General features: G+C 43.4%; 7 protein-coding genes and 2 long non-coding RNA genes across 17 annotated transcripts; 5 read left to right on the top strand and 4 right to left on the bottom strand.

The window, feature by feature from the left end:
- The first annotated feature begins 2,463 nt into the window (after positions 1–2,463).
- Positions 2,464–28,692, top strand: col7a1l (collagen type VII alpha 1-like). 2 transcript variants are annotated; one of them, XM_049761071.2, is made up of 103 exons: positions 2,464–2,743; positions 4,365–4,552; positions 5,814–5,994; positions 6,058–6,217; positions 7,330–7,423; positions 8,234–8,407; positions 8,493–8,650; positions 8,708–8,840; positions 8,913–9,029; positions 9,105–9,260; positions 9,443–9,559; positions 9,628–9,774; positions 9,851–9,970; positions 10,029–10,187; positions 10,277–10,390; positions 10,472–10,621; positions 10,707–10,844; positions 11,238–11,384; positions 11,469–11,588; positions 11,696–11,842; positions 11,919–12,122; positions 12,187–12,326; positions 12,412–12,535; positions 12,604–12,747; positions 12,817–12,998; positions 13,063–13,131; positions 13,201–13,218; positions 13,292–13,315; positions 13,397–13,462; positions 13,602–13,682; positions 13,758–13,784; positions 13,849–13,893; positions 13,961–14,035; positions 14,115–14,201; positions 14,275–14,301; positions 14,370–14,423; positions 14,499–14,570; positions 14,647–14,706; positions 14,877–14,912; positions 14,973–15,017; positions 15,161–15,196; positions 15,314–15,358; positions 15,809–15,880; positions 15,969–16,001; positions 16,249–16,320; positions 16,395–16,454; positions 16,519–16,554; positions 16,622–16,702; positions 16,835–16,870; positions 16,943–16,987; positions 17,075–17,146; positions 17,257–17,292; positions 17,500–17,526; positions 17,673–17,708; positions 17,796–17,849; positions 17,942–17,980; positions 18,057–18,110; positions 18,185–18,217; positions 18,619–18,684; positions 18,777–18,821; positions 18,901–18,936; positions 19,031–19,057; positions 19,123–19,194; positions 19,254–19,316; positions 19,396–19,413; positions 19,477–19,512; positions 19,587–19,625; positions 19,697–19,732; positions 19,817–19,936; positions 20,004–20,078; positions 20,152–20,271; positions 20,332–20,439; positions 20,514–20,558; positions 20,643–20,702; positions 21,129–21,179; positions 21,793–21,834; positions 21,914–22,192; positions 22,281–22,316; positions 22,986–23,012; positions 23,083–23,142; positions 23,427–23,552; positions 23,618–23,689; positions 23,849–23,884; positions 23,950–24,009; positions 24,105–24,149; positions 24,225–24,260; positions 24,330–24,365; positions 24,450–24,506; positions 24,580–24,651; positions 24,715–24,786; positions 24,848–24,883; positions 24,958–25,038; positions 25,125–25,232; positions 25,297–25,359; positions 25,632–25,694; positions 25,774–25,890; positions 26,156–26,233; positions 26,329–26,382; positions 26,454–26,502; positions 26,830–26,964; positions 27,349–27,405; positions 27,642–27,836; positions 27,907–28,692. In XM_049761071.2, exons 2-102 carry the CDS (start codon positions 4,477–4,479, stop codon positions 27,833–27,835), a joined length of 8,163 nt encoding a protein of 2,720 aa, XP_049617028.1. In that variant the 5' UTR covers positions 2,464–2,743; positions 4,365–4,476; the 3' UTR covers position 27,836; positions 27,907–28,692. The 2 variants fall into 2 exon arrangements, with proteins under 2 accessions (XP_049617028.1, XP_049617027.1); XM_049761070.2 differs by having other exon boundaries at positions 2,464–2,739; positions 4,360–4,552.
- Positions 28,693–28,838: 146 nt separating this feature from the next.
- Positions 28,839–30,919, top strand: ucn3l (urocortin 3, like). Its single transcript, XM_049761072.2, has 2 exons — positions 28,839–29,810; positions 30,001–30,919. The coding sequence occupies exons 1-2, from the start codon at positions 29,717–29,719 to the stop codon at positions 30,462–30,464; spliced, it is 558 nt and encodes a 185-aa protein (XP_049617029.1). The 5' UTR covers positions 28,839–29,716; the 3' UTR covers positions 30,465–30,919.
- Positions 30,920–32,928: 2,009 nt separating this feature from the next.
- copg2 (COPI coat complex subunit gamma 2) lies at positions 32,929–37,734 on the top strand. Its single transcript, XM_049761634.1, has 23 exons — positions 32,929–33,095; positions 33,499–33,551; positions 33,616–33,696; positions 33,759–33,830; positions 33,896–33,975; positions 34,053–34,128; positions 34,204–34,296; positions 34,364–34,450; positions 34,523–34,680; positions 34,753–34,886; positions 34,955–35,022; positions 35,106–35,390; positions 35,472–35,715; positions 35,786–35,861; positions 35,925–36,028; positions 36,208–36,333; positions 36,398–36,466; positions 36,527–36,708; positions 36,780–36,909; positions 36,983–37,080; positions 37,144–37,282; positions 37,348–37,446; positions 37,533–37,734. The coding sequence occupies exons 1-23, from the start codon at positions 33,059–33,061 to the stop codon at positions 37,661–37,663; spliced, it is 2,622 nt and encodes an 873-aa protein (XP_049617591.1). The 5' UTR covers positions 32,929–33,058; the 3' UTR covers positions 37,664–37,734.
- Positions 37,735–37,736: 2 nt separating this feature from the next.
- Positions 37,737–40,091, bottom strand: mest (mesoderm specific transcript). 4 transcript variants are annotated; one of them, XM_049761635.2, is made up of 12 exons: positions 39,956–40,091; positions 39,601–39,763; positions 39,402–39,481; positions 39,228–39,305; positions 39,010–39,146; positions 38,863–38,921; positions 38,756–38,796; positions 38,606–38,676; positions 38,436–38,537; positions 38,107–38,183; positions 37,976–38,039; positions 37,737–37,907 (listed from the first exon to the last, which is right to left on the bottom strand). In XM_049761635.2, exons 1-12 carry the CDS (start codon positions 39,974–39,976, stop codon positions 37,790–37,792), a joined length of 1,011 nt encoding a protein of 336 aa, XP_049617592.1. In that variant the 5' UTR covers positions 39,977–40,091; the 3' UTR covers positions 37,737–37,789. The 4 variants fall into 4 exon arrangements, with proteins under 4 accessions (XP_049617592.1, XP_068505766.1, XP_068505765.1 ...); XM_068649665.1 differs by having other exon boundaries at positions 39,601–39,760; positions 39,931–40,087; XM_068649664.1 differs by having other exon boundaries at positions 39,931–40,085.
- A 771-nt stretch (positions 40,092–40,862) lies between these two features.
- On the bottom strand, positions 40,863–63,919 carry atp2b1a (ATPase plasma membrane Ca2+ transporting 1a). 3 transcript variants are annotated; one of them, XM_049761631.1, is made up of 22 exons: positions 63,773–63,919; positions 58,195–58,632; positions 53,840–54,037; positions 53,451–53,708; positions 52,062–52,187; positions 51,641–51,808; positions 51,517–51,555; positions 50,105–50,260; positions 49,616–49,830; positions 49,252–49,494; positions 48,935–49,176; positions 48,414–48,651; positions 47,784–47,963; positions 47,613–47,700; positions 47,441–47,547; positions 47,181–47,372; positions 46,363–46,576; positions 46,086–46,297; positions 45,892–45,999; positions 45,512–45,700; positions 44,883–44,972; positions 40,863–43,276 (listed from the first exon to the last, which is right to left on the bottom strand). In XM_049761631.1, the coding sequence occupies exons 2-22, from the start codon at positions 58,385–58,387 to the stop codon at positions 42,887–42,889; spliced, it is 3,846 nt and encodes a 1,281-aa protein (XP_049617588.1). In that variant the 5' UTR covers positions 58,388–58,632; positions 63,773–63,919; the 3' UTR covers positions 40,863–42,886. The 3 variants fall into 3 exon arrangements, with proteins under 3 accessions (XP_049617588.1, XP_049617586.1, XP_049617587.1); XM_049761630.2 differs by having other exon boundaries at positions 43,120–43,276; positions 44,743–44,972; XM_049761629.1 differs by lacking the exon at positions 44,883–44,972.
- Positions 63,920–67,427: 3,508 nt separating this feature from the next.
- On the bottom strand, positions 67,428–108,993 carry LOC125992521 (uncharacterized). 2 transcript variants are annotated; one of them, XR_007489659.2, is made up of 6 exons: positions 108,467–108,993; positions 108,279–108,371; positions 106,620–108,162; positions 99,630–99,698; positions 70,335–70,411; positions 67,428–67,442 (listed from the first exon to the last, which is right to left on the bottom strand). It is a non-coding gene; the product is annotated as an uncharacterized lncRNA (long non-coding RNA). The 2 variants fall into 2 exon arrangements; XR_011086192.1 differs by lacking the exons at positions 67,428–67,442; positions 70,335–70,411 and having other exon boundaries at positions 95,435–99,698; positions 108,467–108,992.
- Positions 80,498–84,480, top strand: LOC125992522 (uncharacterized). The gene is made up of 3 exons (XR_007489660.2): positions 80,498–81,885; positions 82,996–83,145; positions 83,623–84,480. It is a non-coding gene; the product is annotated as an uncharacterized lncRNA (long non-coding RNA).
- A 1,619-nt stretch (positions 108,994–110,612) lies between the features above and the next one.
- On the top strand, positions 110,613–124,971 carry LOC125992517 (C-type mannose receptor 2-like). 2 transcript variants are annotated; one of them, XM_049761627.2, is made up of 36 exons: positions 110,613–110,790; positions 115,011–115,231; positions 115,298–115,386; positions 115,445–115,566; positions 115,631–115,693; positions 115,771–115,926; positions 116,000–116,088; positions 116,922–117,036; positions 117,104–117,154; positions 117,225–117,392; positions 117,984–118,085; positions 118,162–118,263; positions 118,640–118,848; positions 118,920–119,032; positions 119,091–119,212; positions 119,277–119,339; positions 119,419–119,574; positions 119,681–119,772; positions 120,229–120,349; positions 120,423–120,458; positions 120,519–120,680; positions 121,188–121,310; positions 121,378–121,488; positions 121,559–121,591; positions 121,661–121,804; positions 122,024–122,167; positions 122,593–122,727; positions 122,786–122,940; positions 123,008–123,131; positions 123,207–123,264; positions 123,339–123,405; positions 123,470–123,603; positions 123,670–123,713; positions 123,781–123,954; positions 124,044–124,195; positions 124,260–124,971. In XM_049761627.2, exons 1-36 carry the CDS (start codon positions 110,697–110,699, stop codon positions 124,362–124,364), a joined length of 4,149 nt encoding a protein of 1,382 aa, XP_049617584.1. In that variant the 5' UTR covers positions 110,613–110,696; the 3' UTR covers positions 124,365–124,971. The 2 variants fall into 2 exon arrangements, with proteins under 2 accessions (XP_049617584.1, XP_049617585.1); XM_049761628.2 differs by lacking the exon at positions 110,613–110,790 and adding an exon at positions 113,575–113,874.
- A 5,843-nt stretch (positions 124,972–130,814) lies between these two features.
- st8sia1 (ST8 alpha-N-acetyl-neuraminide alpha-2,8-sialyltransferase 1) lies at positions 130,815–139,572 on the bottom strand. Its single transcript, XM_049761073.1, has 5 exons — positions 138,971–139,572; positions 135,801–135,945; positions 133,932–134,041; positions 133,365–133,457; positions 130,815–133,076 (listed from the first exon to the last, which is right to left on the bottom strand). The coding sequence occupies exons 1-5, from the start codon at positions 139,150–139,152 to the stop codon at positions 132,614–132,616; spliced, it is 993 nt and encodes a 330-aa protein (XP_049617030.1). The 5' UTR covers positions 139,153–139,572; the 3' UTR covers positions 130,815–132,613.
- Between the last annotated feature and the right edge of the window lie 161 nt (positions 139,573–139,733).

Below are 139,733 nucleotides of genomic sequence, written 5' to 3' on the forward strand. Positions count from 1 at the left end.
CTGTCGTAGCAAAACAGCTAATAGCCCTATTCACCTCCGCGTGTAGGCTGCCATGTTCCACTGGTTGAACACTTGTATAATAAACAGCAAGCGGCCTATATCAGCACTTCACCCAGCCTTCCTGCAGCCATTTTCCTTTCTAGTGAGCTCTGCCACAAAAAATTGCAATGACCCGCTTGCAGCAGACTTGTCTCTGCTTGTGTATGTGTGTGTAAGTGCGTGTGTCATCCCCTCAACCGTGACCGACGTGCGGTTTTATACAACACAAGAAGACACATTCCACTGAGCTCCCTCTGACAGGTGGAGTTAAAAAAAATAATATTTGCATTGCATCGGTGTTAAAAAGAAAAACTGAATTTTGGGCGTCATTTGGTGGAAAATCTCGTGAGAATTTAGCAGCCAAGTTCTACAAGCATTTTTTTACTTTTTTAGTACCGATATTGTGTAAGTACAATCAGCAGTTAAAGACTCTGTAAAGTGAATTTATTTTATTTGAAAATAATTGCTAAACACGCGCAAAGATATAAGTGGCATTTTTAGTCAATGGGGTGTTTGCGCCATTGAGGGTGGAACAGACTAGCTGAGTTTAAATTTTGTAAATCATTCAAATTCACTACGTCTGTTTTCATTTTACAAGAACTTCAAGTGTTTTGTTGCAGGATGGCTCTTTTGCAATCTTCCAGTAAGTTTTCCCGGAAAATTAAGCAGTACACATTTTTTCATGCGCCCTTGCCTTCTGTTTTCTCAGTGTTGATGGGATTTACTGAGCCAATGCGCTTTTGTTCGTTATTTGTCGAGATTCTCTTGTCGGCTCCAGAGTGGTAATTGGACACACGCTCATGACTAATTCTCTCGGCCGCGTCTCAATCCGCCATTCGGGTCCGAGACGCGGAGCCTCGCCGCGCAACCTCTCTGTTTTGTCTCCCGTTGCCATGACAGCTCGCGTCACAGTCGCAGACGGCTAATTAAGTGAATTTATCACGGCAGAACCGAGAGTGGAAAAAAAAAATGTTCTGCACAGCCAGGCTGTACAGTTTACACATGTTTGGCTTGCACATTTTGAAACATAGGAAAGATACTCTAATCCAAAATGCAATTACACACTCTTTGAAATCAAGCCAGTGGACGTGAAGATTTGAGAAGCACATTATGTCATCGCTTCTTGAGATGCTGCCACGGGGCAGAAAGCCAAAGTGACCAGTGTGCATCCAAAAAGAATTGTAATTGGTCTTTGAAACCATGAGACACATCTGTACTGACGCAACAGCGAAATGTGTAATGGCTCTGTCCCAATACTTTTGTCCATTTATTTGCATGAAAGAGAGTTGTAGTGTTTACTGTATTTCTTCTGTAACCAGTGACAATCATCTGTTGCCTGCCATGTGTATTCCCAGCACACCGCCCACTCTTAAGCCTCCAAACTCTCACACCCTTCATCCTCAACTCCCTGCGGCTTTCCAGATTTATTGCACATTTTGTTTTTTCTTGCTTGTTTTCTTTCTCCTTTGTCTTTTTGTTTGCCTTGCCTCCCAATCCACACGATTCATGTTAGCCCGCGGCGTGAATTTGTCGCCAACGGAGTGAGCGGGAGGAAGCGGGGGGGCTTTTAGATGCCCACCTGCGAGGAACAGTTTCATGCCAAAACGTGACAAAGGTTTATGTGCTCTTGTGTGTTGGAAAAAAGTTTTTAAGGGCATACTCAAAGTCATGTTGGTTGTTTGTATTGTGCCTTATGGCAGAGGGGAATTTATAAAATATGAAAAAAAGTCTTACAATTAACTTGGTAAGCTGTAGGAATAGTTGTTTTTTTTGCAGAGGATAAAGAATATGACACATCAGGGTTGGCAATTGATCATGAAACCTTTTAGCCAATGTGGCTAAAACTTCTTAGCCACGATATGTGGGTCTTCAGCCTGGTTGTTTTTACTGACCTACATTGCAAGCTCTTGTAAAAACAAAAGGCCCAAAAAGTGTTTGGAAACGTCCGTCGTGTCACGCTCGCTTTACTTTGCGACTCCTAGGGAGAAGAACACTAACACGCCTGGAGACAAACTCCAGCACCGTGATTTCCTCTTTGACGCTCCAGTGAAAGCGAGCCTGGATGCCTTGAACCTCTCGTTTGATGTGTGAGAGGTCAGCTGCAGGGCGGCACGCAGCCCATTGTCGCACATGCTTACTTAGCCATAAGAAACATTAAGCTTAGCGTACTGCGTTTATTTTGAAAGTAAACTAAAGAAGGTGTCAATATATGACGACACGCTTCTGGCTGGAACGGACAACGTTTTTTTTAGTCCAAGCGTGTTAGAGCTCACAGCTGGCCGAAGCCCGTTAAACTGCTCGCCGCATTCCTTCAAAGGTGACCTGGTGTCCAATTCCAACAAACAAACCAAAAGGGGTCGCTTGTAAAACGTGATTTAACCTGACTCCTCAAGTCCGCTTTGGTGGTGTTCAGGGCAGGGTCAAAGCGGCACTTCTTCTTTCAAGGCAGCAGGTTGCAGCATCCCCCACCCCTCTTCGCAAACTTTTTATGCGTATTAGCCAAGCCCCCACTAAAAAAAAAAAAAAAAAAAAGAAAATCCAAGTGTCATTCATTCATTCGCACACACCTACCTCCTCCATTCAGACACACAGATTCAACGACTGCTTCACTTGTATTGAACCTTCTTTTTGTCTTTTAGGGGATTTTTCCACCCTTGTCTGGATGTCACCCAGATAATTCTGATGAACTTGAGGAGAGAGGTAAGTAAAAGGCCCTTAAAAATTTCCACTGCACTTTAATGTGCTGATTTACCAAGTGTTAATCTTTTAAACCAGCACAGAATTTAAGCTCATTATATTCTGTTTTTTGTCATTTTTGTATGGGTAAGATGCACTTACACGTCTTGCACGCCTGCACTAATGCACTTTTTTAATTTATTTTTTATTTCTACGTTGCTCGACTGCACCTGCAAACTTTCCGCTTTGGCTTTGAAAATCTGAATTAGCGACGACGTCTCGCGTGCCTTTTTTTTCGTCTCGCGGGGATAATCCATTCCGGGAGGTGGCGAGGTGGAAAATGCCATTATGTAGAAAGAGCTGACGCACGGCTACACTCGCAGGGCCCGCCGCCGGTGAGAGAGAAAGAGCGAGCGAGTAACAAGCAGATAACGCCGAGTGAGTCAGTGAAGTCCGTTTTGTAATATTGTTTAATCTTCTCGGGTGCTGTGATGTGTTGTGCCGCTGTGTTGTTAATATAAGACACTGCAGTGTTTTGGATTGCCCGCAAAAAAAAAATTGCAGCATATTGCGGCATATTTCAGCGTGTCAACTGTCATTCATAAAATCCTCCACACCTGACTGGCTCCTTTTCTGCGCTAATAAGATACATGCAGAGACATATCTGCATCGGTATGCGAGGAGGAGGTTGTTGCATGGGGCCCTGCCAGCCGGCTCTGGCCCGCGCAGATTGTAAATATCATCTAGCCTTCAGCCAGGTGGTCAAACCACAACGTGGAATTTCCCCCAAAATGTCTCCCCATTGAGCCCGATTACTTTTTATGGTACTTTTATGCTCATGTTAATCGGACAAGGCGGACTGACATAAAGGTGACGAAAGTGTTGGGACAGGCCCCCCATGCATCTTAATTGTTGAGCTTGGCAGGACATTTTTGGACGGTTGTGTCATTGATGCAGTTATTGCAAGTCAGGGTTATGCCACCAAATATTAAATGTTGAAGTTAATCCGTTCCAATACTTTTGCTCACTTGAAAAGTAGGTGGCTTCAATCATAAGTTCTGAGTTGTTTAATACATCCAGATATTGTTCCAATACTTTTGACTCCATATTATCACAGAACAAAATATTCTGTAGGTCTTGAAAGATCACTATCGATTTAAATACTATGTACAACATCCCAAAGGAGGCATTATCATAATCAAACATCCTCATCAGCAAATGTGAAACATCATATCTGAATACCGGGGGGAGGGGGGTCAGCTCAGTTGAGCCCACCTCTGCAATACTGGACGGCACCTTTTCGATTATCGGGGTCATAAATTCCAAACGGCATGTTTGTTTAGACACCCGCGGTAATTGCCTCTGATGGCTTGCTGTAGTATTAGACAATTTAAAAAAAAGTGCTGTGTGAGACTTTTCCACCTTTTTGCCACTATTGGAACGTGCTGTTAAACTGTCTGCAAGGTAGAAACTTTTTACTATCCTCCTTCTCGCCTTTATTAGGACAATATGCAATAAATACATCATAAATAGTGAGTGATTTGCATGCGACTCAGCCATATGCGTCTCCAGCAAGTTAAACACGACATTAAAAAAAAAAATGGTTGCTCACGTTTTATCTCTCTTTGACTTTCCCTGTCTCAGATAAGTGGGAAGAAGCGCGGGAATTGATGATCCCCGAGCGCCCGTCCTGGAAGGGGATTTGTGAGGCGAGGCGGGAGGAGGAGGAGGAGCGCCTGATCAGAACGGGAGGACGAGAGTATGGGCCGCTTTTGCGTTTGCACGATTCTCGTGTTGCTTTGCCTCTCGTGGCGGAGCGTCACGGCACAAGCCGAAGGTATGACATCACTCTTCCCGCCTCGATGGAATGTAAATCACAAATTTGTTCTGATGAAGACAACTTGCCTACGAGATACAATTCAATGATCCAATAAATAAAACAATGACTGAGCCATTCAAGAGGTCAAATTTGACATAAATTAGGTTACTTACGTGTCATAAACATCAATCATTGCTTTCCAAACTAAAAGTTTTTTTTTATATTCAACGCAAAGATAATCAGTCAACTTCAGGAATTTGATCCAATTTTGAAATTTCAATTATTTGGACAATTTTGAATTAAAGATGGCCAAATGATTAATTGATGAACAAAAATATTTCGTTTTTTAATTATTTTTAAAATTATTAGTTATTGATTAATTTGATGCTCGATTAATTGTCGATTGCTCGATTAATCGCTACACTGATTCATTCTACATTCTTAACGGCATAGGCTTAGTCAAATGTTTCTAATTTGTATTTATCTAAAAAAAATCCCAACTTTCAATCTTGAAGCGATTTATGTACAAACACACATTCTCTTGTCCTTCAGCCGATAATCCAAAATGCCATTCACCAATGAAACAATGTCTTATTTATCTCTTCTACTTATTCCACTTAGATTGCACATCTCATTCCAGAATACAGATTTGTATGCGAGCGCCGTTTAAAGGCGCCTGTTAGCTCAGGCAGGCGTGAGGAGGCAGGCCGACCACAGCCTATGTTTGCCTTAATATTCTAAGCGTTCCTCATTGCTGCGCTAAAGTTTTATTGCCGGAGTGCTCGGAATGCCGATGCTCTTTTTGGGCCGACTTGTGTGTCATTAAGCATTCGTGGGAGTTTGCGGAGCTTGCTGCAGATGTGAGCAGGCAAGCGTGATGAGGCAAGGCTGCCATCTAGTGACAGCACGAGTAAGAAGTTGTTGGCGTATTCAGCAGATTTACCTTTTTGTATTAACCCTTAAGACGCCTTAGGACATTTTGTGGTAATCAGTTTGAAGGCATGTTGTCATTCTGATCATACTTTTATGATTTTTTTAAAATATAAAATAACTGTTAAGTCATATAGCATAAAACTCAATTTCATTCAGAGGATTTTTTATTACATGAAGTAATAAACTACTTTGTCAATATATCAATTTGGACAATTAGCATTTTCCCAAATTCAAAATGTCAGTTTCAAACCTGCTGTTTTTTTGGGAAGGTGGCTTTTTTTTTTTTAGGCATAAGGGAGAATAGCTGTGGTTAGCCGTTCCTTGCTGATTACAGAATCTATGGTAGCCTGCAGGACGGTGGTCCAGGCAGACATCGTTTTCCTGGTGGATGAGTCGTGGACTGTTGAAGCCGCTAGCTTCTCTGCGATGAAAGACTTCATCTCGGCGATGCTCGCCTCCTTCAACGACAGCCACGTAGGAGCCAAAGGCATCCGTTTCGGAGTCATTGTCTTCGGGACCGTCCCCAAGTAAAAAAAAAAAAGTCAACACGCATCGGTTTTGTATCGTTTCTCACTTTCCTGTCCTTCCAGGACTCTTATCGCCTTGACGGACTACAACTCCTTGGAAGAGGTACTCGGGGCTGTTAGAATGCTGCCCTATGAGGGCGGATTCAGGAATATTGGCGCCGCCCTCTGGTTTCTTGTAAACCAGGTTTTCCACGCCGACATCCGTCGCGACCCTGCACCCAAGGTACTTAATTCATTCATTGCCAACCCAACAAAACATGACGTTTGACGTCTATTCCCGTCAATGGCAGTGAACGAGTTGAGCAATAGAAGTCAATTTTTTTTAAGTCTGCAAAAATCATTCCTGATAAAAGAAGCTTGTGATCGACCTGTTTTCCAATAGGGCAGAATAAAAAATAAAATATAAAAAAAAAAACAGTATTAAAGTCTGAGCCGCCTGCTCCAGACTGCAACTAAACTTGTCAAGTGATAAAATGTGAAGTATTTTCCTTCTCTATCAGCAGTGGGGAGACTCGGAGTAACGCTGCCGGTTAGCATTCCCATCAGCCCGCTATCTTCTGAGTGTGCGTGTGAATAATTTTGCACTTGACGTGGGAAGGCAGCGGGGAGAGGATTAGGCTGATATATTGAATTTGTACTGGCGGGGCGCATGCGAGCAGCAGCTACAATCTCATTGAGTCAGTCCTCTTCTTCTTCTGCTTTCTTGAACTTCCCATGAACTTTGCTTAATTTTTATGAAGAGCAAATTGGTAGTCTCAGTCGCATCCTGCTTGTTCTTTTTTGCTTGATTTATTCAATTATGAATTCAATTATAAACTAAGCCATGAAACAAATCTGTAGGGGGCTTTAACGAGTCTGATGTTTTTAAATGAGTCCCCCCCGTCCGACCCAAATATTGGTGTATTAATTATTAAGCTCTGTAACTGTGCAAATGTTTAAACTGTAGAATGGATTCGAACAGCAAAGCAAACATTGTTGCTAAATCTTGATGGAACTTTTCTTTTCTTTGTCTAATTGTGTATTTCCTGAAAATGCAACAATGAGAATTAGACATTTTGTATCATCTGAAGTAAGACATTGCTTGACGTGAGTTAGTCTGTTTAGCTTAATGCTAACAAAGAATACAAAATGCCAAAGATGGGCTAGCAAAAAGCTTCAGTGTCACAATGTCAAACGACAGAATTGAACAGTGTGACAATACTCACAGGCATATATTTTTTGTCCTCTGCGAAGAGCAACTAATATTACTGATGAGTGACTATCTGTAAATCCAAACGTCTGCATTATATACTCCAACAAATGAAACTTTTTACCCCACCTCTGCTTTCTCCCTAGGTGGCCATTTTGATCACAAACGGACCCTCGTACGACGATTTTTTCGACGCGGCCAAAGCAGTGGCCGACAACGGCATTTCGCTCTACGCTGTCGGTGAGTCCGCATTATGAATTCCTTCAACATCGTCCCCCCAGATCTTATCTGGACGGCCTCCGTCTCACCCGCTGTTAGAAATTCATGTACTGTACAGTTGCGATGCATTGGGTTTCTCCCCGGAATCTTGTGCGAGATTCATATTTTAGAGTGGACTCACACAGATAGTATATGCGATTCATATAGAGAACACTCTCACGCGTCACAATATTAGGTACACCATGGAAAAAATGGAGACCGCCTCCATCCCCCAAGTCCACTTACACTACTTCCCTCACACACATTGCGCATACATCTTGCTCCCTTTTCCGCGAGAGCTGCAATAATTACCGCTCATTAACCAATCGCTCTCTAATTGCGCCCATTATTCACCGGACGATTCAGCGACACCTCTGACACAGAGTACCGCTCGTCTTATTCATCAACGCCGCAGGGAAGCAAACCTGCAGCTGCTTGCTTGTCAACAATCATATAAAAAAAAGAATAAAAAAAAAAAAAGGCAAACGTGTGGCATCAGATTACAAATGTAACGCACATGTGGCTTCATGAGTCAGCGCTTCAGGGCAAATTGGTTAAAGCCTCATCATGCCAGAATCAATTGAAAGACGTCTTTGAACATCCATGTGCATAATTTATCTAAATACCAATTGAAAGCATATGCCCGAGTCAGCTTAGTCGAAAATATGCTGCTTCGTTGTTATTTATTTGATGACCAAATGCGGATGTGCAGACAACATTAAAGCAATGCCACAGCTCCTCCCAGTGGACAAAACCAGAAAGTGATAAATTGATCAACGTGCTTATATTCAGGCGTGGGAAACGCTAAGGAGGACGAGCTGAGGAGCATGGTGTCGAAGCCGTACGAGGAGCACCTGTTGATGAGTGTTAACTTCCCCATGCTGGAGAACGTCCTACCCAAATTATCCCGCCGGGTATGTTTCACCGTCTCTGAGCCGCAGCTACCAGTCAAATGGCCCCAACCTGGTAAGGGAATCTCACCACCGAAGTGACGATTTTTATTTTTCCCTTTTTTGAATCTATTTAACTGTTCTTTTTTATCCAATCAAAGAGCTCATTTTGGGTCCCAGAGATCTGCGGGTTAGCCAGCTGGCCTACAGCTCCCTCAGACTGACGTGGACAGCGGCCACGGGGGATGTCACGGGCTATCGACTGATAGTCGTCCCTCTCAGCTCTGGAGGACAACCCGTCGACACGCAGCAGGGACAGGTAAGGGGAGGTGTGAAAGGTCTAATCCAGATGTTTATTCTGGAACTCTGCTCCCAGGAGATTGATCTTAAATCAGACGTGACAACAGTTGTGGTGACAGAGCTCAACCCGATGACATCATACTCTCTGACTGTGTACGCCTGGTATACCAGTCTCGTCGGCGGGTATGCAACCATTATTGCCCAGACCAGTAAGTGCAACGCTAAAATCAAACAAACCAAATGTTGGTTCTACTTCAAGAGCCACAAGTCTTGTCTTCCAGCACCATTACCTCAAGTATTAAACTTCCGAGTTATCGAGGAGAGTCTTTTCTCGCTACGTCTGGGCTGGACGTCTCCTCTCAAGAAGCTCAACGGATTCAGGATTCTCATCCCGAGATGTATGAAGAGAGTGTGCAAAATTATCGACACTTGTTATTTTGAGTCAGATTTATTGTCCGCTTTCTCAAATGCAGCCGACCGACCGGGATATGCGTATGAGCAGCTGCTCCCGGGAGATGCCTCCTCGCACGTGATTGACAGCCTGGAAGAGGACAAAAAGTACACAATCAGTATCTTCGCGGTTTACCCGCAGGGGCTGAGTGAACCGGTTTCCATCGTGGGAAAAACACGTAACTATTATTACATCTGCGTTTGATGACAATGATTGACACTTGCTAAAAAAAAAAAAAAAAAAAAAAAAAAACATGGCCAAAAACCACAAAGTAATGTAAACCACAACTTTGTTGTCATACTGCAATGTATCCACAAGAGAGCGGTGTTGTTCCATGTCAGATGTGTTTGTGTATTATAGAGAAGCTGGTAGCAATTCAAGAACTTCTGGTCCAGAATGCAACCACTGACACTGTCCAGGCAAAGTGGACGTCAGTTAAAGGCGCTACAGGATATCGTCTCACATGGGCGTCGTCTGGTAATGCCACCGCTGACTCACACCGATTCAAATATTTCATATTCCACTTATTTGTGCTGCGCTTTCAGACGGCCACATAGAGAGCATCAACCTGAGGAACACCTTTGACTTCTACATGATCCAGGGCCTCCACGCGGGCGCCGAGTACACCATCACAATGAACCCTATTTTCGGAGACATCGAAGGGCCCGTCACATCCGCCAAAGTCAAGACATGTAACTAACTACTGCACTACTAGAAAGAGTCCAGGAGTGATGGAGTATATGATATTTTCAATGCCCCCCTCATCAGTGGAAAACAGTGTGGTGCAGACCCTGAAGGTGTCAGCAGTGAGCACCAGCAGTGCTGTCATCTCGTGGAACAGCGTGTTGGGAGCCACCGGGTACCGACTGGCCTGGGGACCCACGATAGGTGTGTTGAATGATATCATCCCAGCAGGAGCTTCCTTTCATATATCGTTGTTTCTCAGAGTTTGCGGGTCGGGACCGTCCCAGGCAGTTAGCTCTGAATGGCAGCACCACTGAGTACCAGCTGAAGAATGTGGCCCATGACACCGAGTACGCCCTGACTCTCTACGTGCTCTTTGGATCGGTGGTCGGGCCTGGTTTCACCGCCACCTTCAGAACATGTCAGTACCTGAATTTGCCTGAACTCATTCACTACCATCGGCGACTATAGACGTCAACCATTTAGTTTAACCGATACATTCGTTTTCAGCTCCTCTCGGGTACGTGTCCAGCTTTGAGGTCACCGCCTACACCAGCACCACCATTGAAGTACAGTGGAGCCCAATAGTGGGTGCTACTGAGTACAAACTCTCCTGGAACACTGGTAAATGTTCTTGTCCATGGCGTGCACATTCACCCTCACATGCCTGATTTTTGTCACATATTTTCACATCTATGTTTGCAGATGACAGCAGCCCCCAGTCACGCTACTTGGACCACAGCATTCTCTTCTATCGCATCGTTGACCTGACCCCACAAACCACCTACATGATCACAGTCCGTGCGATATACGGCAACACGGAGGGACCAGAAATTTCCTTAACTCAAGTCACAGGTAGCGAACAATTGGATCTTCCTCATGTTTGCTGTAGAGATTTAGGAAAATATAACCTGCCTTGAATGCATGTTTAAATCTTCAGCGGCTGCCTTGGACTCCGGACCGCCCCAGCTGGTGAAGGACGTCAAAGTGGTGGACACTGGTGTTAACTCTGTCACCCTTTCCTGGAAACAATCACCCGGTGCAACAGGCTACAAAGTTTCCTGGGTCCAATTCGTGGGTGAGATTCTTCAGTGGTATCACTGTGGTTCGTTTGCAACACCATGTGGCCTTAAGGTTAGTGTTCTAAAGTGACTCGGATCCGATTTGGCAGGCAGTACCTGTATCTGTTAGCCTTGGTTTCTCTAAATTCCACTCTGCCCCACTGGTGTTCCACATGGTTCAATTTTGGGGCCCATGCTGTTTTCATTGTATTGGCAAAATTAGACAATCATTTTAAAAGTGGACGCCAAACTGGTGCTGTTGCTCGCCTCTTAACTGGAGCTCGTAGGGGCAAGCATAAAACACCAGTTCTGACTTTCCTTTTGTTTTGTTTTTTAAATCTTTGCCTTTTGATTCAGTGCTTTATAAATAAATTCAGTTGCCATACCAGTTTTACTGCATCCTTCACCAGGGGGAGAAGAAAAGTCCCATATGGTACCAGCTGGTGTTACAACCTTCACTATAAAGAACCTACGAGAGGGCTCGGCCTACAAGATTCAAGTGTCCTCCATGGCGGGCAGCCAGGAGGGAAGCTCTGTGCTGGTCACAGCACGGACATGTGAGTTGGTCTAGTCAAATACTCTGAACATGGAGACCAGGATGAATATACCCTTTGACTTTTCTTTCTTGAACTGGACTTTAGTGGACCTTCCAAAAGTGACCGGCTTCACGGCAATGAACACCACCGACAGCAGCACTGTTCTAAGATGGAATCCAGTGGCGGGTGTCTCCAGGTATCATCTAAGCTGGAGACACATCTCAGGTCTGAGCCAATGACGTAGCTGATTTGAATAGCATGATGTCTTATTACAACGAGTGTATTAAAATTGCAGCGTATACACGCAAGTGAAATAATGTGTTTTGTTTCAGTGTTTGAGACTAAAAATGAGACACTGGGTTCGAGTTTCACCTCCTTCAAAGTTGGTGATCTCCTCTATCGCAGAACCTACATTTTCTCCATTCGGCCTTTGTATGGGCATGTGGAGGGACCAGTCACCACCGTTTACCAGAGGATTGGTAAGGAAGACTCACAATATTCACCCACCTTTAGTTTTACGTTATACTTCTAATATTTTGCTTATGCTCATCTCAGTGGGACAGCGTCCGCCGACGTCCCAGCCAGCAACAGTAGCCTCTTATGTCAAAGCCAACACCATAACCCCTCAGACAGCCACTAGAAGCACCAAAAATCCTTTTAGGTTGCCGATTACTACCGATAAAACCTCAATTCATCCAACAGTGACCCCTCCTCTGTTGACAACACCAAGCGCAGTGACTCCCGTGCAATCAAAACCAGGTATTTTATTTTTTTCTCGTTGGAATGCTACTGTTGCTGACTCAGCCATTTGGTTTTCGTCCAGATTGCAGCCGTAGCAAAGTGGACATTGTGTTCCTGGTGGATGAATCGTCTAGCATTGGCGCCAACAACTTTGACAAGATGAAGGACTTCATATTCCGGGTGGTCACCTACTTCCCGGTCATCGGCCCTGAAGGCGCACAAGTTGGTGTCTGCCAAATTAACCGCACGTCATCCAGCCCAACAGCTGGGAATTGAGACATAATGAAGTTGAAATTCTCACTTTCAGATAGCCGTGGTTCATTTTAGCGATGAGCCTCGGATTGAATTCCGACTTAACGATCACAAAGACCGGAACTCTGTGCGCAGGGGACTCATGGCGTTACGCTATGGAGGAGGCAACACCAAGACAGGTTTGTGCTGCCAACCAAACAGCAGGAAAAATCTCATTTCTTCAACTTGTGTGCCTTTCTTAACACAGGAAAGGGAATCAGCTATGTCCTGCAAGAAATGTTTCAAGAGTCTCTGGGCATGAGGCAGGATGTTGCCCATGTTCTGGTGCTGATAACAGACGGCAGGGCCCATGACGACGTGGAGTCTCCCTCCAGGATCGCTCGTGCTCTGGGTCAGTCAAAAAGTCCGCTTACAAGCTTAGTTCTCCCTCAATTTCTAATCTTTGTTACGTTTTGAGTAGGCGTCAGCATTCTGGCGGTAGGGGTCACCAATGCCGACCTGCGGGAGTTGAGTAAAATCGCTGCCCCCGGCCGATACAAGAACGTCTTCTACTCGCCGACCTTCGATGACTTTCCTTCCGTGGAGAGAGAATTCGTTGGGAGCGTCTGCAGCGAGGAGCTCCTCTCCGAGTTCAAGCCAGAGGTAAAAGGAGAAAGTGCAATTTTTATGACAAAGTATCACTTCATTACTCCCTCTTTATTTTTAGTTGAGTCAGCTGGACACGCCCACTGATGACCCAAAGCTGCCTCAAGCCCCCACCTGCCAATGTGTCAAGGTAGATTGATCTGGTGCAATTTATTTAAAATTTTAAATGCATTCAAATTGTTCTCCTGTCTTTTCCCAGGGCCAGAAAGGAGAACGGGTGAGTTTAATTGAGCCAACATTGTGTGCAAAAACAATAAATATGTGTAGTAACATCCACAATGGACTTTCAGGGGGATGGTATGGGAGGAGGTTTGGTGAGTTTCACTCAAAATATTTCTCACATTACAAATCTTTTCTTTTACCGACATTACCTGCCGTGTTTGTTATTTTTGTAGCGATTCAGGCAAACTCCAGGACAGTTTGATCCTTTTACCTCTACCAAGGGAGAGAAGGGTGAAAAGGTAAGATGCACACACGCACTGACAAATTTCATTTGGATTGTTTTACTGAGCGCAAGTCACTTAAATGTGTTGCAGCTTCATGTTGTTGTTTTTATTTTTATTATATTTTCGCCTCGGCCGTATTGCTTTATTTTGACAGGGACCTCCTGGAACAGATGGCGTTCCTGGGCTGCCTGGACGCCCAGGAAGAACTGGACCCCCGGGTTCCGCTGGCCAACGGGTAAGTTAATTAAGGGAACAAATTCATTGTGTTTGTTGTTTTAACACGTGTAATGTATCTTTTCTCCTTTTTTAGGGCACACCAGGTGTACCAGGCGATATGGTAAAACTTAAAACACTGAAAACATGCGCTTAAATGAATTGTGACTATTCTTGCGTTTCAACAGGGTCCTCATGGTCTCCCTGGTCCCAAAGGCCAGAGAGGAGAGAGAGTAAGTTTTAGGATATTTGAATGTATATGTGGAGCAATCATCATACGCGTTTTGTTTCTCTTCACAGGGAGAGCCGGGTTATGTGATAGCAGCCCCAGATGCAAACTTCATCCCCGGCCAAAAAGGAGAACCAGGATCCTCAGTGAGTCTACCTCTGATGAATTTTAGTTTTTTTTTTTCAAGAATAGGTTTTGATATAAAAGAAAAAAAATATATGATAGGGTGCCCAGGGACCTCCTGGAATTCCCGGAGTCATCGGAGTCCCGGGTATGCCTGGTCCAGCAGGACCGCCAGGAATATCTATCAAGGTAAGAAAAGCATCAGAGTTTAACTTTTACATATACAGCCACTTATTCACTGTGATGTACTTTATTTTTGAAGGGGGACCCTGGAGAGCCAGGAGAAAAGGTACCCGACAATCCTGCGACTCATTTTGATTGGACTTTAAATAACGTCATTATATGTTCACTTGAAAGGGTTTACGTGGGAAGCCGGGCACAAAGGGCGACACGGGAGAAGCTGGAAGCAACGTAAGTGCGGATAGGATCAGCATTAAAATACACGTTACAAAAAAAAAAAAAATTCTGTTTGCCACCACCGTCAAGGGTGTCGCAGGGTTGCCCGGTCCAATCGGCATCAACGGGACACCGGGCTCACCGGGTCCAAAAGGAGACAAGGCAAGTGTTAACAAACATTGATCTTGCTCTCAAAATGCCGGTGGTGTCTAGTTTCTCTAAATGTGAATTTTTGCAGGGTGAATGCGAATATAGCCTGCAAGGTTCTCAGGGGTCCCGTGGAGAGCCGGGAGAGAAGGTATTATGCACAAAAATACTATGTTTTATCCTTTATGCCATCTCCTGAGCATATTGAATGTAATAGCCATCTTTGTTTTCCTCTGTTCATTCATGTTATACTTGTAAATATTTTTTTTTTGTCTAACTGCCATCCTATCACCAAATTTCAATCATGTTTATATTTTGCAGGGAAATGCGGGCGTAACGGGACCAGTCGGCCCCAAGGTACTCAACACGTGATTTTACTTCCTTTTAGTTCATTTCATTTGGGATGTATATGTCCAGGGTGAACTTGGAGAACAAGGCATCCAAGGAGCCATTGGACCTCGGGTGCGTATTGAGCCACGCCCATTCATATTTTATCCAGAATGCTAATTAACGCTCACAAGATAAACACGCTAACTGCTGCTTAATGATTTTTGAGTAATTGGCCATGAAATAATGAATCACTGGTAGTTTTATTTTGTCCGCAGGGGAAAAAGGGATTCAAAGGGGAGCAAGGAGACAAAGTGAGTCCACATCCAAACACACTCCCGATCAATTTTATCATGGGAGTGACTCATCAGCTGGACTAAAATATGCCGTCTGAAAGTGAGTCTTAAATGAAGAAATGCATTTCTTTTTAGGGTGAACGAGGCGAGACGGGACCGAGTGGACCAGAAGGACCAACAGTGAGTGTTATTAGTGATGATGACAAAATGCACTTCAGATTTGACTGAATAGGCCGAGGCATTATGTTTCAAATTGGACCAGAATATATAAACGGACATTGTCATTGCATCTCTTAAATTAGCCTCGATGAGAGAAGCCGGTGATTACACAAGAGGCAAATCGTCAAAGCTTCAATGATTATCTCTCACACATTTTGTACCGCGTCACTGATTTTAATTTGAGGCGGCCCCCTCACCTCACTTCCCCTCCCGGCGAGATTGTCACCAAGATGCTGTCACCCTATTTGCTTTAATGCCCTTTTTGTTGATCGAAAATGTCGACAAGATAAGCGCTAAATGCGTCAGACAATTATTTCCATGGGGGGGCACGTCAAGCATATTTTCGGGGGGGGGGTGGCAGTGCCCCCACCTCTCGCTCCGTCAGTGTTGAATGCATACTATTTCTCCCAGGGGCCGACAGGACCGATCGGTCTTAAGGGGGACGAAGGCCCAAGAGGAGCCCCTGGAGACACTGCCAACGGTGTAAGACCACGTTTTGTAATTTTTCTTTTTTTGATAATTATGTAATCAAATTTCAGCACTGAATATTCTCGTGGTTGTGTCATGACAGAATATTGGCCCAACTGGCAAAAAAGGCGTCCGGGTGAGTACTTCATGCTGTTTATGAAGATGAATCCACCATGTATGTAAGGAAGGGGTAGTGCTTATCGTTTTGGAACCCGTCACTGTGGTGTGTTCTCCTCTGGGCCTGCCAATCAAACACAATTAAGACCTTCTCTCATTAGCTTTGTACAATTGGACTGAATGACTCAGTGAGCGCAACCCCTTCAGAGACGCTAGTCTACTTTTCAAAAGTCGCTGACTGATGTGTCACATTTCCCGTCCTACAGGGAGACATCGGTCCAATCGGTCCCGCGGGCCCTCTGGGACCAAAAGGGGAACCCGGAGACAAAGGAGAAAAGGTTGGATCGTTAAAAAGTGTGAAATGTGAAAAATGGGAATGTGCAGCTCTGGTTTAATTAATGTGTACTTGCAGGGTAGTCCAGGTTTTGGGATTCCAGGACAAGAGGGGCCAAAGGGAGAAAACGGGGAACGGGTGAGTCCCTGAATAACTCATCCGCCATTTTTTTTTTTTTCTTTAATATTGCTCTCATTCACAGGGAAATGTTGGTTTATCTGGAAAACCAGGAGCAAAGGTAATACAAACAAAAAATGTCAAGCTGTGTATCAAAATCATAGTATTCCAAATAATATCTTGAACAGGGACAGGATGGCTCCAAAGGTGACAAAGGGGATTTGGGCCCACCTGGAAATCCTGGAGAAACAGGATTAATAGGTAAAGATGTAAGTAAATCACATGAGGTTGTCACAGACATGAAACAAGTTTAGCGCATTTCTTAACAGCTTAATTTTTTTTTCTCTGTTCCTTGTATAATTCCTAGAATGACATTTTCTTAAATGTTTTTGTATGTGTAGGGGGAAGCTGGAATTAAAGGAGAACAAGGGATGAAGGTGCCATACCAGTCCAATTATTTTTTTTTAAATTAAATTGTTAAATTATTCAACTCATTTTGTCTTTTAAAGGGCGAGCAAGGACCACAAGGAGCATCCGGCGACCCAGGAATAAGGGTATTTTATCTTTTGCGGTTCTACAAAATTACTAAAATATAAATTATCAAGTCGCCTATTGTTTCTGTTTCATTAATTTTCTATCAGGGCCCTCAAGGGCTAGCAGGGCAACCGGGAATGCGAGGAGAGAAAGGAGATATTGGAAACGCTGGCCAGCCGGTGAGATCTCCTCACAATTAAAATAATAAAACATTTCCCAGTGTAATTGTCACTTGTCAATGCTAACGTTTCATGATTACCTGTAATGAAATTTCTTTGTCTTCCTCTAGGGGCTTGACGCCGAAAAAGGCGACAAAGGCGAACCGGTGCGTACGTGCGCTCCGATCCGCCGCTTTGCTTTGTCATCGCGATTGCAGTTTCGATATCTTTGTTTTGGCCTTTATTGTGTTCATCATGCTTCGGCGCATATTCTATTTCCTGCAAATTTTTCACATGATGTCCTATCGATGTGATTTTTAACAGTTTGGTTTTTTCTCTGTGTGCGCGCACGCGTGTCTGCTGTCGTCACAAAGGGAAAACCTGGACCTCCCGGAACGCAAGTAAATAAACCTTTTATAGTCGCGTGTGACAGCTTCCCATCAGTCCAGTCATGTTCAACAGGCCCGTTTGTTGCGGTCGCGCTCGTAAAATCGAGACAATAAGGCAGCAAACAAGAAATACTCTCTTTTTTTTTTTTTTTCGACAGACGCTACGAGACAATATCTTCGCCCGGGTGATCAAGGTGTCTTTATCAATATCATATTGGTTTCATTCTCCCAAGGCAATTTCATCTGCCTCGCTAAAAAACGTCTTATCCGGTTTCTGTCAGGGTGAGCCCGGCGAGCCGGGTTCAAGAGGAGAAATTGGCCTACCTGGACCAAGAGTGAGCGTCCCATTTCCCGTTCTCGTAGGAGTCATTGTAAGTTTGTGTGAGAACAAATACCTTTAAACTTCATATCTTCTGCTTGTTCGCAGGGTCCTGAGGGTAAACCTGGACTTCCAGGATCCTCTTTGGTTGGTGTCCAAATTTCTTAAAACATCTATATTGTCACAATCGTTGACACTCATGCGTATACGTGACTGTGGGCAGGGTGGTTCCGGAAAGGACGGGCTTAATGGTACACCCGGAAAACCAGGCGAAAAGGTTACATAGATATTTTATTTTCCCGTACGTCTACTTTTATAACCGCTTAACATCATTAGGTTTTTTTTTTGCAGGGGGAGCAGGGACTAAAAGGAGAGCCTGGCTCAGTAAGTGTTCGGGTGATTCTCAGAATGCATGGTCCAACGTGATGGTCACATGACCCACTTTCAAAGTCCATATTTTCTACCCTTTAGAACCGATCATCAAATTTCACTGCTTGGAATACTGCTGACATTATTTGGCTGACATTTGTGGCTATTGTGTGGGAATTTATTTGGAGTGGTGCAAAATAGCCATCGTGACCACTTCCTGTTCGTGACATGCTCTTTACAAAAGTTTCTGTTCGTTTCCTTGTGTGTCCACAAGGTGTCACCAACTATTTACAACTGTTTTGTTTTTTTCTCATGTCAAACTTCTAGACCATACTTTCTGAGAACCACTCATTAAAAAAAAGCAATGAACAAAACATTTAAAAATGCACAATTTGATTGCTTCCTGTTTTCCGTAGAAAGGCGAGCGAGGCGAACAGGGTCGGATTGGGATTGCCGGAATGCCAGGATTACCAGGAACTCCGGTGAAGCTATTATAAGAATCATCAATTATTCCTCGAAAATCATTTTTCCACATGGGTTGTTCATTGAGTCTTCTGTTTTGTTTACTTTCCAGGGACGAGCCGGCATTGACGGCAAGCGAGGACTCCCGGGGAACGATGTGAGGAGAATTTTGACAGAAGAACTCTGGCTTGTTTTGCTAGCGTGATTTCAATTTTAGCATGCATTTCTTTTTGCAGGGAGAGGGAGGACAAAAAGGGGAAGAAGGCAAAAAGGTCCCCACGAGTATCCCTGACAGAACAACAAAATTAGTTTTAGGGATTTTTCTTTTTTTTTTGGGTGGCAATTGACACTTTTCTCTCATTCCAGGGGGAGAAAGGAGACACGGGAGCAAACGTGAGTAGTTTTAAGTTTAAATAAAACAGCCAAAGGAACAAAACCTGAGTCTTGTTGAATTACAGGGCAAAGATGGTGGTAAAGGAGAACCGGGATCTCCAGGTTTGCCCGGTAAACAGGTCCTCGTGACCGCAGAGGTAAGAAAATGATCCCCAGGTGTCTTTTGCATTGAATTCAACTGACAAGCCATTCACAGGGCGCCACCATTGACGAAATCCGCCAAGCCTTTCCCATCCCCATGGGTCCTCCGGGAGCTACTGTAAGTATCTCGCGCTGCTGTGTGCCAGTAACTGCCTAAACCAATATCGTCTTCCTCTTTGTCTCTTTTGTGTGTTCAGGGCTCGCCAGGAATAAAGGTAGTACGCAGTTTGGTTTTAAAGTGCAAATACAGTTTCTGATTTTCTAGTTTGTCTTTGCAGGGAGATAAAGGAGACACAGGCATGAGAGGAGAAAAGGTACAGTCACGGCCAAGTGGAAGTTGAAATAGAAGTACAGTATGTTAGTCATTGACTATTGTTTCTTTCAATAGGGTGATGCCGGCGCCTCTGGGAAATCACTGGAAATGAAGGTTGTGTTCCTGCTCAAGTGTTTGAAGTGAAAAAGTACCTCAGCGGCATGATTTGCTCTTTTCTTCTCCAGGACATTGAAGCCATGTTAGAAACATATGGCATCAAGGTGGGTCGGCGGTTTCTACCTGCAGATTTTTCTTGGGTCTTTCTTGTTCTCTATGGAGCTACATTGTGTTTGCTTTTGTCCCAGCTTCCTTTGCTGAAGGTTTTGATCGACAGGCTGCTGCAGGACGGCATAGAGGAGCTACTTCACAAGATAACCGAGCGGAAAGAAGATACGCAAACCTCCAACGTCATAACGGAATACACCGTACGTGGTGTGAATTCACAGATTATGAGTGAAGGCCTCTTAAGATCTGCTTCCATTGTTTCAACAGAGCTCTCTAAAGATTGACTCATTGGCACAAGTGGACAGTATTGAGGAATTTGAGTTGGACCAACCTACGCAGCCTGTGAGTAACGCTCTAGCAAACTATCACGAAATGTACACAACAGTTACTCTTTTTCTTTGTCCCCCACGTAAAGGACTCCTGGAACGAAACTACGGAGGATCCAACGTTATGGACGCCGCACATGAATGGAACATCTTCAACCGAAACAAATCTGATTCAAGTCGATTCTACTTTAAATGAAACTTCAAATCAGGTTAGTTATTCAGTTACCAAGTTGGTCTCCTCACATTTATGCATTCATGTGTTCTGGCAGACGCTTTCCGCCCAAGCCGGAAGTGTCGTCCAGGCGGCCCCGCTCGCCCGAGCGCACACGGGAAAGAAAAGCGCAGGACACAAGAGACAGAACAGAGAACGAGGGAAGGTAAATAACACGCGGTCATATGTGGAGGAACATCTGGCCCTTCTTAAAAATTGCTCTTCCCGCCTGCTACCCAGGGCAAAGGAAATAAAGGACGACGTTCCAGGCCGACGCGTCCCCCGGTAAATGAGACGGAGCATGCTCATGTCACACTCGTGCTGCCGTTGACTCGCTAACATATCATCAACACTCTCATCTCCTCCCAGACGAGCGAGCAGTCGGAGGAGGAGCATCACGTCGCCCGCCGTGAGCTCGAGCAGGACGGGGTAGGCGGTGGCCTCGTTTGAAACTCAGTGATGTCGGATGACGTACGGGCGGGCGCTTTCTCGTTAACGGGCCTGTCAGACGCCCTTTTAATCACAACATCATCTCTGGGAAGGAGACGATTAATTGCACACCTACTTCCGATAATATTAATTAGCGCCCCATGCAGTCGTCCTCGCTGCCCACATCGTTCAATTAACTTTTAGGTGATATTTAAATTAACTTTTAGGCGTTAGGAACTTGCAAAGCAGAGTTCATGATTTTTAGCGCGACCTTCTCGGAAGTCACAGCAGATTCGTTTTGTTCTATCGCGTCATCCGACGCATAAAAACAAGCTAATTTATCCAACACCGGATGAAAAGGTTAGTGACTGTTGAGCTAAACATTATGACCTGTGTGAACTTTTTTTTTTTTTTTGCCGGAAACAGGATGAGCCGTCGCTGCCATCTCCTCCCATCACCACGCAGGAGTCAGACAAGGTGGATTCCTCATTGGCTTAACAGACACACACACATACACACACACACACACACACGCACACACAACTTGCATGCACATCACAGCATGTCTTGAAATGCAAGGCTTGAAAATTTTCACCAGTAGCAACAGTCCCCGTCGTTTTAAAGCATGAAAGCCGCAGCATGATTTTAAAGCTTGGCTGAATGGGAATGAGCACACTTTTATAATACGACAATCGTAACAGTACTTTTTTTTTTATCTTTTAAACAGGATGTCTCTTAATTACAGAATGCGACCATAGAGTTGTAATGCTTCTTAAGGGAACACAACAACAAAGGAAAATGCAAATAAAGTGGAGACAAGCGCCTTGGATGTCACAACCGACAACTTATTACAAGTTATTTATAAAGACTCGTATCACATTAAGACAACCTGACACTCCTTTATGCATATTTTTGGTGTACTTTTTATTTATTTAAAGAAGATGTTATGTAAACTACTCCTTGAGTGTCACTGGTGAAAATTTTCAATATAAAACAAAGTTATTTAACTTCATCTCTGGCTTGTTTTTTTTCCACACACAAAGTCACAATTCTGTATTTGAATATTTTGCTGACAAGCATCACTTGACAGGTGCTGTCAATCAGGGTCAAGAGAAACTGGTCTGACTCAAAGGTAAGTGTCTGAAGCAGCCAGGTGGTGGCGCTAGCATGTACAAAACAAAAGTCATTAGTCATTAATGACGACTTTGTAGAGAAGGAACTCGGACGACGGACAACGAAGCCAGCGACAAGTTGAGACCGATCCATTCACACAAAGTGCAGGGGAAGGGCCCGGCCCGGATGATGAGGATTGGAGTGGCGACTGGGAGACACAGGAGGAAGATGTGGATCGGGAGGAGGAAGAGGAGGGCGAGCTGGAGAGGCAACGGGGGAGGCAGGAGTGGGAGAGGAGGAGGGCTGAGATGGAGAGGACGGGCAGGGAAGAAGGCGGGCAGCCTTACCCGTACCATCCTGACTATTTTTATCTCAAGGTAATGGCCAGCAAACATTAATCAGGGTACTACTGTGTATTCAAAGTAAGTCATTTATTGATACATGGACATGTCTTGCATTATAAAGGGACAACCGGGTGAGGATGGAATCCAAGGTCCCAAGGTAAATAAACACAATTTTAATGTCAAATCGTAAAAATGTTGGATTCGCTCATGGATGGCGGTGGTATCAGTACTCGCGTATCAGTGACTATGCAAGAATTGAGAACTCAGTCTGGGAAAAAAAAGTGGTATGGAACGTCTCTATTAAGCACCATGCATAAGCTCACGTTTACATTACAGCACAATTAGGATCAGATCTTGATTAAATTTAGCACTGGGTTTTTATATGACATCATCAATGTTTCAATTTTTGGCAGCATTCTTTGAAGAATGCATATCAACGCTTTCAGTTCGAAACTGCATATGTCCAAATATGGTCAATTTGACATGTTTTTCAAAATCTGAATGTTTTGGGGTTTTTTTCGGCCCAAACTGATATGTTTTTCTAACAGTATCACTCATGGAACTTTAAAATAAAGTTTGGGAAGATGCAGACAAAAAAATCGTCCTTTTAAACGAAAGCGTGCGGTCGTCACCCACGCTTTCGGTGTTGCATCAGAGCTGGGGGAGTCCGGCCTTCCTGCTCTTTTGATGCCGGCTCGATTAATGAAGCACGCGCATGAATAATTCCCCTTGTTAAGCAACGCCATTTCTTTCCCTCACGTCTCCCGCTTTTAACAACGTCAAGGTGCTGTCTGACTTTCCTGCGTGTTCTTCTTGATGTTTGCAGGGGGGCGTTGGCGAGAAAGGACAAAAGGTACTCTGTATACGCTTGTATGTATATCATTTATTATTCAACAAGATTATCATTGAAGTCGTGTGTTCAGGGAGAGCCGGGGAGCGGCCACCGAGGGCCCGAAGGGCAAGCCGGTCGGCCCGGCAACAAGGTGACACATCTTCTTTAAAAAATACAATTAATTACAGCACAATCACTTTAACTTTGATTAACTTTGCGTCTGGCTGCTATTTTAATTTCCGACCATTTAATTTTCTGAGTGAGTATTGTGTGTGATTTCAACACATAATTGCAAGGCAATTATTTCAAAGCATTTGCCAGCTGAAGTTTTTGTTTACGTTCCAAATGTTTTCACGCTTGTTCGAAGAATAGTAATCAAACTCTGTTTGTTTTGAAAGCAATTAAAATCAGAACAATTCTGACTCATCAACTCAGGGCGAACCAGGAGAGCCGGGGCCACCGGGGGCTCAGGGAATCCAAGGCATCCGCGGGAGCGCAGGCATCCAGGGGTATCCGGGCATCAAAGGACCCCCGGGAGCCCCCGGAGAGCCCGGTCAAGAGGTACGGCGCTATGTCACCGCTGCACTTTGAAAGTGATGCAATGTTTGCTGTGTGCACTGACGCAGGGTGAGCGAGGGAAACGGGGGAAAAATGGAGCGCTGGGAGGCACGGGACCTCCTGGAGCACCAGGACCTGATGTAAGCACGCTACCGTCTTTATGTTTTTTGATGTATAGTTGGACTTTTGAAACAAATGGGAAGTTTCACACAAAAAACTAAAATGACATTTTACAGTTTTGTGAAAGAAGCGAAAGATTTCCTGTTAAATTCTTATGACATCATTCTTTTCCGATACAGGGATCTCCCGGTGTACCTGGAGTAAAAGGAGAAAAGGTGAATATTTTGAAATAAATAATAAAGGAAATAATGGTAACAATTGAAAAATGAAATCGCCCTAGGGGGAAAGAATTCCAGGAGAGCCGGGGCCTCGGGGTTTCACTGGCTTCCCTGGAAAAAGGGTGAGATTTATTTTGTATTGTTGTTTTTTTTTCAATTCAATAAAATGCTTTTATGAGGTACAGGTTGATGAAAAATCTCATGGCTTCTATTTCAGGGCGACCAAGGAGCCCCGGGCGTGAAAGGAGGGCCAGGACTTATCGTGAGGACTTTGTTCCATTTGAATTGCTAAATTGCCAATGATGCCAACTTTAGACTCGACTTTGTTTTTCTTTAGGGCTCCAAAGGTTTACGTGGTTTCAAAGGTGTCAAGGTAACGCTTCTTTTCCATAAATGTAAAGTTGTCCTTGGCATCATGGTGTTTTTTATGTGTAACTGCCAGGGTGAACGTGGGTTGCAAGGCATCAGAGGAGAACGGGTATGTTTTTTTTTTTCTCAAATTGGGAAGCTATCAACGTTTTCATTGATAAATAGCTGATTATTGATTTATTCTACACCATAGGGGAGTGCGCTTCAAATGCATGGACCTCGTGGCTTGAAAGGCAACAAAGGCGACCCGGTGAGCGGCGTCTACTCTTTGCGGGGTTCTCGAGAACATGCTTGACACATTCTCTCTATTGTGTTTGTTGCAGGGTGAGCGAGGCTACCCGGGATTTGATGGCGATAAAGGCGAGAAGGGCGAGGACGGTCCACCTGGAGTTAAGGTATGAAGGAAATCTTATCTTCCTACAACTTAAGATTGGAATCTCCATTTTTTTTTTTTTCAGGGCCTGAAGGGTGATGCGGGCACAAAAGGCGCTTTGGGACGTTTTGGCGCTCGAGGACCGGGTGGTCAGAAGGTTTGTAAAGCCTCCTGTGGTGTCACAAAGTTTTGAAAGTGATTTGAAATTTTGGATGCAGGGAGATCCTGGAGAGCCGGGTGACCTCGGAGTCATGGTAAAAGTCATCAAACGTATTCCGTATACAAGCCAGATTCGGTGTCAGAGGTTTTATGTGATGGCTTCGTTAAGGGTCGCCCCGGAAGTGATGGCGTGAATGGCACCAAAGGAGAGAAGGGAGACCCGGGACTGCAAGGCCAGAAGGGTAATCAGGTAGAGTACAACAAATCGCGTTTCATTAGACTCTCCCGGAATCTTGACGACTTTGACGTCCTGTTTATTTATTTTGCTTCTTCCAGGGGGATGCAGGCGAAACGGGCTCAGCGGGAGATAACGGAGCCAAGGGAGAGAAGGGCTTCCGAGGCATCCCAGGACGTTTCGGGAGTCCGGGTCTCAACGGTGAAAAGGTTTGTTTTTGAGTTCGCCAGTCAACGATGCTCTGAGACCAATTTTTGAATTGCTTCTTAACAGGGGGACGCAGGCTCACCCGGCACCCCCGGCATTCCTGGCCTGAATGGACTCACTGGACGAAAGGTCAAATTGACAAGTTAGCTTAATGCTAACAAACAATGCAGAGAACTCCATATATGGGCTAACAGATAGCGTCAGTGTTGCCGTGTTATAACATGCAGATATTCTTCATCAACTGTGAAGAACCAACGTGACTGTCTTCATGCATGTTTATATTATGCTACCCCCTGCTGGTTAAAGAAGCAGCAGGACAATGTTCATTAAGATGAAGCAAAAACAAGAGGCACAAAAAGTATCTTTACATTCTATTTTATGATAATATTGTGCTCCATCAGGGCGACAAAGGCAACGCCGGAATCAATGGCATCGACGGTGACTCGGGAGAAAAAGGGGAGAAGGTTAACAACGCAAATTTGACAAAATGCCAAAAAAAAAAAAAAAACGTGAGTTAATGCATTTGTGTTTTCTGGCTTGTAGGGCGCGGCTGGTTTCTCAGGCTTCCCGGGATTTAAGGGCTCGGTGGGAAGACCGGGAAAGAATGGAAACCCAGGACCACCAGGGGGCCCGGGACCCCGTGGGGACCCTGGAGCCAAGGTTTGTTATTATTGCATCGTTAGTGAACACATATAAAAACCCATCCGATTAACCATAGCTGAAGTAAAGTTTGAGTGTCAAAAGAGGAGGATAAAAGCCGTCCATCTCCTTATCAATTAGCGACTTGCAGCAACAATTAGGAGGCCCGCAGCGCAGACTGTCAGCACTCTTCTAATAAGGATATTGCCAGGACGGGCTGTAATTGGGTGCGCGTCACGCTGTGCGCAGAGACGTGTTTGATGTGTGTGCGCTTTTTCAAAATCAGGGCGTGAGAGGCCGCAGAGGAAAAACACAGCCGTGTCAACGAGGGGCGCCAGGGGGTCCCGGACTGAGAGGCCAGAGTGTGAGTGTGTATTACAAACTTGTCACAATACAACACACCAACATGGTTTTTATAAGTGTTTTTTTTTTTTTTTTTTTTTTTTTATTTATTTGTAGGGTGTGCTTGGAATCGAAGGGGTGAAAGGCGAAAAGGGGGAGCCCGGCCTCTCGGTATGCGCACACGCACATCGCTGTCATACATTTGTCCAAGATACACACTGACTATCTTCATCTTTGCAAAGGATCTTGAAGTGAAGAAGCTCGTCACCCAGGAGGTGATGGACAAGTGTGGTAAGTATGTGTGTGTGCGGACGGCAGGAGCGAGAGCGTGTGCAATGGTGTCATTAGTACACGATGAACTCTTCCTTATTTGTGAGTGAGCCAAAACGTGACCATGTGTTTGTGTGTCTACAAGAGCTCCCGTGGCATCAACGTGGCACCCGTGTGTGTGGGACCATCTGTTGTTCTGTCAGAAAAACACGCGCACACCACGGTGTCATTGTCAACATAAATACATATACACACAAAACATGTTCGGACTAATTGGGGACATATAATAATTAAATGTCAGAAATGTTGTATTATGTCAAGGTTGACTGTGTGTGCGTTTGAGTCCAGGCTTAGAGTACAAGTTGATGGTGAAGTCGGTAGACCCCGACGGGAGTTCCTCGCCCTCCGTCGCCGACGAAGACGACGGTGACGACATGCAAGAACAAATGAAGATGAAGAAAGGATTTCTGCTGAATGGCACCGGTGAGCGCTACTGCCTTGGGGGGGTGGAGGGGGGGGACACGACGAGGCACGACGAGGGTCAACGTGACGCAAGAAGTGTCGACACATTTCAGCCTGCTCATTAGCGATCGCATGGCCCCTCGGAACCCCCCTCGCTCCCTCCCCAACGGCGCAAGATCAATCTACAGCCCAATTTAGTGCCATCAAAAGGCTGCCCCACTCAATGACACCTCGCAGTTAGATGATTTTTCAAAATTCTGCTTCTCCAACAACTATCTCACGAAGTGTGTATTTCCGTGTGTGTCGTTTACTAAATGTATTTTTTCCCATTGTTTTGTAACAATCGCTTGAGGATTCTTGCAAACAATAATAACTGGAGCAAATATCCTCCATTTTTTGTTTTAGATGCCTCAGAGACACTCCAGAGGGAAAAAAGACGACTTTTTGGAGCGAGATCCTCTGGTGTGTTTTGCTTTTGTTTTCTTCTACTTCCTGTTTATTATTATTTCCGCCTTGTCATTTATGAGTAATGACTTGTTTTGAAATTAACCAAAAAACGGAATCCATAAATGTTTGACGGGCCCGTGTGCTAGTTTTGGCTGCACTGACGTAACAGTTCACCAAAGAGTATTGAGTTGAGATGTTCCTAATATTTTAACTCACATGAAGTTAAAAAGTAAAAATGTTTTGTCACCCAGGGTTCGAGGAGCGCTGCCTAGAGCCCATGTTGGAGGGCTCGTGCTCCGACTACTCCCTCTTGTGGTACTTCCATGCCGGGGCGGGCGAGTGCCGGCCCTTCGTGTACGGCGGCTGCGGCGGCAACCGCAACCGTTTCCCCTCGTTACACGAGTGCCGCAGTCGCTGCGCAGTGGCAGCGAAACGCGGCCAATGAGGTAAGATGCTGTGAGACAAATTTAAAAATCACAACTGCTGGCTTTTATGAACGTGTCTGTGTTTTCGCAGACGCCGGCGGGGCCTGAACATGAGCAGAAAGCACCTGTTTGCACTGTATAGGATTTTTATTTATATCGTGCTTAAAAAAGTTTTTGAATTTTTATTATTATAGTTTGATTTCATTTCATTTTGACTTGTTCAAACACTTTGAATATTTGTTGAATGTTATCAATTTTTATTTTTTAAAACACGCTTTGTTCTGTTTTGTTTTTATTGGTTTTAGGATTAGTTTTTTTAAGACATATTTCTTGGAGTTTTTATTGTAGTTTATGTTTATCTTCATGTTTTAATTTCACTTGGATTTCATTAATTTTTGAAATTCTATCAATTTTTGTTTTTTTAACATGTTTTGTTCTAGTTTTGTTTTTGTTTGTTTTAGAATTAGATATTTTTTCAATACAGAATATTTCTTTGATTTTTCATTTTAGTTCATTTTGATTTGACTTTTATGTTTTAATTTCACTCAGATTTTATTCATTTTTGAGCATGTAAGTTTTTTATTGTAGTTTCATTTTAATTAATTTTAACATTTGCATTTGTTTCAGCAGTTATTGTTCTTTTAAAACACAATTTTTTTATTTTATTTCATTTGTAGTTTAATTTGTTCATTCTACTTAGCTAATTGTTTTGAGCCCCTCACGCTTGTGCATCGTCACGCTAAATCAGTGGCGTGGCGACACTTGGGCAATGCCTCCTCCGTGTCTTTAGAGATATAGAGAAGCGCGAGGCTTCCCTGGAGGAGGTAATGACGGCTTCACTTTTTAAATAAACCCACATCACTTAGTTGCCCGACTCCGCACGAGTACGTGATGTCACAGGGAGCCCGAACAGAACGGCAAAATGTCCCCCGCCATTATAGTTGAAGAGGCATAAGTCACACGGTGAGCATGAGGTCACCGCCTCGCCGTGGTTATTAATCCCGCCGGGCTTGTTACATCTTGACCCCCATGATTGCAGCCTGTAAAAACTTGCTAATGTGTTGAAATTACGTTGAGTCAACTGTATGCCTTTCGGCTGGAGAAGGTGACATGGGGATGGAACCCCCGCCCCGATCCGTACGAGACAACCTCGTAAAGAAAAAATACCCGTTTGGTAAGTACATTTGACATTTACATTAGTGTGGACTACAGATGGCGGCAAATCACAACCTTTGTCTAAGAGAAGCTCCTCAATTCATTTCCCCATATTTTTTTCCCACTAGGATGTCTGAGATGGTGACAAAGCACACCTTTTGTCTAAGTGAAGCCCTTCAGTAGTTCTTTGGCATCACTATGCAACAAGATGGTGGCAAAGCACAGCTTTTGTTTGAGTGAAGCTCCTCATTTACTTCAACATAGTTCCTAGGCACCAAGATGGCAGCAAATCACAAGTTTATTCTTAAGTGAAGCTCCTCAAATCACTTCAACATACAGTAGTTCCTAGAAACCAAGATGACAGCAAACTTTTGTCTTAGTGAACTCGGTTTACTTCAGCATAGTTCCTTGGCACCAAGACAATAAAATACAAATGTACTTAAAAGTAAAAAAAAAAAAAAATTCTGGCAGATCAAATGTTCTGGACTTAAATTTTAAATAAAACTGACCTGTATTTTCTATGCAATTCACTTCTTAATAGGACTAGTTTTTTTTTTTTTTAGCCAACTGTTTTTATTAGCGTAGTGGAGCTGTCCGTGGTACTGAAACACGAATGTCTCTTCAAATCATTCTAACACTAATGACTTGAACTTTACCAATGGTTGGTGTTTATTGATGGGGGCGTGGCAGCCGTTTGCGTCACGCGGATGACGTCACAGTTGCTACTAAATGGAAGGCGGCGGTAAATGAAAGTGCAAAGTGCGGCTCACCCTTCTCGCAATCGGGATTGTTTCGTTTATTTTGGAAAGACTACCGTGTTGGTTTGCTTTGATACGTGTGGTAAGTTTCAAATATTTCATATTTTCATACTTGACACTGACATTTAAACAGCTATTTACATCCAAAAGTGAGTATCGGGACAATTTGTACACTTTTTCTGCCTTCACAAATATATTCATGGTTGTTTTTTAACTCAATATTTAAAGTGGTTGTGCAGATGTACCTAATAAAGTAATCTTGAAACTTATAGAGGACCTCCCCCCACACGCGATGCTGTCGTCCCTTAAGACCCTGCTGCTGCTTTTGGTCCTGTGCCCGCCCTCCTCCAGCCTGTGCCTCCGTTTGGCCCGCGGCCGTTCGGACCTCATATGCGACCACCAGATGGCCGGCGGCGGTTTCTCCTCCGAGGACGCCTGGGGCTCTCTGCTCCGCTCATCCGCCGAGTACCTGCTCGCCTCTGCGCCCGAGGAGTCGGCGAGCCGGGAGAAAAGGACATACAACCCGGGAAAGACGCGCTTCCAGAGCCGGGCTAAGATCCGCGGCTCCCTGCTGCGGAACGGCGGCAAGGAGGAGCGCAGGAGCCAGCTGACTTTGTCCCTGGATTTGCCCACTAACATCATGAACGTGCTCTTCGACGTGGCCAAAGCCCAAAACCTGCGGTCGAAGGCAGCCGATAACGCGCGTCTGCTGGCGCGCATCGGCCGAAGAAAGTGACCACTCCGAACGCCTTCGCTTTGTATTTCAAAAGGATTTTGGTTTTCTTCATTTGCGGTCGCATTGTGTTATTGTTGGGGATGAGTGACTTCCATACTGACGCCTTACTGACAAATGGCCGCATAATAACTTTATTTGTTGTAAAGGTGAGACCAACAAATTACAGGCTTCACAGCGTTGCCTATTATCAATCAAATTGAGTATACGAAAAATATTTTAATTGATTCTGTATGAATGTTTTCAAGGACCAAAGCCGACTCATGTAAATCATTTTTTTCCGTTTCCTAGCGGCTTCTATTTTGATTCATTCAAGCGCTGTTGTTCAAAGTTTCTGTCCACAGTGCACAAAAGGTGTCAGTTGAAAAATGCATGGGAATATGTGTGAATGCGTGCGCCTCAAATGTGTTATTTTTATACTCAAAATTATTTTCCCCAAATAAAGCAGACGCAACAAACGTGGTTGATAATGTATGATCAAAACAATGAGTCGCAATGACAGGTTTGAGATATGCTGCTGTCATGTGGCGAATCACAGCAACTACAACCAGCTGGCAGAACTTAACTTACTTAACATAGCTTGGATCGTCCACATAGGAATGTTGGGGTCCTTTTTTGATTATATGGCGAGACACAAACACTCATACAAATATGACATCGTGTTTTAATTTGTTTCAGCACAAGATGAGCTACAAAGATGAGCCTGATCGGCTCCTGAGGTTTGTGACATCACTCAGGCACTCGATGAGTTACACCACTCAGGCACTCGATGAGTTACACCACCTTTATGAGGAAAAATAATAAATATAAAATAAAACATGCATGTGGTAAAAAAATAAAAGGTAAAACATCCACGAGGCAAAAATAATTTAATTAATTAATACAGGAATTAGGAAATAAATAATACATCCATGAGGTGTACCTAATAACAGGCCACTTCATTAGGGAAAAATCATGGTCAAAGCTTAACTGAAAGTGAAAAAGTGCCCCACCCGCCCTCACCCCCACCTCCTGATTGGCTGGTTGCTCTGTGACGTCACTCAGACACTCCATGAGGCACACACCACTTTCAGGTGTACCTAATAAGAGGCCACTTCATTAGGGAATAATCATGGTCAAAGCTTAACTGAAAGTGAAAAGTGCCCCACCCGCCTTCACCCCCACCTCCTGATTGGCTGTTTGATATGTGACGTCACTCGGACACTCCATTAGGTACACCAGCACTTTCAGGTGTACCTAATAACAGGCCACTTCATTAGGGAAAAATCAGGATCAAAAGTTAACTGAAAGTGAAAAGTGCCCCACCCGCCCTCACCCCCACCTCCTGATTGGCTGTTTGATCTGTGACGTCACTCAGACACTCCATTAGGTACACCACCACTTTTAGGTGTACCTAATAACAGGCGACTTCATTAGAATAATCATGGTCAAAGCTTAGCTGAAAGTGAAAAGAGTCCCACCCGCCCTCACCCCCACCTCCTGATTGTCTGTTTGTTATGTGACGTCACTGAGACACTCCATTATGCAAAACGACCCCTCCCCTTACCCCCACTTCCTGATTGGCTGTTTCGTTTGTGACATCACTCATGGACATTCCAATAGGTACACCACAACCATGAAAGAAAATAAAAAACTAATACAAAATAAAGCATCTATGAGGTTAAATAAATAAATAAATAAATAAATAAATAAATAAATAATTGGGATTTAAAAAAGGGAAAGATCTATGAGATAAAAATAAATAAATAAAGCCCCAGGAGGAGAAGGAAAACCGCACAAAAACCCTACTGGGGATACATGAGAAACCTTGATAAAGGACAATTTAGCAATTAATCAGTGCAGTTTGGGAATCGAATGCAAGTCTCCAGAACGCAAGGTAAAAGCTTTAATATCAAGACTAAGGCTTAACCAGTGGTCCGCGGCTTCCTAGTGGTCTGTGGCAGTATTGCAGGGGGTCCGTGAAATTGGAAATGGAAAATATTTTCACAAATAAATTCGATTTATTTTTTTAGACTATTTATTTTCCAGTTAATCTGAGGAATCATTTACCCATCAAAATTAGGTCAAATGTAGCTGAGAGTCCCAAAATAGACATACAGATGCAAATAAATAGCCTGTATGTCTATCCTCCTTTGGTGCAAAATAAAATATTCCGCCAAAGCAGTGGTCCCTGAGTTGCTTCTTGGTTATAATGGTGCCTAACCCTTGGACAAAACCAGTTCAGGCGAACTCATTAGAATACAGTTGCCTGTCTGTTTCCTAATTATTTTTTAAAAATCACATTATCAATTATAAATGACATTCTTACGGTTAAGCAAATCTTGTATTTTAGAACTGATACCATTATCCTTCAATATTTACATTGTAACGCTGTAATAATGCTTTGTTACACTTTATTTTTTCAATAAAGTTTAAGCAAAGGGTGAAAAAAGTATGACGTTTTAACCGGAAGTAAAATATTTTTTACGTGTGTGCGTGCGTGTGAGCGTGCGCGTGTGTGCCTGTCACCGGAAGACAATTTAATTTGTGACTACGTGGAAGATTCTGCTAGCATCCCGTCGTCGAACGTCTGCTGCGCGTCAGCCAACTTCGAAACGATGATTAAAAAGTTTGACAAAAAAGACGAAGAGTCTGGTGAGTGTTGATTGATCTTTGTAGTTGTGAGTATGATCGGTAAGTTTTATACACGGAGGCTAGCGAATGGCATGCTAACCTATTGCTGGTATAGTCGTTTACGATCAACAATCGGGGTGAAATAACGTTACGATGTGAGTAAAAATGACATTTGAGTGTCTTTATTTGATGCATATGTGATAAATAAATACACGGGTTACTTAATGTATTCTATAATATACAAATAAGTGATTGTTAAATGGTAAGACTGGCTAAAAGTGTAGCTTCGGGGCTAGGATTGCATGTATGTATCAACAATTTAATACCACAAACTCTTATGTATTGCTTTATTAAATCAGTATTGCTTTTTGAAAGCAGTCCGCTATGTTAGCAATGCCCGTCGGTGACGTTTGTTTTCTTTCAGGAAGTGGCTCAAACCCATTCCAGCATCTGGAGAAGAGCTCCGTGTTGCAAGAGGTACGTTTCCAAATTTGCGTTTATTCGTCATTTAATAATAGAATGATTTTCGTTTCGTCCTCAGGCCCGCATCTTTAACGAGACACCTATCAACCCGCGAAGATGCCTGCACATTCTCACCAAGATTATTTACCTGCTCAACCAGGTAGCATAGAATAGCGCATGTCTTTTTAACTGCAGGAATATTCACCCCCTCTATTTGTTTAGGGGGAACATTTCGGGACCACCGAAGCCACCGAGGCGTTCTTCGCCATGACCAGGCTCTTTCAGTCCAATGACGTAAGCTCAAATAATCAATTTTCAAGTGTTAACTCAAAGTGTGAAAATCTTTTTTGTCCCATTAGCAAACCCTGAGGAGGATGTGCTACTTGACCATCAAGGAGATGGCCAACATCTCTGAGGACGTTATTATTGTCACCAGCAGGTTCATAGAGTTGAACTATTACAGTAAATGACTGTTGAGTTATGTGTTTAGTAAATAACATTGTTGTCATTGTGCAGCCTGACCAAAGACATGACTGGCAAGGATGACGTGTACAGAGGACCGGCGATCAGAGCCCTCTGCAGGATCACTGACGTAAGCTAACCTGAATCTTGGGACAGAATTAAATGAAATAAAATGCTGACCAACCATGTCCCCTGCATCTCTCAGACTACCATGCTGCAAGCCATCGAAAGATACATGAAGCAGGCCATCGTCGACAAGGTGCCGAGCGTTTCCAGCTCAGCTTTGGTCTCGTCACTGGTGAGACGCCGCTTGTCAAAATGTGCAATTGCAACGTTATGATTTTAACGGTAAGAATTTGCTTCAGCACATGGTGAAGATGAGCTACGATGTGGTGAAACGTTGGGTAAACGAAGCCCAGGAGGCAGCTTCGAGTGATAACATCATGGTTCAGGTGGGAACATGCTATAGTATCTACCAACTCTTGGTGAACGGTGGTGTGCTTACGTTATACGTTGCGTTGCAGTACCATGCTCTGGGCCTCTTGTACCACCTGAGGAAAAATGACCGGCTGGCCGTCACCAAGATGCTCAACAAGTTCACAAAGTCGGGCCTCAAGTCACCGTTCGCCTACTGTATGCTCATCCGCATCGCCAGCAAACTCCTGGATGAGACGGAAGGAGGGTAAGATGACAGAGGGACACTCACAGCAGCTTTCTGTTGTCACTGCTGATGTCTGTTGATTTTTTTGTGCAGTCACGACAGCCCTTTGTTTGACTTCATTGAGAGCTGCCTGAGGAACAAGAACGAGATGGTTGTGTACGAGGCCGCCTCGGCCATTGTGCACATGCCCAATTGCACAGCCAGGGAGCTGGCCCCAGCCGTGTCTGGTAGGTTACAGCAAACAATATAAAATAGCTGAGGAGTGAATTTGATTTTTTTTTTTTTCTTTCTAAAGTGCTGCAGCTCTTCTGCAGTTCTCCCAAAGCTGCACTGAGATACGCAGCAGTCAGGACCCTTAACAAGGTACTCCCACCTTCCTATATGCTTCCAACTCGACATGTTGAATGAAGTAACATTTGGGGTAACATTATCCTCCTGTCCACCAGGTGGCGATGAAGCACCCTTCAGCCGTGACAGCGTGCAACTTGGACCTGGAGAACCTTATTACTGATTCCAACCGGAGCATTGCCACGCTGGCCATCACCACGCTGCTGAAGACCGGCAGCGAGAGCAGCGTGGACCGTCTCATGAAGCAGATCTCATCTTTCGTTTCGGAGATCTCGGACGAGTTCAAGGTGGTGGTGGTGCAAGCCATCAGTGCTCTGTGTCAGAAGTACCCCAGAAAGCACAGTGTCATGATGAACTTCTTGTCCAACATGCTGAGAGATGACGTAAGCAGCAAACAGACTTTTTAATTATAAAAAAAAAAAAAAAAATCACTAGCTTTAAAAAGCACTCATCTTTATTTGAAGGGCGGCTTTGAGTACAAGCGTGCCATTGTGGACTGTATCATCAGCATCATTGAGGAGAAACCAGAGAGCAAAGAGACAGGCCTGGCACATCTGTGCGAGTTCATCGAGGACTGCGAGCACACGGTGCTGGCCACCAAGATCTTGCACCTGCTGGGCAAAGAGGGCCCACGCACCCCGCAGCCGTCCAAGTACATCCGCTTCATCTTCAACAGGGTGGTGCTGGAGAGTGAAGCAGTGAGAGCCGGTCAGTCACGTTTTTCAATGTCCATGTTGAACCACATTTTGTTTTTAAAACCTTTTTTCCATCCCATCAGCTGCGGTTAGCGCTTTGGCCAAATTCGGAGCTCAGAATGACGATTTGCTGCCAAGTGTCCTGGTTCTAATGCAGAGGTACTTAAGTTTTTTTTTTTTTTTTTGGTCACCAGATGTAATTTAAATGTCATGTCTGTGCAGGTGCATGATGGACAGCGATGACGAAGTCCGCGACAGGGCCACATTCTACATGAACGTGCTGCAGCAGAAGCAGAAGGCACTTAACGCTGCCTACATTTTCAATGGTGAGATCAGCTCAAATGCTATTGAGCATCAAATATAATCATTTAGCATTTTCAGTTAGGCATGCTTTTGTTAATTTTTTTTATTTTGGTAAAAATTGGCGTCATTAAAAACATTTATTGAATGAATTTATTGATAGCCACCTTAAGTCCCCCCAGCATTCATCTCATGTTGCGTTCAGGCTTGTCAGTTTCTATTCCCGGTCTGGAGAAGTCGCTGCACCAATACACGCTGGATCCTTCGGAGAAGCCGTTCGACATGAAGACGGTTCCTCTAGCTACCACACCTATCACAGAACAGAAAACAGGTCAGTCAGAATTTGAAAGTTCCTGGGTTGGATTAGCGCTTTTAAATGTGTCCTTCCCATTCAGAAATCACTCCAGTGTCGACCAGCAAGCTACCGGAGAAGTTGGCTCCGTCACGCCAGGATATTTATCAAGGTAAGCATTTTTCTTCAGGAAGCTTTTTTTTGGTACTACTGGAAATTTCTCCACTTTCAGAACAACTGGCAGCCATCCCAGAGTTCCAGGGTCTCGGCCCGCTTTTCAAGTCAGCCGAGCCGGTGCAATTGACTGAAGCAGAGACGGAATATGTGGTGCGCTGCATCAAACACACCTTCTCCAAGCACATGGTCTTTCAGTTCGACTGCACCAACACGCTAAACGACCAACTTCTGCAGAAGGTTCCGGACTACGCAGTTAAGCACAACCCACTTCACCGGCTATCAACTAATAGCGCCAACCGGCATTTCAGGTTCTTGTGCAAATGGAGCCTTCAGAGTCCTACGAGGTGCTTCACTACGTTCCCGCCGCCAGCCTCGCGTACAGCCAGCCAGGCTCCTGCTACACGCTAGTACGCCTGCCCGATGACGACCCGACAGCAGGTAAGATTAACGTCGACGTCAGATTGGCCCGTTCCTGACATTGAGGCATTCAGACAACCACACCCCTTTGCAGTTTCGTGTACGTTCAGCTGCACAATGAAGTACCTGGTCCGAGACTGCGACCCCAACACGGGAGAGCCCGACGACGATGGCTACGATGACGAGTATGTGGTAAGTAGCAGCGTGCCGTCATAGTTTGTCCGCCACTTGTTTCATTCCTCTCGCCGGCCGCAGCTGGAGGACCTGGAAGTGACCGTGGCGGACCACATCCAGAAGGTGCTAAAGCCAAACTTCGGAGCAGCCTGGGAAGAAGTGGGAGACGAGTTTGAGAAGGAGGAGACGTTCGCTCTGGCGTCCGTGCGCACGCTCGACGGTAAGCTTGTGAAAACTCGTCGCAATCTTCGAGATGTAGTCTTTAAATTCCATGTGTTCTTACAGAGGCGGTGAAGAACATTGTCAACTTCCTGGGCATGCAGCCATGCGAGCGCTCGGACAAAGTACCGGAAAACAAAAATTCGCACATCCTCTTCCTTGCTGGCAAGTTTCCACTCCCCCCCCTCAAAAAAAATTCCATTCAATTTGTCAAAAGATTAAGACTCACTTTTTTCCTTCTGATTTCACAGGTGTTTTCCGGGGCGGTCACGACACGCTTGTCCGTGCTCGCCTTGCACTGGCAGACGGCGTCACCATGCAGGTGACTGTCCGCAGCGACGAAGAAACAGTCGTTGACGTCATCCTGGCGTCTGTGGGCTGAAGTGCAATCTTTCATCGTTAAATGTAAAATCTGCTACTTAATCTGGAGAAATAAACTGCATCTACGACAAAGCTTCTTTTGTACAAAACTATTTATTTGATCATCAAGCTCTTTGCTCACTCAAGTTCAAAACGAGTGAATAAATTTTAAGTAAGAGGCGAGAAAGCCTATGGGGTCTTCGAACTGCGGGTAATGACCGATGTACTCATTTAACACGGTGACAGTTGACCTTTTCACCAGTTTCCTGTGGAAACAACGCACACACACGTCACTTGCATGCCAACAGCAGCGGGAGAGACGAAGAACACTCACTTGTAAAGTTCGATAAACTCGGGATGGGGGTTAACCGGATCCATTGGGCCGTAGATCATGTGCACTGAAAGACAAGGCCATTAGGAAGGAGCGTGGACGTGAAAGGACAGACTGCGTGAAATGTCACTTACGTGGCACGGACGTGGACGTGAGCGCGCCGACCCACCGCTCCCTGTGTTTTATTCTCTGATTGATGTACTGCAGAAGACTGACACGCCAACAAAAACAGTTCTTATAAAATATAAACAGTGGGAGCGGATCTTGCAGGTTTGTTTGGCTGATTTTTTTGTCCTTAATTACGGGAAAAAAAATTTGGGATGTGCTTGGATGGTGACAAACTGAACATTTACACCCACTATCTGGATTATACTGCTCCCTGGTGGACTATATGTGCACAATAATTAAAGGTCAACTTTTTTATAAATAAAATGTACTATAGAGTGGTATTAATTTTTCTTACCTGTCCAAAACAAGGTGCCCATCATTGTAGCGAATACTGACCCACATGTTCCACAACTCTGCGCTCGTTGGCTTCGTGTACGGCCCGAAAACCTCCCTCATCCTATCATGTAATCAAAATCAGTTACTTTTTATTGTGCACGACTGGCTATAAAAAGAAAAAATGCCAACCCATTGTTGAAGATCATATAGTTGCAGATCCTAAGGAGGAAGGGACCCAGGTACTCGGAGTCCTTGAGAAGCTTCAGAAACAAATAATGGACCTCAGTGAAACATTGCAAATCTCCGTGGTGTCAAAGAAAGGCAGGCGGTTGGACTGACCCTCTGCATCAGGCGAGGATAGTTGACTTCCGGGAACAAGCCTGTGGGGAGCCCGAATCAGTCACAGTGTCTCTGAAAATACAGGAACATACCGCAAACACACTAACCTCCATTTGAGAGACAAAGACTTTTGATGTTCACGTGACCTGTACGGTTCTGATCCCTCCTATGCAGACAAGAAAACACTCGCTGTAAAAAGTAACAATATATATATATTTTTTTATACAACTATAGAAAATAAGCATAAAGTCTACCTGTAAACCAGCTCTAGCGCCACCGTGTCACCGTAGTCATGAGCCACCAGGTTGATGCGCTGGTTGGCCAGACCCAACTCTACCACCAGCGCTTCCACCACGCTGGCCTGCTCAAAGATGGAGTAGTTGTGTGGCAGCTGAGTACCACAGCAACAGGAAAGCCAATAAATTAAATTCAGTTTTTATTGATTTGATAGATTCACGCACAGGACACCCACTGGCTTGTCGCTTAAGCCGAAGCCCAAGAAGTCCAGTGCTATGACCCGTTTGAAGTGTTGGGTGAGCTGATGCCAAATCTGTTTAAGAATGGAGAGCAGACTCACAAATCTAAATCTAACACATTATAAATGAATATTCAAATAAGAAGTCGCGATGGAATGTGTCGCTCGGACCTTGCTCCAATCATAGCTCGAGGCGGGATAGCCGTGGAGGAGAAGAACGATGTCGGTATTTCCCAAGGTGCCGGGAGTGTCTGATGGGACATGACACGTTACACATACTGACTGCAATATCAGCGCAAAAGAATTAGTGATAGCTTGAAATATTTGATCCTTCTAAAATAAAAGTGAAATAAGACGAAATGATGAACACCTATGTAGAAGATCTTGTTCCCCCTGAAGGTGAAGGTTTTCCCGGCGTATTGCCACCTGCGCACGGCAAACGACAGCTTAGGCGGCGGCATGTGGACGTAGACAGCCATCAGCGGAATGCACACCAAGCCAACTTTGATCCACCACTCTATCATCGTGAACTGCTTAGCTCATGTCAATAAAGCAAAAATAGAACACTGACATGTCATTTTCAGACATTTTCTTTCACTTTGTTTGGACACTTACTGCTACATTAGCATTAGTTAGCACTAGCGAGCTATGGTAAAACATTTATAGTGTTACAACTAACAACACGTTAAAATATACGCACCCGGAAAGAATAGACGTGGTCCTACCTTGGGGAGATATTGGCACATGAAGCGTTTACAAGGTTTTTAAATCCTCAGTCCCTAAATAACACTCACGTGAAGACATTCAGTTAGTGATTAGCGTCCATAGCAGCAAAGATTATGAAGACGACAGAGAGCTCACTCTCGTTCATACTACATAATGACTACATAATTTCACAATTTATCAACTTGTGTCCATAAAGTGTTGGACTTATAATCATCCAAGTTATGTATCTTATAATGTAATCTATTAGTGTTGACCTTTATTTTGATTTTACGTTGTATAATTGTTACTTAGTTACTGCAGCGAGAGTACGTATTGTTTCATTAGACGATCTGCGTTGTCCACGAGAACAGAGTAAGGATGAGTCTTTACTACCTTTTAGTGGCCAAATAGTGTAAATACAAGTAATTGTACTGTATTAATAATGTGCAGTAGTTTGGTTGAATTGAAAACCCTTATTCATCCATTTTTTAATTTACTATAATCACTATAATAATTGGTCATATTTACATGAGCACCATTACTGGTTTCTCTGGACCATACCATCTCAATTGTTTACATTAATTCCTTATTTTTCTATTTGCTTAGACTATATGTATATATATTTTGGAGTTATGCTTGTTTTCCAACTTTGCACAGCAATAATAATAAAGGCTATTGTATGAAAGTTTATTGTAATAAATGAATCAAATTTTAAATTTAAATTCTTAAGTTGAAACAACTGAGTCAAACCGAGCATGTGTGACACAATTACCTTTGACCTTTGATTCCTTGCTAATCTTATCTGCAATAAAATAAATAAGGCCACGTTGAACATTTCAGGGATTGAATGTAACTAAATGCCACATATCTTTAGAACATTCATAAAAAAAGGAACACTACTGCAAAAATAATCAGGGCCGCTGCACATAGGCTAAATACATTATTTATTTTTAAAAACCATACACATTACTCGACAAGTTTCAAATGTAAATCCAATCACGATATCCATTTAAAATGCTCAAGATAAACAGACATGAAGTACTTTTATTTCCAAATGTTAAAAGATAAAAAAATAATAATCCATAAAACAGATGGGAAACAAAAAAACATTCATTCCTGCGTTTTACAGGAAGAAGCGACAGAGCAAACTCCTGGTATGGATTCCGCTTTTTGTATTTTCAAGGTCTTCCTAGCTGCTATTTTGTCATATCTGTAAAACCAAACAAGGACAACAGACCAGCTCCCTCTCAATGTTTATTCCACACGCCTATGGGTGAGGGTAGGGGGGGGGGGGGCTGCAGGTAAACCATGCAGCCACCAAACCAAACAAAACAAAAATACAAAAACAAACAAAAAGAGGTCTGTTCTCTCTCTCTCCCTCAAACCTATTTGCACCCTGAGATGAATGTTCCAGAACAACACACATTTGCGTGGCCTCCCCGCAGTGTCAAATCCTCTGCAAGCTGTCTTGTGAGCATGATGAAAGCTCAATAAATCAGTTTATCGTCATAAAAATACAAAGGTACATTTGTTGTTGTCTGTATCAAAACTCCTGCTAGGAAATAAAGTACCCTGTGCAGATAGATACCAGTGTATGCCTCATCTTTATTCTTTAAAAAAAAGAAAAAAAAAAAAAGAAAATAGATATCCTTTTTAGTGTTTCCAGTAAATCAGGTGTCCAAAAATGGTTCCACTGTGTGTAAGGTGGGGAAGAAAGCGGAACATTTTAGATCTGTGAAGGGGGCTGAGAAACACTAAAAATGTAAAGTACACAGATTCCAAGAACGAAAAACGACTGTAGGGTGGGGTCTATATTTAGCAAGCATCCGCAGGGTTGATCAAGCTTGAACGTTGACTCGAGCCAAGGCACATTCGCTGGCTAATTTTGTCTCAATTGAACTCAAGTTGTGTTGTTGTTCCTTTTGCGCCAATAAAAAGTGCGTCACCTTGTTCTGAATATGTTTGGGAAGAGGCCACGCTTGCTAAATACGAGCTCCCTTTTTTATGGTGAAAAGCTTTCAACATGTGGAAATCTTGGAACACAAGCTAACAGATGAAAAATGAGGATTTTTTTTTTCTCCTGGAAGGTTTTGTGCACGTGGGAACTATAGAGTAAATATTTATAGCAATTTTCCAAAACACGTCATCAGGGGGCCGTGCCGGGCCGACCTCCTTCTCTATACAAGACTTGTTTATTGGTTTGGCTAGAAGTTTCTATGTTTATCTACAAATATATAACAAATAAAACTTGCAGGCAAAAATACTTAAGTTTCAATAGAAACACCCTTTTTTTCCTGAAAATACAGCAGTATCTGAAATAATCTTCTCAGTTCTTTTTAAAATCTGTCCCCCCTTTTTCTGCAACATATATCAGGAAGCTCTTTTGCCTACAAACAGGGGGAAAAAAAGTATCTACAGACTTTGTAAACAGACCTGCTTTTTTTCCCCCTCCATAAACATAAATAAGTCAAAATATTAACAGCCAAATGGAGCAGAAATGAGTTTTTTTTTTCTGTGTGTGTGTGTGTGTGTGTGAAAGAGGGCCAAAGAGCTAAATATACAACACCATCGAGATTAAAGAGAAGCGGAAAGGTTCTGTCGTCGTCAAGCTGCGAGGATCTCCTCCTCGTATCTCAAATCATATTAATAATAAGAGTAGAATAAGAAAAAAAAAATAACAGGTCACTTTCAATCAAGAGTTTATGATCACGCCTTTGTCTCGACAGACAAATCAAAAGTGTGTGTGTGTGTGGGGGGGGGGGGGGGTAGCGGGAAGGCAGCAGAGTCCTGGCGTGGTTTAAGAAGAAGAAGCAAAGAAGAAGTATCCACACAAGCCGTTACATTCCTCCCAATGTTTGTCCAGCCCCGCCCAGCACAGCCCCCCAACCCCCACCCCCCCCAGTGTAGAAAAGTGGTAAGGTGCCTTTTGGGGAGGTGGGCGTGCTTTGCGATCAAAGAGAGGTCTCCAGGCTGTGTAAGGGGCTGCCCGGCACGGGGGTCTCGCCCGCTTTGGTGGCCTCCGGGAGGAGGTGGTTGCTGCTCTCTACAGCGTTATTGTTCTGGTTGGGGGAGGCGGGGCTGAGGGTGGGGCTGCCGGAAGGCGGGGCGGCGCTGGCCGGCGAGGGCGGCGCGGGCGAAATGTTGCGGGGGCTGGCAGAGTTGCGCTTGGTGGGCGCGTCGTCCTCGGCGTCCGTGTCGTCTATGAGGGGGATGTGCGGCTCAGAGTCCTCTATCCGAAATTCTGGGTGGGTCATGAAGTTGTGGATGGAGGACCGCGACTCGGGCTTCTCCAGGCCCTCATAGAGGGAGATGGAGCTGCGGAATGCATTCACCACGCGGATCTGCAGGCAGTGAAGGGGGGGGACAAAGTTAGACCACAGGCGCGGTTGGTATGGCGTCGGAGGCCGAGCCGCATGTTATAGGGTCAAAACGAGGTGGGTTTTTATTTAGTGGTCTCAACACAAGAACACTGTCAGTGAAACACGTGCAAGTCGTTCTGACACCTCACATACGGGCCTCCAGCAGCGTTCCAATTCAAATCACGCTTTCTCTGCTTCTCCAATCTCAGCCTCATCTCAAAATGGAGGCTTTGGCGGGAGGGCGGGCAGGCGCCCGTGTGTCGGAGCGCTTTTGGACGGGGTGAGTCGGTGCGCAAAGTGAGTGGGCGGGCAAACCCAAAACGAGCGTGTTGAGTGCGTGCAAGGACGCTCTGGAGAGGCCCACTTCTGATTTATTCATCAAAATGCAAAAAAAATAAAATAAAAAGACAAAGGAGAGCCAAGAGTAGAAAAGGTCAAAGGCCTGAAGGGGCATGCTTAGAGGAGACAGGAAGGAGAGGAGGACAGAGAGGAGGAGAAAAGACAGAAGACCAAAGACAGACAAAAAGAGAGAAAGATGGACTAGAAACAGGAGCGAGCGGGCCATGACTTGAGACAAATGAGTCAGTCTTATGTGTTCTTGTTTTTTTTGGGCGTCCAAACAACCAAAACCAATAATAAAAAAACAAAGCAAAAGCTGCTGCAGCCAAGCACGTCCACAAGCGGGTTGGCTCATGAGACAAAAAAAAAAAAAGGCACACGAGAGCTGAGAGCGAGCCCATGCAGAGCGTGTGCTACCTTGTGCTCTAACGGCAGTAAACCTTTGAGTATAGCCCATGACACATTTCACAGAATCGAAAGAAAAACACGCAGGGGCGGGTCAGTGCGATGCCGACCGACACACACGCACACGAAGGACGAGGCGGACTCGCCTTGCACCTTTTGGAAGCACCTGGAATGAAAGGTTATTGAGCACAGCTCTTCCACCTGTAGGGGAAAATTTAACAGTTGACATTCACCCCCTTTACGACCCATCGGGATCGGCCACGCCGTTCTTTAAGGTGTCCATGGGCGTATACTCAAAACATTTACCTAGCGAGGGACAAGGGCGCTGGCGACACGGACTGACTGAGGTAGGCACGACCTCAATCCAGAAGACGCCGCTGAGAAAATGCACAGTTACATATTTCCCTCGTTATTCATCACAGCCCCCCCCATCGAAAAAAAACATTCCAAGCAGAAGCCGAACAGAAGGCGACGTGATGACACAGAGAAAGAAAACACAGCTCCACGCCAGAAGCCACCTGGTCACATGGTACATAGATAGAAACAGCATCATGTGGCATCCAAGCTTGATGAGAGATGCGGGTGCCTTTTTAGTCAATAGGAAGACAGTCGAGGAAAGAGAAAGAAGAGCGAAAGAAAGAGGAGGAGGGGGGAAGTTAGAAGCCAACACATCTCATGCACGGGAGGAGAACACGCACTCACACCCCACAGCGGCAGAAGCGGAGTTGGTGGCAGCGGCGGCGCTGTTGTTGTTGTTGTTGTTGGCGGGAGTGGTAGTAGGAGGAGAAGTAGTGGAGGAGGAGGAGGTAAAGGCTACATGTGTAGGGCTAGAAACATTGGTTACATCGTGCTGCTGCTGGCTGGAGTTGGAGGCCTGACGCCTCAGAGCCCCCTGAAAGGAAGTTCCGCTCTGGAACGCACTCACTACATCCATCTGCAAAGAACCACACAGCGTGACAGCAGAAAACCCACAAGGACAAAAAGAGAGAGAGAGAGAGGAAGAGGAAAGGTGAAATAAGAGCAATCATCATCCTGGCCACAGACGGGACCAGTGGAATATCACTTGGGGGATTTGATTTGTTAAAAAAGAAGGAAAAACAGGAACGGGGGGTAGTTGGGCTTTTAAAAGGCACTGATCCGTTTTTTGACCAATCGGCTGCTTTCCATCCTCATCTTTCGTAAAAAGCAGTACAGTGAGCCTCCAACTGTTCACCGTTTGAAATTTGCTGGAACACTCCAATGTTAGGGGGTCGGTGAACTGTGTTTAGACCAAAGTAGCGCTTTGTCGCCTTCAAGAACGATGCAATTCTCTTATCCCAGGGGAATAGCGAGCGGTTCACTGTACATTCGCTAACGGTGCCACTGCAACAGCAATGGAGAGTTAAATGGCTTTTATGGCTTTGAATTCCCTTGTGAGTGGTGTCGGGTGGGCGGGATTTAGTCACCCCTCCCCCCTCCACTTTGAATCATTACCTGAGTCTGGATGCGATTGAGGCCGCGGAACCAAAGGATCTGGCCGCGACGGAGCTCCCGCTCGGCGTGATCGATCTCGTCCATGTCGTCGAGCTCCTCCAGCTCCTCGTCGGGGATCTCCTCCTTCTGGGTGCCGTGGCCCGCCGTTTTCAGGAACTTTAAGCGGCTCGTGGGGATCGACGAGATGACCTGTGAAAGAAAAAAAATGGACACAGGATTATTAAACTGTAGTATGCCTGCAGAAGGCGCCCCAGTTATTCTACAAGTGCAATAAATTGTCAAAATGTGAAGAAAATAAATGTACTAGAAATAAATGTACTAGTGCGCTACACTCATCCCGCCACAGACAGGCAGTATTGAGTTGCAAATCACAGTCTTACCTGTCCCCACAGCAGTGAGCCGAAACCCAAGAAAGTGCACCAGAGCCACTGGTCGATGGTGAGAGCCACGCAGCTGAACGGCTTCCCTCCAAACTGCACGATGACAATCTGGACAGACGAGAAGTAGGACATTAGAGGTGAGAACGAACACCTTTGATGGAGCGCGCTGCAGTCAAGAGAGAATTCGCCGGTACCTGGATGATGAAGGTACCGAAGACAATGCTGCAGAAAATGAGGTTGTTGAAGATGCCATCAAAGACGTTGCGTTCGCCGTGGATCTTGCGGGCATTGATCTCATTGAACAGCTGCATCAGGACGAACGTGTTGAAGACGATGGTGTAGTGTTCCGATGGCGGCGCCCGGAGCGGCGCCTTCCTGCCACTGTCGATGTCGAACATGGTCTCTCCTGCGGCGGTGACGGAATGTCAAGCAAGAACGACTCCAGCTGGTCAAATTCAAATATTTGCTTACCGGCGAAGAGCAGCGTGAAGATGATGACCAGCTGGTACACGCCCTGGCCCAGGATGTTCTTCATCATGGTGCGAGAGATGAGCGGCTTGTTGCGGCCGTATGGTTTCCGGAGCAGCAGGGCTTCCGTAGGCGGCTCGGTGGCCAGCGCCAGCGAGGCGAAAGTGTCCATGATCAGGTTGACCCACAACATCTGCACTGCCTTCAGTGGAGAGTCCTGCAAATCACCACAGCTGGTTTGAAAACGTGTCGTACGTGATGTGGAAAGAAAGGGGCGTGGCCTAATAAAGGAGTTGGAATTGGCCAACATGTCATTTTCAATTCCCCCCCCAAATAAACAGTTTTTAAAGAAGCAGTCTGTGCCAAGGCTATCATAGTTAACAAACTGAAAAACGGTTTTAAAAAAACAATAAACTAAAACAAAATTTCACATTTATAAAAGCCAATTATAATTATAGAGAAAACATCCTTATGTTTTCTTTGTCATTTAATTCAATACATGACTTTTGAAGTGGATTTTAAATGTATTTACTTTGCTCTTACTGTATGGCCCTATTCAGAAAAGGGAAAGTTTAGCAGTTGTTTTAATTTATTGCACTATACTTTTTGTGACCTTTTTTCCGCCATGTTAGACTTGACAACTACTCTATGTTAACAACAACAAAAAAACTGAAACCAATAACCAAAACTAATAACAAACTAAAACAAAGCAAAAAAAAAAAAAAAAAAAAGTCAGTTCTTAAAATCAATTCGACTTTGATTTGGGTGCAAAATGTGAGAACATCTTGAGTGAAGTAGAAACCGTATCCAGGAAAGCTAACCTGTGTGATGCAGGCGCCCGTGAACGCCACGATGACAGCCACCACGTTGACGGTCAGTTGAAATTGCAAGAACTTGGAAATGCTGTCGTAAACGTTGCGCCCCCACATGACCGCCTTGACGATGCTGGAAAAGTTGTCGTCCGTCAGGATGATATCGGACGCTTCCTTGGCCACGTCAGTGCCGGCGATACCCTGCAGGAGGAGAGCGACGATTCGTGACGCCGTCGCTGGTTATTTCCACGCGGCATGTGTTGACTCACCATGGCGAAGCCGACGTCGGCTTTCTTCAAGGCGGGACCGTCGTTGGTGCCGTCACCCGTGACGGCCACGACTTGCCTCTGCTCAATCACGGTGCTGTCGATAATACCTAAAAGCAGTTCAAAGACGTGAGCTGAAAGCAAAAGCGGTAACTCTCCCACAAAATAAACCCACCTTTGACTAAAGTGTGCTTGTCGGTCGGGGAAGAACGAGCCAGCACTCGGAGTTTGGGCCAGATTTTGTCAATCCGCTCCTGCTCGATCTACAAATATGACAAGAATCAGCTAAATAAAATTCCGGAAGCATCTGAAGGATGTGAAGCGTGTGTGTTGCTGTCCCGCACACCTCGCCCTTTTCATTGCGTATCCGTCGGTTGAACTCTTTGCCCTCCAAGCAGATGAAGTCATCTCCGGGCTGTAGGATGCCGCACTTGCTGGCGATGGCGCGCGCCGTGTTGATGTTGTCGCCCGTCACCATCCGCACCGTGATGCCGGCGCGCTGGCACTTTCTGATGGCGTCTGGGACCTGATTCAAAAAAATAATTCACTCATTAAATAACCATGAAACAACATGCTTTGATTTTCCTGCACTTGACTCAAAAACACATTTTATTTATTTTAAAATTAATGCAGAAAAATCACAACCATGAATTAATGAGAATTTGGTTGCAGTTTTGTTAGAAAACTGACAGGAAAATTAAAAAAAATTCCAAATACAAAGCAAATGGTTTATTTTGATTCAACACAAAGATAATAGGACCAGTTTCATGAAGGACTACAGAAATCAGATAACTGTTGAGAAACTGTTGTCAATTTTTCAATTATTAAAAACAATTGACTAATTTGACAATCAATTAGTTGTCGATAAATCGATGGAAAATTACTGGAGACATATAATTGTAAAGCAACAGAACCTTTACTTGAGTACAATTTTTTGGTGACTTCTCTCATCTTTGCTAGCCCGACTCCACATTACCTCAGGCCTCACTGGGTCTTCGATGCCCACCACGCAGATGCAAGTGAGCCCGGAGAGGATGTCGGTCTCGTTGTCCCAGTCGGGCTCTCCGTCCTTCACGGCGAAATCTCGGTATGCAAGGCAGATGGTCCGCAGTCCTTCGGAGGCCATGGGCTCGATCACTTTCTTCACCATGTCGTCTCGATCTCGCGGGCGAAACACCTTGGACTCGCCGGACGCCGTCAGGATTTTATAGCACCTGAGTGTGGCGAGCACGAAGATTAGACAAACGCCTCGGAAAAGTGAACACAAAATAGTGTTTTGAATGCAGAGCCGCACGAGCGTGACGTCACACTAAGCCCTCTGTGGGTTCAAAAGAAGCCCGATTGGTTAAGAGGCTGACGGAGTTGTTACCGGCTCATTTTCTCAGCGCCTGTTTATAAATCGCAAAGTAAAGGATGCACTTGAACTTCTTAGCTGCTTTAAGACGCGTATATCGCTCACGGGAGCGAGCGGACCAGAACTGACGCAACTGCTCGTACTTTTTGAGGAGGATTTCCGAGGCGCCCTTGCTGAACATCCGGTAGCTGCCGTCGGCCATCTTCAGCACGGTGCTCATGGATTTGCGCACCGAGTTGAAGGTGTACACCTTGTACAGCTTCTCCTCTGGGATCTCGTTGCGAATGGTCTGGTAGTCACGCTTGAGGTCGGTGGAAAATCCCAGCAAGGCACATTCGGTTTTGTTCCCCACTTGCCGAGGGAGGCCGCCTTCTTTCTCCGGAGGCTACGAAGGAAGGTGTGAAGACGGTGAGCGAGTTTGATTGAGCTAAATTGACTCTAAATTAAAAAAACACCATACCATGATCTTGGTCGTGTAAGCGCAGTTGACGGCTATCCCCAGAATGAGGAAATCCAAAACGGAGGCCGGGATGCTCTCCGGTTCCGGCACGTGCTTGTAGTGTTTCTCGGCTACGTAGGCCTGCACCACCGTCATGCGGTTCATGGTGAGTGTCCCCGTCTTGTCTGAGCAGATGGCCGTGGCGTTCCCCATTGTCTCGCAGGCATCCAGGTGACGCACCAGGTTGTTGTCTTTCATCATTTTCTGTCAACGGGACGACAGTCAACAGCTACAGACAGCTTCAAAGTAGCACGTCTTAACACCCTGGCTAGCTACGTTTAATAGGCTAAAGCTAAAGCTGGTGGCGAGGTTAAGAGAGTTTTACCTTGACGGAGTACGCCAGGGAGATGGTGACGGCGAGCGGGAGGCCTTCGGGGACGGCCACCACCAGCACAGTGACGCCGATGATGAAGAATTTGACAAAGAACTGGATGTAGATGGGCGTGCAGGCCTTGACCCAGGGGAGGTTTTGGATCCAAAAGGTGTCGACCACAAAGAGCACCACCAGGATGATGACGGTGATGGCCGACATCACCAATCCTGACAGGAAGCAGAGATACTTTTTTTCTTGACTCTTTCAGTTCCCCACCATGTTTGTGTCGCGTGCATTCACTTGTAGCTGACAATGAGGTGCTCTAAAGCTAATTGCGCTGGATGAATGCTTTTCAAAGGAAGGCGCTCAAATTGTGAGGGGGTTGGCGACTGATACCAGGATTCAATGTGTGCTGTTTTAGCCACGCCCCCAAATATAAAGAAACAGAAATGGGCCTTTATCTCCACAATGTTTTCAGCAAAAAAAAAAACAACCTCTCACCCGCTTTGCCGATCTGTACGGCGAGTTTGGTCAGCTTGCCCTGGAGGACAGATTTCTCTTTTTTAGGCAGAGTGGATTTCTTCTTCTCTTCTGCATCGGCTCCCTCATCACTGTTCAGGGGCTGCATTTCCATGGCGGCGCCATCCTGCGCTTTTGCTGCAAAACCGGAGAAACCATTTGATGTCACGAAACGATTGGAGTCGTACGTCTCAACACGTCTCCGTATTCACAGCCTGCCTTCCGTCGCAGGCACAACAGACGGGAATCCCAAAGACACGCGAGCAGATCAAATATGATGGAGTAAAATCATTCGGTGTGTGGATCGGTATTGTGTGCGAGGGGGGGGGTGCGCACTACTGCAGCTGCCGCAGACTGTGCTCGGTTCTGGACTTACTTTGCCGGAGTAATCTCAGTCTAAAGGATTACGGCTGATTCCTGGCAGACAGAGGGAATCCGTGCGCCGGGGACCATCGGCGGGATTGTGTTTACAGACCCCGGCGCCGCTCATCGGCATCCCAGCAGAACCGCCAAGCTCGGGCTGGCCGGCTCCGGCCACGCAACCTCATTATTAGTATTCAAATTGGACGCGGGTTCTACTCGGAATGGAACAAGCGTGGGAGTCGCAAGGTGGGGGCCGCAGGGAGCGACAGCGGAGGGGGAAAGCAGATGTTCCGTCCCCGGAATTGTTGCCGAGCTTTAATCTCTTTGCCACTAATCGCTGTAACTGGATTGGGTAGCACCTGCTGCCCAAAGTGCAACGTGCCAGGAGAGGAAAGGGAGGATGCCAAATGGGGTCGCGGCGAAATGCAAAAATCACTCGTGGGGGCAAAAAAGGAAGAAAAACAAAAACAAAACACAGTAGCCAAATTACACACTGCCGTTAAATAGAAGGCTGGCCGTCGGCTAATAAATGTGGGCGCTACGATTACATGCACTTTAATGGGACCACCTGCGCTTTACCCGCTATGGCCGTTCACGCCAGATTTAAAAGGCTGCAACTCGTTCCGCTGCATTCCACATCCTTGAAAATCAACGACATACAACACGACCTTTTTCCCTGAGTGTTCAACTTTAAGTCGTCACGAGTAGTTAGACACTCAAACTTGAATCATTTGGTTTATTTTTTGCTTCTTGTTTTAGAAAGCAGATTAAAGAGAGACAAATATTATTATATATTATATAATAGACATATATTATATAATATGATAGACAAATATTATTACATATATTATAATATATATATATTATATATCATTATATATATTTAAAATTATTTGGGAATCTGCAACTGCTACTTAAAACATTCGAAATCAGCTTACACTGCTTTCAAGGTCGACTCGCCATAAAAAAAAAAAAAAGCAGGTGGCCGGTTGAGTGTGCGTGTGCTCACGTTGCTCTAAATAGCAACTCACCTTTCTTCCGGTTTTCAATGGAGCCATCCTGCTTTTTGTCTGCAAAACATAACACGGGGAATCGGTTAAGCGGTGCATGGAAATGACCCAACCGGAAAAAAAAACGGGCAATGAGGTCACGCACTTTTCTTCTGCTTCTTCTTGTCCTCTTTTTCCTTCTTTTCGTCGTCATCGTCGTCGTCGTCATCCTCGTCCTCGGCGGCGCCGAGCAGCGTGAAAATAATTCCAGTTTGAGAGTTGACGCCCACCGCCGTGACCACCATTTTCCCCGAGCCCTCCATCACGTGGGTGCCTATTGGGGCGACGAGGCAGAGGAGCAAAGATGCCCACGTCAGTTTCCCAAGACGTGCGCACCAAAATACAACCCTCGCTAGATTTATTTGCCACATGAGCGGAACACTTGATGCACTTCCCTTGTGGAAAAGGCCGGATTTGAAAAATCTAAGCAATATTCTACAAACTGTAACTGTCTGATGACTCACTTAGGCGAATTAAAAATATCACAAGAACCTCCTTGTGGGCTTCGTCAAGATGAAAAGTGTTACCTGATAACAGCATTAAATCTCTATCATGTGTCTTCTTGACATGGTCCGACTCGCCCGTGAGCGAGCTCTCGTCGATCTTCAAGTCGTTGCCTTGGATGAGGAGACCATCGGCGGGCAAAAGGTCCCCTGCAAAACCGCACCAAGAGTTCAAAGGTCAGCATTTCAGTACATGAATGCAGATTGCAGTTGGGCGCATTCAAAAGGAGCAGCGGAAAATAAAAAATAAAAAGGCGACTCAGTGTTTCACAACACTGAAGATAAAAATTTCAGTTGCCAGAACTCATAAGTCGTGCAAGCGATGAAGTTTAACAATCAAGTTTAACCAGTTATAAATACTTGGGATGTTCAATACCACTATTTTGATAGACCGACACCGGTACGAGAATTCAAATCTTGAGTAGCTACCGAAAGCGATATCACGTTCCGATACCACTAAAATCTTTGTACCTAAAATTTTCTCCTAAAATCAATTAAATAAAGACATGTACAGCACAAAATACATTTTCCTTAAAATGGCATAAAATAAATTGCATTTTTTAATATTTTCAATTTCTAGTTACTGATCGTAAAGTAACCACTAGAGGGCAGCGCGTGCCATCCATCCATCCATCCATTTTCTGAACCGCTTAGTCCCCACAGGGGTCGCGGGCGTGCTGGAGCCTATCCCAGCCGTCATCGGGCAGTAGGCGGGGGACACCCTGAACTGGTTGCCAGCCAATCGCAGGGCACACCGAGACAGACAACCAATCGCACTCACACCTAGAGACAATTTGGAGTCTTCAATCGGCCTACCAAGCATGTTTTTGGAATGTGGGAGGAAACCGGAGTGCCCGGAGAAAACCCACGCGGGCCCGGGGAGAACATGCAAACTCCACACAGGGAGGGCCGGAGGTGGAATCGAACCCGCACCCTCCTAACTGTGAGGCGGACGTGCTACCCAGTGCCCCACCGAGCCGCCCGGCAGCGCGTGCCAATTACGTGAAATAAGTTTGGTATCGGCACCGATACTCGCTCATCTCTAATAGAAACGGAATCAGCATTTATTTAAAGGCCATTTCTTGTGGCCAAGTATGCATTTGTTTATTTGTGTTAAAGTGATATTGTTGCAAAATATTTGAATTTGGATATTCGCATTTTAGATTTTAGTCTATTTAATGTGGTGTTTCAAAAATTAAATAAATTTTAAGTTACTTTCCAATTACTCTTTACTTAAGTAGTTATTTTCACAAAACATGTATTTATTTGGATTACCTTTTACTTTTCCCTGAGTAACACTCAATGGCTGAGTTCTTATTGTTAGGTTGCAAATCTGGTTTATTAAGAACATGAGCGTAATTTGATTAACTTCCTCCATATTTGAGCCAAGTCCCAAAATGAAACCAGCCTTACCGTATTTTATTTGTGCGACGTCGCCTACGACAATCTCCGCAACGGGGATCTGGATGACCTGCCCGCCGCGGACCACGGTGAACTTCTGCTCTTGCTCGATGCGGTTCTGGAGGCCGCGGAACTGCTTCTCTTTGCTCCAGTCGTTGAACGCCGTCACTACCACCACGCAGATGACCGACAGCAGGATGGCAGCTCCCTCGATCCAGCCCGCCTCCGCCTCATGCTCGTCGTCCCCGCCGCCGGCGGCCTTCCCGCAGTCTGCGGAGAAGAATAAACGCTTAACGGTCAGGCGAGTCAACTCTATAAATAAATCTGGCTGTAAACAAACATAAGACTTATGTTGTCTTGTACAATGATGACAAAAGCGGCCGTGATGATAACCAACCTACCTTCTCTTTCAGCATCTTGAGGTCTATAAAAAGAAAGGCCAAGTGAAATTATGGCTGCCACTTCCAGGATAATCAGCGTGACATCCTGCAGCGCCTCCCACACTAATTGCAAGAATGTTTTGGGCTTTTTGGGCGGTATCAAATTTTGCCCAAACACTGTTTTCCGTTTCTCGATGTCTGCCGGCTGCCCACTTAGACCTGGAAAGAGAGCGAGAACGGAGGGAGAGAGATTTTAAATCAATGTGTCATGCTTCGTCTTTCGTGAGAGTGGGGAAAAAATGATCTTAAATATTCCTAACAAGGAGTCATCTCGTCTGACAACAGATGGATGCGGGACTGTTTGGGCTAAAAGTCACGCGAATTATCTGCATCAGCCGCTCAGAAAGGACACATAGTGGGGGGTGGGGGGGGGGGGGGGGGTGGGTTGGGGGGGGGGGGGGTGGTTCGGGGGGGGGGGGGCGCTTTGACAACAGCGGCACACTCAAGAGAATAGACGTCGAATACAACACAATGTGAGCGTATGCATTCCACACATGCAAAAGGGGCCCTCACACAGTTGATGATTGTTGGAACTATTTAAAAGAATAATGACTAGTGAAGTCTAGCAATAGACCGCTCGATATATTCAAATGTAGCCCTTAAAACCTCTTGTGAGTGTACTGCTTCACATAGTTGACTTGCGATCAATACGCTTTTCAATATAGTGATCGCCAAGTCTGTCAGAGTGCTCGATTGTTTCGGATCCATTCCAGTAAGCTGGTCGTAAACGCTACATTACAAGTAGAGGTGTTCGATAATACTTTTTTTTTCTCAGACCAATACCAATATGAGTAGTCACCGATATCAAGTGCCGATACCACTCGTACTTTGTTGCATAAAATCCCCCCCTCCAAAAAAAACAAGGTCAGATAATTTTAAGTTTTTTATTCTTTTCATTTCTAGTTCATTATTGTAAAAATGACCACAGAGGGCGGCTGTTACCAGTATTGAGTCGACCACTGCTGGGAGCACCGATACCTTGAAATAAGCCTGGTATCGGTCGGTACCTGGTATAGATACTCGCCCGTTGCGAATTATAAGACACATAAAAATGGCATATATACATAAATGGTATAATATTTTAATTGAATCATCCCTTAACTTAGCTTATTTTGCTATATGCAGTGTGACTCATTGTGGCTTACAATACATTAACTAAAAACTATTTTTATTTTTAAGGCGTCAGTATACATGTGAAAACACAACCAGATCCTTTCGCTCAAGGTCCGTTAGTTGGTAGGGAGCCGGAAGAGTGAGTCACCGGCACCAGCGGCGCGGTCGACAAGCTGCGGGCTTTACCGGGCAATAATTGCCCGTCGCGGTTCCCTCGCCACCTCATAGCGTCTGCTTTGATTCCTTAAGCCACTAATGAAAAGATGCTGACAGCTACAGGCCCGCTTCAATTTTATGCCACATTTTCCCTCGCTGCTTGGCCGCAATAAAGATAAGTGACAGAGCAGTCAGCACCTCATCCTCGCCGACCAACGGGACCGCGGGCCGGGTCAAGCGGCTAATCATTAACTGTTTCATTTGTAGCGCTTGTCCCCGGCTGACCCTGTTACCGTCATCCTGACCGCCGGCGAGGAGGTCGAGGTGAGGATCGGACTCGTTGCGATCCAATAAAACATGGTTGCAGTTCGGCTTTTTCACTCCCTCCGGATTGAAGATTGTGTCAACAGGAGAGCAAATACGATTAATGGGCAAAAATGAAGTTGGAGCAGGATTCCCCGCTGCCTTTTATCACGCCGCTAAACACACTGACCCACAAGAGTCCAAATGTGCTGACCAATCAGCATTGCAACAAAAGCTTCGCAGTGGCAAAGAGCAACATCTGACACAATGAGGCCGATTTGTGAACAGCATTCCGACGACAGAATCCTTCTTGGTGCTTACACAGCCCTGCCGGGGGCCAGTGAGCCAAAACCCAAATATTTGACTACATCGATGCTGGAAATTAAACAAATGAAAAGGCGAAACAAATAAGTGGGCGCTGATAATAACATGGAAGTGGCCTTGTGAGTTTCATTACACGGAGGATTCAGGAGGCGTCCGTCGCATTAGTGACCCGGAATGTAAACACTATGCTTCGCTGAAGTGACTGATGGCTACCGTTCTACATGACAGCCACTGCTTTGACATCTAAGCACATCTGAAGTGGCTGCACTTTGCCTGCCGACGCGGCGACCCTAAGATGTGACATTCAAAGTGGAGGGAAAGTGCTGAAAGGATGGCACGATATGTGTTAAAACGCCACGCGGTCCGACGGGACCAAAAATAGACTCCGCGGTCGACTTGACGATCTTTACAGCTCAGGCCCGTGTATCATTCACGCATTCCCCCATCGTGACGCATCGCTCTGCTCAAACACGTCCACTCGCCGAGCCCACCCGAGGATAAAGCTGAGTATTATCGATGATCGAACACGCGTGACACGCAAGCAAACGGCTCCGGTCGCCGTGGGTGGAAGCGAAGGCAGGAGTGGCACACGCGCTGCAGCAACAGGAAAAGTTGAGTACGACTTGACTGGGTGAGGAAAATGAGCTTGGAAATGTGGAGGATTAGGGAGGGATTGGTTAAAGAGGGTTTTAGACCTAACCGTCCGACTAATTAGAAATCCCTTTTCAATTGTCAAGCTGCTGTAATCCCGTGCCGATGACGAATGAGCTCATAGCCGCTGTTAAATATCAAAGCGGGTTCGTCGTCGTTGCCGTGGTGGCGCGACATCCAACTCGAGTGGCAAAAGTATGACAGAACTCTTGAAAGCTTCCCGTGACACGGTCACATACGTGTTAGAACAACTGGCACGTCAAGCGAAGGATTCTCAGCTATTTTCCCGTCACGGCTGCCACGACAGCGCGCTGGCAGTCGGGCAGGGAGGGCGGGAGATGGCACGGAGCACCTCGCGCAATCATCACGTCGTTAAGGTAATGATACTGGCAGCGAGCTGCACGTGATTCGTGCTGCCATGCAGCGGGGTATTTACGGCATTCCCTCTGGCGAGATGAAGCCCGGGGAGGTTTTTATTTATTTATTTTTCACTCTCCCTCTCTCTTTGAGACTTTGCGTAGAGAGGACGGTCGCTGCGACAGTGAGTATGCGGTGCCGTTTTAATCTGGGATCAAACTGAAAATCCTCTCCCATAAGAGTTCAGTCAAGGTCATCCTGGCGATTAGGCAGACTGTCTATAGAGAGATGCTGAAACAGAGTATGGGGAATAAAAGAGAGGGGGTGGGAGTCTGTGCTGTCAATCAGCGAAGCTCCAATGTCGTCAAACATCTCATTTTCACAAAAGACGGATGGTGAACAACACGGTGACGACAGAATATTTCAGGCTCGCTTCCCCGAAGGTGAACTCACTCCTTCTGCAATTACTCGTCAGGCCCGAAAACCCCCTGGTTTGCCTGCCGGCCCACGTGTTCGACAAAAACCTGGCAAGGCCCCACTGCTGTGCCCAGGCGGACAGCTGGTTCGTCTGAGACGCCCGTGACAGAGACGCAGAGGTGAAACAGGAGAGAGGACACGGACAGGCACTGAAATAGAGCCGGAGTGGCCCGGCTCAGAGCCCGGCAGCCCGGCCACCTGTCTGACACATGAGTTTTCCAAGGAAGTGATGTCAAGGTGGTCAATGCCATGCGAAACTCGGCTTCGAAACTATGTGCCCGAGACATAAGCGTTCTGTGGGCTCAACGCTGAATGGAATTAAAATCGACCTCGCAATGCACCGGAAGACCATTTTCAAAGAGGAAAGGCTGCGACTTCGGGGGAAAAAAAAAAAAAAGACCCATCTCAGGCGTCGGCCATTTTGCTACTTGCTGTTGACTAAAAATGACATCACAGTGGCGCAGGGCTCCAGTAACGACCATTCACAGCTCAGCTGCCAAATGTCACATGACCAAACAGGTGAGCAGTGATTGGTTATATGACCGCTACCAACTGTGATGTCATATTCAGTCGACAGCAGACAAAACAGTAATAAAGTGTAATAAAGTCAGATTGTAACCTTATGATTTACTGACTTATGTTGATATTAAACTTTGGTAACATTTTGTGACATTGTTCTAATTAAAGATGAAAGACTGAACATCAAAGTAAACTCTAATTAAAGTAACTGTCTTTCAAATTAAGTCATCCTTCAATTGCCTTTATCTTAGCGTCAGCCAGACTTATAAGACCAAAAATCTGATATGGTAATAAATTAACTGTGCTTGTTAAAAACTACAGGGAAAGAGGACTTTGACAAAAATACTCTCAAGTCAAAATAAACAGAATTAGATTATTTTATAGCAAAACTAAAGTGAGATGAAGGGTTACTTTACCGTCCGTGGGTGAGGTTTTTAATCGGCTGCAGAGTCCGTGAACGTCTCCGTAACATTCCCCTATTTTGCTTAGGCCCTCCGCGCCTCGCAGTTCCATGAGGGAGCGCAGTTCTTTGAGCGTGCAGCCAAAGTCGCCATCGTGGTTGGCCTCCACGATGGAGTTCTTCACGCCGCTGTACGAGTTGTTCGCCATTGTCTCGCTATATCGCCCACTCGGGGTTAACCGTAGGGGGGAGGGGTGTCCCGGAAGAGCTTAAATCCCCACGAGTGTAGGTGCGGCGGTAGCTCCCATAAAAAAGGCGACAGGGCCGTCAGACGTAGCTGGAGTCATGCTTCTACAAAGCCAGCCATGGAGCCTCGGAGACTCGGGTCTTCTTCCTGGCCTCTCATGGCGATGGAGGGAAACTCGCAGAGCCGGAGATCAGCATGCAGTCAGATCTGGGAAGGGACAAGAACAAACAAGCTGTCAAGGAACCATTCGGCGTAAGGCTTCGGGACATTTCAGTTGGACACCTCCCATGAGGATTAGCAATTACCGTATTTTTTTTTTTACTATAAGGCTCACTAAAAATCCTAAAAGTGCACCTTGTAATCAGGTGCGACTTGGGTATGGATGACGATTATAAGATTTGCTATTCATGATTTGACATTCATTTGTAAATTCACCAGGAACGTACAATGCGTTGTTCTCCATGGAGGACAAAGAACACAGAACATGTGTGTAAACATCATGTATAATAAAAAAAATTATATATATATATTTATTTATTGTCGGTCTGTGTGTTGCATCACAATTTGTGTTCATATATTTGTAACAGAATTTGGAATATTCGGAAAATTCCCCCCCGTATGGAATCGTATTCAGAGCTGGTGCATGACCGAGCATTTTTTTTATCCGAACGTGTCCGCACGGGCCGCACTCTGGGTGCTGGGATCGACTGAATGATTACTCCAGGAAAAGCCTGGTGTTAAATCTAATTAAGACTATCTGCGGCATCGGGGAGCTCCGTAGTGGCGCACTGTGACGGGGGGGGGGGTCAGTGGCGAGCCGGGTTGACTCGGGAAAAATTTATGGATTCCTCTAGCAGAGACATTTATGCTATGCTCATCTAATTGGGGCTCCTCTAATCTCTGAAATAGGTGTCGCGATAACAAAGCAAGAGGTTATGGTTTATCTCCGACTCCAAATATGTCCCATGGGACAGCAAGACGGCACAATAGATAAACGGAGGCCGCAACCGTAGGTGTGTGTGTCTATGCTGTTTCGTAATACTCTGATGAAATTAGATGGCTTAGCTGGTAGATAAATACACAAAGTTTAATCAGTGTTTGTTTAGTGTGCCAATTTTTAAGTGAATTCCAACAGGGTGTGATGAAAAAAAAAACAGCTTGAAGCAAAAACGCTTTGCGTCTTATTGGGAGAAACTGGAGAAAGCCGGAGCAGGTGCGCAGGATAAATTTTATTGCGCACCTGTACTCGTACTCTGGGTCCGATACTAAGACACCAATACTAGCATGACATCATTTCTGGGCAGCTGGAGTAAGTGTCATGTTACGTCGTTTGCTTTAATGTTCAGACCGAAACACTGCATAGCGGAATGTTTTGTGCTATTTTTAAGAGAAATTTGAGGCAAAAATATATTTTCAGCGCTAATTGCTAATAGCTTATACTCTTGAAAAATCTTAGTGAATGGATTCCCACGGCGCGGGGCGGTTGAGTGACAGCGACCGAGGTTAACCCTTTGTGGAATAAACGGGGACAATTAGCTGAAACGACGGCCGGCGTCTACCGACAAAGACCCGCCCCCACTCCATCCCCGTTAGCACGCACGCCTCCGTTAGCCAACCACATGGCACGAGTGGAGAGAAATTCAAGGGATCCCTCCGCAATGGAGCCGCCTAGCACGAGGGGGGTATTTTTAGCTTTCCCCCGGGCTGCCCCTCCCCCTCGCCGCTAGCATGCCGCCAAACTGGGTCAGGCCATGTAAATGTGGAGGGTACAAAGTAGTGATGCCTAGCTCCACTCTCTCGCGGTTGAGAGATACTTGAGAGACCCCTTCAACGCCGTCGGACGTGTCGGCAAGTCAACGCGAGCTTTTTGTCGTTGACACAAATAGAAACGAGCCAAAGGCCATCAAACATAAGCACTTCTTTTGCTAACAGTTTCCTTGTTTTTATTTTTAAAAAGACATGGGAAGAGGATATTGCAGAAAAATAACCACATACTAAATCGCAATCAGATTAGATGTCAAAATCGTTCACGTCCATGAAAAACGATTTTAGGGATAGACCGTTTTAGGAACCTTTCAACACTCTGTATCCTTTCTAATTGTCCTGAAGGCATGCGTACGACGTATATTAAGTGCAAAAATGTTACACCGCCAAAATGTTATGTGGTGGCAGCTGCAGGCTTGATGTGTGTTTCAAGAACGCGGCCTTTGAAGATGAGACGCCTTTGTAATGCGTCACTTCACGCAGCACAGCAACACTTCCACCACCGTCGATAAGTGCCAATGAAGGGTGATCAGCATTGTGCCACAAGTGACAGACATTGTCTGAATAATAAAAGAGAATGCAAAGATACAAACAGGTTATATAATATGGCTGCATCCATCAAATATTTCTACAATTTAGTATTTTACCGATTATCCCATCGATTGATCAGGTAATCAGAGTTGTTCCCTTTCAAGTGGCCTTATTTTGCATTGGTGTGTTTGACTTTGTCCCAATCAATAAAACTGCTCAAATATGATTTAGCCCGAGTATGCCACTGTGCATTATTATGATGTCATCGCAATGTGTTAAAACAATTCGATTAATTGACAACAGCACAACAATCGAGTTATACTACTTAATTGTTGTTTGGTTGTTGTTGTTTTTTTATCACTAATCAATACTAAAGAAACAGTAACTGGCAAAGAATGGTTCTGCAATACATGTCAATGCAAAATAAACATTTATCCTATGATGCAATGGAGCAATCGATGAAAATTGATTTGAAAACAAATATTCAATACTGACAGCCTATGCCCTTTTTCACCACAATGCTGTTCTATCTGAACGGCACCAAAACGGAGTGACAAATATACAACGCCGCCTGTGTGAAATTATATCACACAACTTCAATTTTGCGCCACATTGTTGCTGTCCAAAAAGAATTTTCACACTGAACACTAATGCTGACATCATCACGCATCTCATTATCTGAATGTTGGACAGCGGCGTTGTTGTGCGGAAGCAAATCTTTAGCCTAGCCAAGTCTTTTTTTTTTTTAACTTAATGTCAGAGTTCCAGTAAAATGTAAATAAATAAATGTGAATTGAGGCACTGGTTTCTTGTTTTTTTTTGTCAGGATTTTCTTGTTGGCCCAAAAAAAAAAAAAATGTACTTGGTTAATCATGCTACCGGCCTAACAGAAAACACTACAGCACACATGTAGGAAAAGGTCCCTATTGACGACGCGAAATGTTATTTTTGGAGAGCGGAACAGCTTTGTGAGTGTCATACCAGGCGGCTCTGAGCGGGGTTTCACTTCCACGGGCTGCGACTGGATCCCACAGTACAAAGAGAACAGAGCGTCTTTTGACATCATCGGAGAAATTGGCACAAGTGTGCCGCGTTACACCACCCCCAACACACACACACACACACACACACACACTCTCTCATATAAAATGTGACAAGTCTGGATTACAAATGTAAGCAGGGAACGTGATCCCAACGTGGCTGACGAGCGTTGAATGACACAAGGGGCACGTCCCGCAACGAGTGGAACCACAGTCGCATCTATGTCGGACGAGGCAGCTGAATAAGACGCAGCCATGGAATATGAAAAGATAATTTATTTATTTTCTTCATTCAATCTTGAATGGCTAATGGTCCAAAGGCTTCAGGCAGAGTAACACAATGTGTTGACTGTTGGTTTACATAAATCATTAAACACGCTCTGTGGCTCCACAATAAGGCTGCGTAATAGATCGAAAAAATATAGATATTACGATATTCACAACTTAATTTTCGGAAAATGGCCACTTCTTAACATTACTTTAGTCACTTCACTGGTTTCTTTTATATCAAACAAATTATTTTAGGTGCATTACCTGACATGTTTCTGCGGTTTCTTCCGCCTTCATCAGAGTGTCACCGATGGGTGGGACAACCACATAATTTGTTTGATATAAAAGAAACCAGTGAAGTGATTAAAAAAGGAAAAACAAGATGAACTTAGTACAACTATTACTTTAGTCAAGTAATACATTTTATTTCACATTATTTTAACCTAGCATTTTGTACTCGCACTAAATTTTTCTTAGACTATGACTTTTCTTTTAGTCTTATTTAATAAAACATTAAAGCTCACCATTCTCAACATATTCCTTGTAAGATTGCAACATTTACGCCGCAGTTTTCTTCCCGACATTGTGCCAACAAACATTGGTCATTGTCAATTGGTCATTGTATTGGTCAACACAACAACGCTTGTTCAGCAAAGTGCTTAGCTGTCATCGCATGATGCAAAGCCCAAAGATGACTGGACCAGTGGCCTACCTTGCATCATATTGAAAGGTTTATCATGCGCTCTGATAAAAAGAATGCAACTGCGCTCAGCTGCAGTAGCATCAGTAGCAGAGCCCTGCAGCATTTAATTGGATAAGCGGTGATCCCTTCATCCCCACACCGAAAAGGGGCTCTGCGGCTGCAGCTCATGTGAACCTGGAGGCTTGCAGGTAACGTTGGGGAATGCAAAAAGCATCTATCACGGTCAATTGGTGAAGTGCGTAATGAGAATGCAATGGTCGCTGTGTGGAGAGGGGGTCTTTGGGAATAAGGAGGTTTTTCTTAGTAATTCCACGCTTATTCATGGGATTCAAGAGTCATAACCGGTTTGACACTGCAGGTGGTAGATTACGTCGCCCGATTCGGTGGTCTCCATGGTGGGATCAATGCCGGTGAATAAATGGGAAGTAGTCATAACCAAAGGTGTTGTTTTAAATGCAGCCAACTTTTCCCGTCATTGGACGTGCACATTGACGCATCCTTGAATGCAACTCCAGTCATCTCAAGAGAGATGCCGTCAACCAAGAAAAAAAAATATTCAATCAATATTTCATTTTAATAGCCCATCGCTTCCCACGTTAGCGCACAGTTAGCCTCTTAGCTCCCAGGCGTTAGCCAATGCTGATCGATAAGAGTCCAAAAAAAAGCGACTTTTTTTAAACATTTGACAGCTATACGTAAATTAACCCCGGGCGGGGAAGACAAACGAGGAAGGCAGGACGGACATTTTTGCAGCATCCCGATGGAGAAGCCACCCGGGGCGCCTGGAGATGAGCCGCACCAATGTCGGTGCCTCTCCTCCGGGGTAGAAGGTTAGCCACGTTAGCTTGCCGTGGAAGCTAACCGCCGCCACTCGGCGGCGGCGGCGGCTCGGGCTGGTTGGACGTTGCTCGCAAAACCGAGGCACGTCACCGCTTCAGGTTTCCGCGCCAGACAGCACTCTGAAGCAGCCCTATGCAGCCGTAAGCGTGCGGCATTTTACTCCGAGAAGAGCCGGTAAGGACAAGCAAAAATTACTTACTCCGTTCTCCGAAGAGCACCCTGCGAGCCTCTCTCACTCCCTCGGTCTCAACGACTCCGAAGCTCGGTACCCTGGACTGAGGTACAAGCCCCGCCCACCGTGACGTCACAATCTCAGCCAAAGAGTGCGTGTAGCGTAGCGAACTGATAAGATGTTTCTTCACCTTTGGCAGCTAGTTAACGCTAGTAAAATCGCGTTTCACAGAAGTTAGAACTGATGGTGCAATATTCGAATATAATAATGTTACCAATATGTGTAAATCAGTGTAAATCCCAAGGGCAGGGTGCCAGATTTGGCCCACCACATTTTTTTTGTGCACCGTGAAAGCAAATTCTGGAAATCGACTTCATGTGCTAAAATACTACAATCAGAAAATGGAAAAGCAATTTTGTTACTAATCCCTTTTATAATATATACATATTATTGGAATACTTTTTACTGACCTTTGATTTCAAAAATAGTTATTAATCACTTTGTTGCATACAGTACTGTAATATGAGGCAATTCTGGCTTCACAGTCATAACAGCCATCAAAAGGAAACAATAGCTACAATGTGGCTCACGACAACAATGAACCTCTGTCAAACCATCAATCAAGAACCGTCAATACTTTACAAAGATACAATTTAACAGAACACATCTGTGCCACTGCATCATCTGAAGCAGTTCTAAATTCAGATTAAAAGTAACATGATAATAACAAGCATGCAAATATTCAGTGAACATTTTTCCTCATATTAACTGTTTTTTGCCTTGAATAACCAGAAAAAAAATGCTGATGAATTTTACATCTTATTAGTTCAAGAACCACCCCGTTACTAATATAATTTGATTTACATTGTCCAGTAATACTGATTGTGAAGGCCCTGGGCAGATTAGATTGACATGGTTGATTGAACCGACCTAATTGCATTAGAAACAGAACAAATACTTAAATTCATGTTGTAAATGTAGGCTTTTGCTCTTATACTGATCTCAACAAGTTATTCCAATTATTTGGTGGGGTATTAACAAAAAAAAAAACGAGTTAAAAAGCACATCAGACGTCATATTTGACGTTTACTTTAGTGGAACGCGCGTGTAAACGAAAGTGGAAGTGCTTGTGGGTGTTTCTCTTGCATCCCCTTTTTCCACAACTCCACCGGGGACATGTGATGCGCGTCAAAAGGGGGCGGGCCCCACTCCGCTGGTGTGAATTCCCATTGGCTCAAACCGCATATCAGTCGCCTATGGAAACGGTTACGTCATGACCCCCCCCCCACCCCAATCCCTTTCTCGAAGTCCCTCTTTGCTCTCGTCTCTGTATAATAACGGAATTATTCAAGAGTTCCCACCAGCCTGTGATGCAGCATACGCAAAGTACTCACGGTCGCCTTAGTGTGCTGCATCTTTTTTTTTCTCTCCTTCTCAAGACATCACCAAGTGACTCCACCTAGGCCACTCTAAACTCGTCCCCTTTCTTGCCACTAATGTAACCTGACGTCATTCTTTCCATGACGTCGGACCTTTTTTTCTCTTCTTCGCCTTCAATGCCTGTAGTCATTGTGCATTGGAGAATTTTGTCAAATCCCATCAAGTGTATTTGCAGGGAAGGTAAAACCTCAACTGACAATGCGGTAAAGATGCATGCATAAAAGGAAGCAAATGAAAGCTTAAACACAGTCATTAACTTTGGCTGATAAACAGAGAGCAGTCAAACCTCAGTGTGTAATAATACACTTGCTGTCTCGACATAATGGGACTTATCATTAACGCCTGTGCATTCAGCACACACGGCGGCTTAGCAAACAGAGCGAAAGTTCAACAATGCACGCACAATCGGTGTAAATGTGCAAGTTTGAAACTTTTTTTGTTGCTGTTGGGAACTTGTGAGTCACATGTAGGTCAGGTGGAGGAGGAGGAGGATTTGGAAGGAAAAGAAGAGAAAGCTCACAAGTTAGAGGAAAGGAGTTTAGATTGATGCAAGCTTGCTTGTGCAATTGCAACACATTAGTTACATACTGATTAGTTGACTTTTTTAAAAAAAAATATTTTCTAAAGTCCTGATTTGATGGACCAGGGCTTTGTGCTGGTCTGATAGTTTTAGAGCGCCTCGTTGTGAGTGCCTGCCCTTCATGAAGAAGGCTGCTTATTGTGGATTTCATAGTCTGTGGTTTTAGTGGCTCACAGTCTAAAGTGACACCATTTCCTCTAATTTTCATGATAGCTAACAGTCGGGTCTAAATGATGCAGATGTGACTAAGTTGACCATGAAACCACCAAATCTCCACTTCAAATGTATTACACGCTTAACACCCTGCTGCAGGCTGGCCTCACAAATACTGCTGTTGTTTTGATTTATTTCCTGTCACTGATGTCAGTGATTTTTTATTTTTTACAGAACAGTCATTTATCTCACTGCTGTTGTTTTGTGTGTTGACTCAGTTCCTTAATGGAAACATGCCACATGCTCTGGAGCATCACGTGAACTGCAGTAAATGTCAAGTGTCATTATTTCCTTTGCATGTTAATGTGTTGTCACCAGAGTTGGATTATATGACTCAACATGGCGGTGTCACGGCATGCTCCCTCCACCCAAAAAAGTTCTATGGATGTTGAACTCTTTTCACAGATTAAAAAATACAAGTGTGGTGGAAAGTAGCGGTTTTCAGGCTGAACCAAATTAGCTGCGGTTGAGTGTGTGCGCGTTCATCCCAACATAGAACTTTAATTGCCGGGGAAGAACTTCCATGCATGAGACAAGCCAGCATGACTAATAATTAAAGGTTGAACAGCAAGTGTCACAATGAGAGCATGTCTGTGGTTGCTTTTTTTTTTTTTATAATGTTACTTACATTGCATTTAATTAAATTTTAATTGTATTCATTTTATTTTATCAGATTTTATTGACACTTTTGTGACTTATAGTGTAATATTTTGTATTCAATTGAATTTATTGAATTTTACAATAATCTAGAAATACTTTAAATTTAAATCAATTTAAATACAGTGAGATAGCAGTCACTTAATGTATTTGTATTTTACACACCTACATACAAACTGTGAAAAAAAAATATATTATTGATTAGATACTTTTTAGGATTTTCGGATCATGTAATAATTATTATTTGTATTTTTACAGAAAACTACAGGGGCTGAGACCAGTTCCTTGAGGGATGCCAGTTCCCATTGACTGCTATTACCTTCTCATTAATTACTGTTATGAGAGTATTTCAAGTAAGTCATAATGGCCAATCATTCTCATTTGGAGACCTTTGACAGTTTCAATGAAAACCTTCAATGACGTGATCACTTTCACTCGTTGCGGTGATCTTATCACATGTTCACATAGCTGGCTGCATTCAAGTGTTTCGTCTATTCACACTGGGAACAATGTCTCTTTCAGAGAGGATGGAAAAAGTGCATGACACGGCACAGCTCATCAGTAAAAAAAACCCAAAAAAACTGTTACATGCTGACTGGAGGGAGATGTTGTTCCTCTTTAGGTCGAGCGAGTGGAAAATAACAATGTTCCTGTTCTTACTCAAGTGCCGTATGAATATGGCTTCCACGAGGTCACTTGATCTTTCTACAAGACGCCGTTGCTCCAACGGACGTCGCTTTTTCCACTGGCTCAGCACATTGGCACATGGTGGAAGGCAGTGAGGGGAAGGCTTTTGTGGGCTTCCTCCTTTTCAAGAGGGAGGAGAGAGAGAGAGAGAGAGAGAGAGAGAGAGAGAGAGAGAGAGAGAGAGAGAGAGAGAGAGAGAGAGAGAGAGAGAGAAGTGGCAAATAGTTTTCAGACACATGATGTGTGGGCAAAGTTTTGAAAACATGTCATCTCGGGTCATTTCTGTTGATCGTATACTACAGTTTGTTTTATTACTTTTTCCGCCTTCTACTCAAAAGGTCTTCAATTATATGATTAGCAAAAGTGTTAAATCGTTTGGAAAATAGCTGTCAGATAAGAATGAATTCATGATACAGGTGTGTGAAGGGAAAGCTTGTGAGCGCGTCGTACAAAGCACCGCTTGTGTTGTCACTTCTATCGCGAACGGCCCATGTTTGTGTTTCCAACCGCCGCAGGAATTTACTGCAGGCGGCCGCCGAGGGGCCGAGCGTCCGACGGGACAAAGGCCAGAGTTGTCGGGAAAGAGGGAGAAAAAATAAAAATGGAGAAGGGAGCGGACAAGGAGTTATTGTGAAAGACGTGGGGACTGGAAATAGGCGTGATATTGCACAAAATGTCATTATTGAGCAAAATGTGTTTCTTCCTCCAGTACCATAGGTGGCGCTATGCCTCATTTCATCTTTTATTTTCAGTTAATCAAATCAATTACATCCTTAAGTGATTTTTATGTTACACATAAAGACAGATAAAAAAATTCTTTATCATATATTCTTTAGCATCTGCAAAGAGAAATTAATAACGTTCAGGCCAAACAGGCCAAGTCGTACGGACCAAATGGCAGCACAAGGTCCACTGAATTGGAGCAGAAAATTAAAAAAAAAATGTGACAACCATTCAATTACATTCTATGCATTTGGGTCATTAAAGTGTTTTTGTAATAAATTATTTTTTGTGAGGCCAGAATGAATTGAACATATTTACATTAATTTCAACGGAGAAAGATGATTTTGCACGGTCATTGTATTATTGTAATCATCTGCAATCCACAAATTCTGCCTAGCAACAAGTGACAATAGTGCGGCTCAAATTATAGCAGCGTATGAAAAGATTTATTTCTATAATCACAACAATTTTCTGTAATCTGTCCCAACCTTATCATCTTTACCCATTTGTCGACATAAAAGTAAGTTTAAAAAATACATTAGCATCTGTTGACATTATGCAACCATGTTTCTCAACCACTCTCCAAATTTTCCAGATGTGTTCGCTCAGCTATGAGAAATTCAATTCGGTATAATTTCGTTGCAGTTTTCTAACCCAGTAATTCAATTTTGTTCAGGGCTGTGCAGCCTAACGGCAGCAACTAAAACAATCTGGCCAAGTTTCCACTCGCACACAATAAGTCACTACAAGTGCAAGGAGAAAGTGACCCACCCAGCCTAATAAGTGCATGTGTGAGTGAGAGACTATATAGGGTATGTAAAAGTGTGTTAGTGTGTGTGTGGGGGCACAGAAGTACCATAGAAGGGTGTTGGCACGCTTTTGGTTACGGACATGTTGCCTTCTGTTTTCCGTCAATAGCCTGCATATTTACAGCACAGCAGGCAGCAGTGAAGGTTTGACACGGCGGCAACAATCCGGGGCACCTAAATAGACTTGATACGGCAAAACATGTCTCAGACATCACCTGAGATCCTGCATTTAAACCCGTGGAGAAGCTAAAGTGAAAAACATAACAGGAAACGTACATGATCAAAATATCAAGTGGTGCTTAAGGACAGTGGAAGGGTGTTGGGAGCAAGGATAAATGAGACAAGAGAGGAACTGACGCCTCTGGCTAAGGGGACTTTGGTTAAATTGGAGGCAATTAAGAAGTATTGTGTTAGCTGGTACAGACTGAGGATCAATTAATGTCAGACTAATGAGAACATTTGGAAAGCAAGAGAGAATTGAGTTTTTCCTCCTCGGTGTAGCCGAGTTTTGCCTGGATTGGGCACAGATGGCAAACACGGGGGCAGATCCAATGGGAACTCCGCGCCCTTTACACCCCATTTCTTCTCGTTCTCATGGGGGGGCTTTCCCCCTGGGAGACGAGGAGGGCACTGCGAGGAAAAAGCAATATGTTACTTTGGGGTCGAACACAAATAAACACCTCAACCTGCTCCTTGAGGTAATAGCCTCATGAATGGACAATGGGAAAGTTGAATTAAGATTTTCATCTCTTAGATTCATCCCATTCCATGTAAAGCTGCTGAAATATATCATAATAAAACCTAGCATAAACCTAGCCACCAAAAAAAACAAAAAAAGTGCCACCAACTGATGTTGCAATTAAGCGGCAAGCCGTTCAAGCGAGTTGACATGTTTATTGTGGCTCCACAGCGCTTGGACTGGAAAACACATTTCACATAAACCGGTTCTAATGTCAAACACAATGTACCGATGGTAGAGGACAGAACTTAAGTGGGCAGCATCAGACACAATCCATCAAGAACTAATCATCCTTAAAGCATACACTTATTTCATTCAGGCCCAATAAAAGTCACATCCATGTGGGCGAAAAACATTAGCAACAACCCTGTTATTACACAATGTTCCATCACCACTAGCACTGACACACCCCTAACCCCGATTTAGAGAGGGAAAGATGGGGGGAGCGGGGGGGGGGGGGAGATGGGGAATTCGGCATGATCCTGGTGTAGCAGATGGATATGTCAGATATGCCTGCATGGGTTTATGGAGATGCTTATGGAGACGCTTAGCGGTAATGTAATGACCTGTGTGTGTGTGTGTGTGTGTGTGTGTGTGTGTGTGTGTGTGTGTGTGTGTGTGTGTGTGTGTGTGTGTGTGTGCGTGTGCATGTGTGTGCGTGCGTGCGTGTGGCTGTGTGTGTGTGTGTGTGTGTGTGTGTGTGTGTGTGTGTGTGTGTGTGTGTGTGTGTGTGTCAATTACCTCTTTGGTCAGTCAGAGGGAAAACTCTTAGCTGGATCAAAAACAGCAGGATGTTCTTCTTCCAACTTCACACTAGTCTGTCGTAAATGAAAAAAATAGTCTTCAATCATGGGAAATGGACAATATACAACATTTGGCGAGAAGACTTGGCAGCCATTTTGAATCTGGATTTGTTATCTGATGAGGTTTTGGAAAAGTAACTTCAAAGTTTTAAGATTGCAGTGTTGTGGACATGCGTCCCAATACATTTGTCCATATAGTGTAAAAAACAAAACAAAAAAAAGGACAGTGGGAAGTTCTTTCAAACGCACTCAACCCTTGACTTTTAACATGCAATTTTCCTCCGCCGTCATCTATTTTCTAACCGAGATGGTTTATGGAAACTTTCCGCCCTTTTAGTGTGTCACGTGACGTGCACTTGAGTTTTCCGACTGGTTTGCGGGTCATGTGACACATGGTGCCTAAATCCACAGAGAGCAGACCGCGTGATTCTCATCCGTAGCCCAGTTTAACGGCTAGCCTACTTTTCGGCTAGCCCAGTTTCAGAATCACCCAGAGGAGTCCAAATAAGTCATGGCAAGTGTGAGCTCACGACGGAGACCTCGTCTCTAAAAAAACTGAACCGGAGTCAAGGATTTACAACCTATCTATCTGGCAAGTTTATCCTTGGTGACACGTGTCTCACTTGGATGGCACGATGAAAATGTCAGAGCCTTGGTCTTCAAGGTCTGCCTGGCCAAGATTGGCGATTGGCTCGGGGCCTGAATCTTCTGTTTTACTTCCCCGTGTCAAACGGTCGAGTGTCAAACACAAGCAGGAGGGTGTGAGCGACAATACATTCTCCAGAGCGCTAGCATCTTGCTAAAAAAGGCAAAAAGAATCGAAGGGGAGTACAGCACACAAGTCTGCAAATCATCACGAAGCTTGTTATCTTGATATTCACGTTGGATGCACAACGAGACGGAAAACAGCCAGTTCAAGGCCTTGTTTTGTAAGGTAGTAAATTATTCCAAGAAGTTAGAATAATAAATGTGATGATTTTTTTTTTCACCCTCCTGTTGAGCCATCTCCAATTTTCCTTCTTTATGTAGGTCACAACCTTGGGACGCTCCCGTCCGGCACGAGCCTGGAGCGTCATTCGGTGGCTTTGTACCGGCGACATCCATTATGGATGAGGTCCACTAATAATGGATGAGACCGGTGAGTAACCCAAGGAAGCGCTGGGATATGGAGACTGCTCACGGCTTGGCCGTCTCCTTTTCCCCCTCCTTCTTTTTTCTCCTGTCGTCAAGCCATTCTCGAAGAACTTGATCCCGTTCCCCGACACAAACAAACATGGAGGTGTTCTAATAAAGCAATACCGACATGTCAACAAGTCGGTACTTTGCGGTAAAGGAAGGACGGCCTCGGGTTTTACAACCCCGTGTCAAGTCGCATTCATCAATGTGGTTCTGGGATTTAATTAGCGAGACTCGACAGTTTCCAATTGGTGAGTTATTGATCTCATCAGTCCTGGATTTTTGGGATGCTTTAAAAAAAGATCGGAACGGAAAAGACGCTATCATGATGCTATCTGGCTTCTCGTTCTACATGGGGACTGCTAACTGTTAGATTCCTTTTCGACATTTTCCAGAGAGATTTGCAGTCCAGTTTTGATTCAACTTTAAAGGACCAATAACCTCTATTGAAAACAAAAAGTGTTAGCTTAGCTTTCACTCGCCGGTAATGAACCAGGCCGATTATCCAACAAGCGATTGTTAACTCTCCATGATGAGATCTTTAAAGTCAGCTGGCTAGCTACAATGGAAGCCCTGTGTCCAAACACCTGCCATGGCTAAAGCACGCACACACACGCACAAAACAGTTGTGTGAAATCTAATAGCGACAAGGCCCACCTTGCAGTAGCAATCAATGAGCAGCACTTTTGACAGGTGACACTGCGGTCTGCTGAGTAGCGGGTGACAGATGGGGAACAGGGAGGCCTCTGTGTGTGTGTTTGTGTGGGCGGCGGCACTATCGAGTCTCATCCTCCATCACGCTGACAACGGCACGCTTAGTCACACACCTGATGGACTGTGAGAATATGTGTTTAGCGCCATAGAAGCCAGCTAGTTTAGGAATACCCCCCTCTTTTATTCCACCGGCACTTATTGACAAACTTGAATGAGGAAGGAGCAAAAGCGGAGCCACGCCCACTAAAAGCCAACCCCTACGCGCACTTGCTCCTTTTTTTTTGCTCCTCTTATTTATTTATTTATTGTTGTGTTATTTATTCATTATTTATTCAGCACGCTTTTGTTATACTTGTTTACTTGTTTGTCTGTTGTGAGCCATGTCTTGTCACCGTGGGATAGGGGGGAACGAAATTTCGGTTTCTTTGTGTGTCTTTGGCATGTGGAGAAATTGACAATAAAGCTGACTTTGACTTTGAAATTCTAAAGCAGGGGTGTCGAGACTTTTTCATCTGAGGCCAATCCATCAAGCAATTTTTATTACTTATTTTATCCTTTTGTGTGTGTGTAGTTATATTTAACTATCTTTTAAAGGTCAGGAGACAAATACTGTTTTTTAAAATAATTTTGGAGTGGCCCGCAGCCCTTATCCCACTAAAATAGGGCAGCCTCTGCTCTGAGCAGAACTTCCCATTCAGAACCAAAACAAGAGTGATAACATGACACATGAGGATCTTAAATGATAATTCATGTGATATGTTCACAAATCAGACCGAAACACAGACAGCAGAAAGTTTTTTCAATTTAAAAAAAAAAAAAAAAAACAGGCCTTTTGTCCAAGGCTGACTGCGCCACCGATAATTCTCACTCTCCTCCAGTTGACACCTTGCTTTTGCACATTCTGTGCAGTTTGAGAATGTTGTCAAGCCACTCGATCGCGTGATGAGATTACCGCAGAATAATGTTGCATGCTAACAGGATATACCCCCCCTCCCCCTCCTCCCCACAACTTTTACCAACCAAGGTCACATTGAATTGTTCCTTTCCATCTTAACCAGGGGTCTCAAAGTCCAGTCCTCGGGGGCCGCATTAACTACATGTTTTCCAAGTTTCCCTTGTTAAACACACCTGATTCAAATGATCAGTTCATCCTCACGTTCTGCAGCAGCCTGATAATTCGAGACCCCTGATCTATACAGATTGAAAAACTGACGTCTTCAGACGGGTGAATACAGTAAAATGAAAAATGTTTCTATCAGTCGGTGCAGACGGGACCCTGGCAAGGTTCTTTTGATTGGATCTCTGATTGCTGATAGTGATTGATGACTCATCGTTTGCAACATGAATAGTCCGTAGACAAGGGTGGGCGTGTGGCTGAGTGGATTGTATGTACGCAAGCACAACCCATGACAAGGTTAGGCTACTATAGATATAGGATATGTTACATTCGATTTTGTAAATTGAAATTGAAGTGCAACATTTCCCGGATCAACATGTAGTGGGTCAGCGGGACTTAAGATAGCAGATACCATTTTTAGGAACACAGACATTTTTTTTTCCAATTGTAGTAGACATAAATTAGCATGTGATAATTTGCAGGAAATCCACGTTTTGAACCACATGACGCACTTGAGTTGGCCAGTATCATTTTATCACCATCAGAGTGAAAGATTTGACAATCGAGTGCCTGTGAAACATCACAACCCCCCCCCCCTCCCCCCCCCACTCGATAAACCACAGCGGGGGCGCTGAACGCTGCTCTCACCAAAAAAGCAAGAGGAGATTGTAACCAAATCCACCAGTTAATTTTCAATATCTAATAGTACACATATCCCCACGGGCTTTGGCGACATGTGGTAATCCAGCCTGATGTGATTGGCGAATATCTCAAAACAGTGACCTATTTTATTCTCAGGAGGTTAAAACGGCTGACGAGCAAACGTGTGGCTTAACTGATCGTATCAAACCTAGAACGGATGCTCTCTTATGTCGCACATTGAAGCGAGCGGGTAGTAACTAGGACTGAACGATTAATCAAATTTAAATTGACATTGCAATGTAGTAGGATGCAATCGAACTGAAATGGATAAAAATATATATGGGAAGAGCATCTTGAACAAATAATTGCATATTAAATGAAATTCACAATATTGAGGTGGGAAAAAAATGCAATTTGTTTATTTTGCAAAATCGGTTTGTCGCCATGAAATATTTTTAGAATTGATTATTCTACTTGATTGATTAATCGGATGCAATTTTATTTGCATTACAATTTATTTTCAAATAATTCCCTGTTATTGCTATTTATTAAACAATTATTTTGGTTATTTTGTATTGTTTAGTGATTAAAATAACAAAACAACTATTAAGCAACATCACACAAGATGGATTGATAGTTATTGTTTTCTAAAGTAAAAGCAGATGTTTGCAAATTACTTATTTGGATTAAACCGAAAATAAAAATCAGTCTGCTGTCATGAAGGACGAGAAAAATCAGAGAATAATTATGTTAGCGAGCCTGAAATCAGAAGATTTGAACAATTTAAATGTCTTTAAATGATTACTCAATTATTTAAATACAAGATTAATTTGATAATCGATTTGTTGTCGATTAATCGATTCTGATTCTTCTATTCCATTCGTCATTCTTAACATTCTATTTCTACCTACATAAAGTCCAAAACTATAGGGTACTATTTTCTTACTTTTTACTTTCACTTTCAGTCATATTATTTTCAAGTCTCAGAAGTCATACTTGAGAACCGTTTTTGGCTTCTCCAACCACCTCTGCACACCAGACAGTTCCAACCAGTAGAGTGTCCTTTTATTTCACTTATTGACCGCCATGGCAAGAAAACAGCAAGTGCGCGGAGACAAAGGGAAGTGCATCATTCACTATTTCTAGTCCAACACAAACCTGGTCATACTGGATGTGTTAATCAAGAGTGTGTCACATGGTGGAAAGGAGATAGGGAAAGATTTAAGCACAAAAGTACTTAATAAATAACTGAGCGCATTTCAGCCGTCGTCAGTGTCAAAAACCTTATAGATTTAAAATCATGGCTCGGCGAAAACATTTGTGGTCAAAGTTCAGTTGCGCGTCAAGCCGTTAAAATCAATAAGGGGAACAAGTGAGAGAGTTTGTGGAAGAAGATAAGGGAAAAACAGCAACATAATTATTTGTGTTTGTGCAAAGGTTGCCTGCTGTGTTCTAGCCTTTCCTATTTTTCAATAATCAGCAGTACGGCAATCAAAAACAACTTCTGACCAATGAGTAGAGAAAAACAGCATTATTGTAGGGAAAGAAACACAACTATTGCTTTGATGCCTTTTTTTTTTTTTTTTACAAATTGACAAAAGACTGAGAAAAAGGTTTTTGATGGTAAAATTAATTTACAACCAACTGTGTGATCTTTCCTAATGATCACAACACAATTCTTACGACCAACCCATTCTCCGTTCACACCAGATGTGTACATACCCCGTTTGTCTGCGACGTGCCTAAACATGTCCGACTTCCATCAGGTTACTTATTCTCTCCTTCATAATAGATGTGGTGATCTGAAATTCACTATACGATGATCTCAAATCCAAAGCGACGCAATAGCGCCATCTACGGGGATCTATCATAACAGTGGTTTATAAACATGAATTTGACAAAAACATGCACGAGACCCTCTTGCCGTTGGAAAATACACTTTGCGAATATATTTGTTGGTGGCGGTAAACGATTGGATTCCAGTTGACGACTGTAAACGTCCTTGGCAGTGAATAGCATTTAATACAATTGCGATGAAATGTAAATAGAATGACATAGCGACAGGGCAATATTACTACCACATGCACCGTAATCATATTTCTTTATAGGTAGCACACAAGATTATAGTGAGATTACGCAACCCGATCTGCTCGCATCCCATGAATTCCATCCCGCATCGCCGCTGAATCGCACATTCCTGTCCTATGAGGAGTGAGCACACGGGAGGCCTGCAGGGGTCCGTCCTAAGCTGACCCGGGCACAGCGATAACATCATTCCTCCGGAGAACAGCGTTCCCTCGGCTGCCCAGCCTGCCGTTTCCAAGGCGATGAGCAGCTCGCCTCTCGGAAGGCTTCACGAGATGCGTCGTAATGGCCGACTTATTCATGTAGAACAATGAATGGTGAAGCGGGTTAACATTGTGTGGTAAATGCTGTAACCGTGCGTGTGTGTGAGTGTGTGCTTCTGTGAGTGAGCATCTAATTGGGCTGCGAGGCGATCTGAAGCAACAGAAGTCAGGACATTCATGAAGCCTTGGGGCTGGACAGAAAAAGAACACACAGCAACACACTGGGCTGAAAATATGTACCCAGCTCCCATGGGACATTTTTCCTCTCAATTTCCACTTTAAAAATGCAAATTTTTGAATGTGTGTCTGCATATGAGGTATCTGGTCGAGCAAATAGCGCTCCTTGAGTGCGTTAGCATCTTTATGACATGTTTAATTTGACAGAGCAGAGCTTGTAAGGTCTTAGGGTGGTTATTGATTGATGATTAACTACCACTCAAGGGGTAAAAATGGAACAGGGGATGCAAATGATATACAAGTGGCTTGATAAAGTTAATGTGATTTTATGACGGGTGAATGGTGGAAATGAGATTATGCAAATAAGAGTCAAGATATTTTTGATCTGATTCGACTCGTGTTGATACTCCCTGTAAGTGAATCAGCGCAAAGACTCTGTACACACGCTAGCTGTTGGGTTAAATTAAAAATAATGATAATAATAAAAGCCTGCCTACACACTTTGTCATTCTCAGTGTGGTATGCGTGTACTCGGAGCAAACCACGAGGCACTCCGTGACGCCAGCAGACTGAATTTTCAGGCAATGCACATTGGATTAGCAAAACTTTGAATTCACTTTACAGAAACATGTTGAGTAAAAGAATAATAATAGACATTCCATTTCAAAGCAAAGAGCTTCTGTAAATACGTAGTACATAAATGTGTCATTGTGAGCGTGTCTTTTATTCCAGCAAACCAAGGACACGAAAATAGCATTTTTTTTCCCCACAAGCTGAAACTACATTACAATGGAAATGACTAGATAAAATATGTCCTCTAAAAACAAACTGGAGCATATTAGTGACCGAAGGACACGTCTTACTCTTGCTGCTATTTCTTGTGTAATTGCAATTTCAAACCTTTTGACACATTCTACAGCTTTCTCTGCTTCACGCTGCGGCAAAAATTACGTTTGTCCTTGGAGGGAAGGACCCACACCCACTCTCACTCAATATAGTTTGTGTTTGTGCGTGTATAAATACAATAAGAATATAAAATATATATATATAAATAAATCAAATATAATATAAAAATAAATAATGCTAACACAACAATGCTAACACAACAACACACTAACACACCAACCCTAATATGTATATATACATATATATATTTTTTTTTCCAGCTGCGTTCATTTGTGCGCCATCTCAGTCTCAAAACAAAAACGCGACGACTCAACTGCAAAGACACGTCGCACACACGCACGCACACACATAGCGCGTGCTGGCCGAGCGCCACGAGGCCCCGCTGGGACCGACCAGTCTCTAAGTAAACAGATGTGCTCTTTAGTGCAACTGTGGCGATTGAAGGCGTCGCTGGCAGAGTCAAAATGTGCGAATGGAAAGTGAGAAAAGGAGGGAGAGGATGTGATAAAAACAGACACGCACAAACATACAAACGTTCACGTGGGACTTGTGTGATGTCATTGCACTCGCACAACTTTGGAAATGGAAGCCTTTGGGGAAGCTGTGTTTATTCCATACTAGATGTTGATTACATTGGAAGAAGAATTTTGTAGAATGTCTCTTTGCAAATACATTTATTCCCAAAACAAATTCAAACAAATTCAGTTTCATAACCAAAGATTTTATTTTGGCAAGAAATGTCACCTTGTACGTCAACTTGCCTTCCATTTTGTTTTACATATTGAAGCCTGATTGGCAGGCCATTGTCTCGTTATGACACAACAACGCTTTCATTCATCCTGGACGTACATGTTTGGTCTCCCGAGGACTTCCTAACAATTAAAAGGTTTGAAATTGACATTTTCAAGACCTTTGCAACCTCATCAAGTCTGTTTATTAGCATTTAAAAGGAGTGAATAAATTAAATGTACTTGATTTCCCCACCTGGGAGTAATCTCATTTTTATCCTTGAGTTTTCTTTGAAAACCAGAGGAGAAACATCTTGTAGTAAAAGTTTCGATTAGCGTGCCGCGTTGCTAGTTGATGACAGCGCAGCTGATTCCCTCGTAGGGAATACTTCCTCTCAACGGGGCTTTGCCGCTTCCTGTTGTGTTTCCATGGTGCAGCGTACAAAAGAGGACAAGCTCCTCTCCTGCAGGAAGCCATAAATATTTGATTGGCGTGTGGCTTAATCAGGCCTGAGGCCCGCCCAGCAATTCCGCAGCCGGCTATAAATAACTCAGGACGCTAATTACGCCATACGTTGACGCAAATGTGGTCAGGTTGGCCTACAAATCGGGTAGAATGTGAATGTGTCAGTCCGAAAATAATATTTTAGTAGTCTGTTTCGGTCGTGACTGCGAGAGGTCATCCTGAAGCCGCTTCTCTTGTTCTTGACGGGAGGCAGTCAATGACAGGAAGTTGACGGTCATGTCGAGGGTGCGACACTTGAGAGCCAATGTGCTAACGACCTCTACGTCTATAGCCGGTTTTGCCAACGACAGGAAGTGGCGATAATGCACGGGAAACAGTGACGTGGCTGCACCGGGGGAACGGTCAAATGGTACTTTACGTTTCGAGTGGGGATGACTCACAGTTCAAGGTTAGCTAACAAAGCTAGCAAGTCAAACCTAGCATACAGGGAGGCACCCCGCCAAGCACTTACGTTCACTTACGTCCACTAGAGTGGGTTGAGATTGCCGATTCAGCACTTAGACCACACACAGACAAGACCCAGACTCCAGCCGACAGACAGCTGAATTGATTGCAAACTAACACTATGGCCGGTATACCCAAAATAATTGCAAAATTTTCTGGTTAGGCCATGATTTACCCAAGAGAGTATTGTCATGATCACTTAATTTATTCTGCATTTAACCAGGTAAGGCAATTTAGTGTATTGGTCTGAAACGCTAAAAATATTTGATTCATTATCTCGATGAAATATTACAACTGCATACAGTATTTTGTCTATTTATGCTCATTATGCTGATTGCGCAATATATTCTAATGTCGTCCAACGGCTTTACCACATGGGATCCGTCTCCGTACCAAACACAGCGACATCGGCTAGTTCGGCCCATAAAAGTCATTTCTACAAGGCTTCTAAAAAGGTTTTTGATGTTTATCAAGGCCGGTACAAAAGGGAGAAGGTCAAAAATAACCAGTGAAGATGGGAGGCGGACAGAGGGGAGGGGAGGGGGGGCTAGTCCCTTTTCCCGGGGTCATTGCCAAATACGGTCACTGCACTAGCTCCCCCCGCGGCTCTTTTTGCGGCGCCGGTGCCATGAGTCGCTTGGGTCGAGATGCATTCAAAAACAGTCCACAGCATGAGCTGGTTATTTTTTACGAGGGCTCCCAAATGCTCCTTATTAAGTTCCTTCCCAGGATGCAAGGCAGGTTCTGAGGGCCCGAGAGGGAAGCCTAACTGGGTAGCGGGGCCACTTGAGATTAGAGGCAGCGTCCTACCAGATTCATCTTGGACTTTTTTTATTTCCCATATATTTACCCTGAGGTCGACTAAGAACCCAGTTAGAACTGTGAAGGGTGGGCTTGGTACTTGAGTTTTACCAGGTATCATCCCATAATCCAATTCAAGTTTTTTGTAGGTGCCTCCCGGACACGGCTGACGGGGTCTTGGCAATTCTGCCTAGCAACAAGTGACGAAATAACCACTGGGCTACTCTGAGCAATTTTATAGCAAATGTTGTCCACCAGTTTAATAATATTTTTGTAATGAATGTGTATATGTGGTAGGTAGCCTGAGGGGTGTGTCATGAAAGGTACCACACACAGAGAAGCGCTCGCCCTCCTGAACTTTGCCCCCTCGTGACAATCGCGTTTCTTCAGAACTCACGACATCAAGTGCCAGTGTGCGTCTGTGTGTGTGAGAGCGTGTGTGACGTAACATAAGCCATGCCCTGATTCTGCACAGCTGGGCTTCTCAGTATTCCAGATTACAATAACGTCACCGCCTCGCCCCCGCCCCCTCCTCACCCCCTCCCGGTTGCAGTACACGCTCCACTGAACTCACATCTACTTTCAACACACACACACAGATGCAAAGTCCAATGATGTCACTGAACTCGCACTCCGTCTCCATCTGCTCAGAGCACGCCGTTATCATATTTTCCCTGGCAAATGTCGGTTCCACTCTGCATATTTACCGCTCGTCTTATTCGATTAATTTTTTTATTTTGCTTTCCTTCTACTTGTTCTCGCTGACTCGCTGAGCTCTTGCATGGAGGCGAAAAATAGAGCAAACCGCCGGCCAAATGTCAAGCCTTTATTTTGGCCCATTCGCACGCTCACGAAAAGTAACTACAGCAATTTGCCAGTGAGTGTGTCGAAATAATAATAATAATGTTTTGTTAGACTGTGCGCTATGTCAGGAAATAAGATGATTCTTGACTCTTGTTTCTGGCTTTGCTAAATTTCAAGTGTCAACCTAATATCACTGCTAAACCTGAAAATTTGTCTCACATCTTATGCCTGCACTTCGATATCTCACCTGGTTGCGGGGCTTCCCGCGCTACGGCTACGGGTGCTAGCCACCGGCTAGCTCATGAGCTAACAAGCTCAGGCTTGAGTAATTCGCATGTGCGCTGGATAACTGATGTGAATAAAAGTATTCAAGTTATTATACGAAGTTTGTCACTAGGTGCAATTTCAGAAATTGTAAAAAAACAACTTCCCAAGGTCTGTAAAGTAGTGGTTGTTTGAAGGTATGCTAATTTCCATTAGCCTGACAATGGTTTTCCCCATTGTGTTAGCATTAGGCTTTCATTTTCACACTTTTGTTTGACAAAATCATGAAAACAAAGAGCTGGCGGTGAAACCATTTAAAAAATAAATTCTTTAATATGGTCTCTCCATGTAACGTATTTTCATCCATGGTAGGTGGGCCTGGAATGTATGCTTCACATTAAACTGGGGGTTCACTGTATTACGTTTCACACACTTGGCCCTAAATACAGGACTGGCAAATGATATGTTGCAATATTGACATCACTGTCCCTTGGTCCGAAATGGTGGCGGGGGGGGGAACACACGTGTCAACCGGGTCGTATCGCTGTCAGGGTGTTGGCGACGAGCCTCTGTAGTATCTAAACTGAGCTACGGCAAACATGTGCCATTGACGTCAACTATACAGCAATACAGAGCGTAAATACCAGGATCAAAGCTCTGCTAAGGTAAGCAGAGATGAAAACAAGCTCAGAGTGTTTAGGTCTCATGCGTAGATGAAGCTCCTACGCCTGCCTCCTCTTCCTCCTCCTCCTGCTCTTCACGGTGTCATGAGTCAACAGGCAACAGGAGTACAAGAGTGGATACGACACGGCTGCTTATCTGGGTCAGCCGGGGACATACCAGTAAGGAGGGACTATGGCTGTCACTATCGAAATTTTTCAAAATCGATCATTCTGTCGATTAGTCCATCGATTAATCGGATAAAATTTCACTTTGCATTAAAGTGATTACAAAACTATTTTCCCCATTTACTGTTGTTTATTATGTATTGTTTAGTGATAAATAACAATTGAACAGTATCACACAAGAGGGATTCATGTTGTATCGTCAAACAGTTAAAGGTGCAGTTACTTTTTTCTGAAGTAAAAGTAGATGTTTTCAAATGTCCTGTTTTGATGAAAAACAAAAAATATTTTCATGAATGACTACAAAATTAATGAATAATTACTGTTGAGAAGCTGACATTCAAAGATTTGAATCATTCTAAGGTAAAAAAATAGCTCTAAAAAACTAGTTGATTATTAAAACAGCTCTCAATTAATTTGAAAATCAATTAACTGTCGATTCATCGATTATTTTTGACAGCTAGGAGGGACAGTAAAAAAATTACTAAAAAATATACACTGAATTAGCAATTAATAGAGAATTTTAAACATTTTTAACATGGGAATTGAGGAAGTCAGTAAATCTTTCTTTTTAAACAGTCAAACGCAAAATGGCAGCTGACGAAAAAAATTTCAAGTCCGACCTATTTCTTCCTGTTACTTCAGAAGAAGCAAACACAAACTTTTAAATTGCATTGTATAAATGTTATGGATTGAAGTTTTATGTGAAATTATCAATTATCTATACAAATCAATTCAATTAAATGATTATATATTTTCTTAGTCCAAAATGACCGTTCACTGTTTGTCAGTCTCCCTGCGTTTCAATAAAAGGCTTAATGGTGTCATTTAGCCTGCTAATGCCTGTTTATTGCAAGGAAGGAAACATTTTGCTAAGTGGAATATATGATGGGCAGAGAAGTGAGATAGCGAAGGCTATACTACTATATCTCACCTGACTGGCTCCATTCCAGGAATCATTTACTCCCTGACAGTAAAACAATAAAGAGGCCATGTATTGATTGGACAGGAGAAACCGGGAAATTCTCTTGCAGTCCTCATGGAGCCTTGAAGTAGGAACCAAAAGAGGGCGTGACCTTGAAGGTCTTAACTCACTTGCTGTTTAAGGGAATGATGGCGACAAATAAGATGGAAGCATCCAGTAAATGGCTTTTGGGGATTAAAAACAGCGCAGCCGCCGGCGATTGGAAGCGTGACACAACATCCGCCTCCCCCCCTTGTGGTTTGGAGGATGTAGCGATAACGAGGACACAGCAGGTGAGCCATTCTCGTCCCCTGTCCATTTTGTGATTTTGCTGAGCCGAGTTGAGACCTGCAAATCAATTTTCACGCTTGATTGAGGAGGGGATGTGAATTCCAGACAAGGCACACACATTAAAAGGTTTACCGGCTGAATTTAGCAACAAATTGCTAACTGAATCCAGTAGGCTGGACAGCTACAATAATGGTACTATTAACTCATTCACTGCTATTGACGGCTATAGACGTCAAAGATCCACTTGGCTGCCAGTGAATAAGTTAACCATAGACATTGACTTTTATATATAGGATTCACGGTTCTTTCTCCATTGGGACTTTAAGCCCAATTGGGATCAAGTGAGATGACATCACATAATGATAAAGTAAATTAGAGGGATTTTAGTACTGATGAGGTATGGTAGACATTTTTCGTCTTTTCAGGTCAGCTCTGTCGAGAGCACTCTATCGTAATGAGCTGCTCCACTTTATCGACAGATGGAAAAACACACGACGCCACATCGCGCTCCTTGGTGTGGCTTCCCAGGCGTCGCCGCCGTGACACAAGTCGTCAACTGATCGGGGCGAGGCCAGCGAGGAAGGGTGGAAAAAAAACACGGGTTCATCAATATTGCAGCAGCAAAGCTGGTGAAAGGCAACACCGAGCGACCAACATATTCCATCATGTCATCGGGACGGCGGATCGAATGCCTTGGCCTGACATGCCAACATTGTTACCTGAACAAACCATGATGCAAAGGCGCTTTCATTATTCATGCGCGGTTTCTTTGAAGAAAAACCCCAATGAGCAATTATTAGTAACAAGTAGGTCAGACCCTGAACGTGAGGAAAGGCTGAAAACACATACATAATGCTACGGATGAAGCTTAATGCTAACTTCCTTATGAGAATTGATTCTCATTTGCAATACTGACCTGGATTATATTTCATCATGGCATATGATGAATAAAATGTTCTTCAGACTTCAAACATACAGAATGGGGAATGAAGAAGCTAACAAAACTGCTAGGTGTGTGTGGGTGATGGTATGCATGGTGAGCAGAGTGCGGTCTTGCAAATGTGTTTTTTAGCTATACATAAATTTGTTTTATATTAGTATTAGCATATTGTTCGTATTATTTGGTGCATCCTATTATTCAGCGTAGTATCAGTTTTACTTTAGGTTCATTTGATAGCTTTAGCGCTGTTATGCTAGGTTCAGACCGCACATGAAATATGCGGCGCGTTGCTTGCTTTTGTCACACTGGTCTCACATTGGAATTTTAGAAAGACAGAAGCTCAACTTGCATTGGGTTTAACCAGCAACCATAGAATTTGGCTAGTTCGGCTACATTTCCCTGAATGTATTTTCACCGTATGATGAAAACATGGACGCCTGCTAGCAGTTAGATGCAGAATGAGAACCCGAACATAATAAAAAAAATTGGGATGACAAGGCAAACGATCAAATTTGGAATTTTAGTGTGCCATATTGTCTGAAAAATACAGTTAATGTTATATACAGTATATAAATTCCATTCAATGCATCACAGCAACAACTTGAGCTGGCGACTAATGAAAGAATCCATATGAGCTCTAATTAGCTTCGCTCGTGCTAATTCCTCTACTCCCAACAATGACGGTAATTTGAGCACAGTAGGCTCACATACACACACACGGTAAACTTTAGCAACTACCTCTCAGCTTATTGGTTCGTGTCAGAATATTGTCACCTCTGCCGCATGTTTCTTTGTGCAGTCCGACCGAGGTCAGGGTCAGTGCGCTTTTAATCCACACTGTTTTCCAAGCCACTTTCTATCTATTATTCAAAAGTGGCAAGACCTTCAAGTGTGTGTGTGTGTGAGTCAGAGTGTGTGTGTGTAGGCTAGAAATAATTCTCCTGCATGTTACTCGCTGATATCATGTGAACCCCTGTTGCATAATCACGCTCCGGTTGCACAACAACGCTTGAATTTGGGGATATTCAAACGGTCTGGTTTTATAAGCAGGCAGCTGAGCCGTTACGAAGGGAACAATGTATTTATTTTTTTTTGGGGGGGGGGGGGGTCCTCTCTGCGAGAATGCTCAAACGTGTGTGTGTTGCAATCAGGCCCAGCGCCAAGGCGGGGTGACCGGCCTCAGTGCTATCAGTGCAGCCCAGCTTGTTTACCCTAATGAACACGACATGGCCAATTGCATACTGATGCCGCGGCGAGGACAATACCAGCGGACCTCATCGGGACGCGGTCAACTGGACCTTTTGATTTCTTTGTGTCGGGAACTCGCTTAAATAGGTGAAGACTTTGGGGCTTTATTGTCTGTATTCATGAAGGCAGACTAATACCGCAGGGGAGAGTGCAGCTAGCGCTCAAATCCAGTAGCTAAAGCTTTAAATCCATCCAAACATGTTTTTTTTTATTTTTTTTGGTTGACTCATTTTGGACCAATAGGCAAATAGTTAATATGAGAGAAGCTGGGGAAACAAACTCCCATTCGTCCAATAGTAGAGCTTCTTAGTTGTTTACTCAAATCTCTAAAATCCCTCTGTGAGCGTTTATTCAGCCAATGTGAGCGTCTGCGGCGATGGCGTGCCTGTGCCCATTACATCATGGTGAGTGGCAAGGAGGCAAGCCCCCCCATTACACGCACACACGTGATCTTGCAGTGACAGCTCAGAGACACCTCCACGTTGATCTGATGATAGAATCTGCGGTCAGACCAGCCCCCTCCCCCACCACCACCACTGGCATCCTCGTAATGTCACATCCCATAGTTCACATTTTGACATTTTCGCATGTACAGTCCCAACTCTGTGTCAAAGCTGCTTTGAGCTCTTTGCGCTGACATCATCCTGATTGTCGTCAGTGGGCATGGGCCAGACCATTAGGTGAGTAACAAGGGGGGAGGATTACACGCAAATGCCAATACTTTTGCACTCACTGGGAATCAACTTTCATATTTGACTCACATCATTACAAACCTGATACACCTTATAAAAAAAAGTAATTAAACTCTTCCTAAATTTTCCCCATTCAAAGTCTCATACAACTAAAACAGTATCACAGGGGAGCATGCAAAAAGTCTACTATTAGATTAAAATGAAAATTAAATGTAAATGAAAAGTTCTGGATCTTCACTAATACTGAAGACTTATTGAAGTCTGATCCCAATCCTGCTACAAAGTACTTTGTCAAACTTCTAGGAAGGTTGTCTCTCTTTAGTCTGCGTCTTAGTTGAAGGGAAATTGAAAGCTAAGTCTTTACGCCATGATGAGACAATCCCAGTCACACCCTCAGTACGCAAGAAGTTTCCAAAGGTCAGAGTGACCTGGCACGACACTCACTTTTGAAAATAATCTAAATATATTCTTGTGATATTACAAGTTGTAGCAAAAAAAAAACCAAGATGTCTTACTCAAAAAATTAAAATTGTATTCCGGTGATACTACAGTTTTTTTGTTTTTCTTTTGGAAAAACACATTTTACTAGCAAAAAACCCAAGATTTTCTTTATGATTGTCCACCAGATGGCACTATATTTTCCCATTCAAAGCATGCTGTGAAATTTCTGTGAAATTTCAGATTTTTTACCGATTTTCTTCAAGGGTGCTGGACATTTTTATTGTTGTGCTTAGAATGACTGCAAAGCATGCAGCCAAATTTTTCAAAAGCTACATTATTATATTTTAAGTGTGAACCTCGACACACTGGAGCTCGACCCTAAATCCAACAATTTTCACCACATTTTAACACCACAAATAAATTTCTACTCCTTATTCCGCAAAAGCCACCCAGTTTGAGTCGTGCCGGAAAAGTGTGCATCATCGTGTGGGCCGACTCTTGACGCAAACTACTTAAAAGTACTTCACAAACACATGCGCCTGCCACTTGACCATTCAGTCCAAGGACGAAGCCCTGATGCAAAACAAGGTGCAAGTTTCACACGCCTACGCCAATATTTTCTTGCCTTCTGCATCAAACAAAACAACATGATTTCGCATACATTACAAGGTACTGGAAGTGCAACTTCCACTCCTCCAGGAAGACTTTTGAGAAGACGTGTGGGACATTAAACCTCCCCCGTATCTTCTTGAAGGACTTTCCAGCTAACTTAACAAATCATGTGCTTGATTTGGCTGGCATTCCTGTAAGGACACCCCAGGCACAAGTGCTGGGAAGTACCCCCCTGCCTTTCTGGATGGGTGGAAGTCCCCCCCCACCCACACACACACCCTTCAGCTGTTCAATTTCAGCCCACTATTTGTTAAAAATAATCTCCTAAAGATGCCACACTGGTCCTGATGACAAACGTCTCCATGGCGATGAGGTATAACAGGTCGTCAAGGGGGTCAGAGGTGGGATCTTCAAGGGGGGTACATAGATGACTGGATTTGGGTGGCTTTGGGGGGGGGGGGGAAGGGCAGCTGCACCGGGAGGAAAATCCCACTGACGCTAAAATTAAATAGGAGCACATTAAAATTAAACAGTAATGCATTAAATAGATACTTATTTTGAATTGCATCTCGTATTTTTTGTCGCCTCTACTTCTCTGAGGAGTGCCAAGGTGCAATGGAAACATTAAAAATGAGGAAGTGAGAAAATGTTGGGAGGGGGGGTTGTACGTGAGAGGTTGATCAGAGGGGAAATCCTCAGGGTCCAAATGCCAGTTAACTCGATGCCCTTAAACTTGGTAACCCCCTCCTCGTCACGTCTGTCCTTAAGTGAGAGTATTTTTAAATGCGCTGGTGACCTCTGACTTTTGTCCCTTTTTAAACACATCTGCGTCTTTTCTCAAATTTATTTCAATTTTTGTCTATTTTCTTGTTGAGTGTGAATGCCTGGCACGTGTTTCATTTCATTCATTTTTCCCTGACTGCTATGCAAAATGATAACCAGCTTGCTCTGAAAGATTGGACAAATGGGCTCTCTGTGCATATTTCAATAAATATGAGTGTGAATAAATGCCCACACGCTGGAGCGCACTCAAATGGGTCAGGAAATTAATAAGCAGCAATGCAGAAGGAGCTATTGTGTGTGTGTGTGTGTGTGTGTGTGTGTGTGTGTGTTGTGTGTGTGTGTCTCTCTCTCTGTGCTCTTCACATTCTAATTGGAAAGGGATGAATGAGACCTGAGTGTGGATCCACTCCGCTGCAAAGTAACCAAAAGGCAATTTGGCTCTTTAATTTACGGCTTTCAATGGCTCTCAACTCCCGGAAGGTTCGACTGCGAAGGCATGCGCAACAGGAAGTGGGATGCGCCGTTCGGCCGCACTAAGTGTGTTTGTGTTTGCTTAATGAGTCGAGATCATCAGCGTGGCTAATGGAGTGCGAGCAGAGGCGTTTACATCATTCTTTAAACTCCTTTGCAATCTTCTTATCCCTGAGAATAGGTTACCTAACTGGTCGTGGGCAGCCGGGGGGCCTCGGGCAACCCACCTGACGGCTGGTGAGTCACAACACACCGCGCTTCTCACATTAACATGACAATTACATAAAGACGGGAGGATGTCGCCGACACAAACACAATCCTGTTGGAATATCTGCACAATATTAATTAAAATACATTACAGTTGTAATATTCCATGTTTTTACAAAAAATCTCAATATACAATAAACATTTTAGTATTACGTTAATTATTTTTCTTCTTAAAAAATCCAACTTTACGCTTGTAATTTTTCTTCACAAAATGTGACATTACTCTGACTATTAAAATTCATTTCCCAAGGAAAAAAAAATCTTGAAAAAATACGATTGAAATACATTTTTCGTAATATTGTTAAGAAATAAAATCATAGAAAATTGCTTTACTCTATTCTAGTTGTGAAACCTTTGTGTATTTGTGTATTTTTTTAAATTGCTCCTTTACATTTTATCTAGTTATGTTAATACTGTAGATTTTTATAAAGTTCAACATCAGAAAGCTATTTTCTATATTAAAAGAACATCAGAAAGAAATTTGTTTTGTTTTTGGGGCAAGCTGGAACACATTAATGGCATTTCCATTCATTTCAATGGGGAAAGGAGATTTGAGAATAAAACTGGTACCACAAGACAATATGTTTGAACCAGCACTTACAATAAGGTTTATTTTGAGGTCTGACACACACGCGCACACACACATTGATTCTTTTCTTCCTCCCTGGCATCTCTTGTTCCTGCCGCCATCCAAACAAGACAGCGAGGGTTGCAATTACGGGAAGGAAATCGTTTATTTATAGCTGGCTCAGGATCAGCGGCAGAACAACTAGTCATGTGGCACTGAAGAAGGCTGAGAGTGAAGGGAGCTGGGGTAGGGGGGGATCGTGGCTAGCGAGGGGTGGGTGTGGTTATATTTAACCGCACTGTGATGTCAACACGTGGCATGCGATGTTGCCATGGTTTCCCCTCCAAGACAGGCGACCGCTTGCTTATCAGCGTGACACACAAGCGGATGAGGCGGGGACGGACGGTTGAACTGGAAGAAAATGCAAAGATGGACGCCGGTGGTCTACAATAGCCCACTTTTAACTTCATCTGTCCTTCATTTACCTCAGACATCTAACCTCTGTTGTTCTTTCATTCGGCCTCCGAACGCAAGACGACACAGATGCTATTTGTTAGCCCTAAATTGCGGTTAGCATTGTGTTAGCATTTCTGCTCATATTTTACAGCACCAAATTATCTGTTTATGGCCATTAGAGGAACGATGTTTTAATCATCGTTACCATTCTTTCACTTTGAATAAAAATGGTTAGTCCAGTGTTCGAAAGTATCTCTAAAAATATGCCTGTTAGCCTAATTGTAGGTTCTAAATTGCCCGTAGGTGTGAATTTGATTGTAAATTGTTGTTTGTGTGTGCGTGCTCTGTGATTGGCTAACAACTGGTCCAGCATAAAAACTGTTGGGTTTGCACAACTCAGCTTATAGAAGGTTGGTATGGTAATAAAGGTTAGCCTCTAAGGTAAAAATTATAATGCGCATCTCAGGTAAGAACAGCAAGTGTCAGCAGAAGGCGCCTTAGTCCAGCTAGTTAAATAACCCCCCGCTGCATCACTCACACTCAGGTTTAATGGCCCCCCAGGGAGGGCGTCATGGCTCCTGTCAGGCGTGCAACACGGATGCCGCCGTGACACGTCTGCCTACGCTCGCCACGTTATCTTTGAGTCCAGCCAGATTGAGTCCATACGGGCAGTAAAGCATGAGTAAGGATAACCGGGTAGTATGGGGGGGGTCCTCCTCGAATGGCATCGATTAGCCAAAGCTCCCTAAGCTTGCTGCTTTTTTCATTAGCAGGACACTACAGCAGATGAGAGGTGTCACTGATGCTGCAGCTCCAACACTTGAGGTAGACCGACATGTCAAGTGGCCCATGTGTAGTATTTACTCTGGACGGCAGCTTATTTCATATATAGGGTATTAAATCCATTTATATGAAGCCTTGACATTATTTAAAAGGATCATAAAAAAGCTGTAAAAGCATAGAATGCGTATAGTAATAAATAATCCTTATTGTAAGCGCCAGTTGAAACATGCAAAAGTATCGCATTGTATTTGGATATTGATATTATATTTAGATACTAATTAATACTCAAATCATCGTTTCCCAATGAAATTAATGGAAATGTCATTAATCTGTTCCAGCTTCCCCAAAAAACAAAATCCATATATATTTTTAAGGTTGATGGCATGTTCGTGCATTATTTATTTATTTATTTATTTATTTATTTATTTATCGAACTGAATTAAAGAAACAAACATGAAAGGATAATGATAAGGAAAATATTCAGCCATCGATATAGGAAGCACACACTGTACATAATATGAGCAATGACTATAATGTGTTTCTGACTTGAGGAAAAGGTCTGAGTGATTCAGACCTATTTCCTGATGTTAAAAATGAAATGGTACAAAATGAAAACTGTAAAAATAATGTTATCCCAAAAATAACCCCCGCCCCTTTATTATGCATGCATGTGCAGCTTTTTATTTCCCCCGCAAGACAAAAGGGCGAGCATCAAGGGTGCATTATTAGCGAGCACGTGAGTCCCGTGTGACGTTTGCACCAAAATAGATCACAAGTCATTTCCAGCGGGCCTTTTGACTCATCAAAGTGAATCTATTCTCTGTAAATGGGGGGGAAGCTGCTTTGAGTGACAGCCCCCCTCTAGATGTTCTATTTTAGGACTGGCTTGGATTCATGGGAAGGATACAATTGAGTTCAGGATGAGGAAAAATAACACCACCAAGGTGTACAGACCACATTTGTGCAAATCTATAAATGTAATATTTGTATATTACATGATAACATATATTATTATAGTATATTGATCTGGTAGCTGACTCATGAGTTTTAATGTGGGTGTTTCATATGAACACAGTCCCATCCCCAGTTATAGGAGGGTGTGCATACTTGTGCAACCACATTATTTTATTTCACCTTGAACAAATGTTTTTCCCCTTAAGTTTGGTGCATAGGTCGTGTCACAATAATAACAGAAAAAAAGTTTTGAATTGATGTATCATGTCCTCATTTTTCTATATCACTGTACCTAATCAAACGACCATTTCTTTATATTGTGGGCATTCACTATATATTATGCAAAAAAAAGCTTAAGCTCTAGGTTTTATTTAAATGAAAATGAAAATAAAGCCGGATAAACACAACCTAAACATTGTACTCATCACAAATGACCCGTACAGCTAATGTTGCTAACGCTATCAATACCTTAGCGCTACCGCAATCGTTCGTGTAGCATGCCCGCATGCTACGCTACAGTTGCGGCATAATCTCGCAATATGTTAATGGCACAGTGTGCGCATTGTGAACGTTTGCAATCAGTTACATGTGTGATTTGGCATGTGCATTTTTTGCATGCCCCCCCCAAAACACACACACAGAAGCATACATTTCTTTTCCCAAGAGCCTTCAAATAGATTTATCCATTTGATGTTCAGTGAGGTGTGAGCCCGCAACACAGCTCCAGGCAAAGCACAAATGAACACGCAAACACACACACCTCAACCATAACAATTCATCACCCTAATAGCCTCCAATTATTAAGCTAATAAATGTTTGTATCACATGTCCTGACTTTAACTTCCCGGTTTATGATTTTGATGTTCTCTTGCCGTGGCGGTGCGACGTGAGCGTGATGAAATGTGACGGGCCGCATTAAGGAGCCGCAACCCATGCGTTGGGCCCGGCACCACGTGCACGAGGGGGGAACGGGGCGCACACACGCTTCTCTTCACGGGCCAGCTCACTAATGTGTTGGGACATGAAGACCGCTCTGCTCTGCCCTGCTCATCTTTTTGCTAAGGAACGGCAACAGACCCTCCCACCTCCTCATTTGACGCACTATGGCGAGAATAAGTGCCGATGCTATTAAAAGTGCCGTATTTACAAACCGCTATGTGTTAAGGTCATAAAGGTCGATTAGATTTTTAGATGTTCCAGCAGTAGCATTTTGAAGGACTGGCTGACTGACTCGAAAGGCATTTCAATAAATTATTAAAATTTTATAATTTTCATGTCAATTAAAGTGCAATATTCCAGAACTGTTATATGTTTAGGCTGTTAAATGTAATAGTGCAATTGTTTGAATGAGTAAGATAGTTTCTCCTTTTCTTGCATTGTAATCTATTGTGACATTACATTGTCGTTTAAAGTTAGCGAAACTTCATTTTAAAGACAAACTTAAAATAGGGGTTATGTCCACATACCAAAACTAACTACTTTAGTATTTCAGAATCACTAGCAGTTTGAACGTATACGTATAATGAACGTAATACGTGAACTGTCTGAACGAGCAGCACCATTTTCATCTTTAATGTGTTTAAATTCGTTGGGAAACGGCAATGCTATTAGCCGCCATTTATACATTACGACTCCGTTCTTTTTGTTTTTACTGAAAACTGCTCACAAATTTTACTTTGGGCTATGACGCCTGATTGAGGTCAGAAATTAGCCTCAGAAAAGATGGTGAATACGATATAAGGCACTTTAATAAAATAATTTTTAAATTTGGGTTTTACAGTCATATTCAACTAAAATTACTCAATTTTGATCATTAAGTATTTCAGGATGAAAATAAGTCGAACTGTGTTTTTTAGGTTTTGTCTTCGTGTAACCTGCTTAAAAAGAAAACAATCAGAAGCAAGATTCATGATTTTCAGACTCTAACGATCGTCGTCGATCATGGCGAAGGCTCCTTTTAAAAAAAAAAAAAAAATGTAATCTGTCACGGATTAGCGGGCGCCCAAGCTCGAGATTTGACCTAGCATTATAATCCTTTGTGTTGATCTAACGTAATCTGATTTCTCTCAATTACTTTGTCTCCAAAATACATGCAGGCAGACACTAAAGTGAACAATGGACGCGACCGACGTGCTGCTTCAGTCGTCGGTATCGTATCACTCAAATTTAACGCAAGATGAGCTTCGACAATGCAACTCTAATCTAATATTTCAATCTAATAAAATCAAATACGAGAGCTCTATGAAAACAAAATCTCCCTTTGCGACTTTAATAATGCTCTGTTCCGATTAAGACAGTGAGGTTGTTCAGAACGAACCAATCACAATCAAACTCGTGTCACATGAGTCAGCATTTTAAGCAAACCAAAGGCCTCAATTACAATTAGGAGTTTGAACGTGTTTACTTCTGAGCACAGCCACAACGCCCGGTTATACTGGAAAAGGGGGTGCAGACTTGTGCAACCACATTATCTTGGTTGAGTTTTCCATGTGATGTAAAAGTTTTTTTCTGAGCAGGGTTGTGTAGACTTTTTCTAGTAACTGTGCTTTATTACTTGACTCGGTCAGCGTAGCTCGAAATCTTTTTACGCATGTATTACATCAGTGAGGCCGCCCCTCCCCTCCCCTGCCAGGGGCTAATCTTTTAGCAGTGGAATTATCTGACCTAAAAATGACATCAATGGAGGATTTTATCATATTCAGACAAGAAAAGGAAGATCAAATCAGAGGGCAGACGGAGAAGCAGAGCCGAAGTCCAGATAGCATTTTTATAACCTTTGATTTCCACCGGGCAACCGGGCTTCGCTATCGATCTGATCTTTCAAACTCATTTGAGGCCAGAGCGGAGTCTCGAACGGTGCCCCCGCTAATGCAATATGGGATGCACGGGCCCTCGTTTGTCATAGTAACCTGACTCGGAGGAGTTAAATATAGCCGTTTCCGGTTTGGCACAGGAGGGATTTCGGGCTCTATTCTTAGCGTGGCGTCCTCCGCATCAAAGCAGACGAACACGCGTGAAATCAATGTTGAGCAGGAAATAAATAATTGCTAAGGCGGGTTGAAGGGACGGCGGTTGATAAATAGCTTGTTGCAGAAATCTTGCAAGATGACTAATAGGATGTGTTCAGTTTATAACATGGCACTTTTTCACACTCAAATATATTCAAAGACGATGCGACATTTAATGACATTTTTGCATCAGCGCGTCTTCTTTGTAATCTTAATTAGCTTCCGCTTCAAAACTCTGGAGGCAACACCGCACTTCAACTTCTATGCTAGGCTACAAAACTCAGTTGTCTAAATAACGGGATTTGACACACAACCAAGCAGAGTATAACCTGTCAATTTTCTTGTCTCTTTCCTGGCTTTCAACGCTAAATTAAGTTGAGAATAGCAATGTGTGGGTGTAGTTGTGTTGTCAGATGCTAAAGCTTAAAGCCGCCTACGCACACTCCCGATGACAGTTCATTTCATCACAAGGCCACGGACCTTTGTCAGCTACAATCCCCATGACAAAATAATAAATATACTTACAATGGTTCTTAAACTTTTCAAATCTCCCAGAAAACGTTTTATATTTTATATTTCTGTAAGCCGCGGTGTCATGCGCAGTTGAATGGTGAAAATCTGGCAAAGCAAAACTGTTGTACTGTTAGCCTAATAGCATAATTGCTAATGCCATTTTTAACATACTGTCACAATATCAGTAATGGAAATTCTGTTTTCCTGATGTACAGTATATATAGATTCTCATTCATCAGGAATTCCCCACAATCCTGTCTGTAGAAGACAATTGCACCATTTTGACAGCAGTTTATATTTCAGCAACTCTCTGCCAGGAGATGGTAAGTCGACGGGAAAATAATACAGTAGATGTCCCAAGGTTGATCTATTTGAGGGTTGTTAATCTGCGCTCGGCGGGGCGTCTTTACATGCCACCATGACGCCGCTCGGCTACAAATGGAAATAGATGGCAGAAATCAATAGACGGCGGGGCCTTTCCTAGCATGATGTCACATCACAGACCACCAAAGTATACGTCATGCGGTGACCTCATCCGGGCGCATTTGGAAATAAAATGGAAGGAGGGACGGTACTCTGCTGCTGCATATGAGTTCTACATTCGCATTTGTGCTTTGAGGTTCAAGGTTGGCAAGTGGAGTGGGGTCAACCTGATGGATGAGCAGAGCGCGGCGTGACGCTCCGACATCAAGGGTGGAGGCTATGAATAAAAAGTGGAGCAATCCCCTTGGTGGGTGTAAAATAGAGCAAATGACCACAAACGCTGGCATCGTCATAGCCGCTGCTTCCTCAAGAGACTTTATGGTGTAGTCTGACTACTTGATAGTCATCAACGTTTTGAAAATTCGGCCCCTCGGTAAGCATGTCAATCGTGTAGACCCACAAAAAAGTCTAAAAAAATGTATGCCTGGAAAACCTCAGGAAGTCGTCCATTTTGGTTTGAAGCGGTCATTTATAGTTAGTGACACAGAAGGAGTACCTCCTTTAACTTAAATTCAGTCCAAAGCCAGTTTGATTCATCAACATGAAATTTGGTAGCCATGTCGATTTTTAGTAGACCCACAAAAAAATCTCAAAATGCTTGATAAAAAGTACAGGATTAGTGATTAGTAACTTAGAAGGAGTACCCTCTTTAACTTAAATTCAGTCCAAAGCCAGGTTGATCTATCAATGGTCGGCATGTCGATCATGAGAAAACCCACAAAAAAGCCTCAAAAAGCCAAACCTGAAAAATCACAGTAAAAATTCCAATTTTAGTTTCAAGCAGCTTTTTAAGGGTGATAAAGGCGTACTCTTTTGACTTTTCTTTTGAAAATTCAGCCCCCAAATCCGGTTTCACTCAGTAACATGAAATTTGGTCAGCATGTCAATCATGAATAGACCCACAAAAAAAAGTCTATTTTGGTTTGGAGAGGCTACCCTATACAAATTTTTTAGCTGTATTGATCGACTACTGATTTTACCCATCCAATCGAGCGCGACCACCGACCGCCAAGCAGCATCAAGTGACTCTTTAACCAGAGAGAGGCCCCAAGCATGGACGTTTTGTAAGGGGCCGAATGCGGGCCACTACTAAATCAAGCCTGTTGCACTTATTCAAGCAGCAATCATGACGGGCATTCAGTGAGTGAATGGAAGACATCTTTCTAATAAAGACAGAGCAGAGCATTATATCTCGCTCTCTGGAGGGCACGCCGCGTCTCCAGCTCAATGAAAAGAACGAAGCTACCTTGGCAAATAAAGTGAGCTTTTTTTTTTTTTTTTTTTCCCGCTGCTGTCGTCACTCGATTATGCCTTTTCAATAGGCCTTTGTGAAGGCTACGCTCTAATGCAGTATGTGTCGCTGCTTGGGAATAAGGTCTATTTTGTGATTTATTTTTTATTTTTTAGGTAATAACACCAGGTGATGATCTTTCAACTGTGGGCAGAGCAGCCATGACCTTTCCTCAAGGGCATGTGAGAAATTCATAAGTGTGCATGGTGAAGGACGTGCCGCACTAGATAAACACGACTCTCAATAAACAGTCGGTGTTGATCAATTTTTATTGACGCGTTTTGTCAACGCTGGCTGGTGTTTGCTCACCAAAGAAGCTTTATTGTATTCTTTAATTATTTGCCCACAAACATGCACATTAAAAGCTCATTCAAAACAACCCATTTGAGAACACAGTATCGTTATAAAATCTAAATTTCCTGTGATTTTTTTTTTTTTTTTACTGTCTTGTGCAATAATGAAAAGTAAATGAGTAGGTGTCAATTTGATGACATAATCTTTGGACTGCCCAAAGTTGGCAAAAGCGAGCAAAAACAGCTTCACTGCGACACAAGTAATTGCCGGGATTGATCGTGGGAATAAGTGGACTGTTTCCATGGTAACCGCCGCAGGACCAGAGCGGCCAGCAAGGGGATTGATCGACGGCCGCGCACGCCCCGAATGTTGCAAAGTGTAATTTAAGGAGCGATATTTGTGCATCTCCTTCCGACTTTCTAGTAAACAGTAATTGATTGGTGATTATACGCTGGAATTGTTTTCTGTCATCAGCCAAGCAATTAATTAGATGACTAAAAGCCCCGGAGGACGGCTTGTTGGGCACAGCGTGTTTCATTACGAGAGAGGAACGCCTCCGCCTCTGTTTTCTTTTGTTTGTTTTTTTGTGAGAGACTGTCAGACACCCGCTGACCACCGCGGGGTCCTTCCATTTTTTACAAATAAGAAAATAGGACACCTCAATGCAAAAGTAGGAATAATCCGTTGTGTAAAAGCCACATTTTTAGACACTAGTGAATATTCAAAATTAGATTTTTTTTTCTTTTATCTACCATAAAAAGAAAATATCACCCACCACCTGGACCCCACTACAAATCTTCTAGAGCAGATCCTTCCACGGTGTTAATAAGCTAAAAATATGCTAATGCAGTTCCTTGATGTCTTCCAGGCTAATTTGCGGCAATTAGCAAACATGTCACTTTTAACATATGCATAAATGCTCTTTAACACTCACACAACCTTTGGATGACCTCTAACATTCGGACTTTCAAGCATTTTATTCACACCCCCAGAGACCAGAGCCAGTTGATCATTGGTCGTTTTGGATGAATGTCACCCTCTGGGCTGTAACCAACCTGCCCCGAAACAGGAAGTGTGAAATTCTCGCCTTCGCCATCCCTGCGGTGTCAAACACCTCGCGCCCGGTCGCTGGTTTGCCTCAGTGGCTAGCAGTGAACTTTCAATTAAGAGGAGCGAGATCCCCCATAGCTAAATCAGCGTCCCACGCGCCATATTTCTCCAAATGTCACTATGGTGGTGTTAGCATCCCGGGGACAATGAGCGGTATTGAGTTTCGCAGGGAGACTTAGCGGCACCCAAACATAGCACTGACTCCCTAAGGATGCCGGTATGCGTGTGTGCGGATATACACGGTAAAATTAGCTTCTTAACAACAGGATGTTGCGCAATTTATGTAACTGGTAGTTTACCGACATGTATATTTGACACATTTTGACTGTGACTTTTGAACTGGAGGCATCCCAGTAGACAGGGGGCAGCATAACATAAATGCTAACTTCCTTAGCATGAATGCTAAGCCAGACAGAATTTGTTAGTTTCTCGATACACCACTTGTATTGAAACATTGAACAAAAAGCTGACAATTAATTACCTGGTAAATAAAAGCATAACAAATGCTAACTTCCTTAGCATGAATGCTAAACCAGACATAATGTGTTAGTTTCCCAATACAGCCTTTGTATTGAACCATTGAACAAAAAAGCTGACAATTAATTACCTGGTAATTTTGAAAAGGGATGCAAAGACAAGGCCGCCCGCTCCCCCGCCCCACCCGCAGGGCAAAGTGTGCCGCGCTCAAGTCAAAGTGACACGTTCAACAAACAAGCCAAGGTCACCGGGATGTGCTTTGTTCATGCAATCTATTACTCATACTTGACTCATGGGACACGAGGAGAGTAATTCTAGCATTTCATCAAAATAAATGAGTTGCTTTTTTTGTGCTGTTTGAGATGAGAAGACTGATATACCACACACAAAGGCACATACTGGGGACAATAATCCTGGACGGACACACATCTTAGGAGTTCATTTTAGCAGCACGAATGCATAAATCAATGCAGATACTCTATATACATCACTCAGCTGCAGTTCCCTATCAAATCTATACCCCGTTACATGAAACTAGTGAGTGTGGCTAAAATAAAGATTGCCTCATTTACTGTGCGGCCAAAAAGCAATATTCCAAGTAAGTGCGAGTGATCAGAGAGTATTTTCATAGGAAGTGACAGCAGGTGCAAACGTGAGGATAAAGGAAGCATTTTCCCTCCCTCGAGGTGAGGGAAGAGCTCCCGTGTTGTCATGAGTGAATCAAAAAAGTAACAAAAATCCTGATGATGGAACTTCTTTTTCTAGATGGTGGGTGGGGGGCTAAAAATAACCCCTTCGTGTGTTTGCCATGCTAAATGTAATCACAGTCAATATCTCCTCCGACTCCAAATCACATCATTTGAGCACCCTTTTTAAAATCACCCCTCATCCCTGGACACACACACACACACAATCGTGCCAGTGCTCATCACACACACACTCCTCTGCAGGGCATTTCACTGCACACTTCCAAACGGGAAGAGACAGGCCCCCATGTTGGAACCCGAGGCTGAGACAGAGCTCTTCTCTCCCCTCGCAATGCTGACGCCATCACTCGTGCGATCATTTATGCTATGCTATAGAAACACAACACACCTTTCATGAGGATGTGACGAGTGGGCGCAGATTCTCAGTGCCGCTGTGCGGTGGGTGCCACTGCCTCCGCTGGGAGAGAGAAAGAGAGAGAGATTGATTTTCCACACAGTCAACAAAATGATTTTGTCATGAAGGGTAAATACACAGCCTCCCATGCTCATTTATCCCAAACATACACACAAACACACACACACACACAGACACACACACACACACACACACACACATATCCCCGCAGAGAAAGTGCTACCAGGCAACGCCATGCAAACACAACGCGCAGATGACTCAAACATTGTGCCGCATTTGTGCTTCTGGAAAATCGAGGAATGCAATAGACAGATATGCAGTATTTATTTGACAGTCTAATAGTATTAAAATGATCAAACGAAAAAAATAGTCTCAAGTATAATATTCAGTGGAGTACATATATGATATCAGTGATTCTCAAAGAGCGACACTAGTGGTGTGCTGGCTCCCTCTAGTGGTACTCGAAAGGATAGCCGGCCAAGTACAGTTCAGTTGTATTTAACTTTGATATTTTTAGTAAATATTTTTTTTCAACCTATACCGAGATATCATTTTTATGTATCTAATTGTTGTGTGCAGTAAAATTTAATTAATAGTCAAACTATCTAATAATATTACAGTGGCTCACAATAATATTACATACATACATACATACATACATACATACATACATACATACATACATACATACATACATACATACATACATACATACATACATACATGCATATATACATACATACATACATACATACATACATAGATAGATACATACATACATACATACATACATAGGATTACAGTCAAGGCTCGGTTTTCGAACATCCCGGTTCTCAAACAAATTCGAACAAAATAAATCGAGACGCTTTGGTTGTCGAACCTCGCGAGATGAGCCGAGAGGACCCGAGAAAACCCGACTGCGTGGCCCGGATGCCGACTGACTCCGTTGTTATTGTATTTTCGTTACTTTGAGGATTGTATTAACCCCTAATCATGCCTCCAAAGAAAGCAAGTGGGAGAGTAAAGCCATCCTAAAACACAAAGACGTTCCTAAAGCAATGCGACAGTGAGCGCCCGGCGCGCTGCGGTTGCGCGATTGGACCAAATTAAGCTCCCTGCGCACTGAGGTCCACTTAAATTTTGGAAAGTACATCAGGACTTTAAAAATATTTTCTAAATTTCAGCGACGGCTCAGTCACAATAATGCGACCAGCGCGGTGCAGTTGCGGGGTCGGCGACACGCTACGGTTGCGTGTTCGGCGGTGCGCTGCAGTTGCGCGATCAGACAAAATTAAGCTCCCTGCGCACTTAGGTCGACTTAAATTTTGGAAAGTAAATCAGGACTTTAAAAATATTTTCTAAATTTCAGCGATGGCTCTGTCACAATAATGCGACCAGCGCGGTGCAGTTGCACGGTCAGCGACGCGCTACGGTTGCGCGTTTGGCGGTGCGCTGCAGTTGCGCGATCGGACAAGATTGCGCAAATACAAAAATGCTTAAAAAAGGCGTTTTTTTTCTTGGAACGGATTAAAATTGTTTCCATTATTTGTAACGGGAAAAAGAGATTTGGAATTCGACCGATTTGCTTCTCGCACCGCCTTCTGGAACGGATTGTGGTCGAAAACCGAGGTTTGACTATACAATAATATATTTTTAGGTAGTAGTGTTAAAAGTTCGACATCCAATAGTTTCACATTACACAATGAAATATTAGTTTGTAATAATTTACAAAACGACACTTTCAAAGTGCCATTAATTTTTCAGATTTTTTTTCGAAATTATTCAGAATCAATTCTGATGCAACATTTCGCGATTTGTATTCTTCTTTGAAACGTCACCAAAAAAGAAGCTTTTCAATTTGAGTTTTTTTTTCTGTTCACGGTTCTCGTAGTGCAAAAAGCAATAAATTAATAAAGAAATAAATTAATTAACAAACACCTATCTACTACCACCTATTCATTAACCATAGAAAATGTGCACTCACATTTTATTATAAAACGTGTCAAAAAAAAAAAAGCTAAGTGCAGCGTGACTCCCGGACCACTTTGTAGATTAATTTACGATTCAATGCACTTCTGACCAGTTTGAACTTAAGTTGGCCTTTCATTTCAAGAATGGGGAGAAAAAAACGAAACAAAAGCAAGCCTAAATGGAAGTTTGTGATTTGAGAAAACGTACTCGTTGGATCCATACACAAACGATCACTTGTTTAATGACCTTTTGTGCCAATATGGGAAAATTAATGAGCTGTGACATTCAATTATAACCCCAGCGCCTCCAATCATGGCAGCTCTTTGGAGAGACAAACACAGAGAACGCTTGAGAAGGACTTGCTTGTTTATGAGTGTCTTCATTGGCACGGGGAGACGTATCATTTGCATAATCATGAATAGCAGATACGGTTGTCAGGGGAAACGGACGGGAGGGGAGGGCGAATGCTGCAGTGATGAGCAAAGACGCAGAGCATTCCGCAGCAAGAATGGGACAAATAGTTATTGAACGGGGACGGTTCCGAGCCATTTGGATGTGCAACTTCAATTGAATGATGAAGGGAAAATGTATACATTTATTTTTAACGTGCTAGCAGAATGATTTCAATTACATAGATTTGTTTGTGAAAATCAATATCATTGAATTGTAAAAAATATCTACTTGTAATAAAAATATATAATGTTAAAGTGAACTGCTATTTAATAAATTAATTTTGTTCTGTATTATTTCATTTAGGATTAGAAAAGATTTATTTGAGTTGTTCATTTTAACCTAATTTTTGTAGTAAATAAATAAAAACAATGAAATAAACAATAACAGAATAGAATAATATTTGTCATAATGTATATTAAAAAGTACATTTATATTACGGAATGTAAATGAAATATTTTTATGCATTATCTTGTCATCTTAACCTGAATTTAACATGCAGATAAGCGAAAGTACACGTAAATGTAAAATTCAACTATTTTTAGATTTACTTAGTCATAATTTGAATGAATTAAAAAATTTAAATGATTATATTGCGTTCAAGTTTTCTATATTATAAAAAAAATATATACCTAGATTTCTGTTTAGTGTGAATTCATTTAAAAAAGAACGAGGTTGCAAACGGCAAAAGTGTAGACGCAACTTCCTTTGTTGCTCACTGTTGCCACTGTGTGGTGAAAGGTAGCCTTGCAAGACGGGACACAGCCCAAGCCGAACGTCGTAGACCTCCTGTAATGTCATTTTACTGTTATTTGTGGTTAATATTTCTCCAATTCAGGGGCTTGCCCTTCCTTCCTGCAGGCGCCTGAATCGCTATTGTCGGAGTGTCTTTGCACGTTGTTTCGCAGTCCCTCGGATGCCCTCCTCTCCCATCTGTGTCATCGCGCGCCCACGCCGCGTCAACCTGCCTCCCTCAAACAGCTCATTCCCTCGGCCTCAGCCCACGGCCACCCTCCCCGTGGCTCAATAAAAAAAACACACTTCTGCAAACTGAACGGCTGAGAGGTAAGATGGCAACCCCCCCCCACTCCCCCGACGTGGTGCCTGAGGCCCATCTTTTTCCGCGTAAAAAGCACGGCGAGGATTGTCGTTTTAGATTTTCATTCGTGATGTCACTTTGCCATTTTTTTCCATCTCCAGGCGATGAGACAGTGAGTCATGTTTCACCACGGAGAATTTAGCAAAAATCAATTTTCTCCTTTTTTTAACCTCTCTCTTGCTTCTGGGGCTCGGCAAGGGAGTGACGGGATAATCGATTGTACTGCCTTTGGCATCGGTAGTTTAGAATATGTGGAATCAATTTCTACGCTGTCAATAAACAACTTCCTATTTTTAAAAATTCACATTGATGTCTCGAAATTGTAGCAACACATATTGAGCTGACTGTTACCGTCCTTAACGTACAAAGTGATTTTGAAAGTTTTGATCATGATTCTAGCGTGCTCCCTGTTGCCCTCTTGTGGTATAATGTGGAATTGCAAAGTGGGGCAGTGACCTAAGCTAATGGGAATTTGTTTCAATTCTCAGCATGGGTTGACAAACTAATTTCTTGCATTTGATGTCAGTTTGCTATTTTGTGCCATCTCGATGCTGTTACTTTACTGATTACTTGATTTTAAAAGTATCTAAATTGCATTGAAATTTATTTTATGACCTTCTATCACCGGATGCCGACAAACCAGTTCGACAATTCAAAGTTCAATTTTAATCGGGATATTCAAATATAATTATTTGTACTTTTTAAAATGTCAGCCTGTTTAGGATTTTACTAAACGGGATTTTACAACAATGACTTCAATTAACATTTTTCTTCAGGAAGTCTGCCCTGGCTCATGTAATATTGTCGAGGCTTGCTTAATATTTATAATGCACATTTTTTACATTCATGTGCTGTTTTTCAAGCTAGAAAATTTACTAAATAACTGCCAATTATATTATAGTTTTCATTCTAACTTCTCATTGGAAGTTTATGGAAAGCATCATTGGGAAAGTAGTATACATGCCGAGCTAATATTTCCACTCGTGCTACGGAGTACAAGTGGCAGGACAGCGTGTGACTTGTATCGCACTGGGTGACAAATAGCTGCCAGGCCACGTGTCTGGTGGCAGGTGTTGGACTGGTGATGGCGGGGCTCATGCTCATATTGTGCTTGGCGCTCTATGCCGTATCGATCTGCTTCAATCTTATTTAACCGCTGCCAAAACTCACAGGTCCACATCGACTCGAGATGATTACACCTTGATTTTGCCGCGGCGGGTGGCTGACAGGCGGCACCGTCTTCATCACAATTCGGTCACTCATTGCTGGGGACTTTGTTTTTTATGAGAGGATTGGTTAAAAGCCTTTGAGGCCAAATGTCTGATGTTTAAAAAATAGTCAATCCTCGTGATTCAATTTAATGGATGTTATGATGTCCCTTCTGGTGTGTGTGTGTGTGTGTGTGTGTGTGTGTGTGTGTGTGTGTGTGTGTGTGTGTGTGTGTGTGTGTGTGTGTGTGTGTGTGTGTGTGTGCACGTGCGTGTCTGTCTGTCTGTCTGTCTGTCTGTCTGTCTGTCTGTCTGCCTAACCCTGCCTGCCTGTCTACATGTGTTGCTGCACCATTTCTGTTCTAATGTTTGTTGGCCTGTCTGTAACGTTTCCCTTTGTATTAAGTTTTGCTTGACTTTTTTAGCTCTGATACTGCATAAAAATTATAGCTTTTTATTTTCTAATAATATATTTCAATGTGAATTGTTGAATTAAAAATGTAATAAAATAGTAAATTATCATGATTTAAAAAAACAATTACTATTTCGCTGTTCAACATTTTTTTTTTTAAATCAGAGATTCATGTAAACTTCTATATTTGCTGAACTGGATTGTATCTCCTATGGAGGTGTCCCTAATATTCGGACTCCCTCATACTCAATTAAAAACGGCTCTCAGAATAATGCAGTCCACTTCTGCAGTAAATCACAAATGAAAACATGGTGTTAAATAAGTACGTCGATGAAAATTGATCGTGCAGGTGTTCCTAATGTTATGTCCAGTAAGGATACAGTTGGCTTGTTGGAAGGGTTTTGGACCCTGGTCTATTTTTAGCACAAAAGAGGCGTTGTTGCTGTCCTGTGCTGATGCGATGTGACGAGTCCATCTTCTTTTCTTTTTTTTCTTTTTTTTAAATTAACACTAGCCTCAGATGGCATCTCCGTCTTGTTAGAGGCCGAGAGAGCGCAAGGTTGGGGTTAAAGGTCAGACAGGTTTACAGGGATACCATAATGCGCATACCCACCACCCGTGTACGCACCTGAGCCACGCCGGAGAGGCGCACCAAAGCTGGCTGCTGATTTTTTCTCCAGCAAATATTAGGAACAGCTCAAAAAGTATAGACTGCTACATACGTTTCTGACTATTGATGCTGCTCTTCGCGATAGCGAATTTTATTTAGGTAGTTTGCTCAAGCACATTTTTCTCAACTGCTGGAACATTAAATGTTTTGTGGGGTTTTGCGCCCTCTTGTGGCCACGTTCCCGGTCATGTTAAAAAGCTTATAGGTATTCAGTATGTTGTTTTTTTTTTTTTTTTGCTACAAACAAATCTGCTGATGAGTATTGCTGATATTCATCGTTTTTTTAAAATATCGATTTATAATTGGTCAAACCAGTGGTATTAGTATTGTTTGTTTTGTTTCACACGTTTACCCCATGTTTAGATACAATGCTGCTGATTGTACTTGGTGCGATTCACTTGCATGTGCATATCCAGTAATCCCTCGTTTATCGCGGATAATTGGTTCCAAAAACCACCCGCCATAAGTGAAATCCGCGAAGTACGGTCACCAACAAGAAGTCCTGGGAAAGATGCTAATTCGCGATCGTGCTAGCACGCGAAAACGGACTTCTAAAGGAATGTAAACGAACATTTGGAGCAATACTACATTGTCCTAAAGCAGTGGTGTCAAACTCATTTTTTTCTGCGGGCCGCATTGTAGTCATAGCTTCTTTCGGAGGGCCATTATGATTATCAACCCAACTAAATGTATGAGCACCTCATATTATATACAGTAAAAGCTACAAAACAAACTGACAAATAACTCGTTTTCAAATCAGACGAGTAAAAACTGGTCAATTATTTTAAAAAAAGATATTAAAAGTGAAGACAATTTGCAATTCTAGTAATGACACACTAATTTGATGCACAATTTGTCTTCGCGGGCCACATTAAATGATCTGACGGGCCGTATCTGGCCCCCCGGGCCTTGTGTTTGACACCTGTGTTCTAAAGGTTAGACACGTTTCCTCAATTTAGAAGTTCTATTTTGACTTTTAAATTGTTTTTGGAATTTGGAAAAAAAATCTGCGATGTAGTGAAGCCGCGATAAACGAAACGTGAAGTAGCAAGGGATCAGTGTACTATACATAGCTGCTAATTGATATGTTCTATTATGTTCTGAAAAAGATCTATAATGAAAAAATGGGACAAGGAAAAGACGGGGATTTTACCTCTCTGAGACTTGACCCATCCTGTCTTCCCGGCTCATTAGTCAATGGTGCGAGGGACTCTTGCGCCACATCTATTTCCGTGCTCAACCCCCATTTTGGCCTCTGCAGGGACATGGACAAGTCGGAATAGGACGTGAAGGTTTGTGACACACTGCAGTAGTATTTCTTTAACTGTGTCAAGGACGTGACATACAGAGTTCTATGAGCTGGAATTAGAGTTGGCTGCCATGGTAACGATTCAACTAATTGATCAAATGCAGCATGGCGAGAGAGTAAACTATACTTAGAAACACGACAACCGAGACACCTGGGCCTGGACCGAACCTAAATTGATGGATTGTGTGGCAGCTTTGTAGGAGCGTTCATTAATCCTCCACTGGTGGTCTCGTCCAAGTGTCTGCACACACTGAAGGTCTGTGAAGCTTCTGGTGCAAATTGCTGGCCATTTTCCAGCTGCACACCGACAAGGCACCTACGTGCAGTGGTGACGTCACTCCGATTACAGGTCACCAAATTGTCAATTACATGCATGAAGTTTCAGGGAAGGAATTAAGGTTCATAATTACTGAAAATGGTGCAGTGATGTGGGATGGATATGTAGCATCCGTGGAATTACATCTGAGAAAGCAACATGCGTTCAGTGCACAAGTGGCTGCTTTCGTGAGATACTACTGCCACCGTGTGGCACTTTGGAATACTGCAGACTGCTAAAATCTGTACTTTTTAATTCTTCAGCTCTCACCCAATTATTTAGCTAAAAACAAACCTGTATTTCTTTGCGGTACTTTTATTTTGTCCAAACCTTTACAGAACCTTGAAGCTGATTCAAATGAGTCAGGAGAACTGAACCATCCTGTTCACTTTGTAGAAGACTTGACGTGACGATGACTTTTCTGATCTGCTGCTTGATACTTTTAGTTCCCTTAAATTTATCACCGCTTATAACAACACAAATTCAGATATAGTTGTAACACTGTATAATTGGCCATTTAATGTGATTATGTCGATTGACCCGTATTGTCAAGACAACACTGTTCCTTACCTGATCAACATTATACAACACAAAATTTCCAGTTTACATAATTTCCTTTTATTTTGAACAGCACACATGATTCCATTAAACACATGATTAATCTTCAGTAACAAAAATCCACGCCGCGTGTATTTACAGTACAAACCCGATCTAAACCGATTCCGCGACTCTCGTAATCGAGTTTATAATAAAATGTCTTCGATTGCACTCTAAAAGTCACCTCTCAGGAGCTCCTGGGTCTCCCCGCAGCAGAGCCTGTAGTCCCCCGGTGGGCAGGCAGGCAGGCAGGGCTGACCTGGAAAACGCTCACACAGTGTGACAGGTTGCATGGCACCATTCAAGGACAAAGTAGTGCAACAATACCTGCCCTTGGTGGCTTGGTTACCTGACTTTGCAAGCAGTGGCCACACCGCCAGCTCGGGTGCCCTTTTGCTCCGCTCGCTCGTCGAGGGGGGCCGGCGCGGGGGGAGGCTTTTGCGAGGGGGAAGAGCACTCCCTACTGGGCGCCCACTGCGAGACAAATACAGCCCATAAATCGTCCGACATTTACATGATTGACACAAGCCAGCACCACTTTTGTTCGATTCGGTCACAAGATCCCAAAGGTGTAAATGCAATATTCACACCTTTTCCGACAGAGAGGGGGGAAAAGTTGCTGCTGCTTCGTCATTCCGTCCTCGATGCTACCAACACGAGCCATATATTTCCTCAAAGTCCTTCTGTTGGAATGCAAGACAATTCTCATAATAATCAGAATCCAGCGCTGTGTACACGCTGCCGGGTGAAAGGCATTCGCCGTAAAGAGACGAAGTACCGAGCGAGGCGGGGGTTTCGTTCTCTGGGATAACGCAATTGGGCGCCATGTTGTCTGCATGCTCGCGTATCAAGTACTGCGTTGTGTTCTCCGGTGCCATTGCTCCAGGGTGAAGTCGTCTTGCGGTTCGTCGCTCCTCTCTCGGTTCCGCGTTGTAAGGGCTGTTGGTCAACTTTCGACGACGATCCCGTCCGTTTCGCTTCCTGGTGCTTGACTTGACACCGGCGACGCTGCGTCGACACTGTCCGAAGGCCTCGTCCTCCTCGGCGGCCACTCGAAGCTGAGTCCACCGTAGCTTGGTTGCGGGCGTCAAGGTTAACCGTACGGCCTCCATGTGTTTAGAACTGGTCACCTCCATTGAGTCGATATACATTTCAAAAGTTTGTCGATTGAAAAAAGGAAAAATGTGAGCTCTTCTGCTAAAAACTCGGGAGTTTTATAGAGGTATCACCACACCACGTATGTACGTAACTTCGACGTCGACTACCAGGCAGTAGCACGTCGTTTTTATTCAAAGCCTTTACCCATAATGCACTGTATTGCTCGCCTTTAAGACGTTCCTGCCACCTCGTGGTGCGGAGGAACGTCACCCTTTATACAACGATTCAAAGATAACGCAAAATAATCATGTACGGTACACATTTGTAGACGGGACTATTTTTTCTTTTCTTTTTTTTACACAAAAGGCGAAATAATAAATTGAGAGAGAAAAGTACTTTTGACACTTTATCATTTCACCCCAAAAAGTTGATATATTGAACTTTGTTTATTGTAGCGCCTTACTAACATCTTCTAAGTGCCGTTTAATATTCATATTGGTCAAGCTACCAAATGTAACAAAATAAATATTTATATTTACATTAAACCTGCAGTAAGATATGAGCATGTTGACAATAACTGTGGGATTTAAGCACATAGTGGGCCCTCACTTACCTGCGGGATTCCATAAGCAAGCTGGCTCATTTAAAAAATATATTGCAAATTAACGAACAAACAATGACAGTGGACATGTGATGCAAAATATCCAATTTGTACTAGAAAATAATTATGATCAAGATGCAAAATGTCCAATAACGACAATAAAACCATGCATGCAATGTTGCTAGCAGAATGTGGAACAAAACCACGAAAAATGACAAATAAAATGGTATAACAAATTACAGTAGACTTATTGTTCTTTTGTGTATTCATTTTTTTAGCATCTCACAATAAGTCCTTTGCGCTTTGATCGACACTTTGTGATTCTGATGAGGGCAGAAGTCACTTTATAGTGATATTAATTAAAATGGCAATAAACAGCTTTTGTTTTTTGTTCCTTTTAGTGCTTTTTAGGTAGCAGGATAAGGAAGCGATAATCACAAAAGGTTTTAAAAACAGCCTTTACTGACTTTTTGTCGCGGGGAATTATTTTAAGCCACACCTAAGCTATTGATGTAAGTAAATATGATTAAGTAAAATGAAATGTATTATTCATGTATTATTTTAAACCATTTGTTGTTTGAAACCAAAAAGGCATGGCACACTAACTCATTTTGACTGATACACACACACACACACACACACACACACACACACACACACACACACACACACACACACACACACACACACACACACACACACACACACAAACACACTCTGCAATTTATTGAGGAACCATTTGTTGGATACATGTTGCTTTTCTCAATCACTTTGCCATCTATTGAGGAACAATTTGTTCCCAAATGGATACTTGTTGCTTTTCTCAACCAGTTTGTGCAAAGTATTTTTAGTATGAGCTTGTTCCCACTGCCATCGTGCATGTGCCAAGTACAAATGAGACGGACGTAAGAAGAGAAGTTAGGTGCTCTCCAATAAGTGGGTGTATGTCCTCACTGACCAAGACAATTGTGGCAGGTGGACGCAGCAGGTAACAGCTAAGAAATGTTTCATTGTCTGAGCAAAATAATCTGTTTATAACCTTGAAACTAAGATGACCTGAGCATCACATGGGGTATGTACTAGAAACTTTGTTGCCAGTGGTATCTTGTTGGAAATATTTCTCTAGAACAGGAAGGAGGCAGAGAAAAGAAAACAAAACCTACCTAACTCGCACGCACACACACACACACACACGCACGCACGCACGCACGCACGCACACACACACACACACACGCAAGCCAGCGCCCGTCGGACATCACTTGCTTTGAGCGGAGCACCACATCGGGATCTCTGCTTTCGTCCTCTCCGATGGGCTTCGTCGCCAAAAGGACCCCGCCGGCCGCGCGCCTGGAGCTTATTCTCCTGTCTTGCGTCGCCAGGATATTGTGCTGTTGTGCAGCAGGTAAGTTACATTCAAGAAAATGCCCAACTTTGCGATTGGTGTACACTAATGATCACTTTGGAACGACGCATGGTTCGCATAATGGCAGTGCGGCTCCATCGCTCGGTTAAAAATTGGACCAATCTAGGGAACTGGGTGAATTTGACCCAATTATGAGTGATTTACCATTTTGGGGGTTGTTTTGTTTAAAAATGGGGTGTGAAATGCGAAAAATGATCGGTCTGGTTTTTAACCCAAATCGTCACGTGACTCTTGTTCTTAACCCTTGTGGGTCACCTTTTCCCCTTGAGTTATGTGATTGCAAACAGTCTTTTTTATACCTCTTTAACAAACTGACAATAATTGCGAGAAACAATGGCACATTCCACCCCACCCCCCAAAAAAAATGCGCACGGGATTTTTTGAGAATTCTGCGAATAAACCAAATCCGAAAAAGGTTCCTTCAATGAAGTGAGACAACAAAAAAATGATTGTAATTGCAAAATATGAACATGCAGTAACCCCGATATCTTGAGCTCCTCAATGTAGACATGAATAAATAAAAGTTTTGGGAGTAAAGCAGCACCCTTAACAGTGAATACAAAATTGTGTATCACTTTTCTTGAAAGACAGATTCCCTGTTGTGAAATTACCGTATTTGCCGGTGTACAGGTCGACTAGGTGTATAAGTCGACCCCCTAAAATTCAACGGAAATTTACGATTTTATGATATATCCTTTGTATAAGTCGAGCTCAATCGTTGCATTATATTAAACTTCAAAATTCAAAATGCGAAATTTATTGACGAAATGTGTTCAAATTCTGGGAGGCCGTGCGCATGCGGCTGTTTATAAGCACCGCGGAGGAGATCGCGGCCGGCGAGCTCGCGCACGCCGCCCGGCACCAACGGGAGGCCGGAAATAGCTCCAAGCCGAGCGGATCGGCACTTTATAAGCACCGCGGAGGAGATCGCGGCGCCTCATTGGACTTCCAGCGGCCGGCGAGCTCACGCACCCGCCCGGCACATCCGGGAGGCCGTGCACACGCGCCAAGTGGCCGAAAATAGCCCCCGCCGAGCGGATCGGCTGTTTATAAGCACCGCGGAGGAGATCGCGGCGCCTCATTGGACTTCCAGCGGGCCGCGCACTCGCGCATGCCGCCCGGTTCAAATTTTCTAAGTGCAACGCACAATGAGATGCATGAGAAACGGCCTTGGTTACCATCACATTTGAAGCGATGAATACGAAGTTAAATTTTATGACTCGGTGTATAAGTCGAGGTCGATTTTTTCGGTCGATTTTGGATCGAAAAAGGTCGACCAATACACCGGCAAATACGGTAACTCCTTTCTACAATAAAGTCCACTGATATGTTAAATGTGTGCTTTTCAATGTGAAGCTAGGCATAAGTGATAAAATAAGCATTTGAATATTTATGTTTAGTCTATAAAGACCTCTCTATATCTCAATAGGCAGAAAACCAGACTATGCATTTGAAATGATGACCGATATACTGATCCAATTTAAAAGCATTAAAGGATTTAGAACCTATCTCATAGGTCAACTTTTGCTACTTTTTGCCCCTCCCGTCAAACAATATTAACAGATCCAGCACCCTATACGACAGTGTGTTTTTGTTTACACGCACGCACACGCAAACGCCCTCACACACGTCCAATTGCTTTAATAATCTCAATTACACTTAAAAAAACGATTGTTTTTCTCATTCCAATGAAAACAGCAAACGTGTGTCAAGTGTGAGGTCATCAGATGTTTCAAGATTCAAGATTCAAGAGTTTTTTATTCGCCATGTTTGAGCGTGCCAAACAAGGAATTTGACTTCGGTAAATCACAGCCTCTGTTCAACATTTAGGTGACTAACAACAACACTCAGGACATGTGAAGAACGAAAGATATTCTCAAACACCCCCTGATCTAAAACTCCCAAGAGGGCAAGGAAAAACTCAAAACTCCAGCTAGGGGAAATGAGAAACCTTGAGAAGAGACCACAGATGGGAGGGTCCCTCTTCTAGGATGGAAACACGGGCTCCAGCGCGTGCTCGAGGAAGCGCGCGCTGGAGCGCCTCTGCGTGTGTGTAGGCTGGAAAGGTAAGAGGAGAGCAGAGGGGGACTATCAGTGACGTGCCTCTGTAATTGATCATACGTGAACAAACAGCTTTTAAATAAATACATAAAATGAAGACTCGAAATAAGTTTGCGCCCGTCGCTTTGGCGCTACCTGACGCTACGCCGTAGCTCTCCTTAACCGATGCAAAAAACATTAAAGACATAAAATGGGGAGACAACTAAAGCTAGTTTATTTTAAAACGTTTTTTCTGTCAGCTAGTTTATAAAATGTCGACGAGCTAGACTATCATGCGTATGTTGGAATAGAGATGCACCACAAATGTGCAAATGGGAATGATTTTTTTTTTTTTATAACTATGAAAAAAAAGAGGCGCGACTTGTCAACACGTCTTCCTTTGCATAGATTGCAAATGACGGTTTGGTCATCTTTACCGTTGATGAATTCAAGATTCTAGATTCAAGAGAATGAAAGCGGAAGTTAAATTGAATGTAGCGCCACCTTTTGGGCAGTACTTGAGTAACAAAATGTCTCTGGCCAAGTGGTAGCACAACTGAAGTGAAATGAATTTCCTCCGTTCTATGACATGTGCAACAGTCCTTGAAGTTATTCAGCATCCTGAAACTCGATGATTATCTCGTGATAAAAAGGATACCTTGTTGATTTCTTGTGACTATATTCTTTTAGGCCACATATGTCAGAGTTACGGCCCGCGGGCCAGATCCGGCCCGCGAATTGATTATCTATGGCGCCCTGGATGATATTGAATTACTATTAGAACCGGCCCGCAGGCCACAGCCGCCCGCTGGTGTTTTGCACGCACCAACACTACATTTCCCACAATGCAACGGTAGCCCGCGATGTCCCTGCAGCTCGCACAAGCGGCTTCATTATTCATCAGTAGTCAGAGCAGAGTTTAACTTTCTGATACCCCCCTCCTCAAAAATGGCTAAACGTAAGGTGGACGCTAAGAACAGGGGTTTTCAGGCCAGGTGGGAGGCAGAGTCTATGTTTACGGAGGTAAGAGGCAAACCTGTGTGTCTTCTGTGTGGAGAAAATGTGGCTGTAATGAAAGAATTTAATTTAAGAAGGCACTATCAAACGTCTAAGAAACACACAGACAAAGACAAGAAAATGGAATATGAACAAAAGCTACAGAAGGTGGAAGAATTAAAACGAGGCCTTAAGTCCAGACAGGCTATGTTCACGTATGCTAAATCGCAAAGCGACGCTGCTGCCAAGGCTAGCTTTATTGTGGCAAAAGAGATCGCAAAATCAGCCCGGCCCTTTGCAGAAGGAGAGTTGATCAAAAACGGGTTTTGAGCCTCAGAGCCTAACCCCGAACATTGATGAACTTGTACAAAAGATGAGACACCTCTAAGTATCAGGCTCAGCCTCAGACAAGTGAGCATCACAGAACAGTAACGTATTTTCCGTTTTTTAATTCGGTTACATTTTTACATTTGTTTCTACAAGACGTGGTTTTTCTTTGAAGAAAGTATTGTTTTGTCTGTGTGCCGTAAATTTTTAAATTTTATTTATTTATATTTATTTTTCAGTTGAATGGACCAAGGGAAAATTGCAGATAAGAAGAGCCATGAGAAAGAATACAACTGATTTGATTAATTTTTTATTTTACGATTTGAAAGCAATGATCGGTAGATCATAGAGCAGCACAATAATAAACTTTCAGTTTATAATGCATGCACTTTTATTTATGCATTTATCTTGATATTAAGAAACACATTTTGTTTTTAAAACAATTTAATTTTTTGCTGTTTGGCTGTTGAAAATATTTTCCCTTGAAGTTACTGACAGAGCCATAACAAAATATTGCCATATTCATTTAATCATTAAATAATGTACACTGTGTTAGGTCTTAGTTCAATAGGCTATGTGCAATCATTCCGATATATTTTAATAAACATTGAACCAGTCCGGCCCTCGGCTTGTAGCAAATTTGTTTTTTTGGCCCTCGGTGTGTTTGACTTTGACATCCCTGTTTTAGGCCTTGTAAAAGTCTTATCAATGTGAGGAATATCAGTCATGCAGGTGACACAATTTGACAAAAACTGAATTAGGACGACTGCATTCCTGCCTGTTTGCTGAATTTCTGGTTTTCACCAATGACCAAGGCAAGTTTGCGGTTTCATCAGGATTATCCGTTTATGAGTCAACATGTGACACGGCCAACGGATGGCGTCCTCACAGCTCCAACTGCTACAAAAAGATGGAGACCCCCAACGGTTGGCTGGGGGCTCATCACGACTGCCTCTGGGAGGGCGGCGACCTGGTCTCCATCACCTCGTCATACGAGGAAAACTTTGTGAAAGCGCAAATGGGCAACAAGCCGTTCTGGATCGGACTCTCCAATCTGGTGAGACGAAAGTTGACTGACACCGGGCATTGGTTTTGTCAGAACTGTGACCAGTACTTGTGTTAGTTTTTTGAAGCTAGAAAAAATATGCTGACTTGGTCCAACACTGGTGTGACGCCGACCTACACCAACTGGGACACACATCATAACGGAAGGTAAGAAGGTCACCTCTTTGGTCACCAGGTTAAAAAAAAAAAGTTCTTCTCCCAACAGCTCCAACGTTGAGTCCTGCGCGTACATCAACCAAGGTGTGCACCACCTTAGTCAGCCTGGCAAGTGGAGACACGGATCGTGCGGATCCTCATTGGCGTACATGTGCCAGCGTTCACCGGACGGTGAGTCTGCACGTCTGTCGTGATGCTGAAAGGAGAAAAGCGCAATCACGTCGTCTTTCTGCAGACTGTCCGGACGGATGGCCGTGTTCCTACAAAGACTTGGGTTACAGTTACAATCGAGTGGAGAGTGAGTGGCAGCGACGCTTCTTTCGACACCTGCACCGTCTGGTTGTGGTTTTGTAATTCATTTCCTTTGGGTTTCAGCTTCTTACTGCAACTCTGGCGAGTTCCTGTACAACAACTCTTGTTATTTTTTTGAGGGGACATTTAAAACTTGGCAAGCGGCTGAAGATTTCTGCAAGACAAAGCAAGGTCACCTGACCAGCGTCCACTTCTACTTTGAGAGGCTATTCTTGGCTGGTGAGACAAACTGACAACACCAGCAATCGTCACGAAATGTTTGACAACAAGTGCTTGTTCTGCTTTCCTCCAGCTCATCGGCGAGCAGGAGATGGATGGTACTCTTGGGTGGGACTCAGGAAGATCAATGGCAATTTTGAGTGGTGCGACGGATCATCTACAGTAAGTGACGCGTATGCAACAGAGGTCTAAAAAGTTGTCATTTGTCCAGAATGAAGCTATTATGTTAGAAGGCAAAAAGTTTAAAGTGAGGACAAAAAGTGTCATTTTAGCACAGGGGTAGTCATACTTTCCTTCGCAGGGCCATTAGGACTGAGGATACACAATAAACTGATGAATAACTAGTTTTGGAATCAGAGACTAGTAAGAACTGTTCAAACAGTTTAAAAAGATTAATGGTAATAAAAATAGCAATATCTCTATTTATAAAAAGTGAAGACAATTTGTAATTTTAGTAAAAAATTGATGCAAAATTTGTTTTTGCAAGCCACATAAATTGATGTGACGGGTCGTATCTGCCCCCGGGGCCTTGAGTTTGACACCTATGCAGTTTGAAATATAAGACAATTGGCAAAATGTTGATGTAAGATTGATGTTAATAAAAATTGTTAGAATTTTTTTTTAAATTGAAGACAATTTGCAATTTTAGTATTGACACAAAGTCGATGCACAATTTGTCTTCGTGGGACAAATATTACACTGCAGGCCGACATTTGGCCCATGGGCCAGAGTTTGGCACCCCTGTAATTTAGCTGAACAAAGTTGTATTGAATAAGGAGGAAAATGTCAAACAGATTTGAATTTGCTTTGCCTTGAGTCATGTTACAAGGGAAAAATGTCTTTTAGTTTAAGGATTCAAGAGATTATGAAAATTAAGAGAACGGTGAGAGGGGGAAAAACAGATATGAATCAATGAAATGACTTGGAAGTCGGAAGCCATCTGAGCAACCGCAACTCCAAACACGCTCAAGTCACATCTGCTGTGTCCTCCGCAGGCCGACGTCCCGTGGTATTATCCAAAAGCTTCAGGTGACTGCACAAAACTGCACTCCAATGGTCAAGTTACCATCGGCGGTTGCACGGACCTTCGGCCCTTCATCTGTAAAAGAGGTCAGAAAGTCACCAGGGCTCACTTTGCCCTTTGTCTTCTCATCGCTGTCATATTTGTTTCTTTCAGGGAATGTCAGAGATTCTCTTCCTCTTCTTCCGCCGTCGAAATCGGCATCAGGTAGGCGTTCACTCGGCAGCCCACATGCTGTGGCTAGTTTGCCCTCAAGTGACTCGAGTCTCTCTTGCAGGCTGGAGCGCAAAGTGCGGCTGGTGGCAGGAAAACCCCTCTAACAACTTCTGCTACCTGATTAACCTCAAGCCCACCAAGACCTGGAAGGAGGCGCGAGACAATTGCGTCAGCCTCAGAGGCAACCTTCTCGGCATCACCGACTCACACGAACACACCTTCATACATGGTGGGCTGTCCTGTTGCGCTTTCTTGTTGTGGCCAAAGGGCTTGACAAAAGAATCCATTCCAAAGAAAGTGAAATCGAGAGAACTTACATCAACATTTTGCCAATTGTCTTTTATTCCAAACGGCATAGGTGTCAAACCCAAGGCCCGGGGGCCAGATACGGCTGGCCACATCATTTTATGTGGCCCGCAAAGACAAATTTTGCATCAAATTTTTACTAAAATTACAAACTGTCCTCACTTTTTAAAAATAGAGCTATTGCTGGTCATTTTATTACCATTCATTTTTTAAAACTATTTGAACAGTTTTTACTAGTCTCTGACGTCAAAACTAGCTCTATTTGTTGAGTACCCTATACTCTATGTATATAAAAGACGCTGACAGTCGTAATGGCCCGCCAAGGGAAACTATGACTACAATGTGGCTGGTGGTGACAAAAATGAGTTTGACACCCCTGTTCCAAAGAAATGATAAAAGTCTTCCACCAACAAGAATACAACCCTAACGTCACCGGCACTTTTATTTAAGTGTTTTGCACACGCACTTGTAAGCCGTTTCAAACTCATGTTCTGTGTTTGTCTTTGATCCAAAGGTCTTCTGCCGAACGGTCACTCTTTGTGGTTGGACACCATTGTTGAAGACGGCAGCAAGCAATCTGAAGAATCCTCACTCAGTTCCGTCCACTTGGGCGCAAGTGGGTCTTAAACCCCCGCCGATGTTTATCAGCTGGCGACGTTGTGTAGGAGCGCTGAACATCTGTGGTCTTCTAGGTAACCCCCCCGGCGGACACTGTAACTCCTTACTAAGTGGCAAGGTTGGCTGGGAAGTTGTCGACTGCGAGAAGAAGAGCGGCTACGTCTCCAAGAGAAGAGGTAAGACAAGATGGTTGAAACTGAATGACTCTACTTCTTGTCAAACTCATTTTTGTCAGGGGCCGCATTGTACTCATAGTTTCCTTTGGAGGGTCGTTATGACAGTATAGGCTACACAACAAACAGATGAAGAACTAGCTTTGAAATCAGAAACTAATGAAAACTGTTCAAATATTTTCGAAATGGTAATTAAAATTGCTAGCATTACCCGTAGTTTTAAAATTGAAGATAATTCGTAATTTTAGTATTGATGTCGATGCACAATTTGTCTTCGCGGGCCACATGAATTGAAATGGTGGGCCGTATCTGATCCCCGAGCCTTGAGTTTGACACCTATGCGCTATATCATCAGCGTAATCCCAAAATGTGTCTTCAGTCGTCCAGACATGTGAAAGGACCGAAGGGTGGCACCGTTTCGGCTCCAACTGCTACAAGAAGATGGAGGCCACCAATGGTTGGCTGGGGGCTCGTCACAACTGTCTCTGGCAGGGCGGCGATCTGGTCTCCATCACCTCATCATACGAGGAAAACTTTGTGAAAGCGCAAATGGGCGACAAGCCGTTCTGGATCGGACTCTCCAATCTGGTGAGACGAAAACGCAAGGGGCTGTGTACTCGCTACGGGTACGTCAATGACAACGGCTTCGGACTTTGCAGAAGTGCCAAAAAGGCTGGTGTCAGTTTTTTGAAGCGGGAGAAAAAAGGCTGAATTGGTCCGACACCGGTGTGACGCCGACCTACGCCAACTGGGACTCACGCCAAGATGAAAGGTAAGGAGGTCACCTCTTTGGTCACCAGGTCAAAAATAAGCTTTTCTTCTCCCGACAGCACCAACGTTGAGTCCTGCGCGTACATCAACCAAGGTGTGCACCACTTCAGTCAGCCTGGCAAGTGGCGACACGGGTCTTGCGGATCCTCATTGGCGTACATGTGCGAGCGTTCGCCGGACGGTGAGTCTGTACATCTGTCGTGATGCTGAAAGGAGAAAAGCACAATCACGTCGTCTTTCTGCAGACTGTCCGGAAGGACGGCTGTGTTCCTACAAGGACTACGGATTTGGCTACAACCGAGTCGAGAGTGAGTGGCAGTGAGACTTCTTTTCACACCTGTACCGTCTTGTTGTCGTTTTGTAATTTGTGTTTATTGGCGGCTTCAGGTTCCTACTGCAACACTGGCGACTTCCTGTACAGGGACTCTTGCTATCACTTTGATGGGACAATGCGAACTTGGATGGAGGCTGAGAAGTTCTGCGGAGAATGGAAAGGTCACCTGGCCAGCGTCCTCTCACGGGACGAGGGTAAATTCTTGACTGGTGAGCATCAAGGCAAACTGCCGATACCTTCAATCGTCTCGCAGCTCTTCACGTCTGACAAGTTTGGATACTCTTGTTGCGCTAAAGCTCTTTTGATTGTGTCAAGCTCACACGCCATATGCAGCAGAAAGATTGCAAACTTGGGTGGGACTCAAGAAGAACAAGGACAACTTTGAGTGGAGCGATGCAACACCGACAGTAAGTGAAAGAGCCAGCTACACAAGTAGGAAAAGAATGAAGCGGGCATATAGGAAGGCAAAAGTTCCTAGTGAGGACATAAGGAGTGTGTCAAACAAATTTTCATCGCAGTTCTGTTCCCTTCGGTGGGCCATGGTGGCTGTCAAACCAAATAAATGTACAAACGCCTCAGTATAGGCTATACGACATATTGATAAGTAGCTTTGAAATCAGAGGTCAGTAAAAATGGTTCAAATATTTTATAAAGATGAATAATAAAATATATGAAGACAATTTTAGTACTGACGCGGGAAGTCAATGGACAATTTGTCTTGGCGGGCCACATACAATGATGTGGCGGGCCGTATCTGGTCCCCGGGGCCTTGAGTTTGACACCAGTGAATTAGGAGGAACAAGGAAATGTAGTGGGAAGCAACACCAAAGGCACTAAAGTCACATCTGTCGTGTCATTCGCAGGGCAACATTGAATGGGTGCCAAACGGGCCAACAGGACGTGGTGGCTGCTGTGCGCTGTCCCCTACTGGACAACTTGAGGACTGGCCCTGCAGCGATAGTCGGCCGTTCATCTGTAAAAAAGGTACGAAAATGACCACCACTCGCTTTCCACTTCCATGTGCTCTCTCATAATGATACCTCTCGCTTCCTCGCAGACAAGGTCCAAGGCTTTCTTCTTCCTCCACCAGGAGGTGGGCATCGACATGTAGTCTCATCAGTTTGCCCTCAACTGACTCGAGTCTCGCTTGCAGGCTGGAGCGCAAAGTGTGGCTGGTGGGTGGAGCTCAACAACTTGTGCTACCTGATCCAACGCAGGCCCACCAAGACTTGGGAGAAGGCGCGAGACGACTGCCTCCACCGCGGAGGCGACCTCCTCAGCATCACCGACTTGCACGAACAGAATATCGTAAAAAGTATGGCTGTCCATCTGTCCGGTCGCCATCAGGGCTGTTGAATTCCCCCAACTAGGGCGAAACTCGAGACGTCACCTGCCTTTGGTTCCTCGGACAAATTTTAACATTTAGGGAGACATTCAAATTACGTGTTATCATCAAACTACAGCGATCCCTCGCTACTTCGCGTTTCGTTTATCGCGACTTCACTACATCGTGGATTTTCTTTCCCAAATTAAAAAAAAAACATTTAAAAGTCAAAATAAAACTTCTAAATTGAGGAAACGTGTCTAACCTTTAAGACAATGTAGTATTGCTCCAAATGTTCGTTTATATTCCTTTAGAAGTCCGTTTTCACGTGTTAGCATGCTCGCGAATTAGCATCTTTCCGCTAACTCGTTAGCCTGCCCAGTACTTTTTGTTGGTGACCGTATTTCGCGGATTTCACTTATCGCAGTTGGTTTTTGGAATCAATTATCCACGATAAACGAAGGATTACTGTATTTTATTTTATTTTTACCTCCAAAGGTCTGTACACTTTTCTGCCAAGCGCTCCCTCTCTGTGGTTGGGCGTCAACAACAACATTACAAAAGACGGCAGCGAGTGGACTGACGGATCCCCGTTTAGTTACGTCCTCATGAACAACGCAGGTGGGTCTAAAACTCAATTGATGTTTGAAGAAAGGAGCAGTGCTGAGCATCTGTCTTCTCCTCCCAGATGACCCCAGTGACATTTCTGGTGCATCTTGCCTTTCCATACTCACAAGCAACGGCCGCTGGAAATTTGACGATTGCCGTAAGAAGAGAGGCTACATCTGCAAGAAAAAAGGTAAGCCGTAACGACGCTCGCCGAATTCTCACAACATGCTGACTCGGCATCTTTGGCTTTTTTCTTGCAGTGAACACTCCAAAACCCCCGCAGCCTCATGACGGTAAACCTCCTTGAACGGTGACTTGAAAGGATGCGAGACAAAAAAAATGACATGACGATGCTTTCGCAGGCTTTAAGGAGATCGTTGTCTGCAACAACCGTTCTGCTAAACTCATATGTGAGGGTCAGAAGCAAAGCCGCATCAGCATCCAGTCTGCTTTTTACGGACGGCGGAGTGACAACATTTGCCCGGTGGACAGCAGCCCAGATGACGGTAAGATCTGAGAGTTTTGATGTTGCTCATCAAGAAAGTCTCCAAAAGAACTTTGTCTCACTATGGAACCAAATAAAAATGAACCAATGTTTCCATGTCAGAATGAATGTGTATGCAGAAACGTTGCTAGTTTGCTTCGACTTTGTTTTTTTTTGAAGTCATTCAGGTCCATAAATTGTCATGGCCATCTCAGACTCACCGCTATGTTGTAACTTGCAGACTACTGCGCAGTGGAAGGCATCCTCCCGCTCTACAGGAAAATGTGCAACAGCCACCAAAAATGCCAAATTGAGCTTTTGGAGGACGAGTCCTGCCCTGATGTCTCCAAATATCTGGAGATGGTCTATAGCTGTGAACAGAAAGGTGGCTTTCACGTCTCTTAATCTTCTGCACTGAGGTGTCAAACTCTTTTTTTTTTGCGGGCCACATTGTAGTTATGGTTTCCTTCATGGGGCCATTAATGATTACCTTAATTTTTTTGCAAACAGACAACAGAATCCAGCATAAAAAAAAAAAAAAATCAAATTTATTTTAAAGTGGGTTTTTAAAAAAAAAAAAAATTGCAATATCTCACCGTTGTTAATTGAAAGGGAAGACAAGACAAATTGAGGTGACACACGAGATGCCTTTGCGGGCCACATAAAATGATGTGGTGGACCTGATCCGGCCCCCGGGCCTTGAATTTGACACCTGTGATTTGTGATACCAAAAAAACAAAGCCAGGAGTCCTGCAAGGGGACAGATAGCCACATTTTTAGCAAATTCAAGTGACTTTTGGCTCCCCTCAGTATGCCTTGACAGTTTGGGCATCGCGAACGGGACCATCGCAGACTCGCTCTTCAAAGCCTCCTCATCAATGAAAGACGCCACCCCCGAAAAAGCCCGCCTCAACGGAAAGTCCTGCTGGAAGCCGTCAAAAAATCGTATGTAGAAAATTGACAGCTTGGCACTTTGGTCTCCGCTAATGTCTACCTCTTCCAGCCGTTGGCAGCTGGATCCAGGTGAACCTCGGTTACGCGAGAAAGGTGACGGGCATCGTGACCCAGGGGTGTAGTAATACTCACTCCTGGGACATCCAACTTGAGATGAAGCTTAGCGTCGATACCAGGAAGTGGACCAAACACCCAGACGGGAAGGTGATTGCAGGAATTAACCTTATCCTCCAATCTTTTCACCACTAACAAGGAAACATTGGATTTTTAGTTTATCGGTGGGGGAACTCATCTGCTTGGCACGCCTGCATTCGCTAAGTACATCCGCATCCTGCCGTTGGAGAAGCGTCCGAAGTTTGGCCTCCGCTTAGACATCTTAGGATGCGCACATAACAGTGAGCCAATCTGCCGCTATGGTTGCTGGAAAAACATCCCTAAAACATGCAATGATCTCACCTCATGTCCGACAGATGCGATAATGACCTGTGCAAGAAAGTTCAACAGCCTTCACTTGACCCATTGGATGACGTAGGTCACGCTTGACACGATGTTTCATGACTTCATGCCTTTTGTCAATTTCACAACATGTGTGTCTTCTTCAGGTTCTACTGTCCGCCGGGCTGTGCCAAATCTGAAAACCTTATCCGCGGAACAATGGTCTACTCAGCGGTACGTGATTGCCTGACCCACCGGTTGAGTTTTTATTTGTGACTGCAATCTTATGTGATTGCAGGACTCGAACATCTGTGCGGCCGCTATTCACGCCGGCATCATTCACAACGACATTGGAGGAGATTGTGTTGTAATGAGAGCTCCCAAACAGCAAGTCTACACGGGCTCCACCAAGAACGGGATCACCTCCAGGCAGTGAGTGGCCGACCAACATTTTACAGAAAAGTCCCATGAAAAGCCTCAATTATCGATTATCTGTAGGTCGGATGACCCAATGGCTCTATCTTACACATTTGCAGACGAAGGTGAGTTCAAAAACCATTTCTTCATATCACACCAACAAGTCAAACCCGCACGGAATCTCACCTGCAGAGCCGAGATGCTTGACACCTGACTGGGAGGAGTTTGCGGGGTTCTGCTACAAATATTTTGAGGACGAAAGAAACTGGGCTGATGCTCAACAGCTGTGCCGTCATTTTGGTGCCGAACTGGTGTCCATCCGCACTGAGATGGAGCAGGCTCGTGTGAAAAGTGCCTCCGAATTTGGTGCGCATCCCAACCGCTAATTCTTAACAGTCTCCTTAGAACGAATCCGAGAACCGGACGAGAGCTCTCTTCCCATCTGTCTTCTGCAGAAACCAACGACCTGTGGACCGGACTGAACGACCTGGCGCTTCCTGGCACTTTCGTGTGGTCGGACCAACGCAAGGTGACCTTCACCCACTGGGCTGCAGGAGAACCCAACCAGCTTGGACTCGGCAACAACTGCGTGGCTCTGTTATGGCAGGTGCGAGCCGAAATGAGCATTTGGAAGAACACCTGAACGCTGAAATTGATTTTTTTTTTTTCAGACTGGAAGATGGAAGCTAATGTCCTGCACACAAGTCAAAACCTTCATGTGCAAGATGCCCACAGCGTATTTTCCAATCTCATCCAAGCCACAGGTGGAGCAGTAGAGTCTACCTGGTCCCAAGACCAACGAGTGCCTGAAAGTTAATTCATACAGTAGTCGCATTTAGCTTAGCTATTATTAGCCAACTCGATGTCATGTCCAGATGTAATGTCAACAAGCGTGCTATGTTCACTAACGCGCAAGTGTAGGGAGAATAGTCAGTACATATTGTTCTTTCTTTGGTTTTGAAATCGTGCCGTGTTGTCTTGTCCTTGGAAAAGAGAGTCCAAAAGTCGACAGGTTTTTGCTTCATTCTAGTTAAAGGAAGCTTCTATAAATTGTGTGATTTCAAATAATGAATTGTGAATGCAAAAAAGCTTTGTTACTGCGCAAGTGTACACTGTAAAAAATGTAATTCACTGGAAGGGGGATCCAGTATTTTCCATAATCCATAATTTTCTACAGTATGTGACTGCATCTATGATTTAATATTATGTAAATTTATATCCAGTTTTTGCATTTTTGGGTACTGATTACAGTATTTTACTGGATCACTGCTACCAAAATAATGACGGTTTTAAATGTTATATTCTTGTCAAAATTTTAAAATAAAGAGTTTGTATCTATGTTATTCTTTTCAAAAATTCAAAATAAAGATTTTTTTTCCTACATTTTTTGACTCATTCAAACTGTGCCAACTTTCAACTGTTGAGTTCATCCTCATCACAAATTTTTGCTAAATTTAAAAACATGTTTTTAAAATAAAGTCCTGATGCGTTTGGTTGTATGTATCGATTCCCACGTGTAATTTCAGACTCTCCACATACAAGGTAGCCATACATATGTTTTTCTAAATTGTTCTGCTGAGTGAGCTTCAGTCACTCTAGCAATCAACACATTTGAAGGAGCTCAAGTACCTTATGCCTTCCTTAGCAGCTTGATGGTGACAGCCAGCAGGTGGTGACAACAGGTCTTCAGCACCAAAGGTCAGCATGGATCCTCTCAGCTGCATGACAAAAGCAACAAAATATACAGTACATGCACAAGTCCAACATGTAAGAATAAAAGAAGACAAATACAAACAATATGACTCAAATATTCAAGTTCATGATTAGAGGTAAAGTCATGCTAAAAGACAAAATGAAGTGGACAACTCAATTCCTCTTAGCTTATCAGTGTGATGCTATTATTAGTTACGCTTTGCAGATGATAAAGAATAGATGACTAAGTACTGTTATATTGTGAGTATGTGTGAATCATTTGAATTGAATCTCTTACTTAAAGCAACATTCTGTGCTATTTAGCATTAAGCTAGCAGACTGAAAGTCTACACTATGTGTTTGTTTTAAATGCACAAAGTGTATTTCTCTTTCTGTTATGCCCAGTTTAATTGCAAACCCAAACTGGGAGTGTCCATAGAGCAGCTGCCAGCATCTTTTTTGGGTGGTAGCAGAAATGCTAGCTCCAATGTGCCACGTTAGCAAAAGTAGCATCCTGTAAAAAGGCCCACGAGACATTCAAGTGCGCCCGTTTTCCCCAACGTCATCTGATTACCTTCCACCCCACTTTTTCCTGTCAGGGCCACATAAGTTTTCCATTCTCTGATGGGGGGCCGGTGTCAGTTTGTACCAGAAAAAGTGTGACGATCGTAGGGGTGCTTAAAAAATATATTGTTTTCCAGAAAGCCACACATAACCAAATAACCCTTTCCAGGTTATTTACAGAAAAAACTCAGGAAATAAATAATAACACTATTAATGAAATAAATAATAACTAAATAACCCTCTCTGAGTTCTTCACAGGAAAAAAACAGGAAATAAATAACACTATTAATGAAATAAATAATAACTAAATAACCCTCTCTGAGTTCTTCACAGAAAAAAACAGGAAATAAATAACACTATTTATGAAATAAATAATAACTAAATAACTCTCTCTGGGTTCTTCATAGAAAAAAAAAGCCATGGAACATTAACTTTCTGTTGTGCCATGCACAATCTTAACAGATAAAAGTTCAGCTCAGTTGTCAGAGCAGAATCTCTCTGACACATATGAGCAGTCTCTTAAAGTTCTTGTGTTCCTTCCTTATAATCCTTTTGTAGGTTCCAGTAGGCTTGTATACACGGCTGTTTGCAGCTCTCTCTCATCAACCTCCCTGTGAAAACCACAAAGGAAGCAGGTTGAGAAACTGAACTAAGTGATACAGCACCTACACAGCACAATACATTTCACTACCAGTATGGTTGTAAAGATGGATTTTATCCCAGTAGATTTTATTATGATTATATTTGTTTTTTTCTAGAGGCCAAATAGGAAAAAAAATCAGCGTCTCCGGTATTGTTCAGATGTGCTGGCGGGCCGTATCCGTAGTTTTGCTGACCAATGCTCTATGCCCACCCCCTACACCTTCCTAGTGCAGGGGGTGAAGACTCACAGGAGAAAGATTAACACACAAAGGAATGTTTTTAGAAGTCAATCTTCTTATTACATCTAAAATGAACCAATCGACACTAAGACACATGCTCTCATATGAAATAAGTCAATTTTTTCCACTGGAGCAAAAATACAGAGGAAGGCTTGTATCGGAGTGACTGTGCCATTTCCCCCTCCTCCCCCTTCCAACAAATTCATAATTTACCACACAGCCAACAGTAGGAGGAGAAATAGAGGGCTTGAGGGGCCACCGGAATGCCTCTTGGGTGCTTTCCAAAAAAGGATCTTAGCATGGATAGATGACCCGAGCAGGTTCGTTAAAAAGGCACAAACCTTGATCATAGTTTCAGACATCCTTTGTTAAAAATATCAATAATTTTGTGTTTGTCCCAGATGGGATGAAGGAGTTAAGCGTGTTCTGAGAGGAAATGGGAGGGGGGGACAGCAAGTCCTCCAATTCTTTTAGAGGAGTAAAATTAGATTCCCACTTCTATTCCAGACTCGGCAAAATCTGTTTTGACACTCTGTAATGCCATCTGGCTCGAAAGGTGAACACGATAAGGAAGGGTCGCATGTTACATTTGACCTGTCTGACTCGGTGCTAATTGATGCATGAGCACAGTCATGAGTTACGCAGGCTAAGAATTAGAATATAAAGAGCCGTGAGAGCCTGAAAATTGTCCCAGTAGTAGCTCTTGGATTTAAAAAAAAAAAAAAAAAAACAGCCTCTGAAACTGGTTTCCATCAGCAATGGGAATTTTCTATGTCTCTGATGAGTTGACCCACAAAAATCTTTAAAAAAAATAGGCCTCAAAACACAGAGGCTGCCATTTTTTTTGGGGGGGGGGGGGAAATTCAGCCCCACTAGCCAATTTCTGTTATCAATATAAATTTTTGTAGATTTATCACACATTTTTTTTGTGTGTAAGAGTCTAAGAAGCCAAACCTGACTGCTATTTTGTTTTTAAGCTTTTATTTTAGGGCCATCTCTGAAGGTCCTTTAAAGACAAACGTGTTCTATATAAAATTGGCACTTTATACGTACATAAGTGAACAAAACCAAATTGCAAAATGATTAAAGTTTTTAGCATTTTGTGTGGGCTGGCCTTGATAAGGAAGTTTGACGACTTGCCATCCTTAGTTCTCTCTGCCTTCATCATTAGGTCGGTAAAGTGTGTGTGTGTGCGTACGTGCGTGCGTGCGTGCGTGCGTATGTGTGAATGCGTGCTTACCAGTTCTTCAAGATATTTATAGAGCTCATTAAACATATCCTGTTAGACTCAGGGTCAAAATGGGTGTTGTTGCATAATACACACACATACACGTTCACAAAGGTAGTATGTAGATTTCTGCCAGCTTAAAATGCCAGAAGCGAATGTGCAATTCCAGTCTGAGTCAGCTCTACAGATGTTTCTTTTGCTTTTGACATTTGCTGAATCCGAAGCTTCCTGCTGCACACTGTCTCATTCACAAACACAAAATCAGCATAATTCATCTGTTTGTTCAATCCCACAATGTATCCTAGTGCAAGGATGGAACATTAATATTATTAATATTATTACTAGGATTAATATCATTAACATTATTAATATTATTCATAATATTATTAATATTATTATTATTGTCCAGTCCACTGACGGACCTAAAAGCGGTTGCTCGGGGGCACTGAAGTGTTTGGACTTCCCAGGTGCCAGGCCATATTATTGACTTTTTGGTATTTTCCAATTTTTCTGGGTATTTATTTCCCACTCTTAGGGACCACATAAAGAGCTTCATCAGCATTTTTGGAGGAATTTTTGGAGCTTGTAAAAAAAAAAAAATTTTGTTTTGCAGACCCCCTGAGATATCCATGCACCCCCCGCCTCCCCCAATAAAAAAAAAAAAATCCTTGTTGCCAGGCAGAATTTGAAGATCTACCACACGCAGCAGTGAAACGAAAGGGACACCAGACAAGAGGAATTCCGCACGTACTGGGTTGGTACATGCAGAAATGACATCATCCGATATCTCCCCCGATGTCAAACGTCATGTGACAAGGTCCCATCGACGTAAACGCCCTCACAGCATCTTATCACATGAAGCGATGCATCAATTGGGGCTGCTACTTACTTACAACTGGCTGACTGAGTGACGTCTTTTTGGGGCAATGCCCTTGGGCCTGGTGGCATTTACTCCCCCCCCTCAACAAGCACTGCAGAAGAAACTTGAACTGTGCCGAGCTTTAATCAAGACCACACCAGTCAAACTAAGATTCAAGAGTTCAAGAGTTTTTTATTCGCCATGTTTGAGCGTGCCAAACAAGGAATTTGACTTCGGTAAATCACAGCCTCTGTTCAACATTTAGGTGACTAACAACAACACTCAGGACATGTGAAGAACGAAAGATATTCTCAAACACCCCCTGATCTTAAACTCCCAAGAGGGCAAGGAAAAACTCAAAACTCCAGCTAGGGGAAATGAGAAACCTTGAGAAGAGACCACAGATGGGAGGGTCCCTCTTCTAGGATGACCAGGCTGCAATGGATGCAGAGAGGACACATAGTACAAACAGTGTAGACAAAAAAGGTGTGGCAAGCGGGATGTTATTGCACAATAATGACTCTGAGACTCTAAGAGTGGTGTGAGTTCATCAGAGCGACAGCTTGGGGGAAGAAGCTGTCTCTGTGTCTGCTGGTTTTAGTGTACAGAGCTCTATAACGGCGTCCGGAGGGGAGTAGTTCAAACAGGCTGCAACCTGGGTGCGAAGGGTCTGTTGAGATGTTACTTGCACGTTTCCTGGTCCTGGACAGGTACAAGTCTTGGATAAAACAGCACGTTTACTAATAAGATGAGTTTCCGTGAAACCACAGAGCACTTTGCTGATTTCCTGTTATGTGCTATACTGCAAAACAATGCTTCATTCCATTCGGGGGCATAATTGAGAGTCTATTGATTGTAGTGTGGCTTTTTAATTAAAGCGCAGGGCTGTAAACAACCTCTATTATTGTGTCCTATTAATGTTGAGTCTTCTTTATTTTGATTCTATTTTTATGGTTGAAGCCTAAGCAAAAGCTTATACATTTGCAAGGCACTGTAATTCTGCATGCATTATTGAGTGATGGCACATCTGCATCTCAGTTCAGAGGGTGCGGGTTCGATTCCAACCAGTACAGGATGCACCTTGCCTACACCATAAGACTGCTACAAATACACTGTTTGTCATAATTAGCGGGAAATCTTAAAATTTATTCATTGAATGTTCTTTCAAGGCGGCTCGGTGGCGCACTGAGTAGCACGTCCGCCTCACAGTTAGGAGGGTGTGGGTTCGATTCCACCTCCGGCCCTCCCTGTGTGGAGTTTGCATGTTCTCCCCGGGCCTGCGTGGGTTTTCTCCGGGCACTCCGGTTTCCTCCCACATTCCAAACACATGCTTGGTAGGCCGATTGAAGACTCCAAATTGTCCCAAGGTGTGAGTGTGAGTGCGAATGGTTGTCTGTCTCTGTGTGCCCTGCGATTGGCTGGCAACCGGTTCAGGGTGTCCCCCGCCTACTGCCCGATGACGGCTGGGATAGGCTCCAGCACGCCCGCGACCCCCGTGGGGACTAAGCGGTTCAGAAAATGGATGGATGGATGGATGTTCTTTCAGCTTGCTGTCTTAAGTGAGTGTCCTGAAGCAGCAGGCAGGAAACTTCAGTAAAACCTCAGAGCATCGGGGAAACGAGCACTGTTTTGCAGAGCGGTTCATGAACGACTTCATAAGGAACCATTTTCAGCATTTTGGTTTTATTTGAATTTATAAATATCAAATTCTTATATCAAGTGATTTAGATAGAGGACTTCCGTGCAAGGTTTTATATGTTTGTGCTTCCCTGATTTTGCATGAACGACCAATGCCCTTGCGGGAAACCCTGCTAGTTTATCTAGCTAGCTAATTTACCTAGCTAGCTAGCTAGTTTATCTAGCTACACATATGTATTATACTTTCTAAATAATTAATGGAATTTGACCATTAACTGGTTGAATTTTTTCGTCCCATGTGGACGCGTGTATGCTAGATAACGAGAGAGGTCATGAGACAAGAAGCAGCAGTCAGTGGCGGACATCAGCTACAAAATGAAGCTTTAATCTAAATCTGAAGCGGCAAATAACATCACAATGTGCTTCAATTCCCAACAGTCCGCAGCCTCTAAGTAACAAATAGGATGGAATGGGCACATATATAAAAAAAAAAAAAACAGTTTCATTAACCACCACAGCAAAGTCACATGAGTGTCATTCACTAGCACACACCTTTACACCTTTACATTTTGTTCAATTCAATAAATTAACAGAGATCATGTCATCAGGCTGATCAATGGCGCCCATAAATGGAATTATCCATTCACATTGAATTAAAAAAAAGGCACTCAACCTTCATCTTGACCAAAATAATAATGAACATATGAGAAATGGCACATTCTTGCACAAAACAAACAAATCAGCAGATTTATCAAGCGCACTCTTCTGTCCACAAGCCGCTCTGAAACCATTATTTGGCCTTTGTGCACGTGCACAAAATCACATTTGTATTTAAAAAAAAAAAAAAAGCATCAGTTGAACATGAAATAGCAACAGCGCTACTTACAGAAAAGAAACTTTGAGCTTGTCGCAAAAAAGTCATTGCGAGCGTGGAACTGATGCTTCCTCGAGGATCCTGAGCAAAAACAACAGCAAGTTTTTCTCCTTTTTTGGCAAATGGGCCCAAAAAGCCAAGTAATATGGCATCTAGACAAAAACAAACAAAAAATGCAGGGAGAATCCATCAATTCAACCACTTGTGGGGTGGTGGGTCAGCTGTGCCCTATCCTAGCTGACTTTTGGACTGGAATCGCCAACCAATCATAGGCCGCATAGAGACAAACAAGCACACTCATTCACACCTACATACAATTTCAAGTCTTCAATGGACCTAACATGCACATTTTTGGAATGTGGGAGCGAAAAACCCCACGCAAGCACAAGGGAGAAGAAGGGATTCGACCCCAGAACCTCAAAACTGTAAGGCAGACATACGAATCAATTTTACACCACTGTGGAAAGCCGTTTGGGCATTTATTTGATATCCTACTAGTGCAATGAATGGTCCATGTATGAGTATGTTGTCCTCACTAGTGAAAAGATTAAAAACAATTTTAAAAATTCAGAACAACGTAATACTAATGTCCAATCTACAAGTCCGCAAATGTCATGAAAAAATAAAAATCTGCCAATATTCGGCAGGATAAAATTCCGACAATTGATTAATTGATTGATAAACTAAAAACATTTATAATGAATGGTTTAATTAATTTTTTTGATTGCTTAACATTAAACATTATCCACAAGCAAAAAATGTGACTATGTCCTTTCGTTTTTAACTTTACGAGAGAGAAAAATCAGCGAAAATCCGCTGGGTTTATTTTGCTTCCGAGAGGGAATGTTTTAACGTCCTTAGTTTTGTTTTGTGTTGGAATAGTTTAATGTGCAAACAAATAAGAATTGAAAGAGATGATGTGGATTGATAAAATCTGCCGGGCGATTAATCGGGCCCAAGTCTGCATTGTCTTAGTCATCAAAACAAAGCACATAGTACATGGGGCAATTCAATGCACTAGTATGGTGTTGAAAAGATGCTCAAAGGTCTTTCCAAAGGCCATCGTGCCGCCAAGCAGGAAAAATCTTTCCACCCATCCTCATCACCTCAATAGTCATCCGGGGAGTTCACAATTTCCGAAGCTCCTCCCCCCTAACTTCTGCTGGACAACTGGGAGTTCTTTAACGGCCGCATCGGCCCCATTTGTCAAGCAGATCTAGTAACAACACCCCCGTCCTCGCCGGTCCCGAGAAGGTGGCATTAATATTTGACGCCGGGACTGCGGCCACCTAACCGCAGTGTCCCAGATTAACACGGAGCGTCCCGCTCTTATGCAGCTCCCACAGCTGCACGAACTCCTCGGACATAGTGTGGAACCAGCGGTAGGGCTGCATGTCGTCGTAGTAGTGGTGGCTGATGGGCCGCTCGGCCAAGTCCGCGGAGAAGGGCCAGAAACCGTAGACGCTCACTTCGTCGCACAGGCCCAGCGCTAAGGTGACCATGAAGAGACCCGTAGAGAGGCGCCGGGCGTGCACACTGCGGGCCTTCCAGAACTGACCCACGTTGCGCAGGAAGGCAGGGTTGGCGAAAAGCATGGTGAGGTCGGACGAGGAGTCGGCCAGCGCGTAGGTGGCACGCAGAGATGGGTCGGTGCCGGGACGCATGGAGAAAGCCGGCATGTAGACGAAACTGGTACCATACGCTTTCATGCTGTCCACAAAGGCCTTGCGGGACCACATCAGGTTCTGGAATCTGAGGGGACATTTCATTAGATACACCTGCACAGTCTACATAACTACTATTGCGTGATCAATTCTACTTGTAACTAGTCGCGCACATATATTCTTTATCCTCTGCAAAAAAAAAAAAATTTACTGCAGTTTACAGAGTCACCTAGTTGTAAAACTCTTATTTGCCTGTTTGCATTAAACTGCTCCCTAGTGGCCACAGCATGCACACTATCTCACCAAAACTGCTATTTTTTCCTAATCAATAATCCATCATGACAATTTTTTTTGTTGACGTCAAGCGTGCGCTCACCTCTTCTCGATGATGCTGGGGTTGGCGGTCACCAAGTGCGTTTTGGTGCCCACGTCCTCCACGTATTCCTTGGAGAGCGGCGGGAGGTTACACCTGTAACACACAGAAAAAAAATATAATGATTGGAATCCATTTCCTTGTGCTGTATGAGATCATCATTCGTATAATTGGCAGTTTAACAAGCGCCACGACTGGTTTGGGTGTGTCATGCAAATAACTGTCAAACTTGCACGACTTGCTGGGTCAGGGGTTTCTTTTGGCTTACATTGAAACATGGGAAGTAACAATCTAATCAGCATACATAAAAAGCATGACTTGCCTTGTATATTTCAAACAGGAAAATTAGAAATATATGAGTTGAAATCACTTTTATATAGATCCACCAATATCTATCCACCAAATTATAATGAGATTGGTTTAATTGGGACAGGGCAAAGTTTTGCATAGCTATGCAAAGTAACCACCATGATGCTACGTTCATTCAAATTAGCGCAGCAGTGAGTCAAACCGGAGTTCCTCCAAAGCCAAGTTGGAACGGCTCGGGAGACAGATGTCGGTGGACGTCACCTCATGACAAAGTCGGCCTGGTCAATGTCGCGGCCGCATTGGCTGTGCCGGAGGATGCCGCCATTGCCCACCACTGCGCACTTCTTGAGGGGGAGTGGGAGGGGGTTGGCCTGCACGAATGTAAAAAACAAAAATTTTTTTATATAATATCTGTATTTGTCCTTTATTGAATTGTAAATTACTCAGTGCTAAAATAAATAAAGCAGGAATGATTCAGCTCGTCATCTCATTGAAATGTACCGTGCAGAAAATCCCTCCGGAAACATGTCTGGCTTCTAATAACACTCACACGTGCACACTCCTCATCTGGTTTTACTCACAAAAAAATATGTTCTTAAAAGGTTGGAGACAGGGGATCTGTTGTTGGAGAAATACCAGATATGAGATTTTTTTTATTTTTACTGAAGACTGATTTTCATCATTTAATTTACATTGACGTGTGAAAAAGTGAACAGCACTCCTTATTAGCTTAGCATCTTAGCATAAGGCTAACAAATCAAAGAATTAAAACTGCTCTATTGCTTTTTTTATTTTTAAAGGTACTGAAAGTCTTTCTCCTCTGGGCAAGGAAAGCCTCAGTCACAAATGTGCTACCTGAAACATGTACTGCATATTCTCTGTGTGACCAAACGACTGTAGTCTCAATGTCTACTTTCCTTAGCTAATGCCCAAATACAATAAAGGAGCTTAGCATGAAAGCTCGTCTGTGCTGCCAGCATTAAATCGCGGCTCTTTTGAGAGAGGGGTGACAGTGTGAGTGTGCATCCAATGTAGCTAAACAGGTTTGTAAATTAGGCGCTAAAAATAGACGCACGTTGGAGAGTCACGCGGTAAACGCACAGAATCATGTAACGAAGAACCAGGAGTTATGCAAATGAGGCATTTATTGCTCCGTGAAATGTGATATTCCTCATAGCGCTCATTACAGAGAGACTCATGATTTTTTAAAAATGATTCTTATGTGGTGGGAAGCTGCAATTGTTTGTAATTGACACTCCAAAACAACAGGGGGCAGTGTGTTTTGAGGGAAACACGCAGGAAGTTCTGACTAATTTATTCGGCCACATTCCAAACTGAACACATAGTACATTCCATTCAAGTTTTTGTGGTGACACCCAATAGTCACAATCTGAATTTAGTAGCTTCGCAGCTAAGCTAAATTTACGAGCACCCGTGATAGCTTTCAGTTATGCTAAAAAATTGATTTAATGCTAATAAATTGAATTAGCATACTAACCCCATGACCACCAAGTAAATAATTTGCATAGCCTTTGCAATGGGAAAGGTGAAGTGCTGAAAATGTTTATGGAAAATAATTCCATTAGAACTCAAAATACTGCAATTTCATTGTACAATTTGCCACTAAAAGCCTTTCAGTGAGCCCCCGGCCTCACCTCTCGAAGGTTTAGCATAGCCGTTCTGCTTCTATTATGTCTATTTCTATTCACCTCCCCCTTCATGAATGAGCATGCACAGCTCGCGTCTGCAAATTAGGGTCAAATATTCATCACACCGCTCCATCCCCCTACCCCCCCTTCCCCTCAAGCCGGATATTAATGCGGCGCTCGGAGGCCTCGGTGATCGTCTGAATTATTAGAGCGAGCCCAAAATACATTTAAAACAAGAGAGCCCAATTTGTTTTTGAAAAAAATAAATATACACACTCAATAGGCCCTTTTTTTCCCATTGTGTACTTTAAGACATAAGCGGGTAAGTGGAGGGAATCTCATCTCATATTATTGACCGCAACCAACTCACCCCCCCTCCCCTACCCACCCCTATGATTCCATATCATAAAACCCACAGTAGCGTCATGTTGCGCTGAGTGCACGGAAAACAAAAACAGGCCCTCGCTTCTTCTTTGCTCACCTGCACAAACAGCGAGTGGGTCTCGTTGTTGACCGTGTGCGAGTGGTAGAACTCGCCGTCATACCACAGCACCTTGCCCACCGGTGCGTTCTCCTTGGTCAGCGCGAATAGACGCTGCGGGTCGCAGCAGTCACTCAGCAGCTTCCTGGGAGGGGCAAATTAAAAAGACCTCAAAATGAAATGTTTGTCATGTTAAAGAATTTCTGCAGGTATTAGCAAATTTAATCAAATACAATAATATATTTTTTCAAAAATGTATCACTATTGTTAATTACCATATAAGTGGGCAAGTATGTTAACCAAACACAAATATGGTTGCTTATGTAAAGTTAAAAAGATATTTTTCTGCTACAAGGTGGCATGAGCATCTCATGTTGATGAAAGGAATTGTACATTTTTCTTTTCAAATTAAGAATAAATTAATTGGAAAATGAAGGAAAAATTAATAATAAATTAATTGGAAAATGAAGGAATAATTATAATTCAAACTTTAATGACTTTTAATGCTTTTAACTGAAAAAAAATGGAAAATGATTAAAAAAAACTTTTCATCATTGTTTTTCTTCACTTCAATTGCCCTCATAGTTTTTTTTTATGGTATCAGGCAATTATTTGATTAAGCTCTTTGGAGAACACTTTTTATATCCACTGTGGCTTCTTTTCACCTGCTTTGTAAAGATTTATGGACTGTCAACAACTTTAACAGAAATTAATAAACAATTTAAATCTACCTACTAAAGTCTTTCTTGATTGTGTGAATAATTTTGCCAATTGGTGCCCGTTTTTTGGGCTTCAGCAACTTCCCTCAAAAATGTCTGCGTGCGTGCCAACTTTTTTCACATACGTACCAAAAAGGGGATTGACACATAATCGGTTGATCGTTGGGGCTTGATTGAATTTTTTTTTTATTTTTTTTTTTTATGTAACCGGTACATAAGTATAAGCAGTACTGCAAAGAATAAAAAATTCCACCAAATTTTATCCATCATGATAGATTTTTGTAGTTTTTGGTACAAAAAGTAATCAACTATAATTAGTACAAAAGTGAAATATCCTGATGGTGAATTGAAGTTTTTTCGCCTATCTACTTAAGCATAAGAATTTACTGGAATTTTGTCAAAAATTGAAGTAATTCACTCTAACTAGTGCAGTGGATGGATTTCAGGCTAATAAATTTTGTTTTATGCAAATTAAGATTGCCTGCTATTGAGTTAAGCCTCTTATAAAATGTCAAAAACTAAAGCGCTTCACTACAATGAGTCGACTGCACATATACGTATTTTGAAGGGTAGTTAAAGTTTCTGGAATGAAAACTAATACAGTTAAGGACAAAATTATTAGCTCCCTTTGAAAATTTCATTATTTTTTTAATATTTCCTGACTGCTACTTACTAGAGCAATGAAATTTTAGCACAGCATTTATGAGCATATCCGATTTATTAGGAAACCTTCATTACACATAATTTTGCTCAGAAGCAGAACATTACATACAAAACCAAAAAATACCATGGTCAAAATTATTAGCCCTTTGGTCGATCTGTTGAGTTATATTCCAAAACACTGGTCTAACAAGTTGTTAAAACTTTGCCAAGCTCTCAATGAATGACCTGAAATCAAATCTAGAGGTTGCTTTCAATATTACGCTTGGCTGAAGTTAACCTGTGGTTCACATTAGTCTGCAATCATGGTGAAAGGAAAAGAAATTAGTCTTGACTTAAGAAAAATAATTGTTGATGCTCACAAGGAAGGAGAAGGTTATACAAGTATAAGTCTCAAGAACTGTAGTCAGAAGCATTATAAAGAAGTTCAAGGAAATTCACACTTTACAGAACAACAAAGGCAGAGGCAGGAAGCGAAAGATTTCAAAATCTTTGGAAAGAAAGGTAGTCAGAGATGTATCGAAAGATCCACGAACAACTGCCAAGACACTAGTTAATGACTTGGGGAAGTCTGGAATAGATGTCTCAAGAAAGACAGTCACAAGAGCCCTGCACAGAAATGGTCTGCGAGGGTGCAGACCAAGAAGAACTCCACTCCTTCAAAGGAGACACCTTTAAGCAAGATTGCAGTATGCTCGAGACAACATGGAGAAAGGCGATCAATATTGGAAGCGTGTTCTGTGGTCAGATGAGACTAAACTTGTCAGGATAGAAGGAATCATGAGGATTATGAGAAGATACAGTCTGCTTCAAAGATGGGTTTTGGTCGTCGTTTTGTGTTTCAGCATGACAATGACCCGAAACATACATTGATAATGGTGAAGGAATACCTTCAGAAGAGCAATGTCAATGTTCTGAAGTCGCCTGCACAAAGCCCAGATTTAAACCCCATCGAAAACTTATGGAAACAACTGAAGACCAGAGTTCACGCCAGACGACCATCAAACCTGGAGGAACTTGAGAGAGTTGCCAAGGAAGAATGGGCTGCAATTCCTCAGGAGACCTGTCTTAAGCTTGTTGAGAACTATACAAAACGACTGCAAGCTGTTTTCCAGCAAAAAGGATACACAATTGACTATTGATGTTAGGGGGGCTAATAATTTTGACCATGGTATTTTTTGGTTTTGTATGTAATGTTCTGCTTCTGAGCAAAATGATGTGTAATAAAGGTTTCCTAATAAATCTGGTATGCTCATAAATGCTGTGCTAAAATTTCATTGCTCTAGTAAGTAGCAGCCAGGAAATATTCAAAAAATAATGAAATTTTCAAAGGGGGCTAATAATTTTGTCCTTAACTGTATCTTCTGCTCTTGAGTTAGCCTCATTTGATGAGAATTTTGTAGGATTTGATACAAAACTGTACTATAATTGGAATGTATTTTGTGGTAACTGAGGGTTTTGGGGTGCAAAATAACACTGTCATGTAATGCCTGTCATCACACAAATTTTGTAGGATTACATACACAAAAAGCACAATTTTGTTAAAATTATATTTCGGGGTGGTAACTGAAGATGTGTTGCAATTCCCAATCCCCCACCCCCCACCAGCACACACCTTTTTCATTTTTTTGCCATGCTGGAGACATGCTTGGCTAATCTGTCGTGATAGGCATCTTTTGGAACGGGATTGCATTGGTGTGTGACAATCACTTTGATGATTCAGGTGATGAGATTTATTGACACAATAGGTGTTAAAGTAAACACAGAAGGAACGTGTGTGTGCGTGTGTACCTGTAATGGTCGATGCCAGTCTGGTTCCTCTTCCACGGGTGGTCCTGCTGCCTCAGCACCTCTTCCACGATGTCCTTGTCCCGGGGAATCCGATACACGGGGAACACGTAGTACCAGCCTAGCACCAGCAAGCATACCGCGGCCCACGCCAACAGTTTGACCCGGTAGCACCGCATCAACATCTTCTCCGCTTCGTACGTCTCACACGCCAAATGTCAGACGCCTTATAAGAGCCGAGTGCTGAAGCGGAGCCTCCGTCTCATGCCGCACACACGCAAGGCGGAGTGTGACTGTCAGGGGTGGCCGGATCGGAACTGGTGCTATGAAGCTTACCCTGCCGAACCGGTTTTGAGGGACTGTCGTTCCGCTCAAACAGCGAAGCGCGAAAACCAATTGCGGGATTTGTCTGCACCGTTGCCGATGAGCCCGTGCAGCCGTCTCCCTCGGCGGGTGTCCCGCCAAATCCACGCCCGCCAAGGAGGCGCTCCTTCCCGGCGTGGCTGCCTCACTCGTCTAGCGGACTCTTCTGGGGCCTCTGCGGGGCTACTGGACCGAACCTCCCCCAGAGTGCGGACCCCCTCTTTTTTGTCCTCCTGTTAACGCCCCCTCCCCCGAAACAAAGCCGTTCTGTTTGAAGGGGGTACCAAAAAACGGAAAAGAAACCTTCAGAGTAAAAAATATTGATATCGTTTTTTTCGTCAACGTCTCTCTTTTTGTTTCTTTTCACAACAGTTTTATCTTCACGCTAGTAGCAGTGCGAGTG

This window comes from Syngnathus scovelli, chromosome 22 (genome assembly GCF_024217435.2).
Source record: "Syngnathus scovelli strain Florida chromosome 22, RoL_Ssco_1.2, whole genome shotgun sequence".
Lineage (NCBI taxonomy): Eukaryota > Metazoa > Chordata > Actinopteri > Syngnathiformes > Syngnathidae > Syngnathus > Syngnathus scovelli.

What these genes read in the sequence shown, in the direction of transcription:
- col7a1l (XM_049761071.2), top strand. Translation starts at nt 4,477, where the DNA reads ATGGGCCGCTTTTGCGTTTGCACGATTCTCGTGTTGCTTTGCCTCTCG. An exon ending in ATCCGCCAAAGTCAAGACAT is followed by an intron (nt 9,775 to 9,850) that starts GTAACTAACTAC and finishes CCCCCTCATCAG; the next exon opens with TGGAAAACAGTGTGGTGCAG. An exon ending in TAGAAACATATGGCATCAAG is followed by an intron (nt 19,733 to 19,816) that starts GTGGGTCGGCGG and finishes CTTTTGTCCCAG; the next exon opens with CTTCCTTTGCTGAAGGTTTT.
- ucn3l (XM_049761072.2), top strand. Translation starts at nt 29,717, where the DNA reads ATGAAAGTGCAAAGTGCGGCTCACCCTTCTCGCAATCGGGATTGTTTC. An exon ending in GGTTTGCTTTGATACGTGTG is followed by an intron (nt 29,811 to 30,000) that starts GTAAGTTTCAAA and finishes TGAAACTTATAG; the next exon opens with AGGACCTCCCCCCACACGCG.
- copg2 (XM_049761634.1), top strand. Translation starts at nt 33,059, where the DNA reads ATGATTAAAAAGTTTGACAAAAAAGACGAAGAGTCTG. An exon ending in GTCCTGGTTCTAATGCAGAG is followed by an intron (nt 35,862 to 35,924) that starts GTACTTAAGTTT and finishes ATGTCTGTGCAG; the next exon opens with GTGCATGATGGACAGCGATG. An exon ending in ACGACCAACTTCTGCAGAAG is followed by an intron (nt 36,709 to 36,779) that starts GTTCCGGACTAC and finishes CCGGCATTTCAG; the next exon opens with GTTCTTGTGCAAATGGAGCC.
- mest (XM_049761635.2), bottom strand. Translation starts at nt 39,976, where the DNA reads ATGTGCCAATATCTCCCCAAG. An exon ending in CGAGCTATGATTGGAGCAAG is followed by an intron (nt 39,306 to 39,401) that starts GTCCGAGCGACA and finishes ATTCTTAAACAG; the next exon opens with ATTTGGCATCAGCTCACCCA. An exon ending in CACGTCCACGTCCGTGCCAC is followed by an intron (nt 38,040 to 38,106) that starts GTAAGTGACATT and finishes CTTGTCTTTCAG; the next exon opens with TGCACATGATCTACGGCCCA.
- atp2b1a (XM_049761631.1), bottom strand. Translation starts at nt 58,387, where the DNA reads ATGGCGAACAACTCGTACAGCGGCGTGAAGAACTCCATCGTGGAGGCC. An exon ending in CTTCACGCTGCTCTTCGCCG is followed by an intron (nt 46,298 to 46,362) that starts GTAAGCAAATAT and finishes TCACCGCCGCAG; the next exon opens with GAGAGACCATGTTCGACATC. An exon ending in GCTCACTGCTGTGGGGACAG is followed by an intron (nt 45,701 to 45,891) that starts GTAAGACTGTGA and finishes TTTCTTTCACAG; the next exon opens with GTCATCTCGTCGATCCCCAC.
- LOC125992517 (XM_049761627.2), top strand. Translation starts at nt 110,697, where the DNA reads ATGGGCTTCGTCGCCAAAAGGACCCCGCCGGCCGCGCGCCTGGAGCTT. An exon ending in CGAACAGAATATCGTAAAAA is followed by an intron (nt 120,681 to 121,187) that starts GTATGGCTGTCC and finishes TTACCTCCAAAG; the next exon opens with GTCTGTACACTTTTCTGCCA. An exon ending in CTGGAAGCCGTCAAAAAATC is followed by an intron (nt 122,728 to 122,785) that starts GTATGTAGAAAA and finishes TACCTCTTCCAG; the next exon opens with CCGTTGGCAGCTGGATCCAG.
- st8sia1 (XM_049761073.1), bottom strand. Translation starts at nt 139,152, where the DNA reads ATGTTGATGCGGTGCTACCGGGTCAAACTGTTGGCGTGGGCCGCGGTA. An exon ending in CAGGCCGACTTTGTCATGAG is followed by an intron (nt 133,458 to 133,931) that starts GTGACGTCCACC and finishes TGTGTGTTACAG; the next exon opens with GTGTAACCTCCCGCCGCTCT. An exon ending in CCCAGCATCATCGAGAAGAG is followed by an intron (nt 133,077 to 133,364) that starts GTGAGCGCACGC and finishes ATGTCCCCTCAG; the next exon opens with ATTCCAGAACCTGATGTGGT.